The sequence below is a fragment of the Nyctibius grandis genome, chromosome 25 (assembly GCF_013368605.1).
Source record: "Nyctibius grandis isolate bNycGra1 chromosome 25, bNycGra1.pri, whole genome shotgun sequence".
Lineage (NCBI taxonomy): Eukaryota > Metazoa > Chordata > Aves > Nyctibiiformes > Nyctibiidae > Nyctibius > Nyctibius grandis.
In genome coordinates, this window is record NC_090682.1 from 559798 (window position 1) to 696683 (window position 136886).

General features: G+C 54.2%; 9 protein-coding genes across 24 annotated transcripts in view; 4 read left to right on the forward strand and 5 right to left on the reverse strand.

Moving 5' to 3' along the window:
* The window catches only part of ESAM (endothelial cell adhesion molecule), a 10332-nt gene extending 8661 nt beyond the window's left edge, over positions 1-1671 (reverse strand). The window contains exon 1 of the mRNA XM_068418391.1: positions 1589-1671. Coding sequence (XP_068274492.1) covers positions 1589-1634 — 46 coding nt within the window. The 5' untranslated portion in view covers positions 1635-1671. The remainder of the gene's footprint in view (positions 1-1588) is intronic.
* A 683-nt stretch (positions 1672-2354) lies between these two features.
* On the reverse strand, positions 2355-25685 carry MSANTD2 (Myb/SANT DNA binding domain containing 2). Of its 4 annotated transcripts, XM_068418389.1 has the most exons (7): positions 25185-25685; positions 15268-15312; positions 14449-14707; positions 11062-11122; positions 3479-4541; positions 2645-2770; positions 2355-2507 (listed from the first exon to the last, which is right to left on the reverse strand). In XM_068418389.1, exons 1-5 carry the CDS (start codon positions 25683-25685, stop codon positions 3689-3691), a joined length of 1719 nt encoding a protein of 572 aa, XP_068274490.1. In that variant the 3' UTR covers positions 2355-2507; positions 2645-2770; positions 3479-3688. The 4 variants fall into 4 exon arrangements, with proteins under 4 accessions (XP_068274490.1, XP_068274487.1, XP_068274489.1 ...); XM_068418386.1 differs by lacking the exon at positions 15268-15312; XM_068418388.1 differs by lacking the exons at positions 2355-2507; positions 15268-15312 and having other exon boundaries at positions 2709-2741.
* Positions 25686-36356: 10671 nt separating this feature from the next.
* Positions 36357-51947, forward strand: ROBO3 (roundabout guidance receptor 3). The gene is made up of 25 exons (XM_068418116.1): positions 36357-36489; positions 40028-40354; positions 41903-42060; positions 42140-42260; positions 42339-42477; positions 43576-43703; positions 43791-43915; positions 44006-44177; positions 44254-44456; positions 45216-45297; positions 45385-45553; positions 45639-45805; positions 46975-47099; positions 47187-47400; positions 47485-47597; positions 47676-48150; positions 48221-48347; positions 48426-48535; positions 49297-49493; positions 49589-49731; positions 49815-49982; positions 51246-51352; positions 51432-51509; positions 51591-51698; positions 51784-51947. The coding sequence occupies exons 1-25, from the start codon at positions 36357-36359 to the stop codon at positions 51945-51947; spliced, it is 4053 nt and encodes a 1350-aa protein (XP_068274217.1).
* On the reverse strand, positions 51297-60989 carry ROBO4 (roundabout guidance receptor 4). Of its 5 annotated transcripts, none has more exons than XM_068418114.1 (19): positions 60886-60973; positions 60715-60759; positions 60315-60593; positions 60098-60236; positions 59891-60018; positions 58990-59087; positions 58644-58863; positions 58437-58558; positions 57360-57531; positions 57131-57281; positions 56916-57046; positions 56159-56335; positions 55782-56076; positions 55407-55688; positions 54987-55286; positions 54507-54899; positions 54110-54426; positions 53857-53994; positions 51297-53758 (listed from the first exon to the last, which is right to left on the reverse strand). In XM_068418114.1, the coding sequence occupies exons 1-19, from the start codon at positions 60947-60949 to the stop codon at positions 53613-53615; spliced, it is 3597 nt and encodes a 1198-aa protein (XP_068274215.1). In that variant the 5' UTR covers positions 60950-60973; the 3' UTR covers positions 51297-53612. The 5 variants fall into 5 exon arrangements, with proteins under 5 accessions (XP_068274215.1, XP_068274214.1, XP_068274216.1 ...); XM_068418113.1 differs by having other exon boundaries at positions 54507-54656; positions 54747-54899; positions 54987-55688; XM_068418115.1 differs by having other exon boundaries at positions 54987-55688; positions 60886-60989.
* A 3284-nt stretch (positions 60990-64273) lies between these two features.
* On the reverse strand, positions 64274-69336 carry HEPACAM (hepatic and glial cell adhesion molecule). Its single transcript, XM_068418409.1, has 7 exons — positions 69252-69336; positions 67027-67368; positions 66520-66801; positions 66317-66413; positions 64820-64896; positions 64652-64722; positions 64274-64561 (listed from the first exon to the last, which is right to left on the reverse strand). Exons 1-7 carry the CDS (start codon positions 69334-69336, stop codon positions 64274-64276), a joined length of 1242 nt encoding a protein of 413 aa, XP_068274510.1.
* A 2382-nt stretch (positions 69337-71718) lies between these two features.
* CCDC15 (coiled-coil domain containing 15) lies at positions 71719-89114 on the forward strand. Its single transcript, XM_068418344.1, has 11 exons — positions 71719-71778; positions 72690-72870; positions 74929-75078; positions 76237-76413; positions 77610-77714; positions 82214-82378; positions 83597-83716; positions 85607-85710; positions 87593-87769; positions 87836-87984; positions 88890-89114. Exons 2-11 carry the CDS (start codon positions 72706-72708, stop codon positions 89012-89014), a joined length of 1437 nt encoding a protein of 478 aa, XP_068274445.1. The 5' UTR covers positions 71719-71778; positions 72690-72705; the 3' UTR covers positions 89015-89114.
* A 1407-nt stretch (positions 89115-90521) lies between these two features.
* SLC37A2 (solute carrier family 37 member 2) lies at positions 90522-101976 on the forward strand. Of its 3 annotated transcripts, XM_068418258.1 has the most exons (18): positions 90530-90603; positions 93531-93612; positions 93716-93803; positions 94126-94204; positions 94291-94426; positions 94808-94884; positions 94970-95136; positions 95848-95885; positions 96103-96285; positions 96965-97055; positions 97136-97198; positions 97614-97699; positions 98194-98242; positions 98534-98607; positions 99124-99202; positions 99306-99403; positions 100413-100477; positions 101726-101976. In XM_068418258.1, the coding sequence occupies exons 1-18, from the start codon at positions 90545-90547 to the stop codon at positions 101739-101741; spliced, it is 1530 nt and encodes a 509-aa protein (XP_068274359.1). In that variant the 5' UTR covers positions 90530-90544; the 3' UTR covers positions 101742-101976. The 3 variants fall into 3 exon arrangements, with proteins under 3 accessions (XP_068274360.1, XP_068274359.1, XP_068274358.1); XM_068418257.1 differs by lacking the exon at positions 101726-101976 and having other exon boundaries at positions 100413-100818; XM_068418259.1 differs by lacking the exons at positions 93531-93612; positions 93716-93803; positions 101726-101976 and having other exon boundaries at positions 90522-90603; positions 100413-100818.
* A 4998-nt stretch (positions 101977-106974) lies between these two features.
* Positions 106975-112383, reverse strand: TMEM218 (transmembrane protein 218). 2 transcript variants are annotated; one of them, XM_068418315.1, is made up of 4 exons: positions 111760-112383; positions 111608-111679; positions 110539-110641; positions 106975-107502 (listed from the first exon to the last, which is right to left on the reverse strand). In XM_068418315.1, exons 2-4 carry the CDS (start codon positions 111658-111660, stop codon positions 107359-107361), a joined length of 300 nt encoding a protein of 99 aa, XP_068274416.1. In that variant the 5' UTR covers positions 111661-111679; positions 111760-112383; the 3' UTR covers positions 106975-107358. The 2 variants fall into 2 exon arrangements, with proteins under 2 accessions (XP_068274416.1, XP_068274415.1); XM_068418314.1 differs by lacking the exons at positions 111608-111679; positions 111760-112383 and adding an exon at positions 110718-110840.
* A 9890-nt stretch (positions 112384-122273) lies between these two features.
* PKNOX2 (PBX/knotted 1 homeobox 2) overlaps positions 122274-136886 on the forward strand; it is a 104198-nt gene continuing 89585 nt past the window's right edge. For 2 of the 6 annotated variants that reach the window (XM_068418184.1, XM_068418191.1), the window contains exon 1: positions 122274-122363. The gene's annotated coding sequence lies outside the window, so the exon portion shown is untranslated. Of the gene's footprint in view, positions 122364-129294; positions 129344-136886 lie in introns of all 6 variants that reach the window. The other 4 variants (XM_068418186.1, XM_068418185.1, XM_068418189.1 and 1 more) reach the window with 4 other exon arrangements.

Sequence of the window (136886 nt, forward strand, 5' to 3'; positions counted from 1 at the left end):
GGCTCTCTAGAATTATATCCTGGGATGTGGGAGTGATTTTTTTGGGGGGCTCCATCACGACCCCGTGGGGACATGGCGAAGCAGCATCGTGGGGGGATTTAAGGCCGAAGCGACCCCCGTACTTCATCCCAACAGCTTTTAATTAAATTTTATCGTGGAAAAAAAAATCTTTAAGGAGGGAAAAGTGGCGGGTGCGGGAAGGGGACCCCCACCCAGCGTCCCGGCGGGGAGGAAACGCCGCTGCCATTGTTTTTGGGGCCGTTTCCTTTCCCCAAAGGCCTCTCTGGGGAACGCCAAGGGACGTTTCCCCTTCGGAGCAATCGTGGCGTTGCCAAAAATAAAACTTCAAATAAGGTTGGGATTTATAGGGGGGAAGGAGAAAAATCCTATAGATAGAGAGGGGGTGAGAGCCGTCACCCCAAAAACCACCTGGGGTGGCCTTAGAGCACCCGAAAACAAAGCGACAGGTTTTTATTATGGGGAAAAAAGAAAAATATTGATTTTTTTTTTCACTCAACGCCACGCACGGAGGTGAATTATCGTCTCGGACATATCGGGGTCCCCGAGATCCCCCCGACCCCAGGGTGGCTTTAGGTTTGGGGGTGCTGGAAGGTTCTGTCCGGCAGCTCCAAGGAACAAAGTGGCTTTTCCCCCCTCTAGGGCACCCCAAAGAGGGGACAGGGGTGGATTGGGACCTCCCCAGCACCCACCTGCTGGCTGGGGTGGGGGGATTGGGGGCACGGAGGAGGGGGTGGTGGGTGCTGTGACCCCCTCAGGACCCCTCGATCCTGCCCGGTGCCCCCTGAAATCTCCCCGGGGTCCTGCCTGGTACCTCCCCAGCTCCCGGGCATCTTCCTGGATGCCCCCCCGGTACCCTCGGGTCCTGCCTGCTGATCCCCCCCGGTACCCCCGGGTCCTGCCCGGTGCCCCCCCAGGTCCTCCACACTCTGCCTGGTGCATCCCGGTTCCCTCACATCTTGCCGGGTACCCCCATATCCTGCCCGGTGCCCCCCGGTACCTCTGTGTCCTGCCCGGTGACCCTCCCCTCCATATCCCCATGCCCTGCCCAGCGCCTCCCGGTACCTCCGTGCCCTGCCCAGTGCCCCCCCCGGTACCCTCGGGTCCTGCCTAGTGAACCCCCCCCGCCGCTGCCGCTGGGTCCTGCCTGGTGCCCCTGGTACCCCCGGGTCATGCTCGGTGCCCCCCAGTCCCGCTGGGTCCTGCCCGGTGCCCCCCCCCCGGTACCCCCGTGCCCTGGCCGGTGCCCCCCTGTACTTCCACGTCCTGCCCGGTACCCCCGGGTTCTGCCCGGTGGCCCTCCCCGGTACCCCTGGATCATGCCCGGTGCCTCCGTCTCCTGCCCAGTGCCCCCCCAGCTCCTCCACGCCCTGCCCGGTGACACCCCCCCCCCCTCCGTACCCCCATGCCTTGCCCGGTGCCTCCAGGTACCCTCGAGTCCCGCTTGGTGACCCCCCACCCGCTGCCGCTGGATCCTGCCCGGTGCCCCTGGCACCCCCGGTACCCCCGTGCCCTGCCCGGTACCCCCCACCGTTCCCGTGCATCCCCCCCTGGCCCTCCCCGGGCTCACCCAGCAGCGCAGCCAGCGCCAGCGCGGCCCGCGGGAGCGCGCCCATGGCCGGAGCCGCCGCCGCAGCAGGTGCCGGGGCCGCGCCTGGGGGCGCCCCCCCCGCCCCGGGCCCGCAGGTGGGGGCGGAGCCTCCGTGGGGGCGGGGCCTGCCAAGGGGCGGGGCTTAATAAGGGGGCGTGGCCTCCCCCTCCCCTGGGGGTCCAAACCAGCTCCCCCCCGCCAAGTTTTTCCCCGACAAATTTGCGATGATTCATTAATGAATGCGGTTATTAATTAATTGGATTATTAATTAATTAATTAATGATATTAGGGTTGTAAGGGGGGTGTGTGCAATGTGGCACCCCAACGTTACCCCCCCCCCAGGGGGGGCACAAGGACCCTATAACCCCTCCCCAGCCCCATCCCTCACCCTCCTTCGCATAAACACCGTAAACCCTAAAAACCAAATTTAAAATAATACCCAAAAAAGGTCATTTTTGACCCCCCCCAGATCAAGATCCTGGATTTTAGGGAGCCCCCAGGCTGAACCCAGGTTATCCCGCTCCTCCATCCGACCCGGGATTAGATTAGATTAGAGGAGGAGGAAGAGGAAGAGGAAGGGGGGGGAGGGGGAATTAATCCCTTCCCGCCCTCGTCTCCCCCCGTAAATCCACGATCCGCTTTGGAGGAGCGAGGAAGCTTTGAGGGGGGATCGACCCGACTAGATCCCACTGAGATCTCACCTCTGATGCTCTCCCCTCTCGGCTTTTTGGGGTAAGTCACCCTATCCTGGGGTAAGTCAACCCTATTTTGAGCGCTGGCGGGGTGGCAGCGACCTCCTCCTCTTCCTCTCTCCGCCATCTCAGGGCTCAACGGCGACGATCCGTCTTCCAAGATTTGGGGCATCTCCACGGGGAAGGAAAAACCAACTCCAGCGGCGCTTATAAAAATCAATTAATTAAACCATTACGAGCCCTGGAACGAAGCCCAGGTGGAAAGATCCCAAGAGAAGAGCTCGGTGTCCCTCGCTCCCCCCCCCCAAAAAAAAATTCCCCCTGGAGGAGGAGAAAGATTTACCAAAGCCCGTCCGTGTTTTGCTCGATTTTATTAGGACCGACACATTCAGCGGATGTCACAACTTCACCGATCGATGAGCTCTTGAAAAGAAAAATGACTGAAAAAAAAAAAATAACCCCGCCAGCGCTGGCCGGCGAGATAATGGGGGTTTAATATAGTAACACGGCTGAAAAAGGCATTAAATGCATCCTCCCCCCCCTTGTCCCCCCCTCCCCAACCCCGTGTCCCCTCCCCAACCCTCCCCTTTCCCCATTCTCACAGCTTTGATTGTATCTGTAAAGCACGATTCGACCGAAAAAATAATAATAATAATAATATTTCCCAGCTGCCAGGTTATTCTCACAAAGAGGTTAACTAGAACTCAGGGGAAAAAAAAAAAATAAACCCAAAAATCCCCCAAATAATAAAAATAAAAATAATAAAAAAGGCCAGGAATTCTTTTAATGTTAAAAAATAAAATAAAAAGCGGATATGGCGACGCTACTAGTGGAATACATCACAAGAAATCCCAAAGTCTTTTTTTTTTTTTTCGCAGGCAACACTGTTTGGAGAGAGAGAGAAACAACTCGATGGTGCAAAAAAATAACCAACAACAAAAAAAAAAAGTGACATTCTAAATTATATACAATAGTATCTAAGGGTGGCTTTGAAAAAACAGTCTCCTTTAACGTGATTCAAGGGTGAACTTGCCGTCAGCTATTGCTTATTTATTCAGCTCCGTAATAACACGAGACGGAGGCGTAAAAATGGAATAAAGCAACAAAAAACCCCCCAAAATTCATGGGTTTTTGGGTGAAAACGCCACGTCTGCGCGTTGTTCGATGCGGAATGTACCTACGGTTGTGTCACGACTCCTCCTTGCGATGGGGAAACCGCCCCGAGGTGAGAGGCAGGAGGAGAGCGCCCCACAAAGCTCTTCTCACCCCACAAACCCACTCGTTTCCAGGTGGAAAAATCCGATGTGAATTTCAGGATCTGGTAGCGAGATGGGGGGGGGAAAAAAAAGGGGCTAAAAGCCGTTAAATCCTTATGAAGGACGAAGATTCAGTTGTTAAATTTTAAGGGGTATCCGATGGCTTTTTCCAGGCACTCTACCAAAGAGCCGGCGGAAAGAAAATCCCTCTCCACTTCCACGAATTTGATGTAGATGGATTTGGGCGAGACGCCGGGCTCGACGACGCAGTTCTGAGATAAAAAAGCGTTGATCCCCACCCAATCCTTACTGAAGGTTTTGGTGTTTGCCTGGAAATGTAAAAACAGGCACTGCTGGAGAGTCCGGACCTCGGCGATGCCAAGGTAACAGTAGATAATCCGAGCGGATTCCATGTCGACCCGCAGGGAAGCTTGTGGTGAAGGAACCTCCAGTTCTCCTGGAGTCTCGTTGGTGGGATCGGGTCCCCTGTGCTCAGCAAGGGGGGAAGGAGGTTTTTCGTGGCACTCTTCGTAGCCGATGGCGTATAAACCGGGGCTCTTGGGGATCCCGCCCGGTAATAAATACTGAACGACGTTGCCTCCGGTGGGTTTGGAGTGAGCGATGGGGATCCAGTCGATCTCCATGTGGAGCTCGAGGCACCTGGCTTCGCTGATGGTGATCTCCAGGAATTTGTAATAAACGTTCTTCCAGTTCATTTTTTGCACTCGGGTCATAATAACTCGACCCTCGGGTTTTTCTGAATTAAAATATTCCCGGAGGCGTTTGCCGAGAGGTACCTGCGAGCTGATCTCCGCGTAGTGGTAACGGATGTCCTCCTTCCAACGGGTGTTGTAACCGATGCCGAAAATGGCCAGTTTGTTAGAAAGGTGTAACCTGGAGAAGTCCGTCCAGCTTTGGAACAGCTCCCACTTCAACTGGACCGACTCCAAGATCTGCATGATGTTCTGCATGACGTCGCGCTTCCTGGAAATGAAAGAAAAACAAAAAAAAAACCATGGTGAGAAGGATAAAAGCATCAGTAAAGTGGAGGAGTAAACTTCTACAGGAGATAACCCCGTAAAGAAAACAAGAGCTGATAAATCACAGACTGGTTTGGGTTGGAAGGGACCTTGAAGGTCATCTAGTTCAAGATCCTTCAAGATCATCTAGTTCTAGGTGTCCAGGCAGGCACACCTTCCACCAGACCAGGTTGCTCCAAGCCCCATCCAACCTGGCCTCGGACACTGCCAGGGAGGGGGCAGACACAGCTTCTCTGAGCAACCTGGGCCAGGGTCTCACCACCCTCACAGCAAAGAATTTCTTCCTCAGATCTCATCTCAATCTCCCCTCTTTCAGTTTAAAACCGTTCCCCCTCGTCCCATCACTCCATGCCCTTGTAAAAAGTCCCTCTCCCGCTTTCCTGTAGCCCCTTCAGGTACTGGAAGGTGCTAGAAGGTCTCCCCAGAGCCTTCTCTTCTCCAGGCTGAACAGCCCCAACTCTCTCAGCCTGTCTCCAGAGCAGAGGGGCTCCAGCCCTCTGAGCATCTTCATGGCCTCCTCTGGACTCGCTCCAACAGTTCCATGTCCTTCTTCTGTTGGGGGCCCCAGAGCTGGATGCAGCACTGCAGGGGAGGTCTCAGGAGAGCGGAGCAGAGGGGCAGAATCCCCTCCCTCGCCCTGCTGGCCACGCTGCTGGGGATGTAGCCCAGCACACGGTTGGCCTTTTGGGCTGCAAGCGCACACAGAATCACAGAATCGTTTTGGTTGAAAGGTCCTTTAAGATCATCGAGTCCAATCACTAACCCAGCACTGCCAAGTCCACCACTAACCCATGTCCCTCAGCCCCACATCTACACGGCTTTTAAATCCCTCCAGGGATGGGGACTCCACCACTGCCCTGGGCAGCCTGTTCCAGTGCTTGACAGCCCTTTGCGTGAAGAAATTGTTCCTGATCTCCAATCTAAACCTCCCCTGGCAGAACTTGGGGCCATACGTTGCCGGCTCATGGTGAGCTTCTCGTCACCCATCACCCCCAAGTCCTTCTCCTCAGGGCTGCTCTCGATCCCTCCTCCGCCCAGCCTGGATTTGTGCTTGGGATTGCCCCGACCCACGTGCAGGACCTTGCGCTTGGCCTTGTTGAACTTCATGAGGTTCACACAGGCCCAGCTCTCAAGGTTCCTCTGGACGCCATCCCTTCCCTCCAGCGTGTTGACCATACCACACAGCTTGGTGTTGTCCCCAAACTTGCTGAGGGCGCACTCACTCCCACTGTCCATGTCACCAACAGAGATGTTGAACAGCCCTGGTCCCAATCCTGACCCCTGAGGAGCACCACTCGTTACTGGTCTCCCTTTGGCCATTGAGCCGTTGACCACAACTCTGCGTGCGACCATCCAGCCAAATCCTTATCCACCGAGTGCTCCATCCATCAAGTCCATGACATACGCCCGGACACAACCGACACGACAGACAGCAGAAATCCCTGTGGAGATCCGAGAAACAAATCCTCGTGTTCCCAAAAGATTTCTTCTCACTCCGGGTATCAAAGCGAGTTTCCACAGAGTGATTTACACCTTGCTAAGCAATGAGGAGAGAGCATTCGCGTGCGCCTGAAGCAAGACGGAACGGCTTCCTCCACAATGAATGAGACACTTAGGGTGTAATTAGCAAGAACTACTCATTTAGGAGTTATTGTCCTATAATTAAAGCTGTAGAAGATAATGTGGCTCGTTTGGTAGCGGAGAAATCTCTCGTGGTCCACCAACTGGGATGTAAATCTTGCTCCATGCAACTCTGCTCCCTTTTATCCATTGTGCCGCGTCCGTAAAGCTGAACTGCGATCGCACGAGTGTCACAGAATCAACCAGGTTGGAAGAGCCCTCTGGGATCATTGAGTCCAACCGTTGCCCTGACACCACCATGGCAACTAGACCATGGCACGAAGTGCCATGTCCAGTCTTGTCTTAAACCCCTCCAGAGATGGTGACTCCACCACCTCCCTGGGCAGCCCCTGCCAATGGCTAATGACCCTTGCTGAGAAGAAATGCTTCCTAATGTCCAACCCGACCCTCCCCTGGCGAAGCTTGAGGCTGTGTCCTCTTGTCCTATCGCTAGTGGCCCAGGAGAAGAGGCCGACTCCCACTGCACTACAACCTCCCTTCAGGTAGTTGTAGACTGCAATAAGGTGTCACTGCATCCCCAGGAGGGTCTTTCCTCCTCCCACGTCCCACCAGGAGAACATACTGCGTCTTCAGTCCCTGCACCCAGGTTTTCTTCTGTGGGGCACGCTCCAACTTCCCTCCTCTTGTGGGCTCATGAAGATTGCTTAAACTCCTTAAAATCAGCTTTTAGAGGTGTAAATACAACGCACGTGATTATGGGAAGGCTCTCCAAGCGTTGGGTGTCCTTTAGGCGATCTGGTGCCTCTGGGACAGACTGCTTTGTGTCGTGCAGTTTGAGGAGCAGATGGTTGGTGCACCCCAGCTTTGCAGACCTCGGGTAGGATATCCAACCGCCCCCCCCCCCACCAAGCTCTGGGTCTGAGCAAGCCAAGCTGAGATCACTCACTCCTCACGGCAATGGGAGGGACGGCATCCATCAGCACATCGCCTCTCTTCACTCTCTAGCAGCGGCAAGCACGGCAGAAGATTTCTGGAGAGGATTAAAAGGCATTTTGGCAATCCTTAGAGCACCAAGGAAGGGACCTGCTTGGCAAGGGGAGTTGTGTTTGAGCCAGGGGGGTGTTAAAAATGCCCTGTGCATCGGCAACAAACTCCTGTTTCTTATTTTAAGATAATTTTGAGGAGTCATTTCCACTTCCTCTTGTCTTTTTTTTTAAGACATTTAGAAGTTCACCTTCTGGGGACAAGACGGACAAAGGGACAGAGGAGGGGACATCTCTGCGACTCGGCCAAGCAGAGGTATAAGCAGTTCAGAGTCAAATTGTTCCTATTATTTATTTTTCAATAGAAAAAAAAAAAAATCGGAGCTAGCAGAGGTTTCAGCCCGAGTCAGCGCCGCGTGTCCCAGAAGCAGTCTCAGTTTTCATCTGCAGAAGGTGCCCTAGAGCTGGATTTGACCCTACTGTGGAGCCATGACCTCAGTGTTGGAGTCTGGCCATCTCGTCCTCGGAAGCTTTTGCAATTCAAATGAGGAAAAAAAAAAGACACACAAAAAAAAAAAGACACATGACGCGGCACTAATTTGTTCGAAGGCGCCGTTTCCAAACAAAAGCAGACTTCAAAGCGGCTGAAACAGCTGGTTTCAGTGAAGGATTGAGCTCCTCAAGATTTTTCTAGTCATCTTCACAAAGCCTGCAGCGAATAAAACCGCTCCTTAAATAAATTTAAAAGAGCAGAAAGGAAGTTTAAGGAGAGTTTTGCTTTTCCAAACAGTTTATTTGGAGGCAGCGGTGCTGATGTGGGGAAGGAGCGTCCAGCTGATGGAGCACAGCACCTGGACAGTGCTTACCTCTTCTCTTCCTACAAGAAGGTGACCCAGGAAATAGGGGAAGTCACAGAATCACAGAATCAGTCAGGTTGGAAGAGCCCTCTGGGATCATCGAGTCCAACCATTGCCCTGACACCACCATGGCAACTAGACCAGGGCACTAAGTGCCATGTCCAGGCTTTTCTTAAACACCTCCAGAGATGGTGACTCCACCACCTCCCTGGGCAGCCCCTGCCAATGGCTAATGACCCTTGCTGAGAAGAAATGCTTCCTAATGTCCAACCTGAACCTCCCCTGGTGAAGCTGGAGGCTGTGTCCTCTTGTCCTGTCGCTGGTTGCCTGGGAGAAGAGGCCGACTCCCACTTCACTACAACCTCCCTTCAGGTAGTTGTAGACTGCAATAAGGTCACCTCTGAGCCTCCCCTTCTCCACGCTAAACACCCCCAGCTCCCTCAGCCGTTCCTCGTAGCTCAGACCCTCCAGACCCTTCACCAGCTTGGTCGCCCTCCTCTGGACTTGCTCCAACACCTCAACATCTTTCTTGAAGTGCGGGGCCCACAACTGGACACAGGATTCAAGGTGCGGCCTCACCAGTGCCCAGTACAGAGGGACCATCACTTCCCCAGACCGGCTGGCTACGCTATTCCTAATAGAGGCCAGGATGCCATTGGCCTTCTTGGCCACCTGGGCACACTGCTGGCTCACGTTCAGCCGGCTGTCCATCAGCACCCCCAGGGCTCTTTCTAACCACTCTTCCCCCAGCCTGTAGCGCTGTGTGGGGTTGTTGTGGCCCAAGTGTCAGACCCGGCACTTGTTCTTGTTGAACCTCATGCCGTTGGTCTCGGCCCATCGATCCAACCTGTCCAGACCCCTCTCTAGGGCCTTCCTACCCTCCAGCAGATCGACACTCCCACCCAGCTTGGGGTCATCTGCAAATTCACTGAGGGTGCACTCAATCCCTACGTCTAGATCATCTATAAAGATACAAAGTCCTCCTATGTCTTTTGGAGACCAGTTATTTATTCCTTGAAGCTCAGAGAGGCTGTGCTGTCCGTGCTAAGGTGCTGTGCAGCTTGCTTGGTGACACAACGCATTAGATCCAGTCCCGGCGCTGGCCGAAGCAGCCGAAACCCTCAGCGGCAGCAGGAGCAAAGCGATCTCTCTCTGTTCCTGCAGGTTTGTGCTCAGATACCAGCGACAGCCAGATTCACACGTGTGTGTTTTAGCAGGAAAAGAAGAGCGAGAGTGAATTCCAGCGCCCGCAGAGCTCAGTGATACATTTCCTACAGCAAGCATCTTCTCTGCTAGGAAAATAACGTCGTGGTGCACGTTTGCTCCTGTGGTTTTCTGCAAGCTGCTTAGCTCCAGAAAAACCCTTCCCAAAAAAACCCTTCCAAAACCCCAGGGGATGGAAAGGGATAAGCAAAGACCAGATTTTTTTTAGCAATACACGTGCTTACAGCCTGCCACGGCCACAGCGCGAGTGCTCCACGTCCAACATCATGGCGCAAGGTTCGGCGAAGGATTTGGTTTTGATTTTATCAAGATTATTTTCTGCTGAAAATCTGCCCTTGACCAAGAACACACACAAACTGAAGCCTGACCTTCTTTGAAATAAGTTATATGTTTTTTAAAACTCTGGCCAATGAGGTTTAAAAAGTTTGGCATCTATTTATCATCCATGGCTTTTAAGAACAGACCCCATTCTATTTTTTGAAGGTAATAAATCAATACCCAGCTTATCTTCCTATCAGCCACGCTTCTCCTCACTGCTTTTAATCTACTAAGTCCGAGTTTAAAAGTTCTTTGCTCCCATAATGGGGGAAAAAAGATAATTTTCAGTAAATATGGAAGATGCTTTGTGCTTCTACTGAGCAGGGAAGATGGGTTTATCACCTGCACGCTTCACAAACTGCCTGAGAGTTCAGATTTCTGTGCATTTTAGAGGGAACTTGGGGAAAAAACCACCAGAAAACTCTAAAAGGTCTAATCTACCAAATCTACAACAAAACCTGGAAGAGAAGATCCAGACAGTTCGAGCCTCCAACACAGAAAATTCAGGATTATTTTCTACCCCGCTCCCTAGAGCACGCCCTGAAAGGTAAAATTATCCCAGAACAGTCCTAAGAAACTGTTTAAAGAGGTGATAATAATGTAAGTTATTTTTCTCCAAGTCATCCCTGAGTCGCTAAACTGAATTTGCTCCACGTTAAGAAAAAAAGTCACCTTCCAGGAGCGTGAAAATCCACCTGAAGTGAGGAGCCTGAAGCTAAGCCACTACAGTGAAAGCTTCTTTCAAAAATAAAAATAATTTTAAAGGTTTTGGAGGAAGAAATTAGCCCCGGTCTGAGTAAATACAGAACAATTCCTTTCATTTTTTCTAAACGCTCTGTGTTATTGTTGGCGAGGCAAAGGGAGGAGATTCACATGCTCAAAGCATTTGAAATGCTCCGGGATTTGTCAGATTAAACCGATCCAAAAAGGTTACGAGTCAGCTCTGGAAAGTTATAAAAATAAAATAAAAAAACCCCAAACTCTCAAACTTTGGCGTGTTTTCCCACCAAGGAGGGGAAAGGCATGAAGTTTTCTTGTCAAGCCAACAATACACGCTACTACCAGGGTGCTGCGTCCCTCTTCTTGCTCTTTCCTCCGCTCCTCCTATATTCTTTTACGTCCAAAGGGGCAAAACTTGAGGCAAATGGGGGAAAAACAAGAAAAAAAACCAGATTATAAATAGATTCAAGAGTTTGGCCTCGTGGCACAAACTGCCCACACACATCCCTGCGTATTTTATCCGCATTTTAAGTCCTTGCACTCGTGTCATTAAGCCTCATTTCGTTTGCCCAATGCTGAAGCCAAGAAGCCAGAGACTTGGGAAGCTTTTGAGATGTTCTGAGGTAACTGGACTAACGCAGAAAGCGGATACAACTGTATGAATAGTCTTGCACAACGTGTTTTATAATTATAATCACAAGTTGCAAATATCCTCCCCTCCTGCACAACAACATCCCCAGGGAAACGCATTCCAGGGTAAAACATTCATAAATTTACTTACTGCGTATCTTCCGAAGACTCCTGTTTGATCTTTAATGTTCTTTTTGTGGGAGGCATTTCATCTGAAAGGTAAAATTCCAACACATAATTAGAGTTTAAATAATGTCCCTGGTGCCTTTTTATTTTTTTTTTAAAAAGCTGGAATTAAATTAAAAAAAAAAAAATCAATAGTTGCTTCCTAAGCCAGGCAGTTCACTAGAGCTCAGCTCCACTCCATAAATGAATAGTATTTTTTTTTCCTTGGAAGACGTGGTCAGTTAAGATCTGAATTTATCTCTGCAAGTGCAAAACCTTCCAAGGCCAAGACTACAATTCCTGCTGTTAAATTGATAAACTATGTCGTTAAAAAAAAGGAAGAAGGAAAAAAAAGGCTTCTTCTGCTTTCAGCACCAGAACAAATGCATCTGTGTTCCATTTAGATGCTGTGGGCTAAGTGCTTTTCTTGTAACATCTCAGAAGATGAAGACTATCAGCAGCCCAAGCGCACGCCAACGGCTCCGCTGCGACTGAAGGAAAACAGCGACAAACCCGGAGAGCAGAGTTTTGACTCGCCGCAACGACTCCAACTACATGGAATTTACGTACGTTTTGTAACCGCATCTTCTCCCTACCGCTCCTCTCCCAGAATCACTGAGTCAATCAGGTTGGAAGAGCCCTCTGGGATCATCGAGTCCAACCATTGCCCTGACACCACCATGGCAACTAGACCAGGGCACTAAGTGCCATGGCCAGGCTTTTCTTAAACACATCCAGAGATGGTGACTCCACCACCTCCCTGGGCAGCCCCTGCCAATGGCTAATGACCCTTGCTGAGAAGAAATGCTTCCTCATGTCCAACCTGAACCTCCCCTGGTGAAGCTGGAGGCTGTGTCCTCTTGTCCTATCACTAGTTGCCTGGGAGAAGAGGCCGACTCCCACTTCACTACAACCTCCCTTCAGGTAGTTGTAGACTGCAATAAGGTCACCTCTGAGCCTCCTCTTCTCCAGGCTAAACACCCCCAGCTCCCTCAGCTGTTCCTCGTAGCTCAGACCCTCCAGACCCTTCACCAGCTTGGTCGCCCTCCTCTGCACTCGCTCCAACACCTCAACATCTTTCTTGAAGTGCGGGGCCCACAACTGGACACAGGATTCAAGATGCGGCCCCACCAGTGCCGAGTACAGAGGGACGATCACCTCCCCAGACCGGCTGGCTACACTATTCCTAATAGAGGCCAGGATGCCATTGGCCTTCTTGGCCACCTGGGCACACTGCTGGCTCATGTTCAGCCGGCTGTCCATCAGCACCCCCAGGGCTCTTTCTAACCACTCTTCCCCCAGCCTGTAGCACTGCAGGGGGTTGTTGTGGCCCAAGTGTCAGACCTGGCACTTGTTCTTGTTGAACCTCATGCCGTTGGTCTCAGCCCATCGATCCAACCTGTCCACATCCCTCTGTAGGGCCTTCCTACCCTCCAGCAGATCGACATTCCCACCCAGCTTGGTGTCATCTGCAAATTTACTGAGGGTGCACTCAATCCCTACGTCTAGATCATCTATAAAGATATTGAGCAGCACCGGCCCCAGAACTGAGCCCTGGGGAACACCGCAAGTGACCGGCTGCCAGCTGGACTTTGCCCCATTCACCACCACTCTCTGGGCTCCCACATCTTCCTGCCTTTTAAATCCCCATGGGGAAGAAGTCTGAGAGAACCGGAACGCCGTTAACAGCCAACTCGCTAATTTTAATGTTAAATTGCTATTTAAACCTCTTTCAAGGCATCCCAACTCACCAGTCCCCTAAGCACAGATGCGTGGCTGCTTCTCCTCTCCCTGTTTCAGCCTACAAATCACAAGGGGAAAAAAAACCCTGTCACACCAAGAGCCTTTATCCAATTCACCTTTTATCTACCGCTTCACTTGAGTCTCCATTGAATTTGATCAACTTTATAAAGTTTCTGCTGGGAAAATAATGCCCTTGTGCTCAGGCAAGGGAGGAACACGCACCCAGAGATCTAAATATACTTAGAGAACCCCACTTCACAAAGCTGCTCAGATCAGCGTGTGTTTTCAATCAAGAACATGGTACCTTGCTCTGTTTGATGAAGTTCAAGCCACAGGCAGCAATCAAATCTCCACATTAATTAATATATTGATTCTTATGCAGAGACGCCAGTAATTCAAGCAAGAAAAGCACAGGGATTAGGTCTCAATCCTGGAGTGCAAGAGGGGAAGTAGAACTGGACACGCTGGAGGGAAGGGATGTCATCCAGAGGGACCTTGACAGGCTTGTGAAGTGCGCCCGTGTGAACCTCATGAAGTTCATCAAGGCCAAGTGCAAGGTCCTGCATGTGGGTTGGGGCAATCCAAAGCACAAACACAGGCTGGGCGGAGAATGGGTTGAGAGCAGCCCTGAGGAGAAGGACTTGGGGGTGATGGGTGACGAGAAGCTCACCATGAGCCGGCAACGTGCGCTTGCAGCCCAGAAAGCCAACGGTGTCCTGGGCTGCATCCCCAGCAGCGTGGCCAGCAGGGCGAGGGAGGGGATTCCGCCCCTCTGCTCCGCTCTCGTGAGACCCCCCCCGCAGTGCTGCGTCCAGCTCTGGGGCCCCCAACAGCAGAAGGACACGGAGCTGTTGGAGCGAGTCCAGAGGAAGCCACGGAGATGCTCAGAGGGCTGGAGCCCCTCTGCTCTGGAGACAGGCTGAGAGAGCTGGGGCTGTTCAGCCTGGAGAAGAGAAGGCTCCAGGGAGACCTTCTAGCACCTTCCAGCACCTGAAGGGGCTACAGGAAAGCTGGAGAGGGACTTTTTACAAGGGCATGGAGTGATAGGACGAGGGGGCGACGGTTTTAAACTGAAAGAGGGGAGATTGAGATGAGTTACTGGGAAGAAATTCTTTGCTGTGAGGGTGGTGAGACCCTGGCCCAGGTTGCTCAGAGAAGCTGTGGCTGCCCCCTCCCTGGCAGTGTTCAAGGCCAGGTTGGATGGGGCTTGGAGCAACCTGGTCTGGTGGAAGGTGTCCCTGCCCTTGGCAGGGGGGTTGGAACTGGATGATCTTTAAGGTCCCTTCCAACCCAAACCAGTCTGGGATTGTATGAACTGAGCAGGGAAGGAGAGACAGGGAACGTGTCGCCACCTCCTCCTCCTCCCCTGTTTCTGCCCACACAGCCCTTCTCTCCTCTTGTGAGGCTTTTCAAACCCAAGTCCTGATCCTAAAATACTTTGGGAACCACAGTTTGCTTTTGATGATGAACTGGGGGCTTTCTTTCCCTTTTCTCCCTGAGGACATCAGGTGTTTAACATCTAGAGCACACTATGAAACACGAAAGCTGGTCGTGAGCTATATCTGAGAGAGACAGGTATGAGCACAGAGCACAGGCAAAATGAGAGGATGGAGATGTGCCAACATCTTACCCAACTCCTGTTCGCCCGTCTGGTAGCAATGAAGATCCTGACTGTGGTTTCCCCAATCCTCTTGCGAATATTCCTCCATCGTGCTGCCGTCGGATTCCAGCTCCTGGTACAAGCCGCTGCTGTTGATGAGGACAGGCTGACAGGGCTGGGAGTCCCATCCTCCCTGCCCAAACACTTGCTCCAGCTGTTCAAACGTGTAGCTGCTTTTCCTCTTCCCGACGCCGTGCTCCTTCACGCGGCTGTAGCACCTGCGAAGGGTCTGAGAGAGGAAAAAAAGGCAGGTTATTCAGGTGGTGATGGGTTGCAAGAGCACACATTCACTTGCAGACAGTTACATGGCTGCTAGGTAGAGTTTAGGGGTTCGGTTTGGGTTTATTTTTACTTCTGCTGATAATTTGTCCCACTCTCACGTGCTAAATGCAACGCTCCCGAATTAATCTATGCCCGCCGGGAAGCATCTACGACACAGGACAAAGTTGAGGTAGCAGCTATTGGTTCGTCAGATTTAACTCGGGCAATTTATTCTTTTCCCCACTTGGAAAAAGATCCCCAGATGTGCTATAATGTAGGGGAAAAATAAATAAAATAAAAATACCAAAAGAGCCCCAGTCAGAGAGACCAACCAGCCAAGCAAATGCACACCTACTACGAGGAGGAGAAAGCAGAGCTGGTGTTGTGCCCACAGCTTGGAGGAGAGGGAAAGGAAAAGAGAAAGAAAGAGTCCCCCAAAGCAAAGATGGTCCAACCTTCCTTACCCTGGTAAGAAGACATAAATGTATACACCTAAGCTATTCAGCTAGGAAAATGTATATTACTTACATCTTTTGCATTCCTTACTAACTCACTCTGCCTCTTGTGAAGCTGCTGAAATTTAAAAGAGGTCAAATCAATAATGCTCCATATTCCCAGACTTCGACAGCAAGCATTAAGTAAGAAACAATACTACGATGGCTCTTGCTAATAAGCCTTTAAATGAAAAAAAAAAAGGGCTGAGGCCGAAACCTCCCGCACAGATTCAAAACCCCCTGATCCCTTTAGCATCCCGCACCGCCGGCCAAGCTGCTGCATCCCCTTCGCGATGCAAAGCCATGTGAGCCTACGATTTCCGTCCACGTTTCCCAGAATCCCAGACTGGTTTGGGTTGGAAGGGACCTTAAAGATCATCTAGTCCCAACCCCCTGCCACGGGCAGGGACACCTTCCACCACACCAGGTTGCTCCAAGCCCCATCCAACCTCGCCTTGAACACTGCCAGGGAGGGGGCAGCCACAGCTTCTCTGGGCAACCTGGGCCAGGGTCTCACCACCCTCACAGCAAAGAATTTCTTCCTAAAATCTAATCTAAATCTCCCCTCTTTCAGTTTAAAACCGTTCCCCATTCCTGTCACTCCGTGCCCTTGTAAAAAGTCCCTCTCCCATTTTCCTGTAGCCCCTTCAGGTACTGGAAGGTGCTAGAAGGTCTCCCCAGAGCCTTCTCCAGGCCGCTAATCTGGAGCGACACAGTTTCTTGAGGGTAAAAAAAAAAAAAAAAAGATCTTTATGGGCATCCCTCAATGTGGTTTTAATTCTACCACCACTCTGCTTTTTTCCCCCAAAAAAGAACCTTCACATCTTCAGAAAGCTCAAACCTACCTAATGCTCCTCATATACTGGTTTAACAGCATCAGCGGGGGAAGGAATATATTTCTAACCAGTTTCCTCGTAATATTCAGAGCCCTGGAGGCAGAAGCAAAACTGCGAAGGAGTAAGTCAGTTCTACCCTGCTGCTTCAAAACAAAAAAACCCCACAAAATAATAAAAAAACCCCATATAAACACCCAGGCAGCAACAACCACCAGAGTTATTCAGTGGTTTAAGGTGGAACCCGTGCCCATTTTGCCTTCACCACCTGGGCAGCTCCTTTTTGGGTGGACACAATCAAATTTTAAGCTCCCATCTGCAAGCGAGGTGAAAAACAACCGGCTACGTCAACCTGGAACCAAGAAACCTGTCGATATTCAATGCAGGCAAACTGGGTTCCCCAGGGCTGGGGGGTACAGGTCATTTTGGTTGTTAATTCAGCAACTAGAACCTCTTGGGAGCATCGAGGTGGTTTTAAAACGGTCCGGTTTGCCCCACAAAGCGTGTCAGAGGATGCATCACCTCGTTTTTTCACTCCAGTTTCTCTCCTTTCAGCTCCAATCTCACTGAGCGATACGGGCAAATTCTGTTTTGCTCCCAGATTCTTTCCAAAAATCCATCCAAGTCCAGATTTTTTTTCAGATCTATTTTCCAAAGCCCAGTTCTTACATGTGCCCCGGCTTATCTGTCGGAGTTAACCGCAGATTTAGAGCCTCTAGCTGATTTTATTAGCAGCATTTAAGCTAAATAAAACCATTTCCAGTGCAGTTGACCAAAAAAATGTCAATGCTCTTGGCCAAGCCCTCCCGGGAACGCTCGACGTCCGCAGCCACTTGATTTTAAGCGTGTGGCTCCAAACGTCTCTCCCTACTGATGGAGTCATTGAGTATCTCACCCCAGGTTGCAGCCTAATAGTAATTAATTATTTCATTCAGGCTGCAAATTGGCTTATTTTACCATGAAAATAATTCAGCATCAAGTCAATGGAGACTAATACAAGAATTAAAGGGAGCAACGCAAAAAGGGGGGCAAAAATAAATCAACAATAGCCTCGTTGCTCATCACTCTGGCAAGCCAAGAGTACTTTTGAGGTGACTGCATAGATGCTTTTGGACCTGGCTGCGCGATTCGTCTTCTACCTCCGCCGCTGGCAACAGATCATCTAAAATTTGAGTGAAATCATCTAAAATTTGAGTGAAATCATCTAAAATTTGAGTGAAATCATCTAAAATTTGGTGCTTTCAAAAGAAGCAGAAGGTCTGTGGCCAAGCAGCTGCTGACTCCTTGGTCTTGTTTCCTGGGAGAACCAAGATTCCCACTAGCTCCTTCTTCTCGGGGGCATTCCCCACTTTCTCCAACCTCTTTTCTACATGGTGTTCACCTCGGGTCAGCTCCGTTTCATGGATGCCCACGTGGCAGGGGTGAGGCAGAGCAGATCGATGGCTCTCCCTGCACCTCCCATGACTATTTTCTTCAGAGACCCTGAGTAAGACCTAAATAATTCCTCAGGCTTCAGGAAAAATCCCCCTGGATATTTTATAGCACTCAATAGTTCAGACACTTTGCTTCCAGCAGGATATTCTGATCACTAAGATTTAAGATCGAGGGTTTTTTTTTCTTACGCACCTCCTCTATTCCTCCCGGTGTCCAGCTCAACTCCTGCTCCGTGGTTCCTAAAGTGCACATACACAGATTGATACAGATAGACAAGAAACCAGTAAATTTAGGACAAGGAACTGAAAACAGACCTGATAACTGCCCAGTGACTGCACAGACTGGAAGAGACCGAGGCTTTTGCTTATTGTGCTGCAACACTGCCTGCAATACGAAGACAGATTATCCCCGCTTAATTTATCATTGTGAAATCCAAAGGAGGAGACAGTCAAAAAAGCTCAACGTGGATTTTTCTCACCATTTCTAACTTACGAGCCCTCATCTTCTCTACGAGCGAAGCCACGGGACAACCGCTCACTCTGCAGAAACACCAGTCAGAAAAGCCTTAGGAAGGGACTGTAGACACAGTCCTCCCTCCAAGAAAAAAAATAAGATGAGGGAGAACCACACCACAGCAGAGCTGCTTATGATAACCCCAGAGATGGGCCAACACAAGAAACTCCACATCCTTGATCTGAGACGTGCTCTTACTCAGGGAGACGCTACGGGCTCTGCAGAGCAGTTAGGTGGCCTACGGTTGTGTCCACGTTGATCTATTTAAGTCTATTAAATGAGAGCAGCTGGCCTAGAAGGGATCCCGATGGCACAGAATCACAGAATCAACCAAGTTGGAAGAGCCCTCTGGGATCATCGAGTCCAACCATTGCCCTGACACCACCATGGCAACTAGACCAGGGCACTAAGTGCCATGGCCAGGCTTTTCTTAAACACCTCCAGAGATGGTGACTCCACCACCTCCCTGGGCAGCCCCTGCCAATGGCTAATGACCCTTGCTGAGAAGAAATGATTCCTAATGTCCAACCTGAACCTCCCCTGGTGAAGCTGGAGGCTGTGTCCTCTTGTCCTATCGCTGGTTGCCTGGGAGAAGAGGCCGACTCCCACCCCGCTACAACCTCCCTTCAGGTAGTTGTAGACTGCACTAAGGTCACCTCTGAGCCTCCTCTTCTCCAGGCTAAACACCCCCAGCTCCCTCAGCCGTTCCTCGGAGGTCAGACTCTCCAGACCCTTCACCAGGTTGGTCGCGCTCCTCTGGACTCGCTCCAACACCTCAACATCTCTCTTGAAGTGCGGGGCCCACAACTGGACACAGGATTCAAGGTGCGGCCTCACCAGTGCCCAGTACAGAGGGACGATCACTTCCCCAGACCGGCTGGCTACACTGTTCCTAATAGAGGCCAGGATGCCATTGGCCTTCTTGGCCACCTGGGCACACTGCTGGCTCATGTTCAGCCGGCTGTCCATCAGCACCCCCAGGGCTCTTTCTAACCACTCTTCCCCCAGCCTGTAGCGCTGCAGGGGGTTGTTGTGGCCCAAGTGTAAGACCCGGCACTTGTTCTTGTTGAACCTCATGCCGTTGGTCTCGGCCCATCGATCCAACCTGTCCAGATCCCTCTCTAGGGCCTTCCTACCCTCCAGCAGATCAACACTCCCACCCAGCTTGGGGTCATCTGCAAATTCGCTGAGGGTGCACTCAATCCCTACGTCTAGATCATCTATAAAGATATTGAACAGCACCGGCCCCAGAGCTGAGCCCTGGGGAACACCGCAGAGCACCACTTAGCACAACGTTCAACTCCAAGGATGCTCTTTTACTTAATGGCAGAGAGGAGCTCTTGGCTTTACGTCCCGAATTAAGAATAGCAATATCAAATAGTTTCCTCCCTCATCGTGATACTCACAAGCAACACGAGATGAAACTATACTGGGACAAAAGAAACGGGTTTTGAAGCCTGGAGTGGTTGTAGGGCACGGTGAAAGGCCTTGAAGACTTCATTCCTGAGTTGGACGGTGGGAGCACAATGCAACAGATCTGACTACGTAGTCTGATAGCTCTGCTCAACTTGCCAGCTCATGAACTTTTAGGTTAAAAGATGTGTGCAAGGCAGGAGAATGTGAGATTCACATGGGGTATCGCCCCGAGAAGCCCTATTCTTGTGGTCTATCCAGAATAAAAGAAGAAAAAGCACCTTAAACTCTTGAGAGCGCCAGATCACAGCACTCAGGGACATGCTGGCAGTCAAAATAAATCCTGCTTTGCACCAAAGAGCAAAGCCTCTATCATATCCTGATGTGCCCAAACGCACAGGGGCTTCTTGAAGGATGTGGCTCCGATACGGCACGAGGAAAGCAATGGGAATGTCCCGAGAGGAGAAGGGTGGTGAGGGGGGAACACAGCCAAGTTGATCGTCTGATCGAGCTAGGAACCCAGCTCCATCTCTAGGAACCCAGCTCCATCTCTTTGGACAATGACTTGAACAAGCAAAGTCATTCTAGAAGACACAGATAAGGGATGTCAGTCACAGCATGTTTTTAAGTTGGGTTAGTTCACAAGAGCTAGAACCTAACAAAGATCCACAGCGGACTTGCCACCACCACCAACTTCTAAATCACAATTAAATATATTAAAGCAATAAGTTCTTGCCCAGACAGGAATTATTTACGAAGCGCTACAGCCAATTGCAGAGATCAACTTAGATGAGGCAGGACCCTGCCAGCGACCAAGATGGGCACTTCCATTTCCCGATGTACTGAGCTCCTCGTTTAAGACAGCACTGGAGGAAAAGAGTAATTAGTTACAGAAGGCAGCCCAGCAAAACCCTCTGCCGTGCCCATATGCACCACAGTCAATGACTTTTGGCTCCACGAAGAGTTTAGATGGGATGCATGCAGCCTACAGACAGAGCTCAGCATGCAGAGACGCATGAGTAAGGTCCACCCTACTCCTGCCAGGAGCTGCTCAAAACCACGCTTGAGTAGATTGTCTTGCCTTCAGAAACACGCTCATTCCTAAAATCAAACTTGAAGTTTCATGGATGCAGCTGCTCTGCAAGAGTGTTCGTTCCACATGACGTTCTCCTCCCAGAGATGCTCCTCAACTGCAGCTCCACAATACATCCAAGAAGGAGTAAAACCAAATAAATCTGTTCTTGGTCACTGAAGAGTTTATTTTTTCCTACTTATAACCAACAACAGAAAAGTTGCTCCCACCTACTGGGGTCTGTGAGATCCTTCAGTGAGATGTTGGGCTGCTGGAAAGGATAAAAGGAATGACAAGAAACAGCATGGAAAACCCGGCGCATCCGCGTCTAGTTAAGCCAAAGAAAGATCGGGAGGTAACTTGAACACCGCCCTGCACACATCGCAGCCGGTGGAGATACCCAGCCAAGGATCTGGGCCTGAGATAACAAACAGAAAATGCATGCAGAAGAAATAAAAGGGAAAGCTGTTTCGAAGGTGGACAGTTGGCTAGTTGAGAGAATCACAGAATCATTTGGGTTGGAAAGGCCCTTTAAGATCATCGAGTCCAACCACTAACCCAGCACTGCCAAGGCCACCACTAACCCATGGCCCTCAGCACCACATCTACACGGCTTTTAAATCCCTCCAGGGATGGGGACTCCACCACTGCCCTGGGCAGCCTGTGCCAGTGCTTGACAGCCCTTTGGGTGAAGAAATTGTCCCTGATCTCCAATCTAAACCTCCCCTGCCACAACTTTAGGCCGTTTCCTCTCATCCCATCGCTTGTTACCTGGGAGAAGAGACCGACCCCACCTCGCTACACCCTCCTTTCAAGCAGTTGTAGAGAGCGAGAAGGTCTCCCCTCAGCCTCCTTTTCTCCAGGCTAAACACCCCCAGGTCCCTCAGCCGCTCCCCATCACACTTGTGCTCCAGACCCTTCACCAGCTCCGTTGCCCTTCTCTGGACTCACTCCAGCACCTCAAGGTCTTGCTTGTCGTGAGGGGCCCAAAACCAACCCCAGGATTCGAGGTGTGGCCTCACCAGTGCCAAGTCCAGGGGGACGATCCCTGCCCTAGTCCTGCTGGCCACACTAGTGCTGACACAAGCCAGGATGCTGGTGGCCTTCTTGGCCACCTGGGCACGCTGCTGGCTCATATCCAGCCACCATCAACCAACACCCCCAGGGCCTTTCCCAGCAGGCACTTTCCAGCCCCTCTCCCCCAGCCTGTAGCGGTGCGTGGGGCTGTGCCCCAAGGGCAGGACCCAACACTTGGCCCTGTTGAGGTTGCTACGAAACGTCCCGACGCTCCATCATTTGAGATCTTTAAATGAAAACTCAACATTATCGGACCCAACGATGTGATTCTGGGTGAAATCCCACCTCCCGTATCACACCGGAGGTCAAACCAGATTATGGTGAGCGTCGCTCCTCACTTCTAGGCTAGCACAGCTTTTCCTGCTTTAAAAATAACTTCACTCAAGATTTAAAAATGAGATTGTTTACATCGTAAAGCAGCTAAAGCCACAGCCCCGTCACCAACAAGCCCCCGTTGTCATCGCTTTACATAAAGCTTGAAGCAAGAGAACCCCAACGGCTGATATTCGGGCGTAATTTTTCATTCGTTCCCCTTTCATGTGGGTTGGCGGCGTTTGCTTCTCCCCTTTGTGCCTAACGCTCCCTATGAGTGTTCAACCAGTATCTCTGAGGTATTTATTTTCCCTTTTGAAAAATAAATTACACGCTTAGCGGACAACCACAACCCAGCAGAAACCTCCAGTCACTTGTCCGGGGTGAGGAGGAGGCTGGAAGAGGGTGAAACGATGACGTCGTGGCGTGTTACCCGACGGAAAGCGATCTCAAAGAATACGTACCGGGTACGTCGGCACCAAAAAATCAAAGTCTGGAGAGGGTTCAGCCAAATATTCCATCACCCACCTTAAAACCCCAGCGCTGAAGTGAAACCTTCACACTTCAAAGCTCTCCACACGCTGCTGCGGAGAGGTGATGAGGTTTGGGGTACACAAAGCACGTTAAATCCTTGACCATGAACATCCAACGGATGAAACGACTCGTTAACAAGAGCTACGCGGCGTAGGGACAGTCAGAGTATGTTACTAAGTGAGCAAGGATGAAGGATACAACAGGATGAGGCAACCAGAGAGCACGAGGCAGCTTGTCTGGGATTTATTTCCAAAATCAAGATGTTTCAATCCTCCTGCAGCTCCCGATTGCCAAACTCCCCAACCCACCGACCTCAAACCCACGAAGTCGGGATTCAAGGTCTCTTCCCAAAGGAAAAACCAGCTGGAACGCTTACGTATGAATCCCTAAATTTGAAACAGACACTTGCAGAGCGGCTCAAACCCGAGAGCGGCCTCGTTCTGCCAGCACTGCTCGCAGAAAAGCACATGCAGATGTTAAAGAGACAGATGAAAATCTGAATTCTTTACTTTTTGCATCCTGTTTGAATTAGGAGACAACGCGTCTATGTGACACAACTGGAAAACTGGCTTTTTTAGAGGTGATTTTTGCCTTTCCAGCTCATTTCTAACTCATTCTTCAAGATTGGGCCGAGGCCAGGGAAGGCAGGTGTCCTGCAGAAAGCTGATATCAAGCTCTTATCTAAAACACATTTATAAAATAAGTCGAAGCCGATACGTTTTAAGCATGATTTTAATTTATAAGACACCAGCAAATCCTCCTGCTGCTCTCCCTTGATGGGCATTAAGTAAAAACATCCTATAAAATCACAGAAATAGGGATAATAAATGGAAGACGGAGCTAAATGCTCCTTCATCACCACCTCCCCGGCTCTGCCTTCAGCTCAGCCAGCCGACAGCGAAGGGCTACGAAGCGTCCGTGACCTCCCCTTGTTCCAACAGCGTGTCCAAGTTGTCCTACTCTGCCTTAAAGGTGACTTCAGGCATTGACAACTCCACACCCAGAAATGATTTTGGCTCTTGGAAGAGTCAAGCAGCTGATTCCACCCGGATTCCTATAAAAGTTGGGATTTTTAGGGTTGGCAGCAACTATCTCAATAGTCCCCACCAAGGGCAACTCTTGGGGTTGACGAGACACCCCACCTTTGGCTTTAATAGCGACACTTCTCCTCCCAACCTGCTCAGCATCTCCTGAAGCATTAACGGTCGCAGAGGCTGCGGTCAAAATCAGGGTGAAAAAAAAATCCTCTACGGCCGCTGCGTAAACTCTCATCGCGACCCAAAACCATCGGAGCCCTGAAGGAACATCTCCATCATGCACCAGCCTCCAGCAAAGCCCAAAGTTTCACGAGAAGAAGCGATTTAAGCAACAAGCGCCTTGGAACTGAGGGAACAAGGGACTCGAAGAGGTTTTTGCAGCGCAGCAACAAAAATATTTGGGGGTGTTCAAGGAAAATAAATCCCCGACACAGAGTTGACGGGATGACACAAGGAAAGTATGTTAAGAAATTAAACCAGCTATAGGAAGGGGAGTCGTTTTGGTTTGATCACCTAATTCCAGGGATGAAGGTTGCTCTAATTAACAGGGTGAGTCTGATGGGTCATGAAAGGGGAAAATAAAAAGCCAGAGGGAGCTCGGGGTGTTTAATTCGCCCTTCCAAGCTTCACTGGCATTTATAAACCGAAACCCTGCAGCGGTTCCTACCCCAGCCACGATCCCTCCATCTCCAAAGCGGCTGCTCCCAAGCCGGCCACCAAACCCAGCCTCTCCCGTCCCCCCAGGGAATGAGGCAACTGGAAAGATCCTTCTTTACAACCAGAGGGAACGCAGCCCAGCGGGCTCAGTTATTAAAGAGGTTTCTGAGGTCCGGTGCGAGGCAGGGAAAGATGTTGTACCCCAAAAGGTGACTCCGATGCAAAGGAGGGGGCCATGAGTGCAAGAGGGCAACCACAGCCTGAGCCACCCCTCATTAGTGGGGTAACTGGGAGCCCCCCTTTTCCTGTGCGAGCAGTTTAGTGCCACCTCCTCGTGGCTAGAAGATGCTGGAGGACAAGGGGACTGAGTCAACCCATCCAGGGCCACGATACCCACCACACACAGGGCTGAAGGAGGTAACCCAGGGGACACAGTGCCCCAAAAACCCAGGGGAAAAGATGCTGCTGGGGGCTGTCCACATGAGGGGACCCGAAAGGCCGGGACACTGTGTCCCCCACCACCACTCAGGACCAAAGGATGCTGCCACAGCCCACACAGGCAGGAGGAACCGAGTGGTTGAACCTGAAAGATGCAGCGCCTGGGTCCAAAAGATGCTGCTGGACGCTGCGGGTGTGAGGGCTGGAAGCCACAGGACATGGCACCCAGTCTGCTCCGGGCCAGGAGATGCCAACTGGGTGCTGTGGAAAGCCAAGCAGCTGAGCCCAGGGGAAGGTGGGGCAAAGGCTGGGCTAAGACCCCAGGACACCTACAGCCAGGGCCAAAGGATGCTGTGGAAAACTGCCTGCACCGGGAGACCCTGGTGGGGTGATCCCAGGGGATGGGGTGCCCCCAAACCCAGAGCCAAAGCCTGGGCTGAGCCCAGGGGATGCCCAAACCCAGGGGCAAAGGCTGGGCTGAGCCTGGGGGACACAGAGCCCCCATTCCCAGGCCCAAAAGCCACCCCAGGGATCACCCCCCCCGCAGGCAGCCGGGCAGAAGAGCCCGGGGACACCCAGACCGCTCCCCCCTCCACCTCCCCGGGGACCAGCCGCCCCCCGCCCGGGGTACCTTGATGCGTTCCCGGCATTGCGAAGGGGTGCGCTCGTAGCCCAGCTCGGCCAAGGCGCGGGAGACGCGCTCGTACATGGCGGGCCCGGGGGCTTTGCTCCCGAAGACGGTACCGGCGCCCTCCAGCTGCTGGTACCGCGCCTCCATCAGCCGCTCGTTGCCCCAGACCGCGATCAACGCGTTGGTCTCCGCCGGCGTCCAGGACATGCCGCGACAAGCGGCGGCAGCGGCTGCAGCGGCGGCACCGCCCGGTGAGAAGGAGACGGAGGGTGAGGCGCCGCCGCGGCCCCCGACCCCGCCGCCGCCGCCCCCCAGCCCAGCCCCGCCGGCCGCCGGCCCCGGGCCGAGAGGGGAGGCGCCGCTGGGGGTGGAGGGGTCGGAGAGGCTGGGGTTGCCGTCGCTCAGCGCTCCCGGCGAGCCCGGCGACAGCACCTCCATCTTGGGGATCTTGAGGGGCGGCTCGGCGGGCGGGAGCTGCGAGGAGCCGCAGGACGCCGCCATATTGGAGATGCCGGACGGAGCGGGCGGAAGTGACGGAGGGCTCCCCCCTCCCACCCCGGAGGGAGGGACTTCCGGGAGGGCGAGGGGAGGGCGAGGGGGCAGCGCACGTGCCGGCGGCGCTGGGGGCGTGGCCAAGGAGGGGGCGTGGCCATGCCCGGGAGGGCTGATGCAGGGAGGTGGGTGGGGAGGGGGCGTGGCTTGCCGCGAAGGGGGCGTGGCTTGGGAGTGGGCGTGGCTAGGGAGTGGGCGTGGCTAGGGGTGGGCGTGGCTTGAGAGTGGGCGTGGCTTGTGAGTGGGCGTGGCTAGGGGTGGGCGTGGCACAGCCCCGACCCCCGGCTGAGCACCCCAAACCCACGCCGGATGCGGCCCCTCACCCACCGGGGATCCTAATTAACGGGGCTGGGACCAGAGGGGGCCCTTGATTAATGAGCTCCGGGGGGGGGGGCACATAATTAGGGGGGGCAACTAATTGGGGGGGGCATCCAATGAAGGGGGGGGGCTCAGCACCCCAGCTGCGCCCCCAACTCTTCGTCCCCCCCTCCCTGGATTGGCATCACCCACCATTAATTAACGGCTTTAATTAGGGTGGTGTTGGTTAAACAAATGGGGGGGGGGGATGGGGGGGGATTTGGGGGGGAATAGGGGGGGATATGGGGGGGGGGTGGTCCTGCCCCAGCACATCTGGCAGGACATCGGCCCAGCAGCAATTAGGGCCCGTTAATTAGCCGCTGGTAATTAGGGGGATTAGGGGCTGGCGGCAGGGGCGAAGGGAGGGGGGTATTAAGCCCGGCCGCTACCGCCTGGGGGTGGAGCGGGGATGGCAGGGGCTTTGTCACCCACTGCGTGTCCCCAAAGGGGTGTCCCTGCTGCCACCCCTGTGGCGTGTCCCCAAAGGGATATCCCTGCTGCCACCCCTGTGGCATGTCACCAAAGAGATGTCTCTGTCGCCACCATGTCCCCAAATGGCTGCACCCACTGCCAGTGCTGTGGCATGTCCCCAAAGGGGTGTCCCTGCTGCCAGTGTGTCCCCAGAGGGATGTCCCCACTGCCAGCTCTTCACAGTGTCCCCAAAGGGATGTACCCATTGCCAGCCCTACAGCATGTCCCCGTGTCCACAAAAGGATGTCGCTGCTGCCACTATGTCCCCAAAGGGCTGCACCCACTGCCACCCCCGTGTTGTGTCCCCAAAGGGATGTCCCTGCTGCCAGCATGTCCTCAAAATGCTGCACCCACTGCCACCCCTGTGGCATGTCCCCAAAGGGATGTCCCTGCTGCCAGTGTGTCCCCAAAGAGATATCTCCGCTGCCACCATGTCCCCAAAGGGATGTCCCTGCAGCTAGCCTTGCCATGTGTCCCCAAAGCAGGGTCCCCAAAGGCATACACCTGCTGCCACTGTGTCCCCAAAGGGATGCACCCGCTGCTGGTGTGTCCCCAAAGGGATGTCCTCAGTGCCAGCTCTGCAGCATGTCCCCAAAGGGATGTCTCCACTGTCACCACATCCCCAAGGAGATGTCCCCAAAGGGCTGCCCCCACTGCCACCCCTGTGGCGTGTCCCCAAAGGGAGGTACTCACTGCTGATGTGTCCCCAAAGGGTTGTCGCCAAAGGGGTGTCCCCACTGCCAGCCCCATGCCATGTCCCCAAAGGGATGTCCCCACTACTGGCATGTCCCCAAAGGGCCACGCCCGCCGCCCGTGTCCCCAAAGCCAGCTGCCCACGGGGCCACATGGACCCCCCCTGCCCAGGAGCTAATCAGGCCCCAATTAGAGGGGCTCATCGTCAGGCAGGGATGGAATGCAAATGAGGTTAACGGTTAATTAGGGATTGAAATATTCATTCGTCCTCTCGAGCAGCTGATTGCGATGCAGCCCCGCGTCCCCATTAGGGCCCTGTGACCGCCCGCTAATGACACGGAGGAGCGGGGAGGGGGGGGCTCGTGGGGGTCCCCGCTGAACGCCTCTGAGAGTCATTCCTGTAGAGAGTTGGGCCCGTTCTCAGCTCCCCCCCCGTGCACCAGTGCATTGAGCTGTGGCTGTTCTCAGCCAGGAATGACCTTGTGCAACGAGTTGTGGCTGTTCTCGATGAGGTTCACCCGTGCAATGAGCTGTGGTCGTTCTCAGCCGGGGCTCATCAATGCAATGAGTTGTGGCCGTTCTCAGCCAGGCCTCACCCACGCATTGAGTTGTGGCTGTTCTCAGCCAGGGCTCACCCTTGTGCAACGAATTGTGGCCGTTCTCAGCCGGGGCTCATCAATGCAATGAGTTGTGGCTGTTCTCAGCCGGGATCACCCTGTGCAACGAGTTGTGGCTGTTCTTAGCTGAGCTCACCCGTGCATTGAGTTGTGGCTGTTCTCAGCCAGGGCTCACCCTTGTGCAACGAATTGTGGCCATTCTCAGCTGGGGCTCATCAATGCATTGAATTGGGGCTGTTCTCAGCCAGGATCACCCATGCAACGAGTTGCAGCCGTCCTCAGCTCCCCACAAACGTCCGGAGAGCGGAACAAGCACCTTGGGGCGGCAGCGAGGAAACGCCCTCCTGCTCCCCCATGCTCCCCCACCACCTCGCTCCACCCAACCTTCCAACTCCAATTAACAATTAGCCAAAAAGCCAGTGGCACAGACCAGTGTTTACTGCGATTTACTCACCTGCTTATAATTAACCTCCAAACCACGACATATAAACTTATTAACAGCAACGGTGGCTAATTAAAGCCGAAGCTTTAACGAGTTTCTTATCCCATACGTGGCAAGAAACCGCACTGATGGACGAGAGGAATGAGATCGCGGAGGATGCGGGGGACGATGCCATGCTCTGGTACCCAGCAGCATCCTCTGGCCTTTCATCCCCTTCCCCAGCTGCCCTCCCCGCCGCACAAAGGGGGCCCCAGGCGGGTTAATTCGGCGGGGGGCCATCGGCACGCCCCCGCCTTTGTCTCCCTTTCCAAGCCAATATCCCGACCCCAGATGGGTTAATACATAATGCAGACAAGCAAATAATTACTTGCCTTTGTAAAACCGTCACCGCTCGCTCCCCGGCCCTCTGATCCCCCATTAACTGCCGTGCAAACAAGCCTTCCACCCAATTAAACCCAGCTTTGATAAAGCCTTTCCCAATGATGCACCGGGCTCAAACTAACCGCTCGCACATGAGCCGCTACCTGTTAAACCCGAAGCCGGTTTCCTTCGGGGCTGAGCGTCCCCTCACCTCTCGCCGGGACCCAGCTGCCGAGCTCGGCCCTGGCTTTTCCCCCCGGCCCTGAAGGGAGGTTCGGCTGATAAATGATCACGACAAACTCGATATTAAAAGAGGTGGAAATGGGATGTTAATAGACCCCGAATCGCTCGTCTCGAGAACACATGGGTTCCGGTAATGAGGCGGGTTGGGACACCCCGGGAGGAGACCTCAGCCCCCCGACCTCCTGCGTCTGCCAGGCGCGGAGGAAAGACAGCCTGACACCCGGCCCCCAAGGCGCCCCCACACCGACCCACAGGGCAGCCCCGGGTCACCCCCTAAAGCAGCGCAATCTGCTCACCTAGAGCATCCCGGCATCATCCCCTAAAGCATCCCACTGTCATCCCCTAAGGCTTCCCAGTGTCATCCCCTAAAGCATCCCAGCATCATCCCCTAAAGCATCCTGGCGTCATCCCCTAAAGCATCCTGGCATCATCCCCTAAAGCATCCCAGCATTATCCCTTAGTGCATCCCCACCATCATCCCCACCATCATCCCCACCATCATCCCAGTTTGCTCCCCAAAGCATCCCAGTATAATTCCCTAAAGCATCCTGGCATTGTCTCCTACAGCATCCCACGATCATCCCCTAAAGTATCCCAGTGTCATCTCCTAAACGACCCCAGTATCATCCCCTGATGCATCCTGGCATCCCTGTGTGCATCCCAGCGGCATTCCCTGAAGCATTATGGCACCATCCCCCAAACCATCCCAGTACACTCCCCTAAAGGATCCCAGCATCATCCCCTACAACATCCCAGTGTCGTTCCCTAAAGCATCCCACTATCATCTCCTAAAGCATCCCAGTACGCTCCCCTAAAACATGCCAGTGTCTTTGCTTACAGCATCCCAGCATCATCCCCTAAAGCATCCCAGAGCCATTCCCTACAGCATCCCAGTGTCGTCCCTTAAAGATCCCAGTATGCTCCCCAAAATATCCCACCATCATCCCCTAAACCATCCCACCATTGAAGCATCCCGGTATCATCCCCTACAGCATCCCAGTACGCTCCCCTAAAATATCCCAGCACCATCCCTTAAAGGATCCCACCATCATCCCCTAAAGCACTCCAACATCATTCCCTGAAACGTCCCAGTATCATCCCCTAAATGATCCCAGTACCATCCCCTAAAACATACCAGCACCATCCACTAAAGTGTCCCACCATCATCCCCTAAAGCATCTCACCATCATCCCTTATATCATCCCAGTATCTTCCCCTACAGCATCCCCTATATGCTCCCCTAAAACATCCCAGCACCATCCCATAAATGATCCCAGCACTATCCCCTAAATGATTCCACCATCATCCCCTAAAGCACCCCACCACCATCCCCTACAGCATCCCAGCACCATCCCCTACAGCATCCCAGTGGCATCCCCTAAGATCCCAGTATGCTTCCCAAAAATATCCCACCATCATCCCCTAAACCATCCCACCATTATTCCTTGCAGCATCCCAGTATCATCCCCTACACCATCCCACTATGCTCCCCTAAAACATCCCAGCACCATCCCCTAAAGGATCCCAGCACCATCCCCTACAGCATCCCACCATCATCCCCTGAAACATCCCAGTATCAACCCCTAAAGATCCCAGTGTGCTCCCCAAAAAATCTCACCGTCATCCTCTAAACCATCCCACCATTATCCCTTGAAACATCCCAGTATCATCCCCTAAAGAATCCCACCATCATCCCTTACGGCATCCCAGTATCTTCCCCTACAACATCCCAGTGTCATTCCCTAAAGCATCCCACCATCATCTCCTAAAGCATCCCAGTGGCATTGCCTAAGATCCCAGTATGCTCCCTAAAAATATCCCACCATCATCCCCTAAACCATCCCACCATTATCCCTTGCAGCATCCCAGTATCTTCCCCTACAGCATCCCACTATGCTCCCCTAAAACATCCCAGCACCATCCCCTAAAGCATCCCAGCACCATCCCCTACAGCATCCCAGTACTCTCCCCTAGAGTATCCCAGTATGCTCCCACAAAACATCCCACCATCATCCCCTAAAGCATGCCAGTGCCATTCCCTAAAGAATCCCACTGTTCCCTAAAGCATCCCAGTGTCGTCCCTTAAAGATCCCAGTATGCTCCCAAAAATATCCCACCATTATCCCCTAAACCATCCCACCATTGAAGCACCCCAGTATCATCCCCTACAGCATCCCAGTATGCTCCCCCAAAACATCCCAGAAGTATCCCAGCACCATCCCTTAAAGCACCCCTCCATCATCCCCTAAAGAATCCCACCATCATCCCTTATAGCATCCCAGTATCTTCCCCTACACCATCCCACTATGCTGCCCTGAAACATCCCAGCACCATCCCCTAAATGATCCCAGCACCATCCCCTACAGCATCCCACCACCATCCCCTACACATCCCAGTATCATCCCCTAAAGATCCCAGTGTGCTCCCCAAAAAATCTCACCGTCATCCTCTAAACCATCCCACCATTATCCCTTGAAACATCCCAGTATCATCCCCTAAAGAATCCCACCATCATCCCTTACGGCATCCCAGTATCTTCCCCTACAACATCCCAGTGTCGTTCCCTAAAGCATCCCAGTGGCATCATCTCCTAAAGCATCCCAGTGGCATCCCCTAAGATCCCAGTATGCTCCCTAAAAATATCCCACCATCATCCCCTAAACCATCCCACCATTATCCCTTGCAGCATCCCAGTATCTTCCCCTACAGCATCCCACTATGCTCCCCTAAAACATCCCAGCACCATCCCCTAAACTGTCCCATCATCTCCCCCTAAAGCACCCAAACATCATCCCCTAAAGGATCCCACCATCATCCCTTACAGCATCCCAGTATCATACCCTACAGCATCCCAGTGGCATCCCCTAAGATCCCAGTATGCTCCCCAAAAATATCCCACCATCATCCCCTAAAGCATCCCACCATTATCGCTTGCAGCATCCCAGTATCATCCCCTACAGCATCCCAGTACCATCCCCTAAAGTACCCCACCATCATCCCCTAGAGTATCCCAGTATCATCCCCTACAGCCTCCCAGCTTTGTCCCCTAAAATCCCAGTATGCTCCCACAAAACATCCCACCATCATCCCCTAAAGCATGCCAGTGCCATTCCCTAAAGAATCCCACTGTCCCCTAAAGCATCCCAGTGTCGTCCCTTAAAGATCCCAGTATGCTCCCAAAAATATCCCACCATCATCCCCTAAACCATCCCACCATTGAAGCATCCTGGTATCATCCCCTACAGCATCCCAGTACACTCCCCTAAAATATCCCAGCACCATCCCTTAAAGGATCCCACCATCATCCCCTAAAGCACCCCGGCATCATCCCCTGAAACATCCCAGTATCATCCCCTAAATGATCCCAGTACCATCCCCTAAAACATCCCAGCACCATCCACTAAAGTGTCCCACCATCATCCCCTAAAGCATCTCACCATCATCCCTTATATCATCCCAGTATCTTCCCCTACAGCATCCCAGTACACTCCCCTAAAACATCCCAGCACCATCCCATAAATGATCCCAGCACTATCCCCTAAATGATCCCACCATCATCCCCTAAAGCACCCCACCACCATCCCCTACAGCATCCCAGCACCATCCCCTACAGCATCCCAGTGGCATCCCCTAAGATCCCAATATGCTCCCCAAAAATATCCCACCATCATCCCCTAAACCATCCCACCATTATTCCTTGCAGCATCCCAGTATCATCCCCTACACCATTCCACTATGCTCCCCTAAAACATCCCAGCACCATCCCCTAAAGCATCCCAGCACCATCCCCTACAGCATCCCAGTACTCTCCCCTAAAACATTCCAGCACCATCCCCTAAATGGTCCCATCATCTCCCCCTAAAGCACCCAAACATCATCCCCTAAAGCATCCCACCATCATCCCTTACAGCATCCCAGTATCATCCCCTACAGCATCCCAGTGGCATCCCCTAAGATCCCAGTATGCTCCCCAAAAATATCCCACCATCATCGCCTAAAGCATCCCACCATTATCGCTTGCAGCATCCCAGTATCATCCCCTACAGCATCCCAGTACCATCCCCTAAAGTACCCCACCATCATCCCCTAGACTATCCCAGTATCATCCCCTATAGCATCCCAGCGTTGTCCCCTAAAATCCCAGTATGCTCCCACAAAACATCCCACCATCATCCCCTAAAGCATGCCAGTGCCATTTCCTAAAGAATCCCACTGTCCCCTAAAGCATCCCAGTGTTGTCCCTTAAAGATCCCAGTATGCTCCCAAAAATATCCCACCATCATCCCCTAAACCATCCCACCATTGAAGCATCCCAGTATTATCCCCTACAGCATCCCAGTACGCTCCCCTAAAATATCCCAGCACCATCCCTTAAAGGATCCCACCATCATCCCCTAAAGCACCCTGGCATCATCCCCTGAAACATCACAGTATCATACCTTAAAATATCCCACCATCATCCCCTACAGCATCCCAGTATGCTCCCCCAAAACATCCCAGAAGTATCCCAGCACCATCCCTTAAAGCACCCCTCCATCATCCCCTAAAGAATCCCACCATCATCCCTTATAGCATCCCAGTATCTTCCCCTACAGCATCCCACTATGCTCCCCTGAAACATCCCAGCACCATCCCCTAAATGATCCCAGCACCATCCCCTACAACATCCCACCACCATCCCCTACACATCCCAGTATCATCCCCTAAAGATCCCAGTATGCTCCCCAAAAAATCTCACCATCATCCCCTAAACCATCCCACCATTATCCCTTGAAACATCCCAGTATCATCCCCTAAAGAATCCCACCATCATCCCTTACAGCATCCCAGTATCTTCCCCTACAGCATCCCAGCACCATCCCCTACACCATCCCAGTATCACCCCTAAACATCCCAGTTCGCTCCCCAAACCCACCACACCACCATCCCTAACAGCCCCCCCCAGCACCCCCCATTACCCCCCTCCCCCCCACCCCACACCCACCCCACAACCCCTATAAATATTCAAAACCCCACATTTTCCGGCAAACCGCGCGGGGGCGGGGGGGGGGGTCCCAGGGGGGATGATAATAACGGGGTTGCGCAGGATTTAACCCCCCCGATACCAGACGGGGGGGCCCAGCCGCTCCTTTCCCCATCCAACCCCCCACATCCTTCGTGCCTCAGTTTCCCCTTCCCCATAATATATGGGGATATAAATCCCCCAAAAATTTGGGGGTGGGATTTTGGGCAAAGCCTGCACAAACAGCGGTTAATCGCCGGATCGAAGAGTAATTAAAGGCCTCGGCAGCGGTTAATAAATCCGCTAACGAGGAAGCGATGCCCCCCCGCCCCCAGCGCACGCGCGCTGTTTGTCCAGCTGGTTAATTGGGATGAATCTTTGGGGGGGGGGGGGGGATTATCCATAGGGATGAAGCGGCTCCTTTGTCTCCTTATCCCAAGGTATCGGGGATGGGAGCCCATCACTGCAGCCTCAGGCCTCCCGTTCCCACTTTTAATCCCCCCTCCCCCCAAAAAATTCCCAAATTCCCATGAAAAAAAATCTTCAAAACATTCCATAAAAAGTGGTTTAAAATCTCGGGGTTTTTTGGGGTCACCCGAAAAGGGGAAGCGGGGAGGGGAAATATTCCGACACCCCCTTTAATTCCCATCCTGGGGGATTATTTGGATAATAATTGAATTAATCTTTTATTTTACATTTATTTCTCCTTTTATTTCACATTTATTTCTCCTTTTATTTTTCGCATCCCGCCGGGAAATCCCTCTCGTGATGGCAAAACTCCTTTGGGATCCCCATTAAATTAATATTTAATTCCTATTAATAATATATCAACCCCCCCCCCCCCCCCAAAAAAAATCTGCCACGGCCGCGATTCGGGACATCCGGAGCCTTTGGAAGGTGTCGGTGAGGCTGAGCTGGCCCAGATGTGCGCAGGGATCCAGATGTGCGCAGGGATGCAGATGTGCGCCCGTCTCCGACCCCGGCACGGCGCTGGGTGAGGTGGTGGTGCTCTCCAGATGTGCGGCCAGATGTATGCTCGCCCGCCTCCTACCCGCGCATCCAGATGCGCACACTCCGACTCTCCAGATGTGCCCGGGCAGCCGATGTGCGCCCAGCTGTGACCGCGGGACCCCTCCAGCTGTCACCCCGGGGACCCCCCAGCTGTGACTCGAGCCCTCCAGATGTTTGCATGCATCCCCCAGCCCTCCAGATGTGCCCCTTGATGCCCCAGATGTGCACGACACCCCCCCAGTACCTCAAGAGCCCTCCAGATGTTAACACCCCACCCCACACACCCATCCGCACCCATTCCAGATGTGCAAAGGCTCCCGGGCCAGTCTCCCATCCAGATGCCCCCCCCCCCATAGCGCCCCAGATGTGCGCACAGCTGGCACTCCCCTCCTCCTCCCCCATAACGCCCCCCCCATAACGCGGGGCTCTCCGGAGAAGCCGCATTGCTCCACACATCGCCCCCCCCCTCTAATTAAGCCGCTAATTGCTAATTAGGAATGCAGGCGGCATCTTGCAGCGGGGTAGACGTTCCCACCTGCCCCCCCGCCAAGTTCAAGGCCACGGGGGGGGCCCAACACTCCCAAAAGCGGCACCCACCCCCCACCCCCCCTCACTGGCCGCGCCCCCGCCGGGCCCGGGGGCGGTGCCGAGGGCTGAGCCGAGCCGAGCTGAGCCGTGCTGGGCTGAGCCGAGCTCAACTGAGCTCAGCCGAGCCGGGGCGTGCTGGATCGGGTCGTGCAGAGCCGAGACGAACCAAACCGAGCCGAGTCAAGCCGAGCTCAGCCGAGCCGAGCCGAGCTGGATCGGGTCGTGCAGAGCCGAAACGAACCGAGCTAAGCCGAGCTCAGCCGTGCTGAATCAGGTCGCGCAGAGCCGAACCGAGCTAAGCCGAGCTCAGCCGTGCTGGATCGGGTCGTGCAGAGCCGAACCGAATCAAGCCGAGCCGAACCAAGCCGAGCTCAGCCGAGTCGAGCCGAACTGGATCGGGTCGTGCAGAGCCGAACCAAACCGAGCCGAATCGAACCGAACCAAGCCGAGCCGAGCTAAAACGAACTCAGCTGTGCTGGATCGGGTCCTGCAGAGCCGAACCGAGCTAAGCCGAACTCAGCCGTGCCGAACGGCGCTGGGTCGGGTCGTGCAGAGCCGAGCCGAACCAAGCCGAGCCGAGCTAAGCTCAGCTGAGCTGTGCTGGGTCGGACTGTGCTGAGCCGAGCCAGACCAAGCCGAGCCGAGCTAAACCGAGCTCAGCTGCGCTGGATCGGGTCGTGCAGAGCCGAGCCGAGCTAATCCGAGCTCAGCCGGGCTGGGTCGGACCGAGCTGAGCCGAGCGGTGCCAAAGCCGAGCCGAGCCAAGCCGAACTGAGCCGCGCTGGGTCGAACCGAGCTGAGCCGAGCCTAGCCGAGCCGAGTCGAGCCGAGCCAGGATGCTGCGGTACCTCCTGAAGACGCTGCTGCAGATGAACCTCTTCGCCGACTCGCTGGGCGCCGAGGGCTCCAACTCCTCCCAGCTCCTGCTCGGCATCAACCGCACCGGCCCCGGCCTCCCCCCCGCCAACGGTACGTGGCCCCCGGGTCCCCACGTCCCCGTGTCCCCATGTCCCCATGTCCCCGTGTCCCCGTGTCCCGCTGTCCCGGGGTCCCTGGCCCTGGTCCGTGCGATGATGCTGGAAATAGCCCGTAGCCCCCGCCCCCAGCTCCCAGTTGGGACCTCACTGGGATCAGCCCCGGGTCCCCAAACTGTCCCCATGTCCCCACATTGGGACTTGCCCCATGTCCCCGATCTTGGGAGCGAGCCGGTGTCCCCAAAGCAGCCCCGTGTCCCCACTCCGGGACTGGCTCCGTGTCCCCACACCGATCCCTGGACCACGAACCGGGAGTGACGCCGTGTCCCCCTGTAACCCCAAACTGGGACCAGTCCTGTGTCCCCAAATCGGGAGCAACCCTATGGCCCCAAACCAGCCCCTAGACCCCAAACCAGGACAGAGCCGATGTCCCCAAACCAGCCCCATGTCCCCGATCCCAAACTGGGAGCGATGCCCTGTTCCCAAACTGTCTCCATGTCCCCACACTGGCCCCGTGTCCCCACATCGGCCCCGTGTCCCCACACCGACCCCCAGACCATGAACTGGGACTGATCCGGTGTCCCCAAATTGTCCCCGTGTCCTCAGATCAACCCTCAGACCTCAAATCGGGAGCGAATCTGTGTCCCCAAACTGTCCCTGTGTCCCTACACCGACCCCATGTCCCTGAACCAGAGGAGACCCGGTGTGCCCAAACTGCCCCCATGTCCCCACACCAACCCACAAACTCTGAACCGGGACCAGCCCCATGTCCCCAAATCGTCCCTGTGTCCCCAAACCAACCTCCATACTCTGAGCCAGGGCAAACCCCTTGTCCCCAAACTGTTCCCATGTCCCCAAACTGTCTCTGTGTCCCCAAACCAGCCCCATGTCTCCAAACTGTGTGTCCCCAAACTGTCTCCATGTCCCCAAACCAGCCCTGTGTCCCCAAACCAACTGTGTCCTCAAACCAGCCCCTTGTCCCCAAACCATCTCCCTGTCCCCAAACCATCTCCCTGTCCCTAAACCATCTCCCTGTCCCTAAACCAGCCCTGTGTCCCCAAACCAGCCCCATGTCCCCAAACTCTGTGTCCCCAACCAGCCCCATATCCCCGAACTGATCCCTTGTCCCCAAACCGTCTCCATGTCCCCAAACCAGCCCCTTGTCCCCAAACTGTGTATCCCCTAACCAGCCCCGTGTCCCCAAACCATCTCCCTGTCCCTAAACCAGCCCTGTGTGCCCAAACCCCCGTGGGACCCCCCGCCCCGGCACAGCTGGGGGGGGCCTGGCCTGACCCCCCCTCCTCGCCCCAATTAGCCCCGGGCCCAGCTGCGGCCCCTCGGCCCCCGCTGTGCCCCCGCACCCCGCTGGGACCCCGCGGGTACCCAGCACCCGCACGGCCCCACGGGGTGCCTCAAAAGCCGGTGTGCCCCCATTGCCCCGCCGGGGTGCTCAGGAGCGGGTGTGCACGTGTGTGTGGGTGCGTGTGCGAATGGGGGCACATGTGCAAATGGGGGATGTGTGTGTGGGGGGCGTGCGTGGAGCTGCATGCATGTGTGTGCACGTGTGTGCATGTGTGTGCATGTGTGTACATGCATGTGTGTGCAAATGGGTGTGTGTGTGTGTACATGAGTGCTCATGTGTGTGCACGTGTGTCCATGCGTGTGCAAATAGGGGCGTGTGTGTGGGGTGTGTGTATGGACCTGTGTGCATGCGTGTGCAAATGGGGGGGCGTTTGTGTGTGTGGCATGAGTGGAGCTGTGTGCATGTGTGGGCAAGCATGTACATGCATGTGCAAACGGGCTTGTGTGTGTGCATGGGGGTGTGTGTGGAGCTGCGTGAATGTGTGTCCGTGCATGTACATGTGTGTGCATGCATGTGCGCGTGCATGCATGTGCAAATGGGAGGCGTGTGTGTGCGGGCATGCGCGGAGCTGTGTGCTTGTGTGTGCATGCATGTATATGTGTGTGCATGTGTGTGCAAACGGGAGGCGTGTGTGCAAATGGGAGGCATGTGTGCGTGTGCAAGTGTGTACATGCGTGTGCACGCATGTGCAAACGGGGGGGCATGTGTGTGCATGGGGGTGTGCGTGGAGATGTGTGCATGTGTGTGCATGTGTGTACATGCATGTGCAAATGGGGGGCCATATGTGCATGTGGGGTGTGCATGCATGGACCTGCATGCATGTGTGTACCTGTGCGTGCATGCATGCATGCATGTCCATGCGTGTACAAATGGGGGCATGTGTGTATGGTGTGTGTGCATGGACCTGTGTGCATGCGTGTGCATGTGTGCGCATGTGTGTGCAAATGGGGGGGCATGTGTGTGGGGGGGTGTGCGTGCATGTGTGTGCATGTGTGTATATGTGTGTGCGTGTGCGCATGTGTACATGTGTGTGCATGCATGTGCAAGTGTGTGCAAATGGGTGTGTGAGTGTGGAGTGTGCATGCATGGAGCTGTGTGCATGTGTGTGCAAGCGTGTGCATGTGCCCGCAAATGGGGGGCGTGTGTGTGCACTGGGGGCGTGCATGGAGCTGTGTGCATGCGTGTACATGTATGTGCATGCATGTGCAAATGGGGGACGTGTGTGGGGGGTGTGCGTGGAGCTGCATGCATGTGTGCATGCGTGTGCATATGTGTGCATGCATGTGCATGTGTGTGCCTGTGTACATGTGTGTACATGCATGTGCAAGCATGTGCAAATGGGGGGCATGTGTGCATGTGTGTGCACGTGCGTGTGTGTGTACATGTGTGTGCACATGTGTGCATGCGTGTCCAAGCATGTGCAAATGGGGCCATGTGTGGTGTGCGTGCATGGACCTGTGTGCATGTGTGTGCATGTGTGTACACGTGTGTGTACATGTGTGTGCATGCATGTCCATGTGTGTGCAAATGGGGGAGTGTGTGTGTGGAGCTGGGCAGAAAAGGGGTGATACTGGGAGCGGAGCTGCTGTGTCCCCCTGTCCCCACCCTTGTGGGTCTGGGGTCTGACGCCCTCATGGTTCTGCTCCCACCCCACCAGCACCCACCCTGGGGTGAGGGACACACGGGCTGAGACCTGGCCACACTTCATCTCACCTCCTGGTCATCTCACCTCCTGGGTGGTGGTGGGAACACATGGGGCTGAGACCTGGCCACACTTCATCTCACCTCCTGGATGAGGAAGATGATACACCAGGCTGAGACCTGGCCACATTTCATCTCACCTCCTGATCATCTCACCTCCTGGTCATCTTACCTCCTGGGTGGTGGTGGGATACACTGGGCTGAGACCTGGTCACTCTTCATCTCACCTCACCTCCTGAGTGAGGATGGGGACACACTGGGCTGAGACCTGGCTACACTTCATCTCACCTCCTGGTCATCTTACCTCCTGGGTGGTGGTGGGATACACCAGGCTGAGACCTGGCCACACTTCATCTCACCTCCTACTCACCAAGCAACGCCCGTGCCGGTGCCAGGAAAGCGCCACGTGAGCCCATGGATGACACTCGGCCCCCCAGACCCCCACCACCCCCCCGTTGTGTTCCAGCAGGCTCCCACCCCCCGCCGGAGGACGCGGCCCCCCGCATCGTGGAGCACCCCTCGGACCTCCTGGTGTCCCGGGGCGAAGCGGCCACCCTGAGCTGCAGGGCCGAGGGGCGCCCGGCGCCGGCCGTCGAGTGGTACAAGGACGGGGAGCGCGTGGAGACGGACCTGGAGGACCCCCGGTCCCACCGCACGCTCCTGCCCGGGGGGTCCCTCTTCTTCCTCCGCGTCCTCCACGGCCGGCGCGGGAGGCCCGACGAGGGGGTCTACGTGTGCGTGGCTAGGAACTACCTGGGGGTGGCTACCAGCAGGAACGCCTCGCTGGAGGTGGCCGGTGAGGGGTCTGGGGTGGGTTGGGGGGGGTTTGGTGTTGTTGGGGGGGAGGGTGGGAAAGCGGCTGGGAGAAAAGAGGGGAAAATAAGTGAAAATAATTGAAAATAAGGGAAAAGAAGGGAAAAGACATGAAAATAAGGGAAAATAAACGACAATCCGTGAAAACAAGTGAAAAGAAATGAGAATAATTGGAAATAAATGAAGTGAAAAGAAGGGAAAATAAGTGAAAAGAAATGAAAATAAGTGAAAATAAGAGAAAAGAGGTGAAAAGAACTGAAAAGAAGTGAAAATAATTGGAAATAAGTGAAAAGAAGAGAAAAAATAAGTGAAAATGAAAATAAATGAAAAGAAGTGAAAATAAGTGAAAAGAAATGAAAATCAGTAAAAATTAGTAAAAATAAGTGAAAATAATTGGAAATAAGTGAAAATAAGTGAAAAGAAGTGAAAATAAGAGAAAATAAATGAAAATAAGTTAAAATAAGTGAAAAGGAATGAAAAGAAGTGAGAAGAAGTGTAAATAATTGGAAATAAGTGAAAAGAAGGGAAAAGACATGAAAATAAGGGGAAATAAATGAAAATCCGTGAAAACAAGTGAAAAGAAATGAGACTAATTGGAAATAAATGAAGTGAAAAAGAAGGGAAAATAAGTGAAAATAAATGAAATGAAAATAACTGGAAATAAGTGAAAAGAAGTGAAAATTAGTGAAATGAATTGAAAAAAGTGAAAATGAAAAGAAATGAAAATAATTGGAAATAAATGAAAAGAAGTGAAAAGAAGTGAAAATAATTGAAAATAAGTTAAAATAAGTGAGAAGAATTGAAAATAAGGGAAAATAATTGGAAATAAATGAAAAGAGTGAAAGGAAGTGAAAAGAAATGAAAATAATTGGAAATAAGTGAAAAGAAAGGAAAAGAAGTGAAAAGAATTGAAAATAACTGAAAAGTGAAAATAATTGAAAATAAACAAAGTAACAGAAAATAATTGAAAATAAGTGAAAATAAGATAAAAGAATTGAAAATAAGTCAAAAGAAATGAAAAGGGCAAAGAATTTGACATAAATGAGAAGAAAAAAGGAATGAAAGTATGTGAAAATAGGTAGAAAGAAATAAAAAGATTGGAAATAAGTGAAAATAAATGAAAATAATTGAAAATAAATGAAAATAATTGAAAATAATTAAAAATAAATGAAAATAATTGAAAATAAATGAAAATAAATGACAATAAATGACAATAATGTCCCTGGTGGCAGCACCAGCTTTGGCCGCCGGGTGCCTCAAGGTTAGACCCAGGCCTGGGGATGATGGTGGACTTAAACCCAGCCTGGGCCTAGACCTGGGTGTGAGCTTAACCCCGTCACCGGCGGTTATTTGGGGGGACAGGGCTAGATTTGGGGCTGGGGGCTCCACCCCACACCGAGGCCCACTCCAGGTCCTGTCACCATCAAACGTGGCATCGCAGAGCTCCGTCACCTCCGTGCCAGCGCCGGGGGGGTGTCCCCAGCGATGGGGAAACTGAGGCAGGGCTGATGTCCTTTCCCCCCCGCTGTAGTGCTGCGGGAGGATTTCCGGCAGCCCCCTGGGGACGCGGCGGTGGCAGCGGGTGAGCCGGCCGTCCTGGAGTGCGTCCCCCCACGCGGCCACCCCGAACCCAGCATCTCCTGGAAGAAGGACGGCGTGCGGCTGGGTGACGAGGACGAGCGCCTGACGGTGAGTGATAAGGCGGGGGGGGGTGTCCCCTAAAACCCACCCCAAAATGGGGGGGGTCTCGAGCTGGGGTGCCCGGCAGATCCGTGGTGGGAAGCTGATGGTGGCCAGCGCCCGCAAGAGTGACGCCGGCATCTACGTCTGCGTGGCCACCAACGTGGCGGGGCAGAGGGACAGCGAGCCGGCGGAGCTGGTGGTCTTCGGTGCGTGGGGACGGGGTTGGTTTTGGGGTGTCCGGGGGGGTGGGTGACACCCCGGCGGGACTGACGGTGACCCCGCAGAGCGCCCGGCCTTCGGCAAGAGGCCGCGCAGCCAGGCCGTGCTGGTGGAGGGGACGGCCGAGTTCCCCTGCGAGGCCCTGGGGGACCCGCGCCCCGCGGCGCGCTGGCGCAAGGAGGAGGGCGAGCTGCCGGCGGGGAGGTGAGTGGAGGGGCCGGGGGGGGCGGCTGCGGGGTGGCCTGGGGCGCTTGGGGTGTCCCCGGTGCGTCCCGCATCCCCATCGTGTCCCATATCCCTGTCACATCCCGCATCCCCGTTACATCCCATATCCTCACTGCACCCCGCATCCCCGTTACATCCTGCGTCCCCATCCTATCCCATATCCCCGTCACATCCCGCATCCCCGTTGCATCCCCGTTACATCCCACATCCTCACTGCATCCCATATCCCCGTCATACCCTCCATCCCTGTTGCATCCCGCATCCCTGTCACATCCTGCATCCCTGTTGCATCCCCGTTGCATCCCGCATCCCCATTACATCCCGCATCCCATCATATCCCGCATCCCCGTTGCATCCCGTATCCCCGTTACATCCCACATCCTCACTGCGCCCCGCATCCCTGTTACATCCCACATCCCCATTACATCCCGCATGCCCGTTGCATTCCACATCCCCTTCATATCCCGCATCCCTGTCACATCCCGCATCCCCGTTACATCCCATTTCCTCACTGCATCCCGCGTCCCCCTTGCCTCCTGCATCCCCATCGCATCCCACATCCCCGTCACATCCCGCATCCCCGTCACATCCCGCATCCCCGTCGCATCCCCGTTGCACCCCGCACCCCCCCTACATCCCGTATCCTCACTGCACCCCGCATGCCCATCACATCCCGCATCCCTGTTACATCCCACATCCCCCATCACATCCCACATCCTCACTGCATCCCATATCCCCATCAAACCCCGCATACCCGTTGCATCCTGCATCCCCATCATATCCCACATCCCTGTTACATCCCGCATCCCCGTCACATCCCGCATCCCCGTTACATCCTGCATCCCCGTTACATCCTGCATCCTCACCGTATCCTGCATCTCCGTCACATCCCACATCCTCCCTGCATCCCATATCCCCATCACACCCCCCATCCCCGTTACATCCCGCATCCCCATCACATCCCGTATCCCCATTACATCCCGCATCCCCGTCACACCCCACATCCTTACCGCACCCCGCATCCCTGCGCCCTCCCCGCCACCCTCCCGCCACCCCCGCGGTGTCCCCTGTCCCCAGGTGGGAGGTGCTGCCCGACAACACCCTGCGCATCACCCGGCTGCGGGCGGAGGACGCGGGCACATACACATGCGTGGCCGCCAGCAGCGTGGGCCGGGCGGAGGTGTCGGGCACGCTCACCGTGCACGGTAAGGGCGGGGGGCGTCCCAGGGGAGCACCCATGGGTGCTGGCGCAGCGGCCACACGAGCCCTCTCCCCTCCCTGCGCTGCGCCAGTGCCCCCCCAGATTGTCACCGCGCCCCGTGACCAGACGGTCCCCCCTGGTCGGAGCGTCACCTTCCAGTGCCAGAGCACAGGCAACCCGCCGCCCGCCGTCTTCTGGCAGAAGGAGGGCAGCCAGGTCTGTCCCCATCGCTGTCCCCAACCTTGTCCCCATCCCCTCCACCATCCTCCCCCACTCAGCACCCCTCTGCCCCCCCCACCCCCCCAGACCCTGCTCTTCCCCGGCCAGCCCCCGCACCCCACCGGCCGCGTCTCGGTCAGCCCCGGCGGTGCCATCACCATCGCCGACGTGCAGCCGGGTGACGCCGGGGGTTACCTGTGCCAGGCCATCAGCATGGCCGGCAGCGTCCTGGCCAAGGCGCGGTTGGACGTGCGAGAAGGTAAGTCCCACGCTGGCAGAGACCTGGTGGCACCCATCCCACCACCCAGGAACTCCCATTCTTCTCCCCCCCGTAGCACCGGCTGAGCACCCACCGCCGGTGGGTCCTGCCAACCGGACGGTGCTGCCAGTGGGGGCCACGGCGCAGTTGCCGTGCTGGGTCAAGGGTGGTGACCCCCCGGTCAGCGTGGGGTGGCTGAAGGACGGGAGGGTCCTGGTGGGTGCTCAGCCCCGCGTCAAGCTGCTGGAGAACGGCACCCTGGAGATCACCGGCCTCCGGGTGAGCCAGCCCAGAGCGGGGGCTCAGGACACCCATGGGGTGACACTGCAGGGATGGGAGGGTCTCCAGGGGTGGGGAGGGGGTGGTTGGTGCAAGGGGTCGTGGGTGCGATGGGTGGTGTTTGCAAAGGGTGGTGGGTGCAAAGGGTGGTGGGTGCCCAGGGTGATGGAAGCTCAGGGTGAAGGGTGCTCAAGGTGGTGGGTTCTCAGGTGGGAGGGTGCAAGGGGGGGCGAAAGGTTGTGGGGGCAAAGGGTGGTGCTCTCAGAGGGTGGTGGGTGCTCAGGGTGGTGGGTGCAGGGGTTGGTGGGTGCTCAGGGTGGTGGGTGCTCAGGGAGATGGTTGCAATGGGTGGTGGGTGCTTGGGGTGGTGGGTGCGAAGGGCAGTGGGTGCTCGGGGTGGTGGGTGCAAAGGGTGATGGTTGCAAGGGTTGGTGGGTTATCGGGGTTGGTGGGTGCAACAGGAGGGAGGTGCAAGGGTCGGTGGGTGCTCAGGGTTGGTGGGTGCAGGGGTTGGTGGGTGCTCAGGGTGGTGGGTGCGAAGGGCAATGGTTGTTCGGGTTGGTGGGTGCAACAGGTGGTGGGTGCTGAGGGTGGTGAGTGCTCAGTGGTGGGTGGAAAGGGGATGGGTGCTCAGTGCAGAGGGTGCTGGGGGTGGTGGGTGGAAAGGGGATGGGTGCTCAGTGCAGAGGGTGCTGAGGGTGGTGGGTGCTGAGGTGATGGGTGCTCAGGGTGATGGGGCAGGAGCTCTTCCCCTCGCAGGTGACAGACTCTGGGCACTATGAATGCGTGGCCACCAGCCTGGCGGGTGAGACACACTGGGGTGGCTCCCTGGAGGTGCGAGGTGGGTCACGGGGACATCACCACATCAGGGACACCACCATGGTACCGGGGACGAAGCCACCCCAGATTTCCATGCATCTCCCCGCAGGTGATGGGTCCGACCTCTCCCCGCTGTCCCCTGAGCCCGGTGTCCTCCCTGGGCCACCCTCCACCCCTGTGGTCACCAACATCACCAAAAGCAGCGTCACCCTGAGCTGGAAAGGGAACGAGGATGGTGGTGCCACCAATGTCACCTCCTACATAGTGGAGGCTTTCAGGTATCACACAAGTGTCCTCTGTGGGTGCAGGGCTGATGTGGTGGCCTGGTGCCACCCTGCCATGGGTCACCCCTGTCCCTGGCAGCCAGGCGGCAGGTGGCCCATGGCAGACGGTGGCAACTGACGTGGAGGGTGAGACCCACACGGTGAGTGGCCTCGTCCCTGACGCCGTTTACCTCTTCTTGGTGCGGGCGGTCAACGCCTACGGGCTCAGCGACCCCAGCGGCGTCTCGGAGCCTGTGCGCACCCAAGGTGAGACCCAGCGGTGACGCCGGCGAAGGTGTCTATGAACCCACCACCCCTGGGCACGTCTCTTCTTGGTGATGCTGATGGAGGTGCCCATGTGCCCACCACCATTGGGTCCATCCCCAGTTGGTGATGCCGATGGACATGCCCATGCACCCACCACCCTTGAGTGCATCCCTGCTTGGAGATGCTGATGGAGGTGCCCATGCACCCATCACCTTTGAGTCCATCTCCACTTGGTGATGCCAATGGACATGCCAATGCACCCACCACCCTTGAGTGCATCCCTGCTTGGAGATGCCACCCACCACCCTTGGGTTCATCTCCACTTGATGACACCAATGGAGGTGCCCATGCACCAACCATCTTTGGGTGCATCCCCAGTTGGTGAAACCAGTGGAGGTGCCCATGCACCCAAAACCTTTGGGTGAATCCCTGCCCAATAATGCTGATGGAGGTGCCCATGCACTCACCACCCTTGGGTGCATCTCCACTTGATGACACCAAGGGAGGTGCCCATGCACCCAAAACCTTTGCGTGAATCCCTGCCAAATGATGCCAATGGAGATGCCCATGCTCCCATCACCCTTGGGTGCATCTTCACTTGGTGCTGCTGATGGAGGTGCCCATGCACCAACCTCCTTTGAGTCCATCTCCACTTGGTGGTGCTGATGGACATGCCCATGCACCCACCACCCTTGGGTGCATCCCTGCTTAGAGATGCTGATGGAGATGCCCAGCTGGTGAAACCAGTGGAGGTGCCCATGCACTCACCACCCTTGGTTGCATCTCCACTTGGTGACACCAATGGAGGTGCCCATGCACCCAAAACCTTTGGGTGAATCCCTGACCAATGATGCCGATGGAGATGCCCATGCTCCCATCACCCTTAGGTGCATCTCCACTTGGTGCTGTTGATGGAGGTGCCCATGCACCCACCAGCCTTGTGTGCATCTCCACTTGATGACACCAATGGAGGTGCCCATGCACCCACCAGCCTTGGGTGCATCTCCACTTGGTGACACCAATGGAGGTGCCCATGCACCCAAAACCTTTGTGTGAACCCCTGCCCAATGATGCCGATGGAGGTGCCCATGGACCCACCAGCCCTGGGTGCCTCCCCACCCAACGATGCCAACAGAGATCCCATGGGCCCCCCACCCTTTTATTTTCAGCAGACACCAGCCCCACGCAGCAAGGGCTGGACCTCGAGCAGGTGCAGCGGGAGCTGGCACAAGTGACCGTGCACCTGCAGGAACCCGTGGTGCTGCCATCGGGCACTGTCCGCCTTACCTGGACTGTGAGTGCTGCACCGCACTGCGCTGGGATGGGGGTCCCGGTGCCGGGGCTCCCCTCGCCCCATCCCACCCTCCCCTTGGGTCCCCAGGTGGAGCACCAAGCACCCTTCGTTCAGGGCTACCGGGTGTTGTACCGGCGGCGCGGCGGGCGCTGGGAGGAGGCGCGGGCGGCGCGGGGGGAGCGGAGGGCTCTGCTCACCGACCTACGCCGGGGCCAGGAGTACGAGGTCAAGGTCCGACCCTACTTCCACCACCTCCACGGACCCGACAGCGCCGTGCGCACCCTGCGCACCCCCGAGGCGGGTGAGTGCGGGGATGTGGGGGATGGTGGGGGACCTTGGGGACCTCCTGGAGGTGACACTCCCAGGTGTCCCCCCTCCCCGGTAGCCCCCAGCGCCCCGCCGCGAGCTGTCAGCGTGTCCGGTAACGGCACCAGCATCCGCATCTCGTGGCAGCCGCCGCCGCCGGCCGAGCAGAACGGCATCATCCGCAATTATCAGGTAAGGGCAGAGGGTGGCTGGGATGTGGCGGGTCCCCTCTGTCCCCCACGAGTGTCCCCATCGTGTCCCCCTGCCTAGATCTGGTGCTTGGGCAATGAGAGCCGCTTCCACATCAACCAGAGCGTGCAGGGGACGGTGCTGGCGACGGTGCTGCGGGGACTGGTCCCCGGCGTCCCTTACCACGCCGAAGTCGCCGCCGCCACCGGTGCTGGCGTGGGAGCCCGTAGTGCCCCCGTCCCCATCCGTGTCGGTGAGTCCCTCGTCCCCACTGCCGCACCCACAGGTAGGGGGGGTGGCAGGGGGTCACCCCGGCGCTGGAGGTGGCTCCTCGGCACCGGCGTGTCCCCCGTCCCCGCGTCTCTTGCAGCCCCCCCGGCGGAGCGGGACGCGGGGCTGGCGGGCGGGAGCAGCGTGGCCGAGCGGTTGGCCGAAGTGGCCAGGAGGCCAGCCTTCATCGCCGGTGTCGGCGGCGCGTGCTGGGTCATCCTCGCTGCCTTCGCCGCGTGGCTCTACGGCCGCCGACGGAGGAAGAAAGAGCTGAGCCACTTCACCGGTACGGGACGGGGTTACACCGGGGATCCCCCCATCCTGGCACCCATCACCCACCACCTCTCTCTTCACAGCATCCTTCGCCTACACGCCCACCAGTAAGCCCATAGGTGCCGTGGGGACCCGGCGTGGCCCCTCGCTACCCTCGCCCCCACCTCTTTCCGCAGTCGCCTTCCCGCCTCCGGTGTGCGGCAGCCCCAGGTAACCCCCCAGTATCCCTTGTCCTCCCTGGGACCCCCCCAAGGACCACCATCACCCCTTCACCCCGTCTCCTTACAGGGCAGCCGCCGGCGGTTGGTACCCGTGGCTGGCAGACGCCTGGCGCAGCGGCGGTGGTGGCACAGCCGGTGCTACCAGCTCCTTGGGGACCACTGAGAGATACTACAACGGTGAGGGGTCATCACGGGGATGGGTGGCTTGGATTGGGGGTGTCATGGTGGTGGAGAAGGACCTTGGAGTCCTGGTGGGCAACAAGTTACCCATGGGACAGCAATGTGCCCTCGTGGCCAAGAAGGCCAATGGTGTCCTGGGGTGCATTAAGAGTGTGTCCAGCAGATGGAGGGAGGTCCTCCTCCCCCTCTACTCTACCCTGGTGAGACCTCACCTGGAGTATTGCGTTCAGTTCTGGGCTCCCCAGTTCAAGAGGGACAGAGATCTACTGGAGAGAGTCTAATGGAGGGCAACAAGGATGATGAAGGGACTGGAACACCTGCCTTAGGAGAAAAGGTTGAAGGACCTGGGGCTTTTTAGTCTGGAGAAGAGAAGGCTGAGAGGGGATCTGATTTATGTGTATAAATATATGAGGGCTGGGTGTCAAGAGGAAAGGGGCAACCTCTTGTCACTTGTGCCCTGCGAGAGGACAAGGGGCAATGGACGCAAGCTGGAGCACAGGAAGTTCAACCTCAACATGAGGAAGAACTTCTTTACTGCAAGGGTTACAGAGCACTGGAACAGGCTCCCCAGAGAGGTTGTGGAGTCTCCTTCTCTGGAGACTTTCAAGACGCGTCTGGTTGCGTTCCTGTGTAACCTGCCCTAGACTGGTCCTGCTCTGGCAGGGGGGTTGGACTCGATGATCTCCAGAGGTCCCTTCCAACCCCTGACATTCTATGATTCTATGGTCAACGCTGACGGTGCCGGTCACCTTCTGCAGACGCCGGCATCACCCGTTACATCGCCCAGACGGAGCAATTTGGGGTGGGGGCCAGTGAGGGCCCGGTTTACAGCACCATCGAGGCGGGCGATGAGGAGCTCCACACCTTCCCCCGTCCATTCTCGCAACATGGGACCCCCTACGGGACCCCCCTGGATGCCCCAGCGCCCCGCAGCCGGGCCGAGCATGGTAGGGCGGTGGGATGGGTCAGGGGACACAGGGTGCTGGTGGTGTGTCCCCCTCCCCGCAGCCCCCCTCGGCATCCTTCCTCGCAGCAGAGGCCAAAGGGAAGAAGCTGGGGCAAGTAGTGAAACCACCGGTGGTGAGCTGGACGGAGCTGCTGCCCCCACCGCCCTCGGCCAGCGAGCTCAGCCGGTGCGCCCAGGAGGAGGAGGAGGAGGAAGAGGAGGATGAAGAGGAAGAGGCAGCTGGAGGGTGAGTGTGGGGGGCCAGGGGAGCTGGGGAGTACTGGCCACAATACTGGCCCCAGTGTCCACCCTGTGACCCCCACCCCACAGGTTGGGGATGGAGGAGTGGTACCCCAGTGAAGATGTCCCCTGTGCCACCGTCACATCCTCACCCGCCGCCTCCTCCGGCTGCCGGTCCACTGCCACGCTGACGCCATCGCCCCGCGCCACCGAGGACATCCCTCGCCTCCATGACTTCGATAGCCCCCGCCTGCCCCGGTAGGAGATGGGCCTTGCTTGGTCCAGCCATGCCATCGGGGTGTGGATGTCCCATCAGGGTCCAGATGTCCCACTGGGGTCTGAATGTCCCACCATGGTTCAGGTGTTCCATCGCGATCCAGCCATGTTGTCATGATCTGATTTTGCCATGCCGTCATGATCTGACTGTGTCATTGGGGTCCAGATGTCTCATAGGGGTCCGGATGTCCCATTGGGATCCAGATGTCCAACCATGGTTCAGATATCCCATCACAATCAAGCCATGTTGTTACGATCCAGCCCTGCTGTGCCATCATGGGCCTGTCATGTCACTGGGATCTGGATGTCCCACCATGGTCTGGATGTCACATTGCAATCCAGCTAAGTTGTCACGATCTGGCCCTGCTGTGCCATCATGGTTCATCCATGCCATCGTGGTCTGGAGGTCTTATCAGGGTCTGGATGTCCCACTGTGGTCCGGATGTCACATCACAATCCAGCCATGTTGTCACCATCCGGCCCTGCCATGCCATTGTGGTCCAGCTGTGCCATTTGGGTCCTGACGTCCCATAGGGGTCCAGATGTCCCACTGGGGTCTGGATGTCCCATCACGATCCAGCCATGTTGTCATGATCTGGCCCTGCTGTGTCATCATGGTCCAACCATGCCATTGGATTCTAGATGTCCTATTGGGGTCCATATGTTCCATCTCAATCCAATCGTGTTGTCATGATCTGGCCCTGCTGTGTCATCATGGTCCAACCATGCCATTGGATTCTAGATGTCCTATTGGGGTCCATATGTTCCATCTCAATCCAATCGTGTTGTCATGATCTGGCCCTGCTGTGCCATTGTTGTCCATCCATGCCATCGAGGTCCAGATGTCCCGTTGGGATCTGGATGTCCCACCATGGTCCAGATATCCCTTCATGATCCATCCATGTTGTCACCATCCATCCCTGATGTCCTTTCATGCTCTGGCCATGCTGTCATGATCCATCCATGACGCTGTGGGATGGCCATGGCATGACAATCCAGCTGTGCCATCGTGATGTGGCTGAGCTGTCATGAGCTGGCTGGGACGTTGCCATCCAGCTGTGGTGCTTCAGCCCACCCATGCCATTGCCATCCAGCTGTGCTGCTGCCATCCAGCTGTGCCACCGCAACGCAGCTTCCCCCTGCTCTGCCACAGCACTGGGGGGTCATGCCAGCACCGCGGTGGCCACCAAGCCCCCCACCCCACTTCCCCCACCCCATCTTCACCCCACACCCCCTCTTTGCCAGAAGACCCCCCCATGGTACCGGTAACCCCCCACGGGCACCCAGCCCCGCTCCGAATCCAGATGCCAGCGAGGGTCTCCCGCGCCGAGCCCACCGCTCCCCTGGCACAGGTGGGCCCTGGGGGGGCCATTTTGGGTGGGTGGGGGGCTCACGGGCTGGTGGAGGGGCTGACGCTGATGTCACCCCCAGGGAAACCCCACGGGGAGACCCCGAAAAGTCGCCCAAAGCCCAAATGCAGCCGCTACCGCCGGGAGAAGCAACTGGGAGGTGAGTGAGGGGGAAAAATGGGGGATCTTGGAGGGGGAGGCCCAGGGGGGGTCTCAGCCCTCTCCTCCCCCTCCACCACAGACCTGCCACCACCGCCGTTGCCACCACCGGGCGAGACCCCCGGCCCCTCGCCGGAGCGGGAGCCGAGCGGGGTGGAGCGCAAGGTCTCCCATCGCCCACCCCACGGCGGTAAGCTGGAGCCACCGACCGCGTGCTGAAGGGGTTGGGGTGGGGGTGTCACCACCAAACGCCAGCCTTGTCCCCTCCCTTACAGACGAGGTCACCCCCTACGGTGGCAGCGTCTCGTCCCATGGCTCCAGTGGCTCCCGTGGCCACAGCTCGGGGCGCAGCCGGACGCGAGGGGACCGCGGCCAAGGGACCGGCCATCGCCGCCGCCCTGGTCCTCCGTTTTCCTGCCCGTCACAGGAGAAGCGATGAAGAGGAGGGCGAGGCAGTGGCGGGGTTGGGGACGCAGGAATGGGGACATGATGGGGACGGGGGGGATGCTTTTTAATTTCTGAGTGGTACCATGTAAACGGGGTTGGACAGAGCCAGCGGCCGGTGGGCGGCAGCGCGAGGGAGGGGACGAGGACACTCGGGGTGGGACAAGGACAGTCAGGATGGAGAAGGATGCTCGGGAGGGACAAGGATGCTCGGGAGGTATGAGGATGCTCAGGAGGGATGAGGATGCTTGGGGAGGGACAGGGAGGATGCTCAGGAAGGGAGGAGGACCCTGGGGACAAGGACAGTTGGGAGGGACGAGGACGCTGGGGAGGGACAAGGATGCTCAGGAGGGATGACCACCCTTGGGGACAAGGACAATTGGGAGTGATGAAAATGCTTGAGGAAGGATGAGGATTCTTGGGGAGGTCAAGGAGAGTCACAAGGGATGAGGATGCTGGGGAGGGACAAGGATGCTCAGGAGGGATGAGGACTCTTGGGGACAAGGACAGTTGGGAGGGACAAGGGCACTGGGGAGTGATGAGGATTCTCAGGAGGGATGAAGAGGATGCTCAGGGAAGGACAAGGACCTGGGGACAAGGACAGTTGGGAGGGACGAGGATGGTTGGGGAGGCCAAGGACAGTCACAAGAGATGAGGATGCTGGGGAGGGATGAGGAGGATGCTTAGGGCAGGGTGAGGACCCTGGGGACAAGGACAGTTGGGAGGGACAAGGACACTGGGGAGGGACAAGGATGGCTGGGAGGGATGAGGACAGTTGGAGGGGATGAGCATACATGGGAGGGACAAGGACAAGGACACTGCAGAGGGATGAGGGTGTTAGGGAGGGACAAGGAACATTGAGGGACAAGGATGCCTGAGGGGTGTGAGGATACTGCGGAAGGACAGGGACGCCCAGGGGATGAGGATCACTGCTGGGGAGAGGACACTTGGGAAAGACAAGGTTGCTTGGCAGGGACAAGGACAGTAGGGAGGGACGAGCAGGATGGTCACAGGGGGATAAGGATGGTGGGGAGGGACAAGGAGACTTGGAGCGGGGCAAGGACTGTTGGGGAAGGATGAGGATGCTCAGGAGGGATAAGGAGCCTGGGGTTGAGGATGGTTAGGAGGGACGAGGACACTCAGAGGGGGCACAAGGGACATTCAGGAAGGACAAGGTGGTTTGGGAGGGATTAGGAGACTTGGGAGGGCCAAGGATGGTCAAGGTGGGATGAGGATGCTGAGGAAGGACATGGACAGTCAGGACAGATGAGGTCAGTCGGAAGGAATGCGAATGGTCAACGGGGATGAGGATGGTCAGGGGGACAATGACCCTGGGGAAGAACAACGAGGCTTGGGATGGAGCACGGTGCTTGGGCTGGATGAGGACAGCTGGGGGACAAGGATGCTGGGGAAGGAGGAGGAGACTAAGAAGGGATGAGGACTCTTGAAGGGGACAAATACACTTGGGGAGGATGAGGACACTTGGAGAGGATGAGGATGCTGGGGAGGGATGGGGACACTGAGGAGGGACAGGGACACTGGGGAAGGATGAAGACACTTGGAGAGGACAAGGATGCTGGAGAAAGACCCACCCACCTTGGTGCCACCCATCCTTTGTGGGTGGCTTTTGCTAGCAAAGAGCCCCTTTTTGGGGAACCACTTAATAAAACTGGATTTTAGCTGAGCCAAGGGGATTCTGGCCTTGCCGTGTCCTACACCCTGGGGACCGCCACGCTCCTGACTCTCCTGTCCTCAGCTCACCACCCGCCCTGGCCCAGGGGCTGCCACTCCCTGTCCTGTGGACACCTGGAAAGAGAAGGGGACATTTTCCAGTGCCCCGCAAAGGGTGTGACACCACGCACCACCACCAGTGCCCATCACCCCGACGTCGGGGCGCAGCTCACCATGCTGCGGCATGCCTGCGGCCACCTCCGTCCCAACTCTCTGTGGGACCCCCAGCGCTGTCCCCCAGTCCCAGGCAGGGATGGGGACCCCAGGCGAGAAGACCCTCTCCAAGGGTGATGGTGGTGGTGAGGGACCTGCTGGGGAGAAGGCGGGAGACGGTGGCATCACCATGGTGTCATGATGGGGCCACCTTCCCTGAGGAGGTGATGATGCTTGGGGTCAGAGGGGGTGGTCTGGGGACCCTTCACTCACCCCCGTAGCTCCCATCAGTGTCCTCAAGGCTGAAGCAGAGGCCATCGACAGCCACCGCCAGCGCCCGGGCGAAGCTGGCGTCCAGGAGGAAGGAGCCATCGCAGGAGCTCACCAAGCTGCAGCGGGCGCTGGCGAAGTTGTCCTCTGAGACAGACCCCCAGCCATTCAGCAGCGACCCCTCCGGCGAGCCCCTCATCGCTGGCTGCTCTTCCTCCTCTTCTTCCTCCTCCTCACCCAGCTCAGAGGCTGGTGGCCCATAGATGTAGCCGTAGGTGTGCGGCGGTGAGAAGGACCTTGGCATGGTCGGTGATGGGGGACTGCAGGGGACACAGTAGGGACTCTGCTGGCACCGGGGTATGCTGCCACCACGGTGGTGTCCCAGGGGGATGGAGTGTACCTGGGGCAGATGGTGTCCTGGTCCATCTCCAGGTCCTCAGCCACCCGCTGCGGCGTGAGGACCCCGTCGCTGAGTACTGGTGAGAGGCGGCCAGAGAGTGGGGACCTGTCCCTGGGGTGCCTGGTGGCTGGGGATGTGTCCTTGTGGTACCTGGTGGCCAGGAACATGTCCCTTGTGTGCCTGGTCCCCAGTGATGGGTCCCTGGGGTGCCTGGTGACCAGGGACATGTCCTTGGTGTACCTCTTGCCCAAGAATGTGTCCTTGTGGTGACTGGAGGCTGGGGACATCTCTTCAGGGTGCCTGGTGGCTGATGATGTATCCTTTGGGTGCCTGGTGGTTGGGGATATATCCTTGGGATGCCTGGTGACCGGTGACATGTCCTCAGGGTATCTGCTTGACAGGAACATGTCTTTTGGATGCCTGGTCACTGGTGATGGGTCCCTGGTGTGCCTGGTGGCCAGAGACATGCCCTTGCCATACCTGGTGGCCAGGAACTTGTCCCTGTGGTGCCTAGGGGCTGGAGACTTCTCCTTGGGGACCCTAGTGACTGGGGTCATGTCTCTTGGGTGCCTGCTGGCTGGGGACATGTCTTCAGGGTGCCTGGTGGCTGGTGTCATGTCCCTCTGGTACTTGGTCACTGGTGGTGTGTCCCTGGGGTACCTGGTGGCTGGGGACGTGTCCTTGGGGTACCTGCTGCCGAGGAACATGTCCCTGCGGTGCCCAGGGACTGGGGACATCTCCTCGGGGTGCCTGGTGACTGGGGACATATCCCTGGGGCACCTGGTGACCAGGGACATGTCCTCAGGGTGCTCGGTGGCTGAGATTGTGTCCCTCTGGTGCCTGGTGGCTGGGGATGCATTCCTGGTGGGTCTGGTGGCTGGGGACATGTCTTCACGGTACCTGGCAATCGGCGTGTCCCTGGGGTGCCTGGGGACTGGTGACACATCCTTGGGGTGCCTGGTGGCCAGGAACGTGTCCTTGGGATGCTCAGTGACCAGGGACATGTCCCTAGGGAGCCTGGTGACCAGTGACACATCCCTGGGGCTCTCAGTGACTGGGGATGTGTCCCTGGGGTGCTGGGTGGATGGAGGCATGTCCCTGGGGATCCCAGTGCCTGGGGACATGTCCTTGGGGCACCTGGTGACTGGGGAGGTGTCCCTGGGGCACGCAGTGGCTGGGGACCTGCAGGCAGAAGAGACATGGTGGCTTTTGCAGCACAGGGTCGGTGTGAGGGGCATCCATCTGTGTCCCCAGGGTGGGGACACTCAGACTCACCAGGTCACTGGTGGATGCCAGGCGTGGGGTGGCCTTGGGGGTGTCACCGGTGGGCTGGTGACACCAGAGGCCAGCGAGGCACTGCCCCGGCGTGGTTTCGGGGAGCTGAAGACCGGCAGCCACCACGGGTCCCCTCTGGCCAGCACAGCAGTGGCGGTGTCACCGTCATGTCCCCTTTGCTGAGGCCACCCAGCTGCCACCTCAAAATTTGTCCCCCACTCGCCTCTGCTCCCGGTGACAAAGATGTGGCCGGGGCCATCCGTGAGCACCGGGGTACTGTGCACTTGGTGCAGCTCTGCGTGGGATGGGGGGACACAGAGCCATGAGCCACCTCCCTGGTGTCTCCCGTGTCCCCCCCTTGTCCCCCCCATACCCACCTCTCTTGTGGTGACTCTCCCAGGGTGCGGAGTTCGGGGTGCTGGGTGAGGTGCGCACCCCGGGGTGCCCCCCGCCACAGCACCCCGTGTCCCCAGGGGGTGGTGGGTGCCCCCCACGGAGGCTGCTGCGGTTGGGGGGTGTGGGGGGACCGAGGCTTGGCGGTTCCAAGGACAGGGCTGGAGGGGCGAGAGAAGTCAGGGCACCCATGGGTGCTGAACTGGGTGTCCCTTGTCCCCTCTGTCCTCGGCTCTGTCTGTCCCCAGGTCCCTGCCACATGGAAAGAGGGTCCCACAGCAATGGGGGGGCACCCAGGTGGTGGGGGTCCCATGGTACCAGGGGGTCCCAGGCATAGGGTGGGGGTACTGGGAACCATTTGCTGGTCCCGTAGCACCCTGTGAGTGTCCCAAGCATGGGGTGGGTGTCCTGTGGCAGTGGGTGAGGGATCTCATGGAACTGGGTGGGGGTCCCAGGGGATTGGATAGGGGTCCCATGGTATCATATGGGCGTTTCATTGGGATGGGTGGGCGTCCCATGGCACTGGGTGGGAATCCCATGGTATCATATGGGGGTCTCATTGGGACGGGTGGAGGTCCCGTGGCACTAGATGGGAGTCCCATGGCATCATGTGGGGGTCTCATTGGGATGGGTGGGGGTCCCACGGCACTGGGTGGGGGTCCCATGGCATCATGTGGGTGTCTCATTGGGATGGGCAGGGGTCCCATGGCACTGGGTGGGGGTCCCAGCCCTGGAGCTCACTGGAGGGGTGGGGGTCCCTGCCATCGCTGCCCAGGAGTCGGCTGCTGAGGCTGCTGCTGCTGCTGAGGTTTTGGGGGGCACAGCCAGGTTTCCAGGGGTCACCGAGCCACGGCGAGTCACCGGCCACCAGCCTGTGGGGCAAGGGATGCTATCAGGGTGTCTCATCCCCACCACAGTGAGGATCCCCCCATGTCCCCCACCCCACGGGCGCTCACCTGCGGTGAGCCGCGGCGTCCTGGCTGGCGCGGCGCTGGCAGAGGAGGAGGAGGAGGGCGAGCAAGGCCAACCAGAGCAGCGAGCCGGCGGCTGCAATGACGGCTGGTTGCCGCAGCACCCGCACCACCCCGGTGCTCCCCGCCGTCAGCCCTGCAAGGGTCCCACCAGCGTCACCCTGTGCCACCGCCTTGACCCACCCTGCACCCTGCCTTGCTCCCTGTCCCCTACCCAGGATGTTGCAGGTGGCATTGCTGGGGACGCCCAGCCCTGCGTTGTTGAAAGCTGCCACCTGGACACAGAATTCGGCCCCGGGGCCTGGGAGGAGGGTTTCCAAGTGGTGGGTACCTCCGTCCACTGTCCTGTTGGTGGGGCGCTGCCAGCCCTCGCCTATTGACCAGACCTGGCAGACATCAAGAGAATGGGCCCCCTTGGATGAATCCCCTTGATGGACCCCCATTGGTGGATCCCAACAGGATTGACTCCCTTGGATGGGCCCCCTTAGGTTAGTCCCCTTGATGGACCCCCATTGATGGAACCACTTTGGATGGACCCCTTTGCATGGACCCCCTTGATGGACCCCCATTGGTGGATCCCAACAGGATTGACTCCCTTGGATGGGCCCCCTTAGGTTAGTCCCCTTGATGGACCCCCATTGATGGAACCACTTTGGATGGACCCCTTTGCATGGACCCCCTTGGATGGATCCCCCTTGGATGGGCCCCCTTAAGTTAGTCCCCTTGACGGACCCCCATTGGTGGATCCCAACAGGATTGACCCCCTTGGATGGGCCCCCTTAGATGAATCCCCTTGATGGACTCCCATTGATGGAACCACTTTGGACGGACCCCTTTGCATGGACCCCCTTGGATGGATCCCCCTTGGATGGGGCCCCTTTGGTTAGTCCCCTTGGTGGACCCTCATTGAGAGAACCCTCTTGGATGGACCTCTTTGCATGGACCCTCTTGGATGAACACCCGTTGGATGGACCCCTGTGGTTGAACCTCCTTGGATGGATCTCCTTGGGTTAGATGAGCCCCTTCCTTAGACTGACCCCCTTGGATAGATCTCCTTGGATGGATTCCCCCCCTTAGATGGATCTCCTGGGATGGACCTCCACCTTGATTGGCCCCCTTGGATGAACCCCCTTGTTGAGATCCCTCTTGGATGGACCCATTATATGCATCCCTTTTGGATGGACTGCTTGGATGGCCCCTCCTTGGATGGATCCCCCTTAGACAGACCCCTTGGATGGACCCTCTTTGTCCAGAAGCCCCCCTAGCCCCCTCTTGCCCCATCTCCCCAAACCTTGTAGCCCTGAATGATGCCATTGTGGGCTTCAGGAGGAGGTGGCTCCCAGCTCACCACCACGGTGCCATTCCCCTTCTCCGTGTGGCCCACGGTGACGCGCTGAGGCGCCGCACTCGGCACTGCCGGGACAGCCATATTGAGACCCCCAAGACCCCCAAGATCCTTCACCCGGCCATCCCTGGGGACACCTCATGCCCAGCAGACCTTCCTCAGGTATCCAGAGGTGCCTGCTGTTGCTGTCCAAGCCCTGGGTCCCTCCGGCGTAGGGTCGGACCTTGAATTCGTACTTGTAGCCCCTGCGGAGCGCGGGGGTGACAGCGCTGAGGTCCCTGCCTGCGTCGTGTTGGACCCAGGAGGTGGTGGCAGGGAGCAGGCAGCGGTACAGCACCATGTAGCCCTCCGGCACCGGCACCGGCGTCAGCACCTGGAGGGGATGGGAAGGGTTACGAGGTGTGGTGGGACGCAGATGGGACACGGGGATGGAGCTCCAGCCTCATCCCTGTGTCCCCTTCCCACCCCTCCGGTGGGGACTTCCCGGTGTCACACCAACCCGCCAGCGGAGCTGGACGGCGGCGGAGGGCAGCGCGGTGCCGTTGTCCAGGTGCAGCCGCACAGCCAGCAGGTCCCGTGGCGCAGCATCCCGCCGGCCTGTGGGGCAGAAGAAGGCTAACGGCAGCGCCGGGCAGAAGAAATGTCCCCCAGCACCTGCCCCGGCACCCACCTCAGATACCCATGCCTGGAGACCCTGATGTCTTCCTGGATGGACCCACTCAAATGGACCCCTTGGATGGACCCCTCTTGGATGGACCCCCTTGGATGGACCCCCTTTGATGGACCCCATGATAGACCCCTATTGATGCATCCCTCTTAGATGGACCCTTGGGATGGATACCTCTTGTTCAATCTCCCTTTAATGGACCCCCCCATCTTGGACAGACCCCCTTAAATGGATGTCCTTGGAGAAACCTGCTTTGGATGTATCCCCTTTAGATAGAGTCTCTTGAATGGATCCCCTTGGGTGGACACCCTTGGATGGACTCCCACCTGGATGCTTCCCCTTGGGTGGAATCCCTTAGATGGACATGCTTGGATGGACCCCTTGGATGGATTTCATTGGAGGGATGCTTTTAGATGGACCTCCTGAGATGAACCTCCCTTTGGAAGGACCCCCTTTGATGGATCCCCCTTGAATGGACCTCTTTAGATGACTCAGTTGGATGGACCCCTTTTTTGATGGATCCCCTTGGATGACCTCCTTAGATGGACCCCTCTTGGATGGACCCCCCCTTGGATGACCTCCTTGGATGGACTCCTCTTAGATGGAACCCCTTGGATAGACTCTCCATGGATGACTCCCTTGGATGAACCCCATTAGATGGACCCCTTGCATGGACCCCCAGATGGCCCTGAGTGTCTGTGGAGATGGAGGCCATGGTGGTCCCACCACTGACCCTCCACGCGGAGGCGGGCGGTGGCAGCGGCGGTGCCCAGCTGGCTCTGTGCCGTACACACGTAGGTGCCGGTGTCGGTGGGTGTCACGGCGTAGAGGCGCAACGTGTGTTCCTGGTCCACCTCGTGCCTGTGGGTCACCAGCTCTCCATCAGCCCCATCACTGCCCCACCGTGGGGACGGGACACCTCCACCCTGCCACCACCTACCTGCCCCAGGGCAGGTCTCCACGCTCTTTATGCCACTGCACCCGCGGCACTGGGTCACCTTGGGCGCCGCAGCCCAGCTCCACGGTGCTGCCGGCCACGGCCACGGCGTCACTTGGGTGCCGCACGATGGTCGGCTTCTCTGTGGGGGGGACACGGAGGACGTGACACCAGGACAAGGTGACATGTACCCACCACCCATGGGAGACCCTTGGCTCACCCAGGACGGCGACGTGGGCACCCCGGCTCTCCCTCTCGCCCGCCGCGTTGGCTGCCACGCAGACGTAGAGCCCGGAGTCGCTCCGCCGCGCCGGTGCCACCCGTAACTTCCCATTGGTGACCAAGTACCGGTCACCCGTCAAGTCCAAGGTCACCCCGTCCTTCTTCCAAGTGATGCTGGGTTCGGGGTGCCCCGAGGGGGGGACGCAATCCAGCTCCAACGCTTGCCCAGCCGTGGCCACCAAATCACCCGGCTGCAGGCGGAAATTGTCCCGCAGTGCTACGGTGGGGAGGGGACATCATGGGTGGGGACATCATGGGTGGGGAGGGGACATCATAGGTGGGGGGGTCCAGGAGATTTTGGGGTCTCGCCCACACCATCCCCACGGGGGTGTCCTTACCTGCTGCGGTTTGGGGCGCCGTGGCTGTGCCGGGAGGGTGGCAGCCTGTGGGGTGACATGGAGGGAGGCGGGTGCACCGAGCGGGCACAGTCTCAGCCCCGGTGGGTGGGTGGGTGGTGGGGGGGGGGGCAGATTTAAGGGTATTTTGCCCCCCCCGGGGGTCACACTCACCTCCCTGGCGCAGCACGGCGAGGCAGAGCCCCACGCCCAACGCCATCGCCCAGCCGCCCGCCATGGTGGCCCCGCGGTCCTCCAGAAGTCCCCGTCCCTCCCTGCTGGCATCGGGGCCGGATCCGGCTCCGGATGGGGGGGGACAATAGCCGGACGCGGCGGGGCGGGAGGGGCGGGAAGTGTCGGGGGCAGGAGGGAGGGATGGACACAAACAGCCACAGGGGTGGGAGAGCGCCCGGGCACGGTGTCACTGGCAGCGTGGGGTTGGGGACGCGGGTGGTTAATTAATTTAATTAATCAGAAGAAATTCCCCCCCCCCCATCACGGGAAGACAAATTAAGAACAAACAAGCTCTCGGCTGCAGACGCCATCAGTAGGGACCAGAGTGAACAGTCAACAGTCTCCCAAGCTTAAATGTTGGTGCCAGTCGGGTGTGTTGAGCTCGTCCGGTCTCAGCTGTCACCCACCTCTCATGTGTGTCCCCCGCGCCCCAGGGGGGGCACCCTGTCCCACAAAGCCACCCATGGGTGCCGCCGCCGGCTGGGCAGTACGTTTAGTTTATTGGTTAGTAGCGCGCCCCGAGCGCCCCGGGGTGCCCGGCGCCTGGCTCGCTTGGCCGGGATTTCATCCTACACCTATTTCCCGGGAAGGCCTTGAGGGGGGAGAGGCGCCGGCGGGGGATTTTCACAGAAAATCCGGGTGCGGCGGAGGGGCCAGGGCTTTGAGCCCACGTTTAGGGGACGGTGCAGCCGGGGGGAAGGAGAGATCCCCCCTTTTAGGCGTGCGTGCGCGCTTAGGTGAGCTGGCGTGCCAGCGTGCCCCTCGCTCCGTGCAGCGCCGGGCGCCCACGTGCGGGGGTCTGTGTGTGCCCGCTGCAAGCACTGCACGCCTGTTCTCTCACGCTCTGTGCACGCTCGCTGCATGCGTGCTCTCTCCACACGCTCTCTGTGCACTCTGCGTGCTCTCTGCGTGTTATCTGCTCGCTCCACGCACTCTTTCTCCGCATTCTCCGTGCAATCTTAGCCGCACGCTCCATGCGTGCTCTCTCTGCACGCTCTGCGCATGTTCTGTGTGCTCCACATGCTCTCTTGCATGTTCTGCGCATGTTCTCTGTGCTCCACACGCTCTCTTGCACGCTCCCCGCATGTTCTCTGTGTTCCACACGCTCTCTTGCACGCTCCCCGCACGCTCTCTTTGCGTGCTGCATGCATGCTCTCTCTGCACGCTCTGCAGGTGTTCTGTGTTCTCCACATGCTCTCTCTGCATGCTCCTGGCACGCTCTGTCCACATGCCCCGTGCGTGTGCTCTCGAGTGCTCAGCGCACGCTCTGCGCACTCCACACGTGCTCTCCCCACACATTCCATGCACGTTTTCTCTGCACGCTCTGCGCACATGCTGCGTACGCTATGCGTGTTGCGCACACGCGTGTTCTGTGTACACCCTCTCTGCGCACGCTCTCTGCACGCTCCTGGCACGCTGCCCCCGCACCCTCTGTGCACGCTCCCTCTGTGTGTTCCCTACGTGTCCTCTTGCACGCTCAGTGCATGTTCTCTCCGTGCACTGTGTGCATGCTTCCTCTGCGTGCTCTATCTGCATGCTCCACGCACGCCCTCTTGCACGCTCCGTACATGCTCCTTTACATGCTCCGTGCACGCTCTCTCTGCACGCTCCATACATGCTCCTTTACACGCTCCATGCATACTCGCTCTCCATGCTCCATACATGCCCTCTTGCATGCTCCATGCATGCTCCTCTGCACGCTCTGCGTATGTTCTGTGTGCTCCACACGTTCTCTCTGCACGCTCTGTGCATGTTCTGTGTGCTCCACGTGCTCTCTTGCACGCTCCCTGCACGGTCTCTTCGCATGCTCCATGCATGCTCTCTCTGCACGCTCTGCCCGTGTTCCCTCCGTGTGCTCCACACGCTCTCTCTGCATACTCCTGGCACGCTCTGTCCGCATGCCCCATGTGTGTCCTCTCGTGTGCTCAGCGCACACTCTGCGCTCTCCACGCGTGCTCCCTCCACACATTCCATGCACGTTCTCTCTGTGCACGACATCCCTGCACACGCCGCGTACGCTATGCGTGTTGCACACACGCATGTTGTGTGTACACCCTCTCCGCGCACGCTCTCTGCACGCTCCTGGCACGCTGCCCCCGCACCCTCTGTGCACGCTCCCTCTGTGTGTTCCCTACATGTCCTCTTGCACACTCCGTGCACGCTCTCTCTGTGCACTATGTGCGTGCTTCCTCTGCGTGCTCTACCTGCATACTCCACGCATGCTCTGTGCAGGCTCTCTCTGCACGCTCCGTACATGCTCCCTCACACGCTCTGTGCACGGTCCCTCTGCATGCTCCGTGCATGCTCTGTGCATGCTCTCTCTCCATGCTCCATGCATGCGCTCTCTGTGCACGCTCTATCTGCATGCTCGGTACATGCCCTCTTGCACGCTGTCTGCATGCCTCGTGCACGCTCTCTCTGCACGCTCCATACATTCTCTGTGCATGTTTTCTCCGCGTGCTCCACATATGCTCTCTTGCACGCTCCGTGCACGCTCTCTCTGCACGCTCCGTACATGCTCCCTTACACGCTCCTTGCGTGCTCGCTCTGCATGCTCCATACATGCCCTCTTGCATGCTCCATGCATGCCCTCTCTGCGCACGCTCTCTCTGCACGCTCTACCTACGTGCTCTGTGCGTGTTTTCTCTGTGTGCTCTGCGTATGCTCTCTTGCACGCTCCGTGCACGCTCTCTCTGCACGCTCTGTACATGCTCCCTACACGCTCTGTGCGTGCTCGTTCTCCATGCTCCATACGTGCCCTCTTGCATGCTCCATGCATGCTCTCTCTGCGCACGCTCTATCTGCACGCTCGGTACATGCCCTCTTGCACGCTGTCTGCACGCTCTCTCTGCACGCTCTGTACACGCTCTGTGCATGTTTTCTCTGCGTGCTCCGTGCATGCCCTCTTGCACACTCCCTGTGCGCACCGCATGCGTGCTCCGCATGTGCCCTCTTGCACGCTCCATGACCGTTCTCCCTGCACGCTGCGTGCACGCTCCCTCTGCGTGCTCCACGCGTGCCCTCCCGTGTGCTCCGTACATGCTCTCTCCGCGCACCGCATGCGTGCTCCCTCTGCTTGCTCCGCACGAGCCCTCTTGCGCGCTCTCTCCGCACACTCCTGGCAACTGCGCGTGCTTTCTGCACGCTCATCCCGGCGAGAAAGCCATTAAAGCGATGCCCCAGGAAGGTGGGGGACGGAAGAGGGGAGCTCCGGGTGGGATCAATAGCAAATTAGTGACTTTACGCCCAGCCGAGCGATGCCCGGTGGCGGGAGCGGGGCCATGCCGGTGTCCCCGCTCGCTCGAAGCGCGCACGTGTCCCCCCCAGCTCAGGCGCTGATCTCCACGGCGTTGGCCTCCTCCTGCTCCCGGATGATGTGGACGCCGGCAGTCCGCAGCAGCCGCGGGGCTCCGCGGGAACGCACCGGCGAACCCGGCGGCGACCTGTGCGTCCGCGTTGAGGCGGGCGAGCGAGCCGGCGAGCGATGGTAGCGGCGAGTCGAACGCCCCACCGGGCCCGGCGAGCGCCCGGCTGCCAGCACCGGAGAGCTGGTGTAACCCGGTTCAACCACGCCCCGGGGTTCGGGCGGCGAATCCTCCTCCACCTCCGGCGAGTCCTGCCAAAAGCCAACAGGGGATGAGCGAGCGAAGCGTGCGAGACCCCGGCGTTGCGGCGCTAAGCTGCCGGCGCGCTACCAGCCGCTCACCTTGTCCTTGAGGATGTACAAGGCCACGGGGTTTTTGCGCTCGTGCTCGCTGCTCAGTGGGATGCCCTCGGCTGTGTGGAGGCAAGGTGGTGCTTAGCGCGCCGGCGGGGTTGGAGTTCCCCAACCCAACGGGGTTGGTGTTCCCCAACCCGCCGCGCCGGGACTCACCCTCGTGCTTCAGGCGTTCCTCGTCCTGCTCCATGTATTCGGAGGGCGGTTGCGTCTCTGCTTGCTGCTTGTCCCTGAGGGAGGGATATGGGATGGGGCAGCACCAGCACTGGGGTGTGGGGACTGCCCGTGGTTCAACTGGGAAAGGGCATGGTGATGTGGTGAGAAGAGGGGTGGAGTGGGACAGGATGGGATGGGAAGGATTGGTCAAGGTGGGATGGGATGGGACAAGATGGGATGGGATAGGTCAAGATGGGATGGGACAAGATGGGATGGGATGGGACGGATTGGTCAAGGTGGGATGGGATGGGACAAGATGGGATGGGATGGGACAAGATGGGGTGGGATGCGATGGAATGAGATGGGATGGGGATGGGACCGGATGGGGTGGGTCAAGATGGGATGAAAGGGGATGGGATGGGGTGGGTCGGGATAGGATGGGATGGGTCAGGATGGGATGGGGTGGGACAGGAAAAGATGGGATGGGACAAGATGGGGTGGGATGGGATAGGTCAAGATGGGGCAGGATGGGATGGGACGGGATGGGATGGGTATGGGACAGGATGGGATGGGTCAAGATGGTATGAAAGGGGATGGGATGGGATGGGTCGGAATAGGATGGGATGGGATGGGATGAGATGGGATGGGATGGGATGGGACGGGATGGGATGGGTCAAGATGGGATGGGATGGGATGGGATGGGTCGGGATAGGATGGGATGGGTCAAGATGGGATGGGGTGGGTGGGATGGGGTGGGGTGGGACGGGACAAGGTGGATGAAAGGGCATGGGATGGGATATGATGGGATGGGGTGGGACGGGACAAGATGGGGTGGGGTGGGATGGGATAGGTCAAGATGGGACGGGATGGGGTGGGACAGGATGGGATGGGTCAAGATGGGATGAAAGGGGATGGGATGGGGTGGGTCGGGATAGGATGGGATGGGTCAAGATAGGATGGGATGGGTGGGATGGGATCGGGTGGGATGGGACAAGGTGGGATGAAAGGGGATGGGATGGGTCAGGATAGGATGGGATGGGACAAGATGGGATGGGGTGGGACAGGACAAGATGGGGTGGGACAAGATGGGGTGGGATGGGATAGGTCAAGATGGGACGGGATGGGATGGGATGGGACAAGGTGGGATGAAAGGGGATGGGATGGGATATGATGGGATGGGGTGGGATGGGTCAAGATGGGATGGGATGCGATGGGACTAGGTGGGATGAAAGGGGATGGGATGGGATATGATGGGATGGGGTGGGATGAGGTGGGATGGGATGGGTCAAGATGGGATGGGATGGGACAGAATGGGGCAAGATGGGATGAGGCAAGATGGGACAAGATAAGATGGTATGGTAGGGGATGAGGTGTGATGTGATGGGACAGGACAAGATGGGATGGGGATGAGATGGGACAGGACGGGATAAGACAGGATGGGACAAGACAGGATAGGACAAAAGGAACCCCCTTTGGCTCCCGCGTTATCCCCAGCCGTACTTCTTGGAGGGTTTCCAGCAGGCACAAACTGTCACCAGGGTGACGAGGAGGAAGATGCCGCCTGTGGAGAGGATGATGTAGAGGGAGCTCCGGCCTAGGGGAGAGGAATGAGGGGCAACAACGCCCCAAAATTTTAGCTGGAAGCATCAGCAAAGGATGGCCAGCCCTGGGGGTGCGGAAGGTGGGGATGGGTGGCTTACGATAGACGGTGAGCTTCACGGGGACGCTGCGGCCATGGCTGATGGGGTTCTCCACCAGGCAGCTGTAGACATCATCGTCAGCCATGAGGACGCGGGTGATGGTGAGGATCTTCTGGTCGGGGGAGAGGAGCAGGCGGGAGTCGTTGCTCAGCGGCCGCCCATCCTTCAGCCAGGTGTAGGTGGGCTTGGTGCCGTTCTCGTGCGAACAGTTGAGGGTGAAGAACTCGCTGAGCTCCAGCACCGTCGAGGAGGCCACCAGCACTTGCGGCTTCGAGACGGGGACTGCGGGCAAGCAGGGGAACCAGGGTGATTACATGTCTCAGGGGACAGATGGGCCAAGGGGATGGGAAGGGGGACATCAAAACCCCACTGGGGACATGGCTTGGCTGCATGGAGTGGTTGAACCCCAAAACCCACCTCCCTTTTGGAGAAAGCCCTCCCAAAAACGGTCGGGGAAGACATCCCATGGAGAACCCAACCTCCACTGGATGTCCTTCTTGCGCTTACTGTCCACGGTGAGGTTGATGGTCTTCTCGCCGGTGAAGGTGTCGTCGGTGATGGACACCTCCACCTCGTAAGCGCCTTCATCGGCCAACTGCAAGGGGCTGATGAGCAACGAGCCGTTCTCCAGCACCCTGATGCGGTCCCGGTAATCGGGCCGTAGGTTACCAATGATCTCGGTGCCGATGGACTGGACGACGGTGACGGGCTTGTCACGCTTCAGTTGCCACTTGACCACCGGCTTGTCGGCGCTGGCGCTGGCGTAACGCACTGACAGCAGTGCCGCTTTGCCCGCCGTGCCGCGCACCAGCGGCGTGGGGCTGGTGATGTTCACTCCCGCCAGCAGACCTTGGGGTGGGGAGGGACAGTGGGGCGTCGAGGCTGGGCAGGCTGCCTGCTCCTCTGAGCCCTCCCCAAAAAATGGAGAATCCCCTCCTGGAGTTGTGCTGAGCACCCCCAAAGTGCTGCAGCGGCGCCGGGATGCCCAACCACTGTGCAACAACACGTGCATCATTCCCAAAAATGCACGTATCACCCAAAAAATGTATTAATCATCCTCGAAAATGCATCCAGCACCCCAAAAATGCATGGGTCATGCTCAAAAATGCACATATCACTCCAAAAATGCATCCATCATCCTCAAAAATGCATTCATCACCCCAAAAATGCATGTATCATCCTCAAAAATGCACGTATCACCCCAAAAATTCATGCATCATCCTAAAAAATGAACTCATCACCCCAAAAATGCATTCATCATCCCCAAAAATGCATGCATCACCCTAAAAAATCGTGCATAATCCTAAAAAATGCACGTATCACCCCAAAAATGGATGCATCATCCCCAAAAATGCATGGATCACCCCAAAAATGCACTCATCATTCTCAAAAATGGACCCATCACCCCAAAAATGCATTCATCACCCTAAAAATTCATGCACAATCCTAAAAAATGCATGTAACACCCCAAAAAAACATGTATCACCCTAAAAATTGCAAAGAGGCATTTTTGCCCGTGCCCAGGGCTCCCACCCGCGACCCCCCACCCCGACGCCGTCACGCGACGGCGAACAAACCCCACATTGAAACAAAAATTACGGGGGGGAAGAGTGGGAAAAGCAGCTGGGGACGGCGACGAGGGAGCGAGAAAAGCTCGAACAAGTCCCCAAAGTCACGGGACCTCTTGGTATGCAGCGGCCGTCCTCGCTGGCAGCGCTGCAAACATGCCCCGACCCGCAAAATTTAGGGGATCCCCCTAAAAAAATGCCATCGTGAGGCGGCGATGCGGTTTTAATTCATCCCCACAGCCCCAAATGGCCGCTTTTGAACCGTTTCTTCCGTTTTTTAACCCAATTATTGTTTTTTTTTCCTCCACTCCAAGTAATAAATTTGAGAGTTAATTAATAAATCAGGTAAAATCCCAATTTTCCTACAATATCCTTTAGGGGATGGAGATCTCTCACCCTTCCTGGCTGGCTTTTGCTGAAAAAAAACACTGAAAATCCGAATTTTCCCATTATTTTGTGGGACAAATCCGTATTTCTTTGGAAAAAAAAAAGCACTGCAGCATTTTGGGGGGGTCCTGGCTGCTTTTTTGGGGTACAAATTGGCTTTGCTTTACATCCTTGGCTCATCTGGGGAGAAATGGGGCCTCCCCGGGATGGGTTTTGGGTCAAAACTTAGATAAAACGGTGCAAAATTGTCGCAGGTGATTTTTCAGCGTTGTTGGATCCGGGTTGGGGAGATTTGGGGTTTGTTGAACCCCAAAATGTGAAGATTTAGGGAAAAAATGATGGAGGCAAGTGGGGTTGAAGGAGGATGGGGCGAAGGGGAGCAGAGGTAGAAATGGGGTGAAAAAATGGGATTTTTGGGGAAAGCTGAAGGATGGGGAAGAAAAAAGCTTTGGGGATGTTGAAAAATCCCAAAAAAGGGGTTTTGGGAGAAGATGAAATATGGGGGAGAAGCTCAGAGGGGGCTGGTGGTGGATCCACCCCCCCAGCACGACCCGCTTGGCTCCACAAAAGTGTTTTTTCCCATTTTTATCCCTATCTTTTCCCCTTTTTTTCCCCTATCCCAAGCGCAGCGGCTGCAGCAACGCCCCTAAACCCGCTTTTATTGGGTCCCACCACCCTCCTCCCCCACAACCCCACGTCCTCCACCCCAATACCCCCCAAAAATGGGGAAAAAAACAGCAAAACAGGGAAAAACAAGCAGGGAAAACCACCCCCTACCTGCGTGCAGAGCCAGGAGCCAGGTGACGGGCACCAAGCGAGGGGCAACGAGGTGACCCCGCGAGGCCACCGCCGCACCCCACATTTCGGGTCAATTCGCCCCCCAAGAAATCCCTTTCTCGCTTCCCCAAGCCCGGGCACGTCCCTCGCCGCTCTCGCCTTGGCCTTCCGCCCGGCTCCCTTATTTTTGTGTTGTTTTTCCCCTTTTTTTTTCATCCCTTTCTCAATAGAACCCTGTGTCCTCGCCGCTCTTGCCTCGCCGTGACATTGCTTTGGGGTGGGGGGGGGAAAAACATCCACATTTGCAATTTTTCCCCTCTCACCCCATTATCCCCCCCCCTTATTTCCATATTTTCCCCATTCTGGGGCGTATTTTTCCTCATTTCCATATTTTTCCCCATTCTCATGCTGGAGGTTGGGGGCATCACCCCATCGCCATCCCCCCATGGGGTTAGAACTCTGAACACCCCATTAAATTGGGGTTTTTTAATTTTTTGGGGGGGGGTATTTTGCAAAACTCCCCCCAAAATTTCTCTCCCCCCTCCTTTTTTTTTGTTCTTTTCCCAGACCTTAAAACGAAGCCGCGGGCACATCCAGGCTTCGTTCCAGCTCCGGTGCCAATTAGCGCCGGTTCCTCGGGCGCCGTTGAATAGGGCAGCGGGGATACGGGGCACGATGCCCGGAATCGCTTCCCACCCCCGCTTTGAGACCTGCCAAACTCGTCACCCCAGTGAGTCACCGTCCCCCACCCCAAGGACGCTCTGCGGCCCCAAAAAGGGGTCAAGGCCTCCAAGTATCCCTGTCCCAGTGGGATAGAGAGGATTTGGGGGGGGATTTGGGGGGGATGTTATGGGGGGATGTTATAGGGAGGTGTTTTGGGGGGGGATTTTTTGGGAAGACATTATGGGATGCCATAAGGAGGTATTTGGGGGGTGCTCTAGGGAGATGCTTTGAGGGATGTTTGGGGGGCATTGGGGGGTACTATGGGGGGAGATGTTTTGGGGTGATGTTATAGGGAGATGCTGTGGGGGGGCTTTTGGGGGCAGGATGTTATGGGGGGATGTTATAGGGAGGTGTTTTGTGGGGCATTTTTTGGGAAGACACTATGGGGAGATGCTATTTGGGGGGTGCTCTAGGGAGATGTTTTGAGGGACGTTTTGGGGAGCATTGCGGGGTACTATGGGGGGGGGATGCTTTGGGGTGACACTATAGGGAGATGCTATGGGGGAGGTTTTTGGGGGCAGGATGTTATGGGGGGATGTTATAGGGAGGTGTTTTGAGGGGCATTTTTTGGGAGGACACTGCGGGGAGGTGCTATTTGGGGGGTGCTCTAGGGAGATGTTTTGAGGGGTGTTTGGGGGGGCATTAAAAGGGGGGTACTATGGGGGAGATGTTTTGGGGTGATGCTATAAGGAGATGCTCTGGGGGAGGCTTTTGGGGGGGATGTTATAGGGAGGTGTTTTGGGAAGACACTATGGGGAGAGGTTATTTGGGGGGTGCTCTAGGGAGATGCTTTGAGGGACGTTTTGGGGAGCATTGGGGGGTACTATGGGGGGGGATGCTTTGGGGTGACACTATAGGGAGATGCTATGGGGGAGGTTTTTGGGGGCAGGATGTTATGGGGGGATGTTATAGGGAGGTGTTTTGGGGGGCAGTTTTTGGGAGGACACTGTGGGGAGGTACTATTTGGGGGGTGCTCTAGGGAGATGTTTTGAGGGGTGTTTTGGGGGCCATTAAAAGGGGGGTACTATGGGGGGGAGATGCTTTGGGGTGATGTTATAGGGAGATGCTGTGGGGGAGGCTTTTGGGGGGGATGTTATAGGGAGGTGTTTTGGGAAGACACTATGGGGAGATGTTATTTGGGGGGTGTTCTAGGGAGATGCTTTGAGGGACGTTTTGGGGAGCATTGGGGGGTACTATGGGGGGGGATGCTTTGGGGTGACACTATAGGGAGATGCTATGGGGGAGGTTTTTGGGGGCAGGATGTTATGGGGGGATGTTATAGGGAGGTGTTTTGTGGGGCATTTTTTGGGAGGACACTATGGGGAGATGCTATTTGGGGGGTGCTCTAGGGAGATGCTTTGTGGGGTGTTTGGGGGGGCATTAAAAGGGGGGTACTATGGGGGAGATGTTTTGGGGTGATGCTATAAGGAGATGCTATGGGGGGCTTTTGGGGGGGGACGCTGTGGGGAGATGCTGTAAGAAGATACTTTGGGGGGGTTCAGGGACGCTGTGGGGATATTTTGGGGGGGATTTCGGGGGGACGCTCTGCGGGGTGTCTCAGGGATGCTGAGGGGAGTGTTTCGGGGGTGCTTGGGGGGACACAGAGCAGTTACCGCCCGCCCCTCCCCTCACTCGCCGGCGGCGGGACGCGAACCCGGAACACCGATATACTGCGGGCGGGGGCGGGGCTAGAGCGAGGCAGGGGCGGGGACGGGGGCGGGGACGGGGGGGCGGGGCAGTGGGCGGGGCCGGGCGGGCGGAAGTGGCGCCGGGATTCAAAGCGGCCGTTGAGGCGGAAATGGCGGTTGGTGGGGGCTGGGGGGGGAGCCGGGGGGTGTCCAGGGGTCAGGGGAGGGGTGTGTGAGGGATGGGGGTGCCCTTGGGCTGAGGGGAGGGGGGGGGCAGGGTTTGGGGTGCCCAGGGGGTGAGGGGTGGGAGGTGCAGGGGTTAGGGGTGCTGGGGTTGGGGGTGCCTATGGGGTGAGAGGAGGGGGTTGCTGGGGTTGGGGGTGCCCATGGGATGAGAGGAGGGGGTGCAGAGTTTGGGGTGCCCAGGGGGTGAGGGTGGGAGGTGCAGGGGTTAGGGGTGCTCAGGGGGTGAGGGGGATGCAGGGGCTGGGGAGGTGCCCGTGGGGTGAGGGGAGGGGGGTGCTGGGATTGGGGATGCCCAAGGGGTGCAGGCAGGGGGGGTGCAGGGTTTGGGGGTGCCCATGGGGTGAGGGGAGGGGGGTGCAGGGGCTGGGGGATGCCCATGGGGTGAGGGGAGGGGGTGCAGGGATTGGGGGTGCCGAGGGTGTGAGGGGAAGGTGGCCTGGGGCTGGGGAGTTATGGGGATATGAGGGTGCAGGGGGTACTATGGGATGCCCAAGGGGTGAGGAGATTGGGGGGGGGGGGTATGGGGTAAGGGAGGGAGTGCCTGGGGTCATGGGGGTGCCTGGGGGGGTACGGAGAGATGAGGGTCCAGGGGGGTAATGGGGTGCTCAGGGGGTGGGTAGGGATGGGGAGATGGGGTGGGGGGGGTACAGAGGGGTGTCAGCCATGAGGGTTTGGGGGTCCCCAGTCAGTGGGGGGGGGTGTGGGGTGCCCTGGGGTTGGATAATGGGGGGGGTGCACCGTGGCTGAGGGGAGGTGGGCACGGGGAGGGGGGCCTGGAGCAGGGTGGGGGGCTGTGGGTGCAGGTCGGGGTGCACGCTCACCTCCTCTACCCCTTCCCCAGGCCTGACCCCGCCGGGATGCTGCCGCCCCCCAAGGAGCGACCCCGGGGGGCCGAGGGGCAGCCGGTGGGGCGTCAGGCGAGACCCCCGCAGCAGAGCTGGCGGGTGCTGGCCGAGAGGAACCTGAGCGTGGCCCCTGTGGGCGTCTGGGTGGAGAGTGGCCCCAAGGAGAGCCTGGCCTTCGTGAGTGCTGCCGCGGGGGGCCCGGCCACCCACCGGGGGCTTGTTGGGGACATCTCTGACCCCCCCCAGGTTGTGCCAATAAACCCCGTGGGGGCCATCAGAGCTGCAAATGAGCTTTATCTCCGTGTGAAGGCAGCAGGGAGCACTGCTCCTCCAAAGAATAATTAATTTTGAGGAGTTTTTGGGTGGGGTTAGAAGCCACCGCGGTGCCCACGTAGCCTGGCATGAGCCCTGAGTGGATTCCTCTCAACTCAGCTGATTTTTTTTTAGAGAAACCCATCGCTTTTAAACATCGCTCAGGCGGGGAAGGCAGCCAGTGCTCTAACCAGCCGCTGTTGATTACTTAATTATCTCTTAATTACCTCTGCGCTCTTAATTTTAGCTGGCCCTGTAGATTTGCAACGTGTTCCTAGAAGCGTGGCTAAAACTCAGCAGGTTTGTGCCCCCTGATGTGAAGTTTTTGTCTCATTCTTCCCAGCTTCTCCTTGATTTATTTTGAATTTGGCATTTAAGGTGCCCCTGCCTGTATCGATGCTGCTCTTTCCTTCCCTGTTCATCCATAAAGGATGTGGGTGAGCTGAGAAAATTTAAAAAAATAAAAAAAATAGAAATAAATTGAATGTTTTGGGGTCTGGAGCCGATCTCCACCATACCCCGTTTAGAAACACTTAAGACAATCTATGGATGCTTCTCTCCGGGATTTCTGCTCTGAGGGTTATTATAAGAGGACTAAAAGTGCATTAAATATAAGATGATGAGTTCAGTCCCATGTAATTAATGTCGAAACCTTCCAGAAGCTCCTGCCCTTCTGAAATGATTGATTTCCAGATTGTAATTTAAATCCTGAAAGGTTGAGATAATATATGCAAATGAAGCAGCACCATATTCCACCGAACTTCCAGCTCGGCCCCTGTGAAACTTCTGGGGGAGCGAAACTCTTCCTGACTGCTTCGGGGGGGGTCTGGGTGCTCCCAGTCCTCTGGCACAGGAGCTTTTGGGTGCTGATGATGCTGCACGGGGTGATCGGAGCTTATTTAATATACTTTAATATAGAGCATATTAAAAAATAGAAATGCCTCCTGCATCTCTGTCCCTTCGCTGATTTTTTTCTGGCTGTAGGGCGCACGGGGGTTTGCTTTAACCCGCGTAGAATTGCTTGGCGTGACTTTGAGTGAGAACCTTAAAAAAACCACTCAGTCTCACAGAATCCCAGAATCAATGAGGTTGGAAGAGCCCTCTGGGATCATCGAGTCCAACCGTTGCCCTGACACCACCATGGCAACTAGACCATGGCACTAAGTGCCATGTCCAGGCTTTTCTTAAACCCCTCCAGAGATGGTGACTCCACCACTTCCCTGGGCAGCCCCTTCCAAAGGCTAATGACCCTTTCTGAGAAGAAATGCTTCCTAATGTCCAACCAAATGTCCAACAGTCTCCAGGTTGGTATTGATGCACAGGCACGACCAGGGATATTGGTGCTCTCACAGTGATGTACCTGTGGAGAGAGGACAGAACCTTACCTCGGGAGAGAACATATTCTTTAATGCTTCCCTAGGATCTTGGGATTCACTCCTATTTCTGTCACCAATAGGGTTTACCATAAATGATTTCAAAAGGACTAACCTTTGCTTTAGTTTTAGGATTCCAGAGGATTTAGGAGTCCAGAGGAGGGTGACCAAGCTGGTGAAGGGTCTGGAGGGTCTGACCTATGAGGAACGGCTGAGGGAGCTGGGGGTGTTTAGCCTGGAGAAGAGGAGGCTCAGAGGTGACCTTAGTGCAGTCTACAACTACCTGAAGGGAGGTTGTAGCGCAGTGGGAGTCGGCCTCTTCTCCCAGGCAACTATTGATAGGACAAGAGGACACAGCCTCAAGCTTGGCCAGGGGAGGTTCAGGTTGGACATTAGGAAGCATTTCTTCTCAGCAAGGGTCATTAGCCATTGGCAGGGGCTGCCCAGGGAGGTGGTGGAGTCACCGCCTCTGGAGGTGTTTAAGAAAAGACTGGACGTGGTTGGACTTGATGATCTGCTCTCACATTGAATCCACTCTCTCCTCTTGCAGGCTTCAGCCTTTCAGGTGGAGGAGGAGCTGAAGGAGCAGCAAAGGGAGAAGGCAGCCAACCTGCGGCGTTTCCAGGGAGAGGTGAAGCAGCGGGTGAACTGGCAGGTCAGGATGCGAAGGAAGCAGCAGCTGCAGAAGTCTTACGAAGCAGTAAGCACCTCTCTTGCCTCTCCAGGAGAAGCTCCTCTAAACCCAGCGTAAATCAGGGGACAAAAAACCAAACCACTACACCTCAAGTCACAGAATCACGCTGTCTCCATGTTCCCATTTCCCCTCCCGTGGGTTTCTTTTAGATTGTCCTGTGAATATATTCAATCCTTTCTACTTTTAAACAACTAAGGATGACCTTAAAGGTCATCCAGTTCCAACTCCACTGTGACGGGCAGGGAGACCTTCCACCAGACCAGGTTGCTCCAAGCCCCATCCAACCTGGCCTTGAACACTGCCAGGGAGGGGGCAGCCACAGCTTCTCTGGGCAACCTGGGCCAGGGTCTCGGCACCCTCACAGCAAAGAATTTCTTCCTCAGATCTCATCTCAATCTCCCCTCTTTCAGTTTAAAACCATTCGCCCTCGTCCTGTCACTCCATGCCCTTGTAAAAAGCCCCTCTCCCACTTTCCTGTAGCCCCTTCAGGTGCTGGAAGGTGCTAGAAGGTCTCCCCGGAGCCTTCTCTTCTCCAGGCTGAACAGCCCCAGCTCTCTCAGCCTGTCTCCAGAGCAGAGGGGCTCCAGCCCTCTGAGCATCTCCGTGGCCTCCTCTGGACTCGCTCCAACAGCTCTGTGTCCTTCTGATGTTGGGGGCCCCAGAGCTGGACGCAGCACTGCAGGGGGGTCTCCCGAGAGCGGAGCAGAGGGGCAGAATCCCCTCCCTCGCCCTGCTGGCCACGCTGCTGGGGATGCAGCCCAGGACATGGTTGGCTTTCTGGGCTGCGAACGCACGTGGCCGGCTCATGGTGAACTTCTTGTCACCCATCACCCCCAAGTCCTTCTCCTCAGGGCTGCTCTCAACCCATTCTCCGCCCAGCCTGTGTTTGTGCTTGGTTTTGCCCTGACCCATGTGTAGGACATTGCACTTGGTCTTGTTGAACTTCACTGGGTTCACATGGGCCCAGCTCTCCAGCCTGTCAAGGTCCCTCTGGCTGGCGAGGAATCCATGGATACCTTCAGCCCCTGAGATCCCCTCAGCCTGGAGAGCAAAAACATCCAGCCCAAGAAATGCCACCAAATTGAGACGGCAGTTCTGGCGCAGCCCGGGTGACCCCCTGCTAGACGGTTAGAGATTTGGCAACGTGGCTTTGCATCCCGACAGGCGGAGAGGGAGAGCTGCATGGCCGTGCGGTACTCGGCGCTGCGCTTGCCCCCCAGGAAGAACACGTGCCTGTTTCATAGCCACCCCGCGCCCGCCATCCACAGTCCCGGCGCTCGTGCCATCCTGACGCAATGGCAAGGGATGCCAAGCGAGCCGTTCCAGCAGCAAGCCGCCCAGGTGAGCCCTTCCCCTCCTGCATTTTTCATCCCTGCTTCGTCACGCTGCAATAAGGTCACCTCTGAGCCTCCTCTTCTCCAAGCTAAACACCCCCAGCTCCCTCAGCCGTTCCTCCTAGGTCAGACCCTCCAGAATTGTTGTTCTCCTCCGTAGCACTCATGAGGGCATCAAAACACATCATAGATGTTGTCTTGGAGGATGCTGGGGTTGCCTTTGCCCCAGTGAAATTTTACGGTGAAATTTTCCCTCCACACGCAGGGACTTGAGGCTCAGAGGTGACCTTAGTGCAGTCTACAACTACCTGAAGGGAGGTTGTAGCGCAGTGGGAGTCGGCCTCTTCTCCCAGGCAACCAGCGATAGGACAAGAGGACACAGCCTCAAGCTTGGCCAGGGGAGGTTCAGGTTGAACATTAGGAAGCATTTCTTCTCAGCAAGGGTCATTAGCCATTGGCAGGGGCTGCCCAGGGAGGTGGTGGAGTCACCGTCTCTGGAGGTGTTTAAGAAAAGCCTGGACATGGCACTTAGTGCCATGGCCTAGTTGCCATGGTGGTGTCAGGGCAATGGTTGGACTCGATGATCCCAGAGGGCTCTTCCAGCCTGGTTGATTCTGTGAGTCTGTGACTTGGGGCTGTGCAGGCATGTCATGTCGGAGAGGTGGCACTAGATGGTGCCACCTCATTGCAGCTTGTCTCCTGCAGACCAGGAGCTCAAAATCATGGAAGACCTGCTTTTAGGGACTGTTTTAAGCTCTTTTTTTTTTCAATAGTGATGCTTATGCTATTTTATAAAGCACGTGTGATCACCCAGGAGCTGGAGTTATCCCAAGTTGAAGCACCCTTGGCGTGGAGAATCACTTTGGGGTGGAGAATCACTTCTAGCTGGACACTGGGCAGGACAATTGGGGGGATCTGGGACTTGTGGCATCACAGCAAAATGTTTTGGGAGCAGATGAGCTGTAACCAAGCCCTTTACCGTGCCTGAATCGGGATTTCAGTGCATGGAGGCAGCTCTGAAGGACATTTTGGGTTGCAGGTTAGATGTATTTGTGAAGCTAATTGTGCATTGAGTCGCGTTCCCTTGATTAAAGCACCGTGGTTGGAGAAGGAGATGTCTTCTGTGCAGCAAAACTTCTTGGTGGAGCATGGAAAGCAGCTGGTGACCACTTGTTTTGTCTCATCTTCCCCTCTCAACGGCAGCTTAGCAAAACCGTGAAGCAAGTTCGGCGCAGGTTGGCATCCCGCAAGACCATCCCCCCAGGAACGGGTCCCCCCGAACTTCCCGGCGGCATTTGGAGACGAGAGGTGAGCAAGGGGTGCCTGGGGTAGGGTGAGAGGAATGAACTGGTGAAGGTCTGGCTCTAATGAGCAACTCCAAAGCGTAGTTCAGGGAATTTCTCCAGCAGAAGTGAAACAAATGGGACTTAATGACCCACCTGATGATTTGCCCATAGATTTTGGTGGCCCAAGGGCACTGTCCCCTGGACTCTGGTTGTTCTTGCTGCCTTTCTCTGAAGGCAACAGGAGAAAGTGGGTGAAAACCTCTCTGTTTGCAGAGAGAGAAACTAGGCAACAAGAATTCAAAACTATTTTTTTAAAGGCTGAGATTGTGATCTGGGAGGAATGTGGTGATCAACCCTCCCCTTAGGTGCCTTTCTTTCTTCAACAAACCTCAACAACTCTTTTGCCTTTGCATCAAGCCCTTGTTTCATGTGGGTGGCAAAGATCTGGAGGGTTTCCCTCACCCAGGGGTGGCTTCTGGCAGAGAATTGTTGGCACACATCTGCTTTCCTCGAAGCAGAACCGTGTAAGGAGGTCACTTCCAGAGCGCTTCACCTTTTGTTCTGTTGAATTTTCATCCTGCTTTGGTCACTCCAGTTGTCAAAAGCAGCTTTTTCTTGCAGCTATTCTGCTTTCTGTGCCAAGACCTTTTCTTAAACTGACTTTGTCCATCCTGGAGAACATCAGCAATAACCCAGCCTGGTATTTTTTTATCTTCTCGCCTCCTCCGGAGTCAGTTTCCTGCCCGTCTTGCAATTCTTCATTCCCATCTCTTTCTCAAGTCCGTCAAAGGTGAAGTAGATCTGGTTGTTACCTAAAAAATACCTTTTATATAAGGGCTGGTCTTGGTTTTCCTCCTCTGGGCACACTGTTGGATTTCTACTCAAGAAAGCCAGCTTTGGGAACAAGAGTTACAGAAAGAGTTTTAATTATGGGCTTGAAAACCTCGTTAGCTATTTCAGACCCTAAACGTACCTTCTGTGAGTCCTCCATGGGTTCAGACTGCTCTGCAAGACGGAGTGATTCATCCCTTGGCTATTAGCAGCTCTAAAGCTTCGCATGAATAATACAGACTCTGCCCCTGCAAGCCAGAGGGTTACAGGTGATAGCAGGCGGGTGCGTGGGAGGGAGTCCCAGTTCCCAGTGAGAACCAAGACTGGGAGGGATCCCTGGGCTGTCCTCCCACCTGAACCTTACTGCAGCTCCACTTAATCTCTGCTCTTGTCAAACCTCTGGTGAGGAGGATTGAACAGCTTCCCTAGGCAATTAATTCCAGGAGGAATTTATTGATTTATGGCAATACTTTGTTTTATTGCTCCAAGATAGGAGAGGGGAAAAAAAATAAAAGCTCTAATATTAATCAGACACTTTCTCCCTGTGTAAAGGTTTGCCGTGTTCACAGCTAGGCAGGACAGCAGCTTATTCCCTTCTCTTGAGATGCAAAAAGCTGCCCTGGACGTAGACTTCACCACCCTGGTGATTGCTGCCAGAGGGCACTGCCTTGCCCTTTGCTTTTGTCCTTATTGGATTTCTTTGTGCTGTTGATTCCAGCTGATTTCGTTGCTTTGAACTCGAGTGAATTTTAGCCTGTTCTCAAATACTTCTGTGACTCCACGTGGCTTGGTGGGGTGGGGAAATGTAATCAAGATGCTTCTTTCTTCCATCAGCCAGGCCAATAATGACATTAGCAAGCAGAGCCCACCCAGTTCTCACTCTGGTTTTGTGCAGTGAGCTCCTGAGACCATCAGGATAAGGTTTTTAATCAGGATTACACCTCTCATGTAATAGTTCCATCCAACAGGAATTGCTTTACAGGGTCAAAAACGAAGCAAAACTCTGCCTCAGGCCTCTTTCTCCTCTTGTAGGAGGAATTCAAACCAGCTAGACGGGACTTGCTCTTGACAGATTTCTGCTGGTTGCTGCTGAGCTTGTTTTCTAGGCAGTTTGCAAGGTGATTTCCTCTTGTTTTTTTCCACAAGCCAGGCAGTTAAACTCTTGATTTTCCTTTTCCCCTCCTTTCTTTAAAGACAGATGCTTTGCTGATGGTCTGGACCTCCACAGATTTCCAGGAGGGGAACTGTTAGCAGCTTGTCTGCCACTCCTGGCACTAACCCAGGGCAGGTCCTACCTGCTTAAAAACCTCAGCTCCTGGGAATAATCTGGTTCGGTTTTTTACTTCCCAATAAGAATCCAAGATTTTTCTTGCTGCTGCTATTATCTCAGAGGAAGCTTTTGGCTGAACATCGATGCCCAGAAGCATAAACCACTCTTGTTCTTGGTGTCCTCTGATAGCTGTCCTTGAGTAGCGAGTCCTTTAGTCTCTCTGACTAAAGCCTGACTTGTTACCTTGATCTCTCTTGTTTTACTTAGAGCTTTGACCTTTCTGGCCCTTGTTTTGTGGTTTCTTTTTTTTTTTGTCCCCATGTGCTTGTGTTGTCTCCTGCGTGATTCACTAATCTGACCCGTGCTCCACTTCCTCCGGGCTCACGTGGATCACAGGCGCGAGAAGAGCTTGGGATTTAGCCAAGGTTGCCTCGTGTGGTGCTTCTTGTCTTTCCGTTCCAGCCAGGTGGTTTCTATTTGCTTGGTTTAAAGGAACTGTTGCTTCTCCTTCAGTCCTTTTTTCTGCAGTTTTCTATTTTATTTCTTCTCTCTAAAGAATCATAGAATCATTTTGGTTGGAAAGGACCTTTTAAGATCGAGTCCAACCATTAACCCAACACTACCAACTCCACTCCCTGCGATCAATAATCCATATTCCCAAAGTCGTTGCTCTTCCTCTCTCCCAGAGATTTCTTTGCAGCTTAAAAACATTCCAGGAGTTTCTTCCCTGCTTTCCCAAGCCGATACCTAGGTGATAATTGCGTGGAAATGACCTCTCCTGAGGTTCAGATCATCCTGTTCACCAAGTCTTTGCCTTTAGGGTTTGGCAGACTGCTCTAGGTCCCCAGCATGACAGCACCCAAATTCTTTACCCCAACTGATGATTCACCAAAGTTGGTGTTTTGGTTTTCCCACCCGCCCCCCCAGTTTCATTTCCTTCTACCTTCAGGGCTTCAGAGCAATAACTGTTCGTCTCTATTCCCTTGTCCTCACCGAAGCAGCTCTTCTGTGTTGTGTTTCTCTCCTGACAGGGTTGAACTGTGTGAGGTTCAACAAGGCCAAGTGTCGGGTCCTGCCCTTGGGGCACAACCCCACATACCGCTATGGGCTGGGGAAGAGGGGCTGGAAAGTGCCTGGTGGGAAAGGACCTGGGGGTGTTGGTCGATGGTGGCTGAATGTGAGCCAGCAGCGTGCCCAGGTGGCCAAGAAGGCCACCAGCATCCTGGCTTGTATCAGCACTAGTGTGGCCAGCAGAACTAGGGCAGAGATCGTCCCCCTGTACTCGGCACTGGTGAGGCCGCGCCTCGAATCCTGGGTGCAGTTTTGGGCCCCTCACTACAAGCAAGACCTTGAGGTGCTGGAGCGAGTCCAGAGAAGGGCAACGGAGCTGGTGAAGGGTCTGGAGCACAAGTGTGATGGGGAGCGGCTGAGGGACCTGGGGGTGTTTAGTCTGGAGAAAAGGAGGCTGAGGGGAGACCTTCTCGCTCTCTACAACTGCCTGAAAGGAGGGTGTAGCGAGGTGGGGTCGGTCTCTTCTCCCAGGTAACAAGTGATAGGACAAGAGGAAACGGCCTCAAGTTGTGCCAGGGGAGGTTTAGATTGGAGATCAGGGACAATTTCTTCCCTGAAAGGGTTGTCAAGCACTGGCACAGGCTGCCCAGGGCAGTGGTGGAGTCCCCATCCCTGGGGGGATTTAAAAGCCGTGTAGATGTGGTGCTGAGGGACATGGTTAGTGGTGGCCTTGGCAGTGCTGGGTTAACAGTTGGACTCGATGATCTTAAAGGTCCTTTCCAACCCAAAGGATTCTGTGATGGGGTAATCCCTACACCTAGCAAAGAATTTCACACTCAGACTAACTCCAGGCTGTCCTCCATCCTTCCTGTATTGCACGAGAGCCATCCCAAGGGATCCCTGGTGTGACCTGTTCTTCTGTTGATCCACCCTCTCCCTCTGTCAGCAATCTGTGCTGAAGGGACAGCAAAGCCGGGGAAAAACCCCCAAATCCTGGCTTCGTGCTTGCTTCTGGCATTTGGATTTTTATCATTTGTAGGAAACAATCTGCTGCATCTCCAAATATTGTGAGTTGCCAGCGGGGAGCCTGCCCACTTGCCATCTGAAGGAGCACGCTCCGTACTCGAGCGTCACTCCAGAGATGTCCTTGCGCTTGCGAAACGGCGCCTGGAGAGCTCTTTGCCTCTGCCTTTCCTTCGCCCCACGTCTGTCCCTCTGGTTCTGTGGTTGGTGAGAACGTAGTCACCAGTTACGCTGCGAAATTGGGATTTGCTGGCTCTCGTGCCCCGAGGTGACGCTTGAACACGGTGCCAGATCTCAACCGACTCCACAGAACGAGCGCCCTCGGGTTAAGGAGGTTCCATTTGCTCTCAGCGTTTGAATTCCATATTTACACCCTTTTCCTCCAGAAACCAGAGTCTTGCAAGACAACCCTGGTCCCCGCAGAAGATGAGAGTGAAGAACTGCTTCTGGTGGGACATCATGATCTTCCAGCTGAGCTGCAAGATCAGGGGACAGCCCCGCGTGAGGCCGAGCGAGACGACGACTTCTACATCAAAATCCAATTTGCCAAAGTAAGACACGGACGGGGCTGGGCCAGTTGGTCTTAAGAGGTTTGAAATGTTGGGTTTAAATTGAAGTTGCTGTTGTAGTAGAGCAGTTGCTCCCTCAGGCCTTGTTAACTCTTGAGCCTACTGTCATCCAAACGGGCTCGAGAGCAGCGTCATTGATGGCTTGTGGTTTCCCTGCTTTCATCTTACAGCTGGGGCTTCTCAAAGGGGTTTTCTTTGTGCCTGCCTCGTGATGGTGGTTGAAATCTGAACCTTGAGCGTGGGCAATCGCATCGGACGCTTAACCCAGCTCCAAACACCTCCCCTAGAGGCAGCGGGGAATCTGCGCGTGATTTCCTCGTTTGGTTTCAGGCAGCCTTTTCCTTAAGCATCCGAGGTGTGGAAATGTTTCACCCTGATTACCTGGAGTAGTTAACAAATATTTTATGGCCGTAACAACGTGTCCCCGTGGCTGTAACAGCGTGTACCCAACCTCAGGTGGTGATGAGTCCCAGCCAGGAGCAGAAATACTGACCTGACACATATGGAGCGGAGGGAAGGTTCACGCTGAGCTCTTGGGAGACGTTGTGCTGTCGAATTCCCCTGATGTTTTTGTTATTTTTATTATTGTTATTATTGCTATTTTTCTTGCACTTCAAGTTCAGAATGAAAGTTTGGGGTGCGAATCCAGCCTTAAAACTAAACCAAAAACCTCCTCCAAGGGTATTTGTAGAAGTGTTTTGACCAAGCTTTGGTCCTCAGGCTCCTGCATGGAGATGTCGCACGTGTCTCTCCTCTCTATAGCCAACCTATATCCCCCCCAAAAGGTGGGTTATCCCCCCCAAAAGGTGGGTTATCCCCCAAAATAGGTGGGTTATCCCCCCCAAAAGGTGGGTTATCCCCCAAAATAGGTGGGTTATCCCCCAAAATAGGTGGGTTATTCCCCAAAATAGGTGAGTTATCCCCCAAAATAGGTGAGTTATCCCCCAAAAAGGGTGGGTTACCAGCAAGAAAAGGTGGGTCACCTCAAAAAAGGTGGGTTATCCCCAAGAAAAGGTGGGTTATCCCCAAGAAAAGGTGGGTTACCTCAAAAAAAAGGTGGGTCACCCCCCAAAAAAGGTGGGTTACCCCCTTGAGAACTGTAGGGATCATGCCTAGAGGACTCACCTCCAGCAAGGAGTATTTTACTGAGGGAAGATGAGAAACTCGACCAGGAAGTTGCTCTCTGATATTATTTTCCAGCAGTGCGATGGATCGGTGAAGGACTCGAGCTTACCCGTGTCTCCCCAGAGGCTCCACACCAATTACCAAGCTCCTCTCCTACTCTGGGCTGGTGTAGACCAAGAGGAAACCAAGAAACAGGTTTGTTTGATGGAGCCAAATCATTGTTTCATCTCTGTTTTGGGACTGAAAGGTAATTAAGCGTAGGGGATGCTGCCAGCTGAGCTAAGACGCCTCAAGAGCAGTTTTAATAGATGAAATATCTGCTAGATTTATAAGTTTATTGGTGTTGATGGTGTCTCAAACCTTGGCCAAACCTACTGGGTTCTTTCTTTCAAGGGCTGTTGTGATTGTTAAGCGTAACTGTTACGTTCTCCTCCTGCAAAATCGGGATGCTGAAGGGTGGCTTCTCGACGGTGTTGACAGCAGATGGGGCTTGTCAGCCTCAAGCTTCGCCAGGGGAGGTTCAGGTTGGACATTAGGAAGCATTTCTTCTCAGCAAGGGTCATTAGCCATTGGAAGGGGCTGCCCGGGGAGGTGGTGGAGTCACCATCTCTGGAGGGGTTTAAGAAAAGCCTGGCCATGGCACTTAGTGCCCTGGTCTAGTTGCCATGGTGGTGTCAGGGCAATGGTTGGACTCGATGATCCCAGAGGGCTCTTCCAACCTGATTGACTCTGTGATTCCCTCGGCGCTTCCCTCTGCCCCTTGCTTTATATCTCTTTGGCTCCGATCCACCCTGAGATAACTGGTTTTGCGGCACTTTCTTCCTTGTGGGTTTTTTCCACCCGTGTCGGCAATCTCTCTCCTGCTCTTTTATCTCCAGCTGTGCCGGGGCCCTCTCCGCTGGGCGTGATGGACAAACTCAGCCTGAAACTCTTGGCATTGATGAGGAAAAAATCCACTCCTTAAATTTTCTGGCACAGTAGAGCTCAAACTAGAATCACAGAGTCACAGACTGGTTTGGGTTGGAAGGGACCTTAAAGCCCATCCAGTTCCAACCCCCTGCCACGGGCAGGGACATCTTCCACCAGACCAGGTTGCTCCAAGCCCCATCCAACCTGGCCTTGAATACTGCCAGGGAGGGGGCAGCCACAGCTTCTCTGGGCAACCTGGGCCAGGGTCTCACCACCCTCACAGCAAAGAATTTCTTCCTAATATCTCATCTAAAACTACCCGTGTACCAATTGATTCCCATGCGGGTGGGGAGGGCTTTTAGGGTGAGCTTTAGCCAGGAGCTTTCCTTACCCTTGCCGCGTCGGTGGAGTTTAAGCCAAAGCCCAGACACTAAACCACTTCATGTGCTTTATATCTGTGTGGGGGAGTTGTTCCCTGCCTGGGCTCTTGGATTTATCTCAGCGATGACTGTGCCACCTCTGTGATTCTCCTGCGTGCAGTGGGTCCAGCTCGGTGTTGTTCTCAGTTCTGGGCCGTGTGTACTAGGAGATGTTTGAGGAACCCCTGAGGAAGGAGTGAGGTTTCTATCCTGCTAGATTTGAGCTCCAGAAATCAAGCTGAGTGCTGATATCACTCGCTATCGCTCCCAACCCATCCTTCTGGTGAAACCCATCCTTTGACCAAGCTGGTGAAGGGTCTGGAGGGTCTGACCTACGAGGAACGGCTGAGGGAGCTGGGGGTGTTTAGCCTGGAGAAGAGGAGGCTCAGAGGTGACCTTAGTGCAGTCTACAACTACCTGAGGGAGGTTGTAGCACAGTGGGAGTCGGCCTCTTCTCCCAGGCAACTAGTGACAGGACAAGAGGACACAGCCTCAAGCTTCACCAGGGGAGGTTCAGGTTGGACATTAGGGAGCATTTCTTCTCAGCAAGGGTCATTAGACATTGGAAGGGGCTGCCCAGGGAGGTGGTGGAGTCACCATCTCTGGAGGGGTTTAAGAAAAGCCTGGACATGGCACTTAGTGCCATGGTCTAGTTGCCATGGTGGTGTCAGGGCAATGGTTGGACTCGATGATCCCAGAGGGCTCTTCCAACCTCATTGAGTCTGTGATTCTCAAAGGTCCCTCTTCTTCCCCGCAGCGCCAGAACGAATACCTGAGGTACAGGCGCCTCTTCATGAGTCTGGAGCGCGAGCGAGTGAAGGAACAGCGGAAGCAGAAAGAGAGGCAGAAGAGAATCACTGAGTGAGTCTGTGGGGATGAGAGACTGGCTTCTCGGTGTCACCTCTGGGAAAGGCTGGAAAGGTCTCGGGTGCTTGTCTGGTGTGAAGCAGGCGCCGGGATTTTGGAAACCAAAAAGATCAAGGAGGATGTTGAAGCTCTGCAATACAAACACCAAGCTGTAAAGCCTGACTTAGCTCCTTGGTTTATTCTAATGCCCAATCTGTTGACGCTGGGGTGGGATTCATTCAACCAACACCCCCCCAAAAGAGACCCTTGGGCCACATCGAGGTGCTCAGCGCTTCTCTATCTCCTTTCTGAGGCCCCGTGCAGCTTGGGTAGGAGTTTGGGAGCCCGAAACATCAGGCTGGGAGAGTTGCAGCTCACCAAACCCTGCCTCTGATCCCAAGATCCTCGTACTACGGTCCATGGGTAGAGACTTTGGGGTGAGGTCACGTCGTTGTTGTTAAACTACTCTTATCTCTGGGGTTTTTAATATCAGACCCTTCACCTTCACGGCTATAAACGTATATAGTGTAATAAAAAGATTTCTCAGCGTTTGTTCCGGACTTGAAAACTCAGTATCTGTGTAAAAGTATCGGTGGTTGTTTTGGTGCTTTAGTCATCTTCTGCCTTTGAAGGAGCTCGTTAAGGAGGAACTGTACCAAAATAGAAAAGAAACTCTAGATTTGGGGGTTTTTTTTTTAGCTCTGAAAATAAAACGATGGAGCTCTGACCATGTGGGGCTCTGGGAGCAGGGTGGGAACCCGAGGGCAGGATTTTCACTGTCCCTTTTGGGCGAGAAATTGCCAGGCTAAAGGGATTCTTCCTCCAACCACATCCCTGCTGTTTCAGGAACTTAGGAGACCTTTTTCCTGCCCTGCAAGCGCTGGCGAGACACCAGGGACTTCCTACTTTGTGTGATAATCTTATTATGTAATATTTTTATTTCCCCCGGTTGCACGGGTGCCGCTCGGAGCTGCTTCTGTAATTAACTCAGTGTAGAGCTTGAAGTTGGCCTTGGCCTTAGTTTCTATAGCAGAAGATTTATGGCGGGGGGGGGTAGTTAAAGCTCAATCACCACTTCATTTAAAAAACATTTGGGAGTTGGTAACTCAGTATGACTTCAGCATTTTCCTTCTTGACCCCCCCCCAAATGGAGTAAGATCCGAAATGTCTCCTTCAATTAAGTTTTCTCCCCCATCTTCAACCCAGCCTTGATTTTTTTTTTTCATTTTTTTTTAATTTATTTAATGCCTTTTGGCAGTGATCAGCCTAGAACGTGTTCTTGCCTTTGGTCCTCGGCGGTGGGAATCGAGTGGCAGATGCTTCAAAGTCATTGCTCTTCGTCAGGGGAATGTGCTTGGTGGTCGGTGAGATTTAGGCAACCCAGGTCCCACCGCAAGGGCTGAAGCGTTGTGTAGGTGCAAGGGAGATTGAGGAAATAGAGGAAGATTTGGTTAAAAAATGCTTTTTAAAGCTTATTTTGGAGTAGATTGGAGTTTCTCTGCTGTACCCGGCACTCTTCTACAGCCCTGTTACGCTCCCTGTCCTGGAAGCTGCAAGGACAGCTCATGGTAGGATCCAAGCTGCCCCCATCATCAGGAGAAATCTGAGGTGGGGAAGCTGAGCTGTTGGTCCTTTCTGGTGGAGCCCAAGCACCACTTTTGGGTTTTAGAAGGTCAAAAGAGCATCTTTTTTTAGAGGAACTTCAGGTACTTCCTAAGAGGAAGGGAAGGCGCTGGAAGGAGAAGGCCACGATGGCGAGAAAACCAGCAGGCAGGAGGAGGTCAAGGGCAGGAGCAACATCTAGATCCCCTTGCCTTGAGCTTACAACCAAGCGCTGGCGGGGGATGGAGGTTGGGATGGGGAAGCTCCTTCTCGAAGCGTGTGTGTTTGCCCACAGGATTAAAAGCAAGAAGGAAAACCAGCGCAGGGTGGAAGAGCAGAGGATGAAGGAGATGGTTGACAGGCAAGAACCTTCCCCAGGAGAGGGAACCTGCGAAACCCTGGCCCAGCTTAAACTGGAGGAGAGGAGAGTGAAGAAGGTTAAGGAGAAACAGCAGCGAAAGGAGTACGTGAGGTACGTGATTCTCCTCACGCGGAGCTGGGTCTTCCTGGCAAAGGTGAATTATTTTCTCCCTTGCAGGTACGTCGAAGCTTTAAGAGCCGAGATGAAGGAGAAGATCAAACTATCAAACATCGACTTGCCCCCGTTGTGCTCTTGCGGGTCCGATTTCTGGGATTCCCACCCGGATACTTGTGCCAACAACTGCGTCTTCTACAAAAACCACCAAGGTAGGAGCTCCTGCTTCGGGAAAAGGAGGCGCCTACACCTGATTATCCGGGAAGAAATCGAACCTGGCTCGATGTTTCCATGGTCCTGGGCTGCTGTGTAGAGATGTTCCTACAAATATACTCCAGAGAGGGCATGGCACTGCTCGTTTCTCTCTTCTTCTGGCCCTTCAGAGTGGGAGTCGGCCTCTTCTCCCAGGCAACTAGCGATAGGACAAGAGGACACAGCCTCAAGCTTGGCCAGGGGAGGTTCAGGTTGGACATTAGGAAGCATTTCTTCTCAGCAAGGGTCATTAGACATTGGCAGGGGCTGCCCAGGGAGGTGGTGGAGTCACCATCTCTGGAGGGGTTTAAGAAAAGCCTGGCCATGGCACTTAGTGCCCTGGTCTAGTTGCCATGGTGGTGTCAGGGCAAGGGTTGGACTCGATGATCCCAGAGGGCTCTTCCAACCTCATTGATTCTGTGATTCAGGGTGCTTTAGTGGCCTCCTCGGTGAAGCCCCAACCTCTGTGTAATGCTTAGGGAGAGAACTGTAAGGAAAACAAGCTCGTTACGGGCGCAGAAAACCTCTTCTGCTGGTGGGATGCACGAAGGTGGCAGAAATTGTCTTCGTTAGGTGATGGAGAGGACTCAGAGCTTGAGGAGAAAGCTGGCTGAGCAACTGGGAGTCATATTCTAGGGGGAGGGGGAAGAAAAAAATAGAGAAATTGGGGCTTTCTAAAAATATTTGTCTTTGGCTTATGGCATCATAGTTAGGAGCATGCAACAAGCCTGTGGAAAACTTCAGGCACGTGGATTTATCTTAAAATAAGTTCTTCCTTCTCTGCGTTATGGTAAAAGGCTGAAGCTGCTCCCAGTTTTGGACCGTAAGTGAACCTCTAATGTCTTCTGCATCCCTCCCTGCTCAGCCTACAGCCACGCTCTGCAGTCCCTCATCTCCTCCTGCACCCCCGCGGACGGAAGCCCCTCGGTGAAGCCGGTGCTCCGGGACTTGGCCGCTCTCTACGCTCGCTCGGGGCAGCGGCAGCCGTGACGAGGGCAGCCCCGTGTCGTCGGGGGCGAAGGAGCCGATTGTTTGTAGGCAAATGCTTGAACTGGAGCGTTCGGCTGCGGAATAAACTGTTTTCAAAGGTTGGTTGTGTCCTTGGGAGTGTGAAATGAGGAGAAAGGCGGCACGTGGGGTCAATAGCTCGTGGGGTTAGAAACCGAGAGGGTTTCTACCCTCTTCCTTTCCCATTTCCCTATGGCTCCTGCTCCAGAGCCAGGTATTTATTGCTCCTTCCCTTCCTCGGAGAACCTCTCCTCCAGTAACATCCAGCTCCAACAACCTCTGGAAAGCTTTTTTTTTCCTAGGAAAAATAAAAATCTATATTTAATCTCCACCTGAGTGCGATTCTTCGCTGTGCTGTTGCACGTAGTTGTTACCCAGATGTTACCACAGCGATTAATTAATCCCCAAATTAATCTCTACCGGGGGGAAAAATGACACCGCTGAGGGTAACGGAGGTTGCACCATAACCCACCTCTCCAATATTAACCGGGGCAGGAAGGACGGGCGGCCGAGCGTGCCCGATGATTTCTTTGCCCCGTTACCATCCCAGCCACAAACCCACGACCTCGGGGCCAGAGGTAGCCCGGAGGCACCGAGCCAAGGGATGCTCCTTCGTTCCCCCTTGGAGAATCATTCACCGATTTCTTTGTGGCACCCGGTGCTATTTATTAACCGCCCTTTTGCGTCAGGGGAAGACGCCGCTGAGCTAATAAGGGGTGTCGGGGTGGATTTGGAAAGGGCAGGATCCGGCCAGGGGGGTTTTTACGTGCGCTGGGATGGGGGAAGCAAAGAGCTTGCAGCTGTAAATGTGTTTTTTTATAACTGATTTTAGGGCAGGGCTTCGTGCCAGGGCAGCTGAGGACAAGCGGTTCCTTGCTCCATGCCATGGGGAACCCTGTTTCCAAAGAGGGGGGGGTCCCTAAAGGGCTGTGGGGTGGGTTTGGGGCTTAATTTAAAGGAGTGATGGTTAAATAAAGGCTTTGCTGTTCCTCGATCTCGTGATCTGCCCGTGTAAATGGGGTCCTCTGGTAGCAGTGGGGGGGGATTGCTGGTGGGAGGGTGGGACTCCCCAAAATCCCTGTTAATAAACCCAAAAGCGGGGCTGGGGGGTGGTTGAGCTGAAATCAAAGCACCGAAACCCTTTTGGGGGGGGGGTGATGGCAAAAAAAAAAGAGTGGAAAAGTTAAACCCGACATTTTTCTGCTGGAAAAACAGAGTCTGGGGAAAATCTTGGAGCGCTGGGGAGGGGATGGGGGCAGTGGGGTCCCCCCCGCTCCTTTTTCCCCCTCCCCGCTGCCCAGCTTTGCTTTTTCCAGCCCTATTTTAAGTTGCTTTTTTTTTGTTCGAAGCGCAGAAGCTCCGCTTTCCCCCCTCGGGGCTCCGTGGGGCTGCGGCCGGGGCGGGCCCGGGGCCGGGAGCGGGGCCGGGCCGGGGCGGGGAGCGGCGGCCCCGCGGGGCGGTGAAAAGGAGCAGCCGGGGCAGAGGAGGGGGGGGGAAACCGGGAGCTCCGCCATGAGGGCAGCGCTGGCCCCCGGGGTCCGCCTGCTCCGCGCCCTGCCCCGGGACAGCCGGTGAGCGGGGACCGGGGGGACGGGGGGAGCCGGGCTGCAGCGGGGGGACCGCGGGGGGGACCGGCACCGGGATGGGGACCGGCCCTGGGGCGGGGGTCACTCGCCCGGGGACCAGCGTTGGGTTGGGGACCGGTCCTGGACTGAGAGTCACTCGCCCAGTGACTGGCCCTGGACGAGGGGTCACTTGCCCAGGGACTGGCATTGGGATGGGGACTGGCTCTTGCCCAGGGACCAGCACTGGGATGGGGACTGGCCCTGGACTGGGGGTCACTCGCCCAGGGACCTGTCCTGGATGGGGGGTCACTTGCCCAGGGACTGTCACTGGGATGGGGACCAGCCCTGGTCTGGGGGTCACTCACCCAGGGACCTGTCCTGGATGGGGGTCACTTGCCCAGGGACTGTCACTGGGATGGGGACCAGCCCTGGTCTGGGGGTTACTTGCCCAGGGACCTGCCTTGGACCGGGGGTCACTTGCCCGGGGACCTGCCCTGGACCGGGGGTCACTTGCCCGGGGACCGGCACTGGGATGTGGAATGGCTCTTGCCCAGGGACCAGCACTGGGATGGGGACTGGCCCTGGACTGAGGGTCACTCACCCAGGGACCTGCCCTGGACAGGGGGGGTCACTCACCTGGGGACCTATCCTGCATGGGGGGTTACTTGCCCAGGGACCAGCACTGGGATGGGAATTGGCCCTGAACCAGGGGTCACTTGCCCAGGGACCAGCACTGGGATGGGGACTGGCCCTGGACTGAGGGTCACTCACCCAGGGACCTGCCCTGGACAGGGGGGGTCACTCACCTGGGGACCTATCCTGCATGGGGGGTTACTTGCCCAGGGACCAGCACTGGGATGGGAATTGGCCCTGAACCAGGGGTCACTTGCCCAGGGACTGGCACCAGGCTGGCCCTGGATGGAGGGTCACTCGCCTGGGGACCTGTCCTGGAGTGGGGATCACTTGCCCAGGGACCGGCACTGGGATAGGGATTGGCCCTGGACCAGGGGACTGGCACTGGGATGGGGACTGGTCCTGGACCAAGGGTCACTCGCCTGGGGACCTGCCCTGACCCAGGGTCACTTGCCCAGGGACTGGCACCAGGATTGGGACTGGACATTGACCAGGGGGCTGGCACCAGGCTGGGGACCTGTCCTGGACCAGGGGTCACTCTCCCGGGGACCAGCACTGGGATGGGGACTGGCCCTGGACCGGGGGTCACTCACCTGGAGACCTGTCCTGGACCAGGGATCTCTTGCCCAGGGACTGTCACTGGGACGGGGACCGGCCCTGGACCAGGAGTCACTTGTCCAGGGACCGGCACTGGGATAGAGACTGGCCCTGGACTGGGGGTCACTTGCCCAAGGACTGGCCCTTGGACTGGGGGTCACTTGCCCAGGGACCAGCATTGCCCCTCAGGCACCGGGTCCACCGTGAGACTGGACCCAGCACAGGACCAGCACTGAGCCCGGGGGGTTCAGCATGAGCCAGGACCAGTCCCTGTCCCAGGATGGAGGCACCGAGCCCTGCTCAGGCTCAAAATTCGGTGGCACGTGGCCAGCCCAGAGATCCCACTGGTGACGAGCCTGCTGCTGGGTTAATTTTATTTAATATAATCTTCATTTTTTTTTGGACTGTTTGGTGGCCAAACAACCCCTCAGCTGTTACTGGCCCCGCCAGAACACATGGGGTTAAAAAAAAAAAAAAATTAAAACCCAACCCATGAAGAAGTGAAACTGCAGGATGGGCTAAAACTGAAAAAAAAGGCTTTTTTTTTTTTTTTTCTTTAATCTCTAAACTTGGAGCAACCTCGTGACACGTCTCAGTGCTGGAGCTGGTCCCTGACAACTCGCATCCTCTGCCGTAAAACCCTCAACAACCCGCCCCGCGCCCTGGTTTAAATGCAGGAAGGGGCCCTGGGAGGTGCTCACCCCCCTCTGGAGGGTGCTGGATCCTAGTTGGGATTCTCCAGGCTTCATCCATCAGCTTTGCTGGGTGTAAAATCCCCATTTTTTTTCTCTATTTTTCCCCATTTTTTCCCTATTTCCCCCCATTTTTTCCCAATTTTCCCCCATTTTTTCCCAATTTTCCCCATTTTTTTCCCTATTGCCCCTATTTTTTCCCTATTTCTCCCCCATTTTTTCCCTATTCCCCCATTTTTTCCCAATTTTCCCTGGTTTTCCCCATTTTTTCCCAATTTTCCCCATTTTTTCCCTATTTTCCCCTATTTTTTCCCTATTTCCCCCCATTTTTCCCAATTTTCTCCATTTTTTCCCTATTTCTCCCCATTTTCCCCCCATTTTCCCCCATTTTCCCCCATTTTCCCCTATTTTTCCCTATTTTCCCCATTTTTCCCATTTTTCCCCATTTTTTCCCCATTTTCCCCCATTTTTCCCTATTTCCCCCATTTTTCCCATTTTTCCCCATTTTTTCCCAATTTTCCCCATCTTTTCCCAATTTTCGCCCCTTTTTCCCTATTTCCCCTCATTTGTTCCCCATTTCGCCCCATTTTTTCCCTATTTTCCCCATTTTTTCCCCTCTTTTCCCCCATTTTTTCCCTATTTTCCCCTGTTTTTTCCCTATTTTCCCCCATTTTTCCCCAATTTTCCCCATTTTTTCCCTATTTTCCTGCATTTAAATCAAGCAAACAGGATAAAGTTGCTATTTGATGGAGGAACTGGAGGGGGTATCGCTCAGGGCATCCCACCCCCCCCAGTTTTTTTTCCAGCTCGTTTTTAATTAACGCCGACAGTGACGATGAATCAGCCCCGTTTCCACCCGTGACGCTGGGCGGGCGCTTGCTCACCGCTGCGGTTTGCCAGGAAGGGGAAACCCTCGAGATAATCTCAGCTGATCTTTGGAGATGGTGACAGGCCACCCCATCCCTGTCCCCTCAACCCTGACCACCCCTCCCCGCTTGCTTTATCCCGCAGATATCGGGGTCTCACGCTGGTGCTGACCTTCCTCTGCTACACCAGCTACCACCTCTCCCGAAAACCCATCAGCATCGTCAAGGTTAGCTCCAACCTCACCCCCACCACGAGGGGACACAGGGACATGGCAGCGGTGTCCTCGAGCACCCTGAGTTCACCCCTTCTCTCTCTCCCCCCCCCCACAGAGCCAGTTGCACCCCAATTGCTCATCCTTGGGGCCGAACCCCCACAATGACACCAACAGCAGCACGTGGTGCAGCTGGGCACCCTTCGGTAAGGCTGAACACCCCCCCAGCACCCCAAAAATGACCCTCATGGACCCTAAGCCAGGTCGTGGCCGGAGGTTTTTTTGGCAGGGTGCCGGCTGCTCGTTAGGCACCCGGAGGTAATTAAGCAGCTTGGTTTTGCCCCATGCCCCCAGGCCAAAGGGCAGAAGCGGGTGGTGAAATCGGGGCCGGGTCCCAACGCTGATGGCACCCGGCCACGTTCTGAGAGCCACCACCCCGCCACGGAGGAGGGTTTTGGGGACGAGGCCACACCAGTAAGAAAACAAGATGGGGACCAGGCTGACGTGGCCCTAATATTTCCTTTCCAGATGGGGACAACTACAAGGAGCTTTTTGGGGCGCTGGATAACGCCTTCCTGGTGGCCTATGCCATCGGGATGTTTATCAGGTAACCCAGGTCCACCCACCAGTTTGCACCAGTCCACCGGGAAACTGGTTTCCATAAGGCTAATGGGAAATGCCTTCTCTCCACAGCGGCATTTTCGGGGAGCGTCTCCCCCTGCGCTACTACCTGTCGGGGGGGATGGTGCTGAGCGGGCTCTTCACCGCGCTCTTCGGCCTCGGCTACTTCTGGAACATCCACGTCCTCTGGTATTTCATCATCATGCAGGTACGGAGGATGCTCAGGCTCTGGGGTTTTTACCACGTCCCGGTTTTCCGGTGGCTTTCCGGGATCGGGGTGGCCCAGTTCCCGACTAGGAGAACGCCGGGTATTTCCTCTCCCCATAAAACCGGGTCGCACGTGACGTGGGTGCCGAAACCACCGGGCGCACCCGTCTCGCCCAGCAGGGTGGACGGCTGGTTTGGCAACACCAGTCGCTCCCAGTTTAGCCCCAGGAATGATGCAAACGGCTCTGGGATTGCCCCAGCAGGAATTAAAAACCCCCAAACTGAGCGTTTTCTCGACAGCTTTGGGATGGGGGTGGCTATTTTTGAGCCTGGCTACCTGAAACGGCGCAGGGGCCAGTGATGCTGCCTATCTTCTTGCCAGATCTGCAATGGGCTGGTGCAGACGACCGGCTGGCCCTCCGTCGTGGCATGTGTCGGGAACTGGTTCGGGAAGGGAAAGTGAGTGGTTTTCTACAGCGTGTCCCCTCCTCGTCCTCATCCCTGTTGGTCCCAGTGATGCTGACCCCGGTTCTGTCGCTGCCAGGAGAGGTTTGATCATGGGCATCTGGAACTCGCACACCTCCGTCGGCAACATCTTAGGGTCGCTCATCGCCGGCGTCTGGGTTTCCTCCGCCTGGGGCCTGTCCTTCGTCGTGCCCGGCATCATCATCGCTGCCATGGGCATCGTCTGCTTCTTCTTCCTCGTGGAGTGTGAGTGGCATGATCCAATCAATCAATCAATCAATGAGGTTGGAAGAGCCCTCTGGGATCATCGAGTCCAACCATTGCCCTGACACCACCATGGCAACTAGACCAGGGCACTAAGTGCCATGTCCAGTCTTTTCTTAAACCCCTCCAGAGATGGTGACTCCACCACCTCCCTGGGCAGCCCCTTCCAATGGCTAATGACCCCTTCTGAGAAGAAATGCTTCCTGATGTCCAACCTGAACCTCCCCTGGTGAAGCTTGAGGCTGTGTCCTCTTGTCCTGGGAGAAGAGGCCGACTCCCACTCCACTACAACCTCCCTTCATGTGGTTGTAGACTGCGGGGTGCAGCAAATGACTGGCGTCACACCAACATCAACAGGGCAACAATTTTTCTCCTTACCCATCTCCAAGCGTTTTTGGCAACCCCAAATACTTATTTCCAGCTTGTGGCAAGCAGGGATGCAGACCCGGCCACCACAGGGATGCTCAGCACCCTCTGGGGTCATCCAGGCAGGCTCAGCCCCTGCACCGCTCGCTCCTCTCAGCCTGTCTTTCTAGGAAACATTTGGGAAGCCCTTTGGGATTTTACCAGGGGTTTTTCATTGGCATGATGTGGAGGACATCACGTTTCTCCTCTGCAGCATGAGATGCTGGAGGGAGAGGAGGGGAAGTGGGGCTGGTCCAGGCTCTCATGGGATCTCCTTTCTCCCTGCAGATCCTGAGGACGTCGGCTGCAGTCCACCTCTGCATCACGTGAGTCGAATCGATTCATCCTGGGCTGGGTGGTCGCTGAGTTTCCAGTGAAACAACCGGGGCATCGGGTCGTGACGTCAGAAATTAGAGTGACGTTGAGTTATCACGGAGGATGCTCGTTGTTATTCCGGCGTGAGCATCCTCCTGGCAGTGAATCTGATGTTTCAGCCCCTTGCAGCAAGGAGAGCCCCATCTCCTGCTTTCCGCTTGCTTTTAGATGGCCTCCGACGAGGAGGACGCTGGAGGGGTGACCTCCAACGAGAAGGATCCCGAAGCGGTCACCTCCAACGAGGGCCCACTGAGCATCTCAGGCCAGAGCAGCATGGATCGCTCCGACAAGCCCAAGGAGCCAGCGGAGGAGCCTGAAGCCATCAGCTTCCTTGGGGCGCTCCGGATACCCGTGAGTCGTGGGATGCTCCTGGAATCGTGATGGGGATGGAGGAAAGAGCAAAGCCAAGGCAGATCACCCCTCAATGGGGCACTCATGGGGAGAAAAGCCATCATCTGGAGATGGGGACACCTTGAATCCTGTGTCCAGTTCTGGGCCCCGCACTTCAAGAAAGGTGTTGAGGTGTTGGAGCGAGTCCAGAGGAGGGCGACCAAGCTGGTGAAGGGTCTGGAGGGTCTGACCTACGAGGAACGGCTGAGGGAGCTGGGGGTGTTTAGCCTGGAGAAGAGGAGGCTCAGAGGTGACCTTATTGCAGTCTACAACTACCTGAAGGGAGGTTGTAGTGAAGTGGGAGTTGGCCTCTTCTCCCAGGCAACTAGCGACAGGACAAGAGGACACAGCCTCAAGCTTCACCAGGGGACGTTCAGGTTGGACATTAGGGAGCATTTCTTCTCAGCAAGGGTCATTAGCCATTGGAAGGGGCTGCCCAGGGAGGTGGTGGTGGAGTCACCATCTCTGGAGGTGTTTAAGAAAAGCCTGGACATGGCACTTAGTGCCCTGGTCGAGTTGCCATGGTGGTGTCAGGGCAACGGTTGGACTCGATGATCCCAGAGGGCTCTTCCACCCTGGTTGATTCTGTGATTCTGTGGGGAGAAGGAGGGTCCTCTGATGTCTTCTCCTCTCCTCCCAGGGCGTGGTGGAGTTCTCCCTTTGCCTGCTCTTCGCCAAGCTGGTGAGCTACACCTTCCTCTACTGGTTACCCCTCTACATCGTGAACGTTGGTGAGTTTTTGGGGAGGGTGAGGTGGGAGCGAGCCTGGCAAGGGGAGCACCTCCTCACCCCCATCTCCTCTCCCTCGCAGCTCATTTCGGTGCCAAGGAAGCTGGGGACCTGTCGACCCTCTTTGATGTCGGGGGCATTTTAGGTTCGTGATGTAGCTGGGCGGAGGGGGTGGATCGGGGATGGTTTGGGGACAATGCTGGCCTTGATGGAAAGTCCCCTCCACGGGAGCACTTTACCAGTAACACCATCCTTTTCCACAGAGCACCATAGTGAGGTCTTGCTTGCTCAGGCTCTCCTTGTTCTTAGATATTTTGCAAGCATGGAGGGGACCAGAGCTGCGTGGAGGTGTAGGGAAACCAGTGTCAGGGAGAAAGCAGTGTGGAGAAATCAGAACTTCTCACTCTGATATTATTACATTTAACTTTGGGAGCATCTCGCTTGAAAGTTCGGGGGTGAAAGAGCATCACGGTGCAGCGTCCTGTTGGATTTGGGGCTAAGCCAGGATGAAGCTTTGCCACTGGGGCAGCGTGACCGACATCTGCGACTCCTTCTTGCAGGGGGGATCTTCGCCGGCCTCGTCTCTGACTACACCGGTGGCAGGGCCACCACGTGCTGCGTGATGCTGGTTGTCGCCGCTCCCGTGGTGCGTTGTCACACCGTGGGGGGATAAAAGCCGGTCACGAGGGTTTCCTCTCCTTTGAGTCATGGCCGCCTTCCTCTTCCCAAGCGCCCGGGATGAGCTGGTCACGCACTTGGTTGAGACGAGAGCTGGGATCCATCCACGTGCCAGATGTTCCCAGAGTGGTTGTCCAGATCTGGGGGCTGGGAGGGGATCGTATAGTCCTTTACAGCTAAAAAAAACCCTTTAGGGGTGTTTTTTCCTCCCTCCTACCATAACCCCGCTCTGTCTTAAACCCTTGGAGGTCCCACTGAGCTGGTCCAGCTTTCATCCCTTTGCTTTGTATCTCAAAAGCCCCCCGTGCCGACGGCCTCACACTCCGTGGCATCCTTCCTGAGCACCTGCAAGGAGCTCGTTTGGCACTGGTCCCCCACCTTCTCCATCCTGTCCCTGAGGAAATCGCTTGGGAAAACTGCTGGAACAGCCGTAAACTGGTTCATCCCGTGTCTCTTTTCCAGCTGTTCCTGTACAACCACGTCGGCCAGAACGGCATCGGCACATCAATAGGTAAGGAGCTCCTCGGTGCAGCCGGTTCCCATCACCGAAGGGGCGATGGGAGATGCTGCAGCCTCACCTGCCTTTATTTCTCTTCTCAAGCTGGACTCCTGGTCCGGGATTCGGGGGGGGGGGGGTGGTGCTGGATAAGCATTTGCTGCCTGCTGGGTGGGGAAAGCAGCGATGTGCAGGAGATGGATGCGCAGCACAGCGATGTCTGCGCGTGGGCTGGGGGTGATGGACCTGCCATCCCGCTGCTCCCTGCGCTTAAAGAATTACTCTCTTCCCGGGTCCCTCTGCTAGCGATGCTGATCGTCTGTGGCGCTCTGGTTAACGGGCCCTACGCTCTCATCACGACGGCAGTGTCGGCAGATTTGGTAAGAGGCGCACCTCAGACCCCGCCACGCTGCCCTTGCACACCCAAAGCCTCCTCCCTCTTTCCCCGGGGGATGTTTGCTGAGATGTTTGCATTTTAGCTTTGTTTTCCATTGGTGAACCCAGTTTTGCTGTGGCTTGGCTTGGCTGCAAGCAGCAACCGAGTTCGGTCTTCGTGTCCATGGTGGACCCCAAAGCCACTTTTCCTCACAGAATCAATCAGGTTGGAAGAGACCTCTGGGATCATTGAGTCCAACCATTGCCCTGACACCACCATGTCAGCTAGACCATGGCACTAAGTGCCATGTCCAGGCTTTTCTTAAACCCCTCCAGAGATGGTGACTCCACCACCTCCCTGGGCAGCCCCTTCCAATGGCTAATGACCCTTGCTGAGAAGAAATGCTTCCTAATGTCCAACCTGAACCTCCCCTGGCAAAGCTTGAGGCTGTGTCCTCTTGTCCTATCGCTGGTTGCCTGGGAGATGTTCCTCCTTATGTTTTGCTCCTCCGTCCCTACAGGGAACCCATGAGTCTCTCAAAGGAAACGCCAAAGCCCTTTCTACCGTCACGGCTATCATTGATGGCACAGGATCCATAGGTCTGTACAGCTGGGGGATGCCGAGCGCAGACTTCCCCTGGGTCCTGATCCCCTCTCCCCCGTGCGCAGGGCATCTCCTAACTCGCCTCGTGTGCTCTCACAGGTGCCGCGCTAGGGCCGCTGCTCGCAGGGCTCATCTCCCCCACGGGCTGGAATAACGTCTTCTACATGTTGATAGCAGCTGACGTCTTGGCTTGCCTGGTAGGTCTCCCCCTCGCGGGACTCGTTTTGCTACCCTGGATATTCAACGGCTCCGTTTTAGCTGCCCATTTGCAGGCGGAGGGCAGGGACGGTCCTTGGGAGACAGCCAGGCACGGAGTCAACTGCAAAGCCCCGTATCAACTCCAAACCTGTGCCTCCATCCACTTGGCTTGTCATAGAATCACAGACTGGTTTGGGTTGGAAGGGACCTTAAAGCCCATCCAGTTCCAACCCCCTGCCACGGGCAGGGACACCTTCCACCAGACCATGTTGCTCCAAGCCCCATCCAACCTGGCCTTGAACACTGCCAGGGAGGGGGCAGCCACAGCTTCTCTGGGAGACCTGGGCCAGGGTCTCACCACCTTCACAGTAAAGAATTTCCTCTTAAGAACCCATCTAAATCTCCCCTCTTTCAGTTTAAAACCATTCTCCCTCCGTCCTATCACTCCATGCCCTTGTAAAAAGTCCCTCTCCCGCTTTCCTGTAGCCCCTTCAGGTGCTGGAAGGTGCTAGAAGGTCTCCCTGGAGCCTTCTCTTCTCCAGGCTGAACAGCCCCAGCTCTTTCAGCCTGTCTCCAGAGCAGAGGGGCTCCAGCCCTCTGAGCATCTCCGTGGCCTCCTCTGGACTCGCTCCAACAGCTCTGTGTCCTTCTGATGTTGGGGGCCCCAGAGCTGGACGTAGCACTGCAGGGGGGGTCTCAGGAGAGCAGAGCAGAGGGGCAGAATTCCCTCCCTCGCCCTGCTGGCCACGCTGCTGGGGACGCAGCCCAGGGTATGGTTGGCTTTCTGGGCTCCAAGCACACATCGCCAGCTCGTGTTGAGCTTCTCGTCAACCATCAAACGACTCAACGACCTCCTTTCCCAACGACCTCCTTCATCACATGAAGTTCATGTGATCTTCCCTAGGAAGAGCCTTAAAATTTATCTCCCAGCGATGGAAACGCTCCCGCCGAGGCTGGTGGCTGCAGAGCCATCGGTCCCGCGGCGATCCTCCACCTCTCCTCTTGCAGCTCCTCGCTCGCGTGGTGGTCAAAGAAGTCCGGGGGTGGTGCGGCTACATGGCGAGGAAGAGAGGGTACGTACGGACTGCCCTGGGGTGGCCTCCGCCCCCACGACGCCAAAACCCGGCGTCGGTGCTGCTCCGGAAAGATGTTTGTTATCCCTTGCTCTCACTGCTGCATCTCCACGCGGGCATCGCGTCGGGCTTCGCGGGGCCGTCCGCCCGCCGTCTCATTCCTACGGGCACAAAGATGTTTCCACCTCGAGGCAGGGCAGCACCCGGGGGGTTTTAGCCATCTAAACACGCCGTCCTTGTGTCTTTGTAGCTCTAGCGTGCAGCTAACAGAGTCAGTGCTGGATGGGAAGTAGCTTGGTGTGAGTATCCCCCGCTTGAGCTCTGAGGATTAAATGCAAACACAAGCCTGATTTCACCCTGATTTCGAGTCTCGCTTGGCAGGCTCAGCCTAGAAACAGCCACTCCGCTCATAATTTAAGGGCTGAGATCAAGATTTGGGAATCAAAGGATTAAATCGCCATGGCTTGGGCAGCGCGTCCTTGTCTCCGGCTGACCTACGAGACGCTAGCCCAGATGCCTGATTAGCAAAACATTGATTAATGCACTTGAAACGGCTGAATTTACAGGCTGACGTGCCCACCCGTGCTTAATGAGCTTGATTACACACAGTCCCGGCTCGCTAATCCGATCCGTGGCCAAATCACTGCGGCGAGGGTGTAAATAAGCTCTGAATCAGCACTGGCCCGTCCCCGATCGCCACCAAAGCACCCTCGGGAGCACCGAGGGGCTGCAGCCAGTCCTGGCCGTGGGAGTGCCAGACCCCAGACACCCTGCGAACATTTGGCCCTTTATATCTTATGTTTTCAGGTGAAAGACCAATAGTCTGGGCCTTGTGCTGCGGTAAGTGCAGCCCAGATCTCCTTCTGCGGCCGCTGGTGGAGGGTTGTCGGGCTCCGCTCTCCTCTGCCGGGGCTGGTTGGGGTGAGGACTGTCCTGGTTGGGTTGGCACCATCCCCGTTTGCACCAAAATCTTGTTGGTTTGTGCTGGGGCAAGCAGCTGTGGAAATACTGCAACACCTTTGAGGGCTTTGGGGAGCGCGTTGTCTCCGGAGCAGCTTGTGGAGGGGGTTTTTGGGGCACGTTTCAGCTTTGGCTGGACACCAAACGGTGGTCGGATCTCCTCCTTGCGCCTGCTTCTCCTCCAGGCTTGCGGTGCAGATGGGCCCGGGGTTTCTCCAGCAGCACCACGGCCCCCGTCGTTGACCCCAACACCTGCCCAACGGTGCCCACTCGCTTCTCTCCCCACAGGTTTAAGGAGTTTTGATGTGTCCCCCCCCCCGTGACCCGCCCCAAGCCGAGAGGCCCGGAGGGAGGAGAGAGGCTGAGGCACGCCAGGAGCGTGTTCGTCTCGGCAGAGCCGAGGCACAGCCTCAGGCATGGCCCTGCGGACTCCATGGGTTTGCTTCGGAGGGAGGCAGTGGCAAGGAACAGTCCAAGGGCCCCGGCCGACTCGTTTTCTGGGCTGATTCTTCGCCGTTGGCCCATTTTATTAATAAAAATGTACGAAACCTGTGTTGCCACTCCATGCCCTTTCCTGGCAGGGCTCGGCTAGCTCTGAGGGAACTTGGCGGCGGTGATCATCTGCAAGCCTGCCCCGTCCCCGTGTTTGGTATTTCAGGGTATCATAGAATCACAGACTGGTTTGGGTTGGAAGGGACCTTAAAGCCCATCTAGTTCCAAGCCCCTGCCACGGGCAGGGACACCTTCCACCAGACCAGGTTGCTCCAAGCCCCATCCAACCTGGCCTTGAACACTGCCAGGGAGGGGGCAGCCACAGCTTCTCTGGGCAACCTGGGCCAGGGTCTCACCACCCTCACAGCAAAGAATTTCTTCCTCACATCTCATCTCAATCTCCCCTCTTTCAGTTTAAAACCATTCCCCCTCGTCCTGTCACTCCATGCCCTTGTAAAAAGCCCTTCTCCAGCTTTCCTGTAGCCCCTTCAGGCGCTAGAAGGTGCTAGAAGGTCTCCCCGGAGCCTTCTCTTCTCCAGGCTGAACAGCCCCAGCTCTCTCAGCCTGTCTCCAGAGCAGAGGGGCTCCAGCCCCCTGAGCATCTCCGTGGCCTCCTCTGGACTCGCTCCAACAGCTCCATGTCCTTCTTGTGTTGGGGGCCCCAGAGCTGGACGCAGCACTGCAGGGGGGTCTCCCGAGAGCGGAGCAGAGGGGCAGAATCCCCTCCCTCGCCCTGCTGGCCACGCTGCTGGGGATGCAGCCCAGGACACGCTTGGCTTTCTGGGCTGCAAGCGCATGTTGCTGGCTCATGGTGAGCTTCTCGTCACCCGTCACCCCCAAGTCCTTCTCCTCAGGGCTGCTCTCAACCCATTCTCCGCCCAGTCTGGATTTGTGCTTGGGATCGCCCCGACCCACGTGCAGGACCTCGCACTTGGCCTTGTTGAACTTCATGTCGGAGCAGAAGGATGGTGCCAAATCACTTAAGGCACTGCCTCCCCGACAAAGCACCGCTTATTCTGTGTAGAGAACATCCCCAGGCTTTTCACTGAGCCCAAATTAAGAGAAAACATCTGGGCCTGATGTGATTTTATTAAGTGCTGATTTCATCAGCGAAGAGGAAAAAAAAAGAAAAGGAAAAAAAATAAAGAAGAAAACCTGCTGGCGGGTTGGATCAGCTCCTGTAAACCCCTGCAAGGCGATGGAGTGGCACAGGGTGGGGACAGGCAACTCGGAGAGCGGCAGCTCCACGCTGACCCCTGGGAACAAGTGGAGATGCTCGATGGGGCTTTGAAAACTTGCTGGTTGCCTGCAGATCCCTGGGGGAGAATGCAGGAGAAATGATGGGGCAGGCAGAGAAAAAGCAAAATCTTCAATTGCCCTTTTCCCCAGCAAAATAACCCCCACCCCGGTGCAAACTCCGATGGAGCCACAGGGAGAGGTGTCACAACAGGGTCTGTCCTCAGCAGAGACGAAGGGGTGACACCACGGCATCACTAGACCATGTGGCTCCTGGCAAAGGCACAAAGGTCAACGATGCCAGCAGAGATGCCACCAGGCTGAGAAGGGTTGTTTCAGTGCACGTGTGACTGAGCTTTTGCTTTGCTTAGTTGCCACCCACCTTGTGGAGGAGGATGGGGGGGGGCTTGAAATACATTTTCAAGCAAAAAATCCCACAAGCCCTGACACACGCAGGAGCAAAAAGCAAAACCAAGTTGGTTTGGTGCTGGTTTTTTTTGCCCTTTCTTGCTTTTTCTTTCCCCCCCTTCCACCTCCTGCCTCTTTTTTTCAACTGCTCATAGTTTTTCCGGGACAAATTTAGGCCTGGGCCACGTCCCACTCGTGTTTGGAAAGTCTGAGCAGCTTTGGCTGCCCTGCCTGGAGCGAGGAGAAAGGGCAGACGGCCCACAGCAGTTTTAAACTTAAAAAATGAGCCAAATGCCAAAGAAAACCCCAGATCTCACTGAGATTTTAGAGATTGAGGGGTGGGCAGGAAGGCAGGGGGTGATCCCCTGGGTTTGCCCCAGCCAAAGGACTTTAAATCAAGCTGAACTCCTCCAGGAGAAGCCTGCAAGACTCACCTTGTCTTATTCCTCCTCTGCTGGAGAAGGGGCCGCTGCTTTTCCCCCTGCCACGAGCCCCTACGGCGCAGCGTCGCAGCCAGGGGAGCACGAACATGCATCTGCTGCTGTCCTGAGGATGGGGAAAAAAAAAACATCATGCCTGAAATGAGCTCGTTAGGAGCCCCTTTGGTGAACGTGGAGCCTGGTTTCCTAACACACCGCCTGGAAAAACCTGGATTTTATAGCTCCAGGGCTCCTCTCCGCAGGCAACGCGGTCGGGGGGAGCATTTCCCATCTCCCATACAGGCAGCGCGTGTCCCTGGGTGTTTTTCTCTAGGTGACATCACACCTCGATGCCCCAGTGACACCAGTTAGGCTGAGCTACGCCACGGGAGGCGGCCTGGGAAGGGGGAGCGCTGTGAAGGTGAAGAGGTGGCTGAGGCACGGTCCGTAATTAACCTGTGCGAGGAGCAGCCGGCGAACGCTGAAGGGCTTTTTAATTAGCAGCCAAAGGCAAAGCTGGAATTCAACAGCTGAAGTCAGCAAAGTCAAGGTGGAAATCAGAGGCCAGCTTTTACCAGTGAGGGTAATTAAGTGCTGGCAGAGCGCAGCACGAGGCGTGAGGAATTGCCATCATTCAAGGACCTTAAATCAAGGAGAGGAGTTGCTCCTGCAGACACTTGCTCTCCCTCCAGCCCTGCTCTGGCCCCGCTCACTGCTTGGCCTCGGGCAGGAGGGAGCAGCTGAGCTGAGCTGGGTACCAGCATGAGCTGGGTACCGGCATCCCTGTGTGGGAGCATCCCTGCTCATTTCTAATGAGCTAAGCAGGGAATTTGGGGGAAAAAAGGGCTGTTTTCCCACCTGACCTGAAAGCAGCTCAGCCGCCCTCCTCCTGGCGTGTGCAGTATCTCATGTAAACATCCCTCTCGGCACAGAAGGTTTCTCCTGCTGGGATTTAGCAGGATTTTTTGCCTGCACGGGGCTGGCTCCTCGGGATACGGAGCACCCAGAGCTCCCACCCTGCAAGAGGAAAGCTGGGATCATTTGCTCGCAGTTTTAGGAGAAAGCTGGGCTGGAGTAGGGCTCTTTGACTATAACACCTCCTGAGATCCCAACACCTTCGCCAGCGACTGCGAGGTTGGGATTTAAGCCAAACCCACCCTCCTGCTGCACATTAATTGCACAAAAAAAGAATTAAAATCAAGGTGCTAGACAGAGGGTGGATGTGCTAGCGAGAGGTTATCTTCCAGGAGCTGAAGGTTTGGGTGGGGAACGGCAGCAAAAAAAAAAAGTCACCATTTGGGGCTGGTTGGAAACCAGCTCCGGCTCATACCAATTCCTTGACGTGGTCTTTCCCAAAAATAAACAGGAACCGTCTGGAAAGCCCCTGCGCGGGGAGGAGCAGAATTGCCCAGAATAAATAAATATTACGAGAGCTCAGGCTGAGTTCATCCAGCCGGTTGATCCCCGAAGGATGAGGATGGAGCTTGAAATGTCTTGGGGAGAGGACGAGAGCACATGGGGCTTTTTCCCCAATTAATGGGATTTTTGGGAAAGCGCTGAAATGGCCTCTTTGTGCAAGAGCCACCCCGTCCCTCCTGCAGTGCTCTCCCCAAAATACTCCCCCATTGGACTGATTTTAGTTACAAAGGGATTAAGGGAACCCAAAAAGCCACTATCTTGGGTTTATTTACGGCGTGAAACTGCGAGAAGCTTCACATTTCTGCTTTTAGGGTTGTTTTTTTTAGCATCCCAGGTGATTTTGCTGCAGCTTCCCCGTTCATGGGACACGAAACCTGGCAAAACGCCGCTGTCTCCAGCTCGCACCGTTTCCCATCGAGGCTGCACAAGCGCGGGGGATAAAGCACGTGGCAGGCGTGCGCTGCAAGACCAGCTTCATAAATGTTATTAAGATGATGAATTAAATATGAATTTTGTTTCAGGCGTAACTTCAAAATCACCAAGAGACCCGACGCGCTCGTGTTGTATAAATGCTCGGTGTGTTCCTTAACATGAGCGTTCGACTCCCTTGGACACAGGCTGCAGGAAAGGCTGAGCGGCTTCATCCCTCCGGGCCTGGAAAACACGAGCCCTAACGTAACTCACCTCACCCAGCTACTGCAGGGCACCTGTGGGAACCTCTCCCTGGCATGGTATGGATGGTAAAGGCTTCAAACGGTCACACAACACTCCAGGTCACCGAAATGCATTTCTCCTGCAAGTAATTTAAAAGCCTTGTGAGATTTTATGCAAAATAAACCATTTTTAGTTTATTTTGGCTATTGAGAGGTTGCTAAGATAGAGCAAAGCAGTAATTAATGCTAGTTAAGTGCAGACATCCAGCCTGCATGAGCTGCTGCCGTCAACAGGCAGGATGCCAAGCTGTCTGCCAGCTGACAGCTTGGCCCAGCCTCCCCGCTCCGCTTCAGCGGGGCTGTTCCTCCCCATTTCCATGAAAAAATAAGGAGAAAAATGGGATTTGATCCCATCGCTGCTGCTGAACGATGTTAAAAGTGGGTTTTGCCCCCTAAGAGGAAAGGTATCAGAGTCAGCTACCGGCTTCAGCCAGTGTGAGCAATGTTTTAGGGTAGCAGAAACCTTCAGTTCCCCACCCAGGATGACAACTTGGGGTCCCATCACATGTGGGAGACACATCAGCACAGTCCTGGAAAAGCAAGAGGTTTTTTTTTCGTGGGCTGACAGGATTGTTTAGCACAGGGAGGTGAGACCTGGCTTTCCTCCACGTCCTTGCAGAGGGGAGATTTTAATTTGCCCTTTTTGGCATTATTTTGCACGTTGTTCCCTCCCCACTCCAAAGGCTCCGGTTTCCAGTCACAGGGACCATCCCCAAGGATCCACAACCACACGCTGAATTTCCACAAAACCCCACGCCTGCCATGGGAAAAGGCAGTTTTCAGAGACACTGTCACCAAAGGGTGGCAAAAGGTGACGTTCCTGGAGAATAAATAAAGACCGAGTCAGGGGTTTGTCAGAGAGTTTTATTAAACTCAGGTGAAAAAGGAATGATAACAAATCATCTCTTGCAGATAACGATAACAAACCATCTCAGCTCAGTTCAACTGTGTAGTGCAAGTGCATGGATTTCAACTCTCCTGTAAAAAGGAAAAGAGAGAGGTTAAAGCACCTTTGCAGAGTCCCTGGAGGGGAAGGTGCTCGTGCTCAGTCCAAACTTTGCTTTTAAAGATGCAAGACGCAGCGCTGGGTGCGAGGGACACAACTCCACTTGCTTCATCGGCTCTTTCTGAGTGCAGAAAAAACAACGTGTTCACCTCCAGAACAGTCTCCTGGTCTCCCTTCCTCGTTTATCACCATGAACCTGGGATTTCCTCTTCACTGGGATTGCTGCCGCTACCTGCTGGGGAGCGGTTTGGCGTACATAGGCTCCATGAGGTGGTAAATCAGGAGCAGGAACAAGCACCCGAGTAAGACCAGGCTCATCACAGCCAGGAGGACGAAGCGGCCGATAAGGAAGGTGTCCACGATCTGCAGAGACTGGGAAAAAAGAAAGACCACAACATATGTTAGAGCCTCGGTCTGCTCCGGGAGCCTGGAGGGAGCACGCCACGTCCTGGAAAGGAGAACTGGCAGAGAAGATCGCCCCGGGAGGAAAACCTTTGGGGTTCCCCCAGATTTCTCCCCTCGTTTTTCATTCCTGACACAAGTGCTCTCTGTAGGAAGCTTCAAATGCTTGAAAGAAGAATCCTTTTCCTCTGAAAAAAAAGCCACTCGTGGCAAACCTAATGTGGAGGAAAGGAGCAGCACGGTACCGAGCACAGGGAAGAAACAAGAGTCCAAACCTGCAGCAGCTCTCCCCGGCCACAAACCTCCCAGCGCTGCGAGGAACTGCGCACGATTCTTCCCTTTTAAAAGGGAAATGGTGCGGGGAAAGGAAAAAAAAATGATTTAAAAAAAGAAGATACAGCAGCAAGGAAATACACGGAAGCCAACCACGAGAAGGCTCGTTATGAAATCATCCTCTCGGCTCCTGAGACTACCCCAGAGCTTCGCTCAGCCCCGGCTCCGTTTTATAAATCGCCTTAGCGCGCGCTCAGCCTTGGTGTTGCCGCAGAAAAGAGTCTCTTGTGAGCAAAGCGTTGGCTCCTTCTGCACGTTTCACTTTTTAATTAGCCAATTAGCAGAGTTTCGGTGCAGAAAGCCCAGGTCATGTATTATTGATAGTCAGGGCAGGTCCAGTCCAATTGAAGATCCGCAAAAGAAAAAAAAATAAGCTTTCCAGTTCTGTCGGCCTCCTGGGCACAAACACGCGCTCGGCTGCCCTTCATCTCGCTTCCAACCTTTACAGGAGCAGGTCCCAAGCAAGGCAGAGAAAAGAAAAGCTACAAGAATCTTTAGCAGGGATTTACACGGATCCAGAAGGGCAATAATGAATGCGCATTAATAATCAAACAGAGGAAACAGCACCTAAAATGCCACAAAACTTTGTGTATTCAAAGCTCAAAGAGCTCTGGGAATGATCAAGATCGCAGCTCAGGCAGCCTGATGCGACCCAAAATCGGGGGAGATCCCCACGCCTGACAACACAGACAAGGGGCTGTCTAAAAACACAGATGGCTCCATGCTTGAGCGTGGTAATAACCAACAACAGAACCAAAATGCAGTTACTGGGCTTTAAAATAGAAAACAAGAGCTGCGGGGAAGTGAAAGGCTACAGAAGTAGAGGGAAAATTATCAAAACTACCTGTGGGTATCGGCGTGCTCCGGGGTGTGTTGGAAAATGGAGGCAGGCGGGAGCACAGAGAGCCAGGCCCGAGCTGTGAAAGGGGATGGCAGAGGGGGAGCAGAAGCTGCTCAAGCTCAGGGCTGGGAGGGATAAAAGTACGGGTGTGATCCCTGCACAGAGCCCCTCGGGCCTGGGGATGGGAGAACGGGAGCTAAACCCTACGGGTCACGTAAAATGGCACGTAAATAAGGGATTTTGTTAAGGAGATAAACAGACCCCGGCTCCATGAACAACACAGCCCGCACCTACGGGAGCGTGCGCCGGAGTAGAAGCCACAAGAGACCGAAAAGGGAGCACAGGGTGATCCCTGAGGGAAAGGCCCATCTCCAGGGCCCATCCCTGAGGGAAAGGCCCATCCCCATAGCCTCAGGGCAGCAGTTGTGGCCATCCCTGAGGGAAAGGCCCATCCACGGGTGCTTGGGGCAGTCCTTGGGGTCCATCCCTGAGGGAAAGGCCCAACCCTGGGCCACATCCCAAGGGAAACGCCCATCCCTGGGGCCTTGAGGCAGCTCTTTGGGCCCATCCCTGAGGGAAAGGCCCATCCCCGGGGCCTCAGGGTGGCAGTCGTGGTCATCCCTTAGGGAAAGGCACATCCTCGGGGCCTTGGGGTGGCCCTTGGGGGCCAGCCCTGAGGGAAAGGCCCATCCCCGGGGCCTCAGGGCAGCCCTTGGGGCCAGCCCTGAGGTAAAGGTCCATCCCCGGAGCCTTAGGGCAGCCCTTGGAGGCCAGCCCTGAGGGAAAGGCCCATCCGTGGGGCCTCGGGGCAGCCCTTGGAGGCCAGCCCTGAGGGAAAGGCCCATCCCTGGGCCACATCCCGAGGTGAAGTCCCAGCCCTGGGGCCTCAGGGCAGCCCTTGGAGGCCAGGCCTGAGGGAAAGTCCCATCCCCAGGGTGTCGGGGCACCCTTGGGAGCCAGCCCTGAGGGAAAGGCCCACCTCCAGGGCCTTAGGACAGCTCTTGGGGGCCAGCACTGAGGTAAAGGCACAATCCCGGGGCCTTGGGGCAGCATGTGGGGCCTATCCCTGAGGGAAAGACCCCTCCCCAGGGCCTCAGGGCAGCCTTTGGGGGCCAGCCCTGAGGGAAAGACTGAACCCTGGGGCCTCGGGGCAGCCCTCGGGGCCAGCCCTGAGGTAAAGGTCCATCCCCGGAGCCTTAGGGCAGCCCTTGGAGGCCAGCCCTGAGGGAAAGGCCCATCCGTGGGGCCTCGGGGCAGCCCTTGGAGGCCAGCCCTGAGGGAAAGGCCTCAGGGCAGCCCTCGGGGTGCAGCCCTCGGGGTCCAGCCCTGAGGTAAAGACCCAACCCTGGGCCACATCCCGAGGTGAAGTCCCAGCCCTGGGGCCTCAGGGCAGCCCTGGGGCCCATCCCTAAGGGAAAGCCTCATCTTCAGGGCCTCAGGGCAGCCCTTGGAGGCCAGCCCTGAGGGAAAGTCCCATCCCCAGGGTGTCGGGGCACCCTTGGGAGCCAGCCCTGAGGTAAAGGCCCACCTCCAGGGCCTCAGGGCAGCTCTTGGGGGCCAGCACTGAGGTAAAGGCACAATCCCGGGGCCTTGGGGCAGCATGTGGGGCCTATCCCTGAGGGAAAGACCCCTCCCCAGGGCCTCAGGGCAGCCTTTGGGGGCCAGCCCTGAGGGAAAGACTGAACCCTGGGGCCTCGGGGCAGCCCTCGGGGCCAGCCCTGAGGGAAAGGCCCATCCCTGGGGCCTCAGTGCGGCAGTTGGAGCCCTCCCTGCGTTAACATCCCACCACCCCCCGGGCCCGTTTGGCCACGCAGGCCGTGCCGTGGGCTCACCTCATCGGCGGCGACTGTGACCGGGCTCTCGTCCTCCCGGGGGAAGAGCAGCAGCGCGGCGCTGAGGACGGCGGCTCCCAGCGTCACCAGCACCACGGCGAACCTGCGGGGAGCGGCTCCAGCACCGAGCCCGCCCTGATCCCATCCTCCCTCCCACCCTCCCCTTTCCCGCTGCTCACCGGGCCCGGCCGGCAGCGCGGGACAGCCCCAGGCAGAACAGCAGCGCCAGGCCCCACAGCACCTGCAGCACCAGCACCCCCGGCCCTACGCCCAGCACCGTGCCCGCCATGCCGCTCCGCTTCTGCCCCTTCCCCCTAGCAACCGCGCCGCGATGCAGCCCACGAGCCAATCAGCGCCGCCAGACGCTCGTGCGACGCTTCCCATTGGCTGAGGGAGTGACGCGGGGGCGGGGCTGTAGGTTTGCCCGCGCCGCGAGTGGCGGGGGCGCGCCGCTGATCTCCGGGGATCCGGGTTCGGGTCCCGGTCCCGGTCCCGGTCCCGGTCCCGGTCCCGACTCTCCCAGCATCAGTCCCGGCTCTCCCGGCGCCGGGGATCTCGCAGGACCCTCCTCCAGCCGCTGCCCCTTCTCCAGCCTCTGCCCCTCCCGTCCTGGGACACCCCCACCCCATCCCGGTTCTGGAAGGTGCTCCCGGTATAACGGTAACTTCCCCCCCCACACACCCCTGACTCCCGTTGCAAACGGATCGGTGCTTAATTAACCCAGCGTTGCTCGTTGTAGCAGCCAGCCAGCTCCTGCCCACCCTGCTGTAGGGACCATCTCTGTTGGAGCAAGGTTTTAACATCCCCCCCCCGCCCAAACCCCGAAACTGAGCTTCCCACACCCTCAAAATATTTAGGGTCAAAATCAGGCAGATTTGGTTAATACAAACACGGCAGAGTTTTGCACTGCTGTGGGACAGCCACACCAGGAGTCAAGGTCCTCCAAGCCAAGCCAAGGAGGTTTGTCAAGGCACAGAGCATCTTTTAATATCAAGACAAGAAGGATTTTAATTTTAAACCCAATTTTCTGCCTGTTTTTAAATCCTGTTTCTTCCCCATTGCATCTCACCCATCAGACCCTGACCGGTGTGGTTTGATGGGTGACTTCATGCCCGTACTCATGGCTCATCTACCAGTTAACCTGAAAACAACATTGATATATTCAGTTTTTCCTCTCAATGACTTGAAGTCTGATGATACCTTGCATAAAATGTCACCTACCTGATGTTTTCTTTCTGTCATTTCTTTTAATGGGAGGCATAAAACAGCGATTAATTATGCCACGCGGCACCGACCTGCCTTTTCCTGCGATGAAATCAAAGTCACCGGCGTGACATCAACCAGTTCGGCAAGCAGAGCGCAAACTGTCTCCGACACCTGCCTTTACTTGGCATCGAGTAGGAACCGCCTGCCAACATATTAAAAGCATATGTTTGATAGCAAACTCCTTCTCGTGATGTTAATCCCACCCAGAGAGGGTTTTTTTTTCCTCTGCAAACCCCACATTGGCGATGTCTGTCTTCGCCAGCGTTTTCCAAACCCTTCTCTTCCGTTATTCCCCATGCTTCCTGCTCCTGCTGGCAATCAGAAATGATAAATTTGCTTCTGTTGTTCGAAAATCTCCCTTTGCTTTTCTCTATTTTCCCATTTATTTGCATTTTTGGGATGCCAGTAGTTTCTAAAACCCCAAATTTCTTCATAGCCCTGTTTTCACAGAGACTCTTTCTGCCATTCCTCTTCCATCCTTTGGCTTTCCATCTAAAAGTCATTTTTGTCCATCAGCCAACGAGTCTTTTCCTTTACTGCATTTTCCTTTCTACCTTTTATCCGCAGCTTTAACAACATCTTTAACCCATTCCCATATCAACTGGGTCTTCACTATTCGTTATCTCCTTCATCTCCTTGGTGCTGCCTGGTAGTTTCTTGATGCCGACAATGACAACATTAAGCAAGTTCAAGAGGTTGCAGCAGAGATCTTGGATCATCCAGCTATTGAACCCACTGCTGGACCACGCCACGTCCCAGATATTTGGCCAGAGGTCGAAGAATCAATCTGATATATGCCCCAACGGCCAGGTTTAGCCATGTTGCCTGTTGGTTTTAATCCCATCTGGTTTATCCAGCGTAGTTGGGCTGGTGGTAACTCAAGCACTAAGATTTGGAGATGAAATGATGCCCAGCATCCCAACGTGCTCCAAAATACCCCTATAATATTTATTTATATGGCATATATGGTGTTGCAACAGGGCTGTGAGTTTCTTTGAGCACAACGGGGGCAAACTGAAGGATGCTTCATTGCCATGGGTGGGTTTTCCCAAGGAAAAGATGAAGAGGTTTTGCAGTATTTCTTGGCAAAAGTATGAAAAAGATCCTGATGTTGGAATTGAACAAAATGAGCTTGGCAGAGAGACAGTGAGGCTAATTAAACACTTGGCCCAGGAGGATGGAGAGGTCACCTTCCTTCAAGGGCTGCAAGGCAGGATCAGATGGATCAAAGCTCTTTTGTAAGATGCCCCTTGAGGAGCAGCCCCTGGAAATGGGGCAGGTTTGGGTCGAGATGGTCTGGTTTTGGCTTAAAAACTGCAAATCCACCATACCTGGCTCATCCCAGTGGCCAAAATGACGAACATGATCTAATATTCAATGATATTAAACGATCAAGCTCTTGGCGGCGGAGTTGGAAGTGCTGAGGGAATTGATTTAAAACTCTTTGCGCAGTTGTAAAACTTGGAGTTTTACGGCTGGAGCGCCCTGACGCTCAAATATTAGAATTAAAAAGAAACATGCGTTGATGCAAGCAGGAAAATATTCTGCTCCTGATTTAAAGACTAGCGAATTGCTAAATATTTTTATTAGCGGCAAATTTGCAGCTTGCTGGAACTAATTTCACGCCCGGTAGATATGGAGCTTAAGCTGGGGATGGCGTTAAATTACTCTCTTGTAAAGGTATTTAAGTCTTCTGATGGTGACGCCGTTAGATGGTGGGGACCTGGCTGGGGACCCCCTTTTTGGGGTGCCTCCTCGTGGGTTGGGAGCCCCAGGATGGCAGCTGGGGAAAGCCGAGCTCTTGCAACGTTGGTACAAACCCATCATTTCCCCCTCTGCCAGGTGCAATAGGAACCACCAACCTCCCCTCATTTGCATAAATTTGCTTACAGAGATTCGCTGCAAACCAGTGCAGGAGTGGGACGGTCGCAGGGTCCCAGGATCCTCCAGCCTGAAAAGATGCTATTTGTATTTTTGGGGTGTTTTTGGCATATTTCAGAGATTATTTAGGATATTCAGAGTTTGAGTTAATTGATTTTAACATTGATTTAATTGGCTTTGAAATGGATTTAATTGATTTAGAATGTATTTAATTTATTTTAAAATTTATTTAATTGATTTTAAAAATTTATTTAATTGATTTTAATTATTTGAATTGATTTTTTAGTTAGGATATTCTGGGTTTAATTGATTTAAGAGATGGGTAAAGGCAGGCACGGCTGGATCCCTGAGTGCCCTCCGTGCCCGTATGTCCACATCTTTGTTGTCCAGAGGTTTTACACCTTGGAGATGGTTTTCCAGCCTGAATCCCTCCGTCCTCCTCCTGCAAAGCCTCCGGATGCACCAGGAACCACCCAGCTTAATGCAATGGGGAAAAAACCATCCAGTTTCGGTTTGCCCGGATACAAACTGGGACAGGTGCAGGGATGGGGTCGGAGGATGCAGAACCCGAGAAAGCAAAGCGAAGGCGTCGAGAGGATCCGATTACCCCTCTAAAAATACCTCCGGGAGGGTGGCAGTGGTAAACAAGAGCTATTTAAATCCTCCGGTCCACTTTCTGCGATGGAAATACATGAGGTTAAATAGTTCTCCCTGACTTCTTGGAGGACACAGACGGCCGAGAAGTGCTCAGTTGGCCTTTTCCGAAGAGAAATCCCTAAGAAAAGAAAGTTAAAATAATAGAAGAGGGTTTGTAATGGCTCCGGTGGGGATACAGCTCTCTCTCGCAGGAACCCACTTTGGATTATCTTTCTCTTGCTGATGGCGGAAATCAATTTTAATCGTCCTGACGGGAAATGAGGATGTAAGACTTCAAACAGAACAAATCCTGCGACGTTCAAAAAATAATAAGATGGGATATGAAGTCCCTTTTAAAATAAAAAAAAAAAAAATCCCATCCCAGCGAGAGGAGATGCCTCTAAAAGCCTGAAAACGCCTCAGCTGGTGGGAGGTGGAGGAGCAAAAGCATTTGCTGTGGTGGGACAAGTTCGACCCCAACTGAGAAGCACTTGGAGAACGTGAATGGAGGAAGACGGGGTGTCTTTGTCATCACCCGTTACGGTTCAGAACGCTCCCAAGTGGGAGGAAGTTGGTGTTTTTTTGGTTTTTGTGACTTTTTATACTAAATGCAATTTTAATTCAGTCCACTGAGTACAAATAAGGCTTTTTGATACTTGGCTTTCCGAAGTAAAAGCAACTGCAGAGTGATATCCCTAAAAAACCTAAAAAAAAAGTCGTATAGGTGTCTTCTAGGGATGATTAAATGTCATCATGCCCGCATAGGGTGACATTTCCCCATGGGATCAAAGGCCCTGGGTAATATCGTGACAAAATCTGACCCAGCCAAGGAGAGGAAGGAGGAGAGAAACCTCCTGACAGACTTAAATTGGGTTGTAGAGCCCTCCCTGGGTGCTGCAAGTGATGGAGCAGAGGCAAAGCTAAAGGAAGGAGGCAAAGAACCGATGGAAAATTAATACAGGAAGGTCGAGGGGAAAAAGAAAGGCAAGAACAGGGCCTGGGGAGATGCTACAAATTAAAATTTGCTTTTATAATGGCATTCTCAAAGCTACTAAAGCCCATGGTGAGATGTTTTTCCAAGAAACTTCTCTTTTCCATAGGTTTCTCCACGAAATGCTATTTCCCATCAATCTTATCCTTAAAAAGGGCGTCAATATAGGACCTCCTTGTGTCAATGCTTTTGGAAACCTCTTGCCTTTACCCCTGTCAAACTCTTCCTCCTTCCAGCCCAAGAGTTTTTAGGTGAGAAACCAAGGAGTCATCGATAATGAAACCCTCGATCCTTCACTTTAAGTGGCTCATCATCATTAGTTCTTTTGGTATTCCTCGTAATGGCATTAATCACCGGCTGCTCATTAGACTTTAATGTGCCCGTAATATGTTCATCCGTAGTAATTCAATCGCAATTGAGCGGTTGATAATGTCTCCTTATTGGAAAGGGTTGGCGACATTGACGGGCGCTGTCCGTCCATGGTAGGATGGTAGGTGGCCATGAGCAACCAACCTCTGCTGAAATGGCCCAAATTTGTGGGATATGAACGTGGCAGTTGCCGCAGTCCCCAAGACTTTGGTTTCTTTTGGCAGCCAAGCCTGTTTTAATCATAGTTTTATCCTCCACTCCTTGCAACACGTTGCTCTCGCCCTTTTTCATTTGACATAGATCGATTCTTCCCCCGCTCCCCAAGCAGCAGCTTGGAAATTATGTGGCTGTTGTTGTTGTGTTTTCAAAAAAATTCAATTTCTTTCCTTATTTGTGTGTGGCGGCAGGGAAATTAGTTGTGGTGAGGACCGGCTGGGCCTGGAGCAGCAAGGTCAAAGCACTGCGTGGCTCCTGGGAGCTTCCTTCAAAAGTCATAGTGTTGCCCTTAAGATTTCCTCTCCCTGAGCTCTGAGTATGTGGGACGTGGCTTTTATATCCCAAAATTAAATTTTGGATTTTCACACACCTCAGGGTCGTTGGCAAAAAGGATGTTTTCGTGTATCCAACCATCATAGCGCTCAATCAACTCATGGCTTCGGCCTGCCACGTGTGGAAAACCCAAGGCTGGAGATCACCTACCTCTTGGGGACTTCTCTGGGCTGTGCTGACCTCCATGGCCAGATGTTTCTGCTCACCTCCAACCTGATTTTTTAATTGCTGGTAGACGGCAAAAAATATAGGAGGTGAGTCCGTCCTGCTGTGTTGTGACTTCGTGGTCCTCCCAAAACCATGCACCAGTTGCCCCACATTCTCCAAGGGCATAATTTTCTTTCAGCCATAGGGTTTTGGTCTTGGACCCGGGGATCTTCGCATCCCAATGGATGCATAAAAGTTATTTTGCTTTCCTCTCCTTCTCTGGAGACTTTCAAGACCTATCTGGACGCGTTCCTGTGTAACCTGCCCTAGACTGGTCCTGCTCTGGCAGGGGGGTTGGACTCGATGATCTCCAGAGATCCCTTCCAACCCCGAACGTTCTATGATTCTATGATTCCTTTGCCTGTGGAGGAGATATTCTGTAGTGCTTTGGTTTTCTCACGTCCATCAGCAAGTATCTGAGATAACTCCAGCAGCCAAGCGTATGAATCATTTAGATGGTATTTAAGATCCTTTTTGGTAACCTGTGCAAAAAAACCCATAAAGGTGGTTAATCAAATGGCTTCAAGGGCTATAAAAAAGCAGAATTCAATCCCTGCAAACTTTCCTAGATGTAATTTCAGGAGAGATCAAAGATGACACTAACGTAAGGATGTAAAGCTACTCCAAATTCAAAGTTTATAGTCCATCTGTCTCTTTGCTTCAGGGAGCCGGTATTAAATTTATTGCTAAATAAAACAAATAAGCCTCGGAAAAGTCGGCGTTGAAATCTGCATACTTTAAGAGAATTAACAGAGCTCTCTTGTTATGATGGCTGCTTCTCAATTTGCATCTTTAAAGAGTTGTGACCATGTCTCTGCTTTTCCCTTCGCTGGGTCCTCTGAAGCCAGGGGCCGGTGCAGACGCTTGGCGCCGCACTCGCATCGCTGCGGGTGCAAGTTGAATTCCCGTCGTGGCCCGAACCGAAACGAGGGGTGGGGAAGGGATGCTGAAGCCCAGCCAAGGTGAAGAAACATCTCAGGTGGAGCCATAATTTAAAAGGGTGGGATTCAGCGTCTCCACGTCGCTTTTGCTGGCTGGCTGGTACCCAACTAAGGCAGATATCCAAGTGAAAAATAAGTTGTGGGGGGTTTTATTGGCTTATCCCATTAAACGACTCGAGTTTTTATTTTCCCAGTGTTTTATGGTGTAGTTTTATGATTATTTAGATTTTTTTATTCCCTCTGCTGCGTATCCCTCCAGCCCATCCCTATCTCAACCGGCCGATATCACCTCCGGAAAACAGCCTCCAAATCTTGCCTGAGTGCTGGAGGTAAGTCACTCTAAACACTCAGATCCTCCTTTTTTTATTTTTTTATCTTGAAAATGCTTGAGAAAGGATCAGTCGATCAGATGCTGGCAGTAACTTTGCATGGGAGAGCCTGAAGGAGCAGCAAGAACCAGCCACGGACTTATTCCCCGCCTTGAAATTAAACATTAAAAAGGAGTAAGTTGGCAGCGGGGATTTTCTAATCAAAATATATATATTATGTCATTTATCCGGCATTTTTCCTCCAGAAGGACCCCAAAGTGTCACCATTAACGAGCCATCATTAACCCCTGCTCAGCCAGTGTGGGGAGGGGAGAAATCTCATTTTTGCAGGGATTTTCCCACTCGATCCCAGCTACTCGGCGGAGCCAACAACAGGGAAAAATAATTTCTTTTGTCTTTAACTTTATTATCGATCCATCAATAAAATAAATAAGCTTTAATCTTATATAATCTTGCATGGGAAAACCTCCAGGAATATCTGGCCATGCCGGCATCGATCACTTTTTCTTAATACCTCCTCCTTGTGCCTACGGATTATCGATAGAGCCTTTAATTCTATTCTCCCACATATTTATCTGTTAATACTTGTCAAATCCGTTGCTTGTAGAGTTACGTGCTATTATTTGTGTGCCTGAAACTGTTTAAAATGCTCGGTGACTTCAAAAATGATGCTGTCACAGAATCACAGAATCAATCAGGTTGGAAGAGCCCTCTTGGATCATGGAGTCCAACCATTGCCCTGACACCACCATGTCAACTAGACCAGGGCGCTGGTCGCTTCGGTGCCGTCAATCTTTTTGGCTTTACTCTCTTCTTATTCCCAGAAAAATCATGCGCGGAGGTAAAAATAAACGTATTTAAGAGGAGGAGTTGTCCTGCGGGTATCCGAAGTATCACAAACTGAGGGAAATCGGCTTTAATAGGAATTCTTCTAGATAAAATTTGGGGCATCCCTTAACTTCAGCGCAGATTCGGTGCAAACATCATTGGGTTTGAACAGATGATTGTGTCCGTGTGTCCAGTTCCAGGTTAATTATGTTGTTTTTAAGGCTGCGTTGGACAACGCTGGTTTTTTTCCCTGTCTTCTTGAAACTCGTAACTGGAAAAGGTTTTGAAAGGGGTGAGAAAACATCCGTATCCTAAATGTCTTCTTGAATCCTGTGTCCAGTTGTGGGCCCCGCACTTCAAGGAAGGTGTTGAGGTGTTGGAGCGAGTCCAGAGGAGGGCGACCAAGCTGGGGAAGGGTCTGGAGGGTCTGACCTCTGAGGAACGGCTGAGGGAGCTGGGGTTGTTTAGCCTGGAGAAGAGGAGGCTCAGAGGTGACCTTAGTGCAGTCTACAACTACCTGAAGGGAGGTTGTAGTGGAGTGGGAGTCGGCCTCTTCTCCCAGGCAACTAGCGATAGGACAAGAGGACACAGCCTCAAGCTTCACCAGGGGAGGGTCAGGTTGGACATTAGGAAGCATTTCTTCTCAGTAAGGGTCATTAGCCATTGGAAGGGGCTGCCCAGGGAGGTGGTGGAGTCACCATCTCTGGAGGGGTTTGAGAAAAGACTGGACATGGCACTTAGTGCCCTGGTCTAGTTGCCATGGTGGTGTCAGAGCAATGGTTGGACTTGATGATCCCAGAGGGCTCTTCCAACCTGATTGATTCTGTGATTTGTATTAAGCATCGTCCCCCGATTGCGAAGGATGAAGGGCTGGTGGGTACTGCCAACATCTGAGCTGGGACAATTTGAATCAACATCTGATTCAAAATAAATCCTAAATTTTCCTTAGGGATCCCCTTTTAACCTCCGAGGGGGCTGAACATCCTCCCAGGGAACGAGCTCGCAATTTGGAGGGGATATCTCACCCCTCCAACCCATCGCGGTGTTTAAGCCAGACTTAGCCGTAAAGTTCAGCCTTAGGAGCCCAGCACTGGCCGTGGCTCCATCCTAAAACCCCATAAATATATCGTTTAATATCGGGTGCTCTTGAGTAAGCGCTGATTAAATTCACGGTAATTATATATTTACGACACTGACTTTGAGGGTGCAAAAAAATATCCCTCTGAGTTATTTTGGGGCAGGTAAATGACACAACCCCCAAATTTTAGGAGACACCTGAGTGAAGAGGGTTTAATTCAAGGAGGTTTTCCGGCAGTTTGTGTCCTGGCTTGGGATGGGGATGTGGAATAAGGTGTTTCTTTGAGGGGTTTGTTTTTTTGGGGAAAAATCCAGGCCTGGCTGCTTCTCCTGGAGATTGAGCGCGAGTAGCTGAAACCAGCGGAGGAGTCGCTTTGGTGATTGGCAAGGGAAATTGGGGAAGAGGATGAGATGCTTGAGGAGCTTGTGGGATGCTCGAGGAATGAACTTGGGATGCTTGAGGAATGAATTTGGGATGCTCGAGGAGCAAACATGGGATGCTTGAGGAATGAGTTTGGGATGCTTGAGGAGCAAACACGGGATGCTTGAGAAATGAACTTGGGATGCTTGAGGAGCGAACTTTGGATGCTTGAGGAGCAAACATGGGATGCTTGAGGAATGAACTTGGGATGCTTGAGGAGCAGAACGTGGGATGCTCAAGGAATGAACTTGGGATGCTTGAGGAGCAAACTTGGGATGCTTGAGGAGCAGAACATAGGGTGCTTGAGGAGCAGAACATGGGATGCTCAAGGAATGAACTTGGGATGCTTGAGGAGCAAACTTGGGATGCTTGAGGAGCAGAACGTGGGATGCTCAAGGAATGAACTTGGGATGCTTGAGGAGCAAACATGGGATGCTTGAGGAGCAAACTTTGGATGCTTGAGGAGCAGAACATGGGATGCTCAAGGAATGAACTTGGGATGCTTGAGGAGCGAACACGAGATGCTCACTGCTGCCGGCACCAGAAGAAACAGCCCTGGCATCAGGAGAACCCTAAAATATTTGGCACACGGATATTTTTGGTGATGATGGGGCTTAAAATACGCCCCCCCCGTGTGCCTGCCCTCTTTTCCCAAATATTTTCTGGATGGATTTTTTTGAGGGAAAACAACCCCCAAATTAATATCAATTAATGATTATTAATAATTAATAATAAATTAATAATAGATAGTCCCAAAATGGGAACGTTTCGCTTTGGGGGGTAATCCCGCGGGAAGGAAACGACCCAGGGAGGGATTTTTTTGGGGTGCCTTAAATTTAAGGGGGGTGAAATGTCATGCTGGGGGGGGGTTGGTGACGTTAATAGGGGGGTGGCACCCGGGGGGGGGATGTCAAATGCCACCGGGGTTGGCTCTGAATGGGGCAAATGTGGTTGGGGGGCAGATGTGGGTGGGGGGGCAAATGCTGCTGGGGGGCAGATGTGTTTCGGGGGCAGTTGGGGAGGCAAATGCTGCTTGGGAGGCAATTGTGTTTGGGGACAGATGTGGTTGGGGGGCAGATGTGTTTGGGGGGGCAAATGCTGCTGAGGGGCAGATGTGGGTGGAGGTGCAGATGGGGGGGCAAATGGTGCTTGGGGGGCAGATGTGGTTGGGGACGCAGTTGTGGGGGGGCAAATGCTGCTGGGAGGCAGATGTGGGAGGGCAGATGGGGGGCAAATGCTGCTGGGTTTGCAGATGTGGTTGGGGGTGCAGATGTGGGGGGGCAAATGCTGCTGGGGGGGCAGATGTGGTTGGGGGTGCAGATGTGGGGGGGCAAATGCTGCTTAGGTGGCAATTGTGTTTGGGGGCAGATGTGAGGGGGGAAGATGAGGTTGGGAGGAGCAAATGCTGCTGGGGAGCAGATGTGGGTGGAGGGGCAGATTGGGGGGGCAAATGCTGCTGGGGGGCAGATGTGGTTGGGGGGCAGATTGGAGGGGCAAATGCTGCTGGGGGGTAGATGTGGTTGGGGGGCAGATGGGGAGCAAATGCTGCTGGGGGGCAGATGTGGTTGGGGGGCAGATTGGGGGGGCAAATGCTGCTGGGGGGCAGATGTGTTTGCAGGCTGATGAGGTTGGGGCGGCAAATGCTGCTGGGGGGGCAATTGTGTTTGGGGGGCAGATGTGGGGGGTAGATGAGTTTGGGGGGGGGCAAATGCTACTGGGGGGACAATTGTGTTTGGGGGGCAGATGTATTTGGGGGGGCAAATGCTGCTGGGGCGCAGATGTAGGTGGGGGGCAGTTGGGGGGCAAATGCTGCTGGGGGGCAATTGTGGGGGGGGCAAATGTGGGGGGTCAAATGCTGCTGGGGGCACTTGTGGTTGGGGGACAAATGTGGTTGGGGGACACGGAGGGGGGGCCAAATGCTGCTGGGGGGGGCAATTGTTTGGGGGGCAGATGTGGGGGGCGGGCCTGAGTGACGCCCTGGGGGGGACCCCAGATGCTGGGGGGGTCCGAAGGCTGCTCGGGGGGCGGGTGCCCGGGGGGGGCTCCGGGGGTGGTGGGCCGGAGAGGGCGTGTGTGAGAGGCGCTGGCCAGCAGGGGGCGCTGGGCGGCGCGGCGAGAGGGGGCGGCGGCCTTAGGGGCGTGGCCTCGGGGCGCGGCGCCGGGAGCGGGGCGGGGCGTAGCGGCGGCGGGAGGGGGCGGGTCCCGGCGGCGGGGCGGGGCGGGGCGGGGCGTGTCGGCGGCGGCGCGGCGGGGCCGGGCCGGGCGGGCGGGCGGCGAAGCGGCGGCCGCGCTGTCAGGCCGGTGTCGGTGTGATGAAGATTGGCGGGCAGGTAAGCTGTCACTCAGCGGGCCGGGGGCCGCCGCGCGGGGGCGGGCGGAGCCGCGCCGAGAGCCGCGGACAAAGCGGCCCGGGCGGTGGGGCACGTGTGGCGACGGCGGCGGCGGGGGGAACCCTACCCCCCCCCCCTCTCCTTTACCACCCCCCACCCGCCTTCCATCCCCTCCGGTGCGGGAAGTAACTTGCCGTTCCGCACCGCCTCCCCCTCCCGCTGCGGGGCCGCCGGGGAGCGCGGGCCTCGGTTGCAGCGTGTGTGTGTCCCCGGTGTCCGGTTCCCCCCCGACCCCCCCCCCCCCCCCCCCCCCCCCCCCCCCCTTCCCGGGCTGACCTCCAGCCGGCTGCGGTTTGCCCCCGCCGTTGCGGTTCTCTGCGGTGACCCCCCCGCGCCGGCCGGTTGCGGTGATTTCGGGGGACTGCGATGACCCCCCCCTTCCCCAGCCGGTTGCAATCCCCGCCGGCCGGTTGCGATGTCCCCCGGGGGGTTGCACCCCCACGGCCGTTGTAATCTCCCCCAGGACCGGTTGCAATGCTCCCCCGAGGAGGTTGTAGCCCCCCCAGGCTACTTGCAATGCCCTCGGACTTGCTACAAACCCCTCGACCGGTTGCAATGGCCCCCCCGCCCCCCCGGGATGTTACAACAACCCTGTTGCAACACCCCCTGCAGACCCCCGACCCGTTGTAATGCCTCCCGGGGGGGTTACAACACCCCCCCTCCCCGGCCCATTGCAATGCCCGCACACTTGCTGCAGACCCCCCCAAGCCACTTGCAATGCCCCCTAAGAGGTTGCAACCCCCCCCCAACCCGTTGTAAACCTCCGACTAGTTGCATACCCTCCCCCCGGGATGTTACAACCCCCCCGACCCGTTGCAATGCACCCCGGGGGGGGTTGCAGCCCCCCCAGATGCTTACAGTGCCCCCCAGGGTTTGCAAACCCCCCAACTGGTTGTAAACCCCCCAACCAGTTGCAATATTCCCCCCCGGGATGTTACAACCGCCCAGCTGGTTGCAATACCCTTGCAGACCCCCGACCCATTGTAATACTCTCAGGGGGGTTTGCGGCCCCCCCCAAATACTTACAATGCCCCCCAGGGATTGTAACCCCCCGAACTGGTTGTAAACCCCCCCAACCTGTTGCAAACCCCCCAACCGGTTCCAAACCCCCCCAACCAGTTGCAAACCCCCCGACTAGTTGCAGTATCACCCCCCTGGGATGTTATAACCCCACCGACCCATTGCAATGCCCCCGGGGGGGGTTGCAGCCCCCCCAAATGCTTACAATGCCCCCCAGGGATCTCAAACCCCCCAACCCATTGCAAACCTCCCCAACCAGTTGCAAACCCCCCAACCAGCTGCAATATGCCCCCCCTGGGATGTTGCAACCCCCCTGGCTGGTTGCAATACCCTTGCAGACCCCTGACCCATTGCGATACCCCCCGGGGGGGTTTGCAGCCCCCCCAAATGCTTCCAGTGCCCCCCAGGGTTTGTAAACCCCCCAACTGGTTGTAAACCCCCCCAACCGGTTGCAATCCCCCCCTCTCCCTGGAGAAGGCTGAGCCCCCTCAAACTCATTACATGTTGCAGCTGGAAAATTGCCCCCCCGGTGCAAAGTGGGTGTGGGGGGGGGGGCTGCTTTGCAAGGCACCCCTTTACTTTGGGATACCACCCCAGCACCCACAGAGCACCCACTGGCGGGGGGGGACATGCCACCATCGCCGCCTCGCAGGGCCCCACGCGGGCTCGACGCCAGCACCGAAACGCGGCGACGTGCCGCAACCCGCAGCTTCTCCCCGGGGGGGGGGGTTAAACCCCCCCTCTTGTGCACCCCGTTCTCCCGGTGCACCCCGTTTCCCTCGGCGCACCCTATTTCCCCCCGGGGACGGCTCTACGGGACCCCCCTCGGTGCATCCCGGCGGGATAAATCCTAAAAAAAAAAAAAAAATCTATTTATTTTTTACAGGGTGTGGGGGGATTTTTAAAAATCATAATTACAATTTTTAATTACTTTCGAAATTTTTAATGTCTTTACATCCGCAGGAGGCGGCGGCGTGTGACTCGGGAAGTTTGGAGGGATTCGGGGTGGGTGCGCGTGGGGTGCGTGCGCGTCCCCCCAACTTCACCCCGCTCTTCGTCGGGCGTCGAAACTCAACTCCGGGCTCTTTGTTTGGGCTTTTCTCGGGGTTTTTTTTTTTGCTTCTTTCCAAGGATCTTTATTTTTTTTCTTCTTTACTATCTCGCTGCGTAACGGGAAACCCTAAACCCAGCGGGATATTTTCAAACTCCCAGCCGGAGAGATTAGATTAAGGGAAAAGGGAGGGGGGGGGTGGATTATTTTTGGCTGGGATATGGGGGCAGCTGTTTGCTGGAGGGGGGGTTGAAGTCAAAAATAGGAGGAGTAAAATCTTAATTTGACTTTTTGAGACTTATTTTAACCTTTAAATCCCAAAAAGGGGGCGCGTAGCTCGATAAACCTGGTGAAACTTTAAGAGTGTCGCGCCTTCCAAAGTGCTGACTCGGCGTATTTGGCATCTTTCGCGTCGTGTTAAACCCCAAAACCTTTTAGGGTCTGATGTTTTGAGGGTTGTTTGCAGCCCTGGTGTGGATGGGGAAAGAGGTTTGGGTGAATTAATTGGATTTTGGGGTGAATTAATTGGATTTTGGGGTGAATTAATTGGATTTTGGGTGATTTGGGGTAAAAAATAACACCTTTTTTGGGGGGTTTAGGACGACGGGATCAGGATTCCCCTCATTTTTTTCCCCCCCTTCCGTTTTACTTCACTCCCCGCCCTGAGATTCCTTCATTAGGGGGCAAAAGTTAATTGCTTGCGGCTAATTACGGGAAAGGTTAATGGGGGAGCTGGCGGCGTGGGGAAGGGAGGGAGTTCCCCCGTCATCCCCAAACTGGGGTTTTGAAGGTCATTTGCAGCCTTGGCACCCCAAAGCCAGCATCGGGGTGTCCCGAAACCTTCTTTTTAATATATTATATATGTAACATTATATATAGCACATTTTTAATATATATATAACATTAAATACCTCCCTGATATCACAGCGGGCGGAAAAAAAGGGGAGAAAAGCGACGCTCAGCATCCCTGCCGCACTTATGGGAACGTTTTCTGTTCTCCCACCATCATTTTTGGGAGGGAGAGGTAAAGGAAATGGCCTTTTTTTTAGGAAATTCCCCTTTTTTTTAGGAAATTCCCCTTTTTTTTTAGGAAATTCCCTTTTTTTTTAGGAAATTCCCCTTTTTTTTTGAGGAAATTGCCTTTTTTCCCAAGGAAATTGCCTTTTTTTTTGAGGAAATATCCCTTTTTTCTAAGGAAATTCCCCTTTTTCTGAAGAAATCTCCTTTTTTTCCAAGGAAATTGCCTTTTTTTTTAAAGGAAATATCCCTTTTTTTCTAAGGATTCCCTTTTCTCCAAAGAAATCTCCCTCTTTTCCAAGGAAATATAATTTTTTTTAAAGGAAATCTCCCTTTTTTGAAGGAAATCTCCCTTTTTTTTATGAAAATCACTGGGTTTTTTTTAAGGAAATCTCACTTCCTTAAGAAAAATCTCCTTTTTTTAATAAGGAAATCACCTTTTTTAAAAGGAAATTCCCATTTTTTAAGGGAAATTTCCCTTTTTTTTAAGGAAATTGCTTTTTTTTAAAAAGGAAATGGCCTTTTTAAGAGGAAATCTCCCTTTTTTAAGAGGAAATCTCCCTTTTTAAGAGGAAATCTCCCTTTTTTAAGGAAATCTCCCTTTTTTTTAAGGAAATAGCTTTTTTCCCAAGGAAATCTTTTTTTTTTTTAAGGAAATCTCCCTTTTCTTAAGAAAATCTCCCTTATTTTTAAGGAAATCACCTTGTTTTTAAGGAAATCACCTTTTTCTTTAAGGACATCTTTTTTATAGGAAATCTCTTTTTAAAGGAAATATCCTTTTTTTAAGGAAATTCTTTTTTTTTTAAAGGAAATCTCCTTTTTTAAAATAAATTCCCTTTCTTTTAAAGGAAATGGCCTTTTTTTTAAGGAAATCACCTTTTTTTTAAGGAAATCTCCTTTTTTAAAGGAAATTTTTACATAATGGCTGAAAATTGTGTCGGGAAGGGAGGATTTCATCCCACTGGAGCATCCAGGAATAACCTTTTTTCCCGACTAAGGGCTCAACCGAGTCCCTGCAATGGGGCAACTTTGAATTTTGGGGGATTTTTGCTTTTCCAATGAACTTTTAAATGACTCGATGTTTTTTTTTTTTCCCACGGCGATCGACAGCATCCGTAAGTCTCCGAGCGATAATCGATAACGTCAGGTTTGAGATGCGCGATGGGTACCCGGGGGGAGAAAAATAACCCGGGGTGCTGGGACACCCTTAATTTTGCCGAATTTATTTCCCTAGGAGCTGCTCCGCCTTTAAATAATTAGTAAAATTAAGCCTTATTTTACTCCGGGAACGTGGAAAAATGCTTTTTTTGGGGTTTTAGTGGGATAATTTTGCTCGATCCGGACAACCCGCCCTCGAATTTCACATCCCGCGCGCCATCGAACCGCTCGAGTCCCAAATAATTTGCGCCGCTGCCAACGCCGCTAATTAGCAAAGAAATAAATTATTTCACGGCGTCATTAATCGGATCGTTAAGATGCCGGCTCCAAATAATAATGCGGAGGGATGGGAAGTTAATCCCCAGCTTAAATTTAGACCTGGTTTTGGTCGCTGAAGAGCAGGATGGAGCCGCGAGCGTGGCGGGACGAGGTCGCCTTTGCCCAGCTGTGATTTGCAGCTGTATAAATAAAATGAGAATTTGGCCTCAACTCTTATTTTATAAGAGATTTAAAAATAAAATCTTATTTTTTTGGTCTTTCTTCTGAAAGGGAAAGTAAACCCTCATTAGTCTACACCACAATTGCAATTAGAGTTCGTTAAATATTCTGGCGTATTATTTTGGATTTTTTTTTTTCTTTTTTACGATGCCAAAAAGGGCTTTTTCTTTTTTTTTTCGGGGTCATCGGGATGCTCGTTGGGGTTAATGAGATGCAGATGCTCCGAGGGAGCGATGCCAGAGGAGCGAGGGCTGAGAAGGGGAAGGAGGGCTTGGGAAGAGGATGAGGCTTGTCTAAAACTCCAGTTTAGGAGCTGTTTCAACTAGGAATAATTTTCCGTGACCCTCAAAGTTTTCTTTAATTTTTTATTTCATTTTTATTTAAATATTTATTTAATTTTTAATTTAAACTTTTATTTATTTTTTTATTTATTTTTTGAATTTGTAGTTTAATTTTTATTTATTTATTTATGGTTTTATTTTAATTTTATTTTTATTTGTCATTTTATCTTTACTTTTTAAATTTAATTTAAATTTAAATTTAATTTAATTTAATTTTTTATTTTCATAGCGTTGTAGAATCCTAGAATCATTTAGGTTGGAAAAGACCTTTAAGATCATCAAGTCCAACTGCCAAGTCCACCACTAAACCATGTCCCTGAACACCACGTCTACACATTTATTTTCTATTAATTTTTGGGTTTATTTTTAATTTTATTTTTAATTTTGTCTTAAAATTTATTTTAAGTTTTATTTTCTTTTATTTTTTATTCTGTTTTAAATTTTATTTTAGTTTATTTTTTATTTTATTTTAAATTTAATTTTCCATTTTATTTTTTTATTTTCATTTTTTCCTTTAATTTTTTCTTCTGTTTTTATTTTTTATCTTATTTTACAGAATGTTTTATTCCATTTTTTACCTTAGTTTTTCATATCGAGTTCTATTTTCCGTTCCGTCCTTCAACCATCTTTCAGCATCCTGCGCCGCGCGACCTAGCCCATCCTGCGTCCACCACCTATAATCCAGGCAGGAAAATCCCAAATATCCAGGTAACCCCACCAAAAAGCCATAAAAAATTCAAATTAGGGATACTCCCCCCCAAGAAATAGTTTATTTTGATGCAGGTGCTTTTTACCCCTGTTTTTACCCCTGTTTTTACCCCTGTTTTTACCCCCCTTTTTACCCCCCTTTTTTTTCCTTTTCCTCCCTTTTCCCTCTTTTTTCCCCTTTTTCCTTGTTTTTCCTTTTTTTCTTTTTTCTTTTTTCTTTTTTTTTCCTTTTTTCCCTTTTTTCTCCTTGATCCTTTTCCCCCTTTTCCCCTTTTTTCCACCTTTTTCCATATTTTTTTCCGTTTTCCTTTTTTTCATTTTTTCTTATTCCTTTTTTCCCTTTTTTTCCTTTTTTCATTTTTTCCTTTTTTCCCTTTTCCTTATTTTTCCATTTTCTTTTTTCTTTTTTCTTTTTTCTTTTTTCCTTTTTCCTTTTTCCTTTTTTCCTTTTCCTTTTTCCTTTTCCTTTTTCCTTTTCCTTTTTCCTTTTCCTTTTTCATTTTCCTTTTTTCCTTTTCCTTTTTTCCTTTTCCTTTTTTCCTTTTTTCCTTTTTTCCTTTTTTCCTTTTTTCCTTTTTTCCTTTTTCCTTTTTCCTTTTTCCTTTTTCCTTTTCTTTTTTCCTTTTTCCTTTATTCCATCTTCCTTTTTCCCCCTTTTCCCCCTTCCACACCTTTTTTCCCCTTTTCCCCCCTTTTTTTGCCTTTTTTATCTTTCTTTCTCTCTTTTTTGCCTTTTTCTCTTTTTTCCCTTTTTTCCTTTTTTTCTTATTGTCTTTTTCTTCCTTTTTTCTTCCTTTTTTCTTTCCTCTTTTTTTTTTCTTTTCCCTTCTTTTGCTTTTCCTTTTTTCTTTTCTTTTTGCCCTTTTTTTTTTTCCTTTTTTCCCCCTTTTTTACCTCCTTTTCACCAGCCTGGCTCAGGCATAAAATCCACCGTACCCCCCCACTGACGCTCAGCCCCCTCCCACGCCTCAAATGCCACCAACCAACCAACGAGGCAAAACTTTTCCGAATAATTAAAAAAAAATTCAAAATATTTAATTTTCATGCTTCCGTTGATCAGCGGTGTGTTACTCCTCAGATTATTTGGCGGAGGCAGGACGCGGCTGCTGCAGATACATCACTTCTAGGTACGTCGGAGGGCACTTTATAGCTTTATAAAACCCTTAAAATGGTTTTTTTAAACCCGATTTGAAGCGTCGAAGGTGAGTTGTGGAACAGCAATTAGCTCCCTTCTCCCTGAGCAAATCCCCACCGTGATGGTGCATGGAAAACCGCTTTAGACATTTTTAAGACTTTTTACCTGCTTGATTATTTTGATTTTTTCCCCTATTTTCTATTTTTTCCCCATTTTCTGTTTTTTTTTCCTGTTTTCTATTTTTTTCCCCATTTTCTATTTTTTCTCCCCATTTTCTTCCCCTATTTTCCAGTATCTTTCCGCTGCCTCTTTCCGAAGGGAATACCCCCAGGGAGCGAGGTTGATGAATCAAACCCCCTCTGGGTTTTATATTTTATTAGCCCCTTGATCAGCTCGTAATAAATATTATTTATTAATAAATAATAATTAATAATAATTATTCATAATCGGAGATGGCGGGTGGGGGTCTCCCCTCCGGAGCATCCCGTATCCCGCGCTCTCCATCCCTCCTCTCGCATCCTTGACCTTATTCCTATTAACTCACTCAATTTAGATAAAATTATTTTAAAAAAACCCTAAAATCTGGGTTCTAAGGACATTAACTTTGCTCAAGGAGTTAAAAATAATAATAATAATAACAATAATAATAATAATAATAATTCAAGATAATGATCAAGATAATCAATAAGAAATAATATCAAGATATAATAGTAATTATTATTATTCAAGATAATCTTGATCAGGGTAATAAATAATCAAATATTATTATTTATCTTGATCCCAAGAAAATCCCATTCATATAAAGTGCTCAGAAAAGATCTTTTAATACATTTACATCCAGAAATCTATTTCTTTATATCTCAGTGCCAGACCCAACATCTTTTAACTCCGGCAATTAATTAATTGCCATAAAAAAAAAATTAATTGCCATAAAAAAAAAAAAAGGACACCCCTTTTGTTTTCTGGAGCGCCTTTTAACCTTTAAAAATAGCATTTAAAAGGCATTTGGAAGCTGTTTGCGAGATGGAAATGGGCCTTTTGGGTAATATTTCACCCGCGGATGCGTTTTTTGGCTTTAAGCAAATATAGATTGTCAGCGTGAGAATAAAGAACAAACTTACTAGTAAAGAATAAGTGAAAAATAATAATAATTAAATAATGGGTAATAATAGAGCAAACATAATAAATAAAAAATAAAGAATAAATAAAAAAGAAATAATAATAAATAAAAAAATAAAAATAATAATTAAACTGTAAATAAAAAATAAATAAAAACAATAAATAAATAAAAAATAAACGATAAATAAACAAAAAATAAATAATAAGGAGAAATAAATAATAAATAAAGCCTTTTTTTTTGGATGGCGGCTGCCTACCCTTCTCCCCTTCGTTAGCGGGTCGTTTGCAGCCGGGTCCCGCTGGATTCGGGGTCCTGCTCGCTCCCCGGAGCGCAAGAGCTGGATGAAGCTTCGTCTGATAACTCTGATGCTCGTTAATGAGCCAGTAATTAAAACTCCTATCAGTGCCTGCAAGCCGGCCCCTCAGCGGCTCTCCCCACCTTTGCGCCTCGCGCCGGGGGTGCTGGTGTGGTTTTTGGGGTGCTGGTTCAGTTTTAGGGGTGCATGTGCAATTTTGGGGTTGCTGATGCAGTTTTGGGGCTGCTGGTGCAATTTAAAGGATGTTTGTCCGCTTCTGCTGATGCTGGTGCAGTTTTAATGCTGCTCGTCCTCTTTTAGTGATGTTCATCCAATTTTAGGGATGCTGGTGCAGTTTTGGGGATGCTCATGCAATTTTGGGGCTGCTGGTGTGATTTTGGGGATGTTGGTCCACTTTTAATGATGCTCATGCAATTTTGGGGCCGCTACTGTAATTTTAGGGATTCTCATGCAATTTTAGGGATGCTGGTGCAATTTTAATGGTTCTCACACAATTTTGAGGCTGCTGGTGCAATTTTAGGGGTGCTCATCCACTTTTAGGGATGCTCGTCCACTTTTAGTGATGTTCATGCAATTTCAGGGATGCTGGTTCAGTTTTAATGATGCTCATGCAATATTAGGGATGCTGGTGCAATTTTTAGGGATGCTGGTGTGATTTTGGGGACGTTTGTGCAATTTTGGGGCTGCTGGTGCAATTTTAAGGATGTTTGTCCACTTCTACTGATGCTGGTGCAGTTTTAATGCTGCTCGTCCTCTTTTAGTGATGTTCATCCAATTTTAGGGGTGCTGGTGCAGTTTTGGGGATGCTCATGCAATTTTGGGGCTGCTGGTGCAATTTTGGGGCCACTACTGTAATTTTAGGGATTCTCATGCAATTTTAGGGATGCTGGTGCAATTTTAGGGGTGCTCATCCACTTTTAGGGATGCTCGTCCACTTTTAGTGATGTTCATGCAATTTCAGGGATGCTGGTGCAATTTCAGGGATGCTGGTGCAATTTTTAGGGATGCTGGTGTGATTTTGGGGATGCTCATGCAATTTTGGGGATGCTGGTGCAGTTTTGGGGCTGCTGGTGCAATTTAAAGGATGTTTGTCCCCTTCTACTGATGCTGGTACAGTTTTAATGCTGCTCGTCCTCTTTTAGTGATGTTCGTCCAATTTTAGGGATGCTGGTGCAACTTTTAGGGATGCTCATGCAATTTTGGAGCTGCTGGTGCAATTTTGGGGATGTTGGTCCACTTTTAATGATGCTCATGCAATTTTGGGGCCGCTACTGTAATTTTAGGGATTCTCATGCAATTTTAGGGATGCTGGTGCAATTTTAATGGTTCTCACACAATTTTGAGGCTGCTGGTGCAATTTTAGGGGTGCTCATCCACTTTTAGGGATGCTCGTCCACTTTTAGTGATGTTCATGCAATTTCAGGGATGCTGGTTCAGTTTTAATGATGCTCATGCAATATTAGGGATGCTGGTGCAATTTTTAGGGATGCTGGTGTGATTTTGGGGACGTTTGTGCAATTTTGGGGCTGCTGGTGCAATTTTAAGGATGTTTGTCCGCTTCTACTGATGCTGGTGCAGTTTTAATGCTTCTCGTCCTCTTTTAGTGATGTTCGTCCAATTTTAGGGATGCTGGTGCAACTTTTAATGATGCTCATGCAATTTTGGGGCCGCTACTGTAATTTTAGGGCTTCTCATGCAATTTTAGGGATGCTGGTGCAATTTTAATGGTTCTCATACAATTTTGGGGCTGCTGGTGCAATTTTTAGGGATGCTGGTGTGATTTTGGGGATGCTGGTGCAATTTTGGGGCTGCTGGTGCAGTTTTGGGGCTGCTGGTGCAATTTAAAGGATGTTTGTCCGCTTCTACTGATGCTGGTGCAGTTTTAATGCTGCTCGTCCTCTTTTAGTGATGTTCATCCAATTTTAGGGATGCTGGTGCAGTTTTGGGGATGCTCATGCAATTTTGGGGCTGCTGGTGTGATTTTGGGGATGTTGGTCCACTTTTAATGATGCTCATGCAATTTTGGGGCCGCTACTGTAATTTTAGGGATTCTCATGCAATTTTAGGGATGCTGGTGCAATTTTAATAGTTCTCATACAATTTGGGGGCTGCTGGTGCAATTTTAGGGGTGCTCATCCACTTTTAGTGATGTTCATGCAATTTCAGGGATGCTGGTGCAATTTCAGGGATGCTGGTGCAAATTTTAGGGATGCTGGTGTGATTTTGGGGCTGCTCATGCAATTTTGGGGCTGCTGGTGCAGTTTTGGGGCTGCTGGTGCAATTTAAAGGATGTTTGTCCGCTTCTACTGATGCTGGTGCAGTTTTAATGCTGCTCGTCCTCTTTTAGTGATGTTCGTCCAATTTTAGGGATGCTGGTGCAACTTTTAGGGATGCTCATGCAATTTTGGGGCTGCTGGTGCAATTTTGGGAATGTTGGTCCACTTTTAATGATGCTCATGCAATTTTGGGGCCGCTACTGTAATTTTAGGGCTTCTCATGCAATTTTAGGGATGCTGGTGCAATTTTAATAGTTCTCATACAATTTTGGGGCTACTGGTGCAATTTTAGGGGTGCTCATCCACTTTTAGGGATGCTCGTCCACTTTTAGTGATGTTCATGCAATTTCAGGGATGCTGGTGCAATTTTTAGGGATGCTCATGCAATTTTGGAGCTGCTGGTGCAATTTTGGGGATGTTGGTCCACTTTTAATGATGCTCATGCAATTTTGGGGCCGCTACTGTAATTTTAGGGCTTCTCATGCAATTTTAGGGATGCTGGTGCAATTTTAATAGTTCTCATACAATTTTGGGGCTGCTGGTGCAATTTTAGGGGTGCTCATCCACTTTTAGTGATGCTGGTGCAATTTTTAGGGATGCTGGTGTGATTTTGGGGATGCTGGTGCAATTTTGGGGCTGCTGGTGCAGTTTTGGGGCTGCTGGTGCAATTTAAAGGATGTTTGTCCGCTTCTACTGATGCTGGTGCAGTTTTAATGCTGCTCGTCCTCTTTTAGTGATGTTCATCCAATTTTAGGGGTGCTGGTGCAGTTTTGGGGATGCTCATGCAATTTTGGGGCTGCTGGTGCAATTTTAGTGATGCTCATCCACTTTTAGTGATACTCATGTACTTTTAAGGATGCTGGTGCCATTTTAGTGGTGCTCGTCTGATTTTGGGGCTGCTGGTGCAGTTTTGGGGCTGTTGGTCCACTTTTAATGATGCCGGTGCAGTTTTAGTGATGGTCGTCCACTTTGGGGGACGTTCTTCTGATTTTAGGGCTACCAGTGCTATTTTAGAGATGCTCATCCACTTTTAGTGATACTCATACAATTTTAGGGCTGCTGGTGCCATTCTAGGGATGCTAGTGCAATTTAGGGGATGCTGATGCAGTTTTGAGGATGCTGGTGTGATTTTAGGGATGTTTGTGCAATTTTGGGGATGCCAGTGCAACTTCAGTGATTGATGCTCATCCACTTTTAGTGATGTTCATCCAATTTTAGAGATGCTGGTGCAATTTTGGGGCTGCTGGTGCAATTTTTAGGGATGCTGGTGTGATTTTGGGGACGTTTGTGCAATTTTAGAGATGCTAATCCAATTTTGGGGCTGCTGGTGCAATTTTGGGGATGTTGGTCTGCTTCTAATGATGCCAGTGCAGTTTTAGTGATGCTCGTCCAATTTTAGGGCTGCTGGTGTGATTTTTAGGGCTGCTGGTGTGATTTTTAGGGCTGCTGGTGCAATATTAGGGATGCTGGTGCAGTTTTAGTGATGCTCATCCAATTTGGGGGATGCTGGTGCAATTCTAGAGATCCTGGTGCAATTTTGGGATTGCTGGTCCAATTTAGCAAGCGCTAAATCATTCCTCCTTACCTAAACACCCCCCAAAAACATAGTGGGGATTTTTTTTTTCCCCTCTTCCTCCTCTTTAAACACCCCAAACAGCGTAGCTGAAGAACCCGGCGAGAACATTGATACTAAAAACCCCAAATAAAGCTCTTTAGCAGCGTCTTTAATAGCAGAGCACCTGGGAAGCGGCCAAGGTTATCTCAAGGTAGAGACATCGGGGAGGTTTTGTTTTCCCTGCAACCGGTTTCCGTTGGGATTTGACTCGACGGGGAGAAGCCAGAGAAGTTCCCGGCGCTGTTATCCCGGCGGGAACTCGCGGGAGCTTTTTCACCCTGAATTAATTAGGCTTGGAGAGGGGCTGGGGGCGGAAGGGCCCGCCGAGCGTAAAGCTGGGGAGCGGTGGGGCTGGGGAACTACCCAGGGTGGGGTTTGCAAAACCCCCTTAGCAAGACCCACTTAGCAAGACCCACTTAGCAAGACCCACTTAGCAAGACCCCCCTTAGCAAACCCCCCCTAGCACAACCCCCCTAGCACAACCCCCTTAGCACAACCCCCTTAGCAAAACCCTCTTAGCAAGACCCCTTAGCAAGACCCCTTAGCAAGACCCCTTAGCAAGACCCCCTTAGCAAAACCCTCTTAGCAAACCCCCCTTAGCAAGACCCCCTTAACAAACCCCCCTTAGCAAAACCCCCTTAACAAGTCCCCCTTAGCAAGACCCCCTTAGCACGACCCCCTTAGCAAACCCCCGTTAGCAAAACTCCTTTAGCAAAACCCCCTTAGCAAAACCCCCCTTGCAAGACCCCCTTAGCAAGGCCCCCTTAGCAAAACCCCCTTAGCATGACCCCTTTAGCAAACCCCCCTTAGCAAAACCTCCTTAGCTAACCCCCTTAGCAAGACCCCCTTAGCAAAACCCCCTTAGCAAGACCCCCTTAGCAAGACCCCCTTAGCCAAACCCCCTTAGCAAGACCCTCTTAACAAACCCCCCTTGCAAAACCCCCTTAGCAAAACCTTCTTAGCAAACCCCCCTTAACAAACCCCCCTTGGCACGACCCCCTTAACAAGACCCCCTTCACCCACCCGCCCCATCACCCCATCCACCCACATCCCACCCCACCACCACGGGGGTCTCTTTTCTGGATCAGGGTGGGACGGGGACCCCTGGCCCCGCTCCAGCGCCTGCCGGGGCCACGCAGCACCCTTGAGCCAAGCAGACAGAATTCAACCCTTTGTTTCCTGTTCGGCGGCTCGACTTAGCGGGGCCGGAGCCCTCAACAAGCCCCTCTTTGTGCTAATTTAATTAATTGCTGGGGCAGCGGGGATGAGACGCGCCGGCTATAAATACCTGCTTGCTTTTTTTTTTTTTTTTGGTGGAAAGCATTTAGCCCAGCGGCGACTGAACCTTAAATCTAATTAAATTCGATTTAATTCTAATGGACTTAATAAAAAAAAACCTATTGATTGAATGATTTATAATAGAAAATCCTGGGTTGATTGGTTTATAATAGAAAATTATCGATGGGTTGATTTATAATAGGAAATGATCCCGAAGCGAGCACTGAGCGTGCGGCGGCGTCCCCATCGCGGCTTGAAGGGATGAAAATTGTTGCATCCTCCAGCCTCGAGCTGCCCATCGACCCGCTTGGCTCCTCGTAAATTAAAATTAACTTTTTGATGCGAATTAAACATCCCAACGCGCCGATTTCCAGGGAAAACCACCCGTCGGATACACGCGTGCACGCTCCCGGCGCGCTTCCCGCGCGCGTTTGCATCGCGGATGCTCGGATTTCCTGGAAAAATCTTGTCCTTGGGGATGTTTTTTTGGGGTAAAACACAAATTTCAAACTTTACGTCCCGTTTGCGTGCGAGGAAAAGAAATAAAGCAGAGGTGAGATCCCCAGAGCTGCAGAAATAGAGTGAAAAATAACTTCAGGACTCGCCGCCGAGCGAGTTTTAGCTGCAAAAAGTGACATTTATCTCCCGTTTCCAGCTGATAATGGATAATTTTCAATCAAGAGATTGAAATTTTAGCAGAATTCTTTGAATGTATAATATAATATGAAATTATTTTAATGTTGAATAATAATAAGCAGCTCCAGGGAGCGGGAGGATAATCCTAAATTAGAGATTTTTTGGCCCCAAACAGTAAAAATATCCCCATTGGGCAACAAATAATAAGAAAAAAATCAGCCAACAATACTTTTCCCAACAGTTTTTGCTATTTTGGCACATGGAGTAAGAAAACCCCGAGTGTGCAGCCGGCGG

Bases quoted from the DNA above. Each gene is read 5' to 3' on its own strand.
- MSANTD2 (XM_068418389.1), bottom strand. From the start codon at position 25,685: ATGGCGGCGTCCTGCGGCTCCTCGCAGCTCCCGCCCGCCGAGCCGCCC. The intron at 11,123-14,448 runs GTAAGATGTTGG...TTTACCTTTCAG, and splicing joins GACGGGCGAACAGGAGTTGG to ATGAAATGCCTCCCACAAAA. The intron at 4,542-11,061 runs GTAAGTAAATTT...TTTCATTTCCAG, and splicing joins GAGTCTTCGGAAGATACGCA to GAAGCGCGACGTCATGCAGA.
- ROBO3 (XM_068418116.1), top strand. From the start codon at position 36,357: ATGCTGCGGTACCTCCTGAAGACGCTGCTGCAGATGAACCTCTTCGCC. The intron at 45,806-46,974 runs GTGAGACCCAGC...TTTTATTTTCAG, and splicing joins GGAGCCTGTGCGCACCCAAG to CAGACACCAGCCCCACGCAG. The intron at 48,151-48,220 runs GTACGGGACGGG...CTCTCTTCACAG, and splicing joins AGAGCTGAGCCACTTCACCG to CATCCTTCGCCTACACGCCC.
- ROBO4 (XM_068418115.1), bottom strand. From the start codon at position 60,949: ATGGCGGGCGGCTGGGCGATGGCGTTGGGCGTGGGGCTCTGCCTCGCC. The intron at 60,594-60,714 runs GTAAGGACACCC...TCCCCACCGTAG, and splicing joins GGCGCCCCAAACCGCAGCAG to CACTGCGGGACAATTTCCGC. The intron at 57,047-57,130 runs GTGAGCGCCCGT...CTTGCCCCACAG, and splicing joins GACGCCGCGGCTCACCGCAG to GCTGGTGGCCGGTGACTCGC.
- HEPACAM (XM_068418409.1), bottom strand. From the start codon at position 69,336: ATGTGGGGTGCGGCGGTGGCCTCGCGGGGTCACCTCGTTGCCCCTCGC. The intron at 64,897-66,316 runs CGGCTGGGGATA...ATATCCCTCCCT, and splicing joins TGGAAACCCTCCAAGAAGTA to CAGGGACAAGCAGCAAGCAG. The intron at 64,723-64,819 runs GTGAGTCCCGGC...GCCTCCACACAG, and splicing joins GGAACGCCTGAAGCACGAGG to CCGAGGGCATCCCACTGAGC.
- CCDC15 (XM_068418344.1), top strand. From the start codon at position 72,706: ATGCTGCCGCCCCCCAAGGAGCGACCCCGGGGGGCCGAGGGGCAGCCG. The intron at 85,711-87,592 runs GTGAGTCTGTGG...GTTTGCCCACAG, and splicing joins AGGCAGAAGAGAATCACTGA to GATTAAAAGCAAGAAGGAAA. The intron at 87,985-88,889 runs GTAGGAGCTCCT...CTCCCTGCTCAG, and splicing joins CTTCTACAAAAACCACCAAG to CCTACAGCCACGCTCTGCAG.
- SLC37A2 (XM_068418257.1), top strand. From the start codon at position 90,545: ATGAGGGCAGCGCTGGCCCCCGGGGTCCGCCTGCTCCGCGCCCTGCCC. The intron at 95,886-96,102 runs GTGAGTCGAATC...GCTTGCTTTTAG, and splicing joins GCAGTCCACCTCTGCATCAC to ATGGCCTCCGACGAGGAGGA. The intron at 98,608-99,123 runs GTAAGAGGCGCA...CCGTCCCTACAG, and splicing joins CGGCAGTGTCGGCAGATTTG to GGAACCCATGAGTCTCTCAA.
- TMEM218 (XM_068418314.1), bottom strand. From the start codon at position 110,827: ATGGCGGGCACGGTGCTGGGCGTAGGGCCGGGGGTGCTGGTGCTGCAG. The intron at 110,642-110,717 runs GTGAGCAGCGGG...CGCTCCCCGCAG, and splicing joins CGCGCTGCCGGCCGGGCCCG to GTTCGCCGTGGTGCTGGTGA. The intron at 107,503-110,538 runs GTGAGCCCACGG...CTTTTTTCCCAG, and splicing joins TCACAGTCGCCGCCGATGAG to TCTCTGCAGATCGTGGACAC.